Here is a 144,179-nt window from a genome sequence, read left to right as displayed (position 1 = left end):
AAGTCTCATTCTGATCTGACAATGAGCCAGGAACCTTCACTACTTGAGACGCTGGGGCTGAACTCAACTTCTGTAGAAGTGCAAACATGTAGCCGGGCATTGACCATCCATTGCACAACCCGTCTGGTCTTCCTTTCTACGGATATCAATGGAAGCTAAAATCATGCAGGTGCATAACGGGCAATATTCAAGCGTAACACTTTATTTTATAAATCTATATCGAGTCACCCCATAAGTTTATGCATCTCTTTCGAGACTCAGCTCTTGAGGATATCTGACTAAATACAATGTTTTAAACTAGGAATTTTATGGCCCTCTGTGCCTCAATATCATATGAAGAGACAAAAAACTGGGCATGGTATCCTGAGTCCTAACAATGGTTTTGTACAGGAGAAAATGGAATGTTTTGTCTCATCGTGAAAATGTCCAAAGGAACCCAAATCACTTTAGCCTCAGCATTACGGCATTTTTGTGAACCTTTAGTGATTGCGGAATTAAAACATCCAGCTCTCTCTCTCTAACTACTGGCTTGTTTGCCTTGTAGCACGTGTGCATGTTTAGCATTTGACCTGTCTACATGTACATTTAACATGGTTAAACAAACACAGGCCAATGCCACAGCAGATCAGATCGGCTCATCATAGTCGAGCACTCAGCTAGACCTGACTCTCGCAAATGCTTCAGTTTGAGTCACAAACTTGCAAATCATCCCCCAATCCCTACATCTAAATCACGGAATGGTGCAGCAGAGGAGGTGAGCATTTCGTCGGTCGTGCCCATGGTAGGCAGATTTTGCCATTATCAGCTCGCACTGGATTGGTTACCTTCCTCCAGCAGTGACTCCATAGCCTGAGTGCCGCCATCTTGGCTGCCCCGAGAACCCCAGGCCACCTTCCCGCCAGATTTGCCTGCGGTGTTTTCTTTCTTTAAATCACAATTCTAGTTCTTCATTCAGACACCGATTTGATAAATGTAATTAAAGGCATGTCAAACAGTTCCTGGAATTGAATGCTAAAGAGTCTTGATTTTAAAGAGGCTAATGGTGCAGTTTGTACTACTGCTATAACTTGTGGTAATGGAGATGACCTGTCCAAGGTGATCATTGAAAGTACAAACTAGCAAAAGTCCTGACACCAATTGGTGTGAACACCCACTCAAAACAGATCCAAATCCATCGGAAACCATTTTCTGCCTACAGGCATTTAGCTAATTCACAAGCCGTAACAGCAGATTACAACTAATGCCACAAGATACTATCTTGTTGCGGAAACTCTTGTGTGGTACCTTATCAAGTCTAGGTATGACAATATCTACTGGGTTACACTCATCCATTGATTTAGTGACTTCCTCAAAAGAAAATCCATCAGATTGGTCAGACACAACCTTCTTTTCTGGAAGACATGTTGCATGTCCCTGAAATGGCTGCCTTTGTTTAAGTAGAGACATATGCAACTCTAACAATTCTCCCAAGCTCCCTTCCTAATACTGATATCTAGTTAATGTTTCTACAGTTAGCATTTCTGCCTTATCCACTTGTTTAAAAATTGGATCAGCATAACCTTCTTCTAAAGAAACAATCCCCTATTCCAGTGAGCTATTAATGATATGGGCAAAGGGCTCACACTTCACCTGTCCAATCTCCTTAAGGACCTTCAGGTGGATAGCACCAACAACAGCTCAAACTATTTTAATGTTCCTTATTCTTTCGAAAACAATGTCCTCACCTATTTTAATATTAACAATTTCATTATGAGTGGTACCATTTAATGCAGCCAGTTGCACATAACCTTCAAAAATGAAGAAGAACATTGCAAGAATCATTTAGTGTCTTCACTCATTATCCAGGGAGGTCTTCTGGCCTGTGCTTGATTATCTTTCAACAGCTGAATACAGTTGTTGATGGTCCTCTGACTCTACAAATAGCTGAAAAAGGTGTTCCCATTGCAATCACAGCTGTCTCACAATCCTCTTTACTATTAAACTATAAGAGGCATTGGGAAAGTTGAAGAAACACCATTTCAACTGTGCAACAATGTCTACAAGGAATGATGAGAGTGACCGGTAGCTCCATTTTCCTGATGGCATTGTGGAGCTTATATTGGAGCAAGTGCACAAGCAAGAGGCAAACTGTTCGAGAAACTCAAGCACTAGAAGCTAGAGGCAAAAGGTTTAACAGGGAATCTCAGTGAGTAGAAAATGATACAAGAAAGGTAAATCTATAATAGCAATTCAAAGTAAATCAGACTCATAAGACTGGATGAAACTGAATTTGTGAAGAGTAAATTTAATAAGATATTTGATTTTTTTTTTTACTGAAATTGTGAAAAATGTGCTGAATAATTTAAGGTAAGGTGGCAAGGTGAACTGCATCAGGGATGTTTAGAATCCTAGCCTGGAAGAAGTGGATGGATTAGGTTGATAGGGTGAGTGGACTTTTCCCTTACCTGATTGTACTTATTTCAACCACTGCAGTAAATCACCAGTTGACTTAAAATCATGCTTCCATACAGTATCTGCCTGCCTTCCCCATCCGTGGCCGTCTATTAATCATATCAATCCTCCCTCTTAGAATTTTAGTGGAGCCTGCTCAACCTCGACATCCCTTTCTCCATTCCTCTTCTGGTGGTCTGAAATCTGACTTGGAAAAAGGGTCAAATGGAATTCGTCCTTTGCCTTAAGAATTTAGCATCGATCGTGAAATCCTAACATTTGTCACAATTTTACAGATGGTCTTAATAAAAAAGTTTTTTTTTTAAAACTGCTACAAAAATCTCCAAATAACAACATGCCACGCCTCTTTGCTCTCATTAGAATGATGTGCAAAGGAACAACACTTGGGTAACACAGTCTGCAATGTTGTGGATCCTGAGAGATCGAAAATGCTCTGCTTTAATGAGCCTTTAATTAGAATGATAGGGAGAGATGAAGTTGTCATAAGAAACCACTAATTGTCCAATTAAAACAGCATTTATGTCCACTCGAGGTAATCAGTGTTGCATTAAAATTGGTTTGGGATTCGTAATTTTCTCCAGAAAATGTCCAATAGCTCGTATTATGCTCTTCCACCACAACTGGCTCAAACCATCTGAATCACAGGGCAGAATTTTAACTGTAAAGGGGAGGCAAGTTTGTGTGCGGGCATGGGAGTTAAAACCCTGAAATGTGGCAGCAGCTCGGAACCCAACATGACCCTGCTCACTTCCGGGTTTAAGTGTGTGGGTTAGCAAGCAAGTGAGAAATGCCTGGTGGAGTTGTTGGAAAAGTAATTCAAATGTATAAATTCCCAAATAACGAAACTTTGAAGGCAGAGCTGGCTAAAATGAATTGGGAAATTAGGCTAAGGGATAGGGCAGTCGGGATGCAGTGGAAGTCGCTTAAGGAGATATTTCATAACACTCAGCAAAGATGCACTCCAGTGGGAAAGAAAGAAGTGAGAAGGATGCATCATTTGTGGCTAACTAAGGAAGTTAAAGATAGTATCAAACTGAAAGAAAGCGTACAACTTCACAAAGATTAGTGGGAGGTCAAAAGATTGGGCAGAATATAAAAAACAGCAAAGGATGACTAAAAAAAAAAATGAGGGAGAAATTAGAGCATGAGAGAAAACATAGAAATATAAGAACCCAACAGCAAGAATTTCTACATGCATTTAAAAAGGAAAAGCATAACTAAATTGAGCGTTGATCCTCTCGAGAGTCAGCCTGGGGAATTTAATTGAGAAATAAAGAAATGGCTGATGTGCAATCGCCATTTGCATTCATTAGCATATCATGAATGCTCATTAAAATGGCTGCTCACCAGAATCTTGCTACGCCTTCCAATCTTCCAATGCCAGCGAGAAATCATGTCGACGTTAAACCCGTTTGAAAATGGGTGCCATGCACAAGTCAGACCTTAGTTTGCTGGTAACTTTGAGGTGAGTGGAACATACCTGCCATAACACTGTCCTGGTCTTGTTGGGACGAACGCCACTCTGCTGAGGCTATAGGGTTGGACGGCTCCTTCTCTTTGCTTTCATTGTCCCGAGGAACATCCCTGTGCTGTGATACTCATGCAGGCCTCCACTTTCAGAGACTAGCACTTCAACCCGGGGGTTGGCCTATGAGGCGAATGATGAGCTGATGAACACGAGGGGGGCAATGGGCAGGGAAGGCTATCAAATGGCAGTCAGGGGGAAGGGCAAACACAACGGGGGCAACAGGGAAGGAAAGCTGGGGAAGGGCGAACACAAGGGGAGGCAATGGGGAGGGGAGGATGTGGAATAACAGTGAGAGGGAAGGGGGTACATGAGGGGGGAGTTTCTGGGGTCGCCTTCTAACCTCTTGTTGCTGCTGGTGTGAGCAGGAGTCTGCTTAGAAAGAAAAGAGGAAGACCTCCTTGCTATGAAAACCACTTAGAGCCAATAGCTTCATTAGCACTGTTAAAGGGCTACTCAGAACACAGTCGCTACACATCACAGTCGTTGTGTTATGACAGGGCAGATGATGTGTGCCAGGTGGACCAAATCCACTAGGGACACTTGACCATGCTACCACAACGGCTTTGGCAATTTGTATTTATTTCAAGATGCGTTCACTGAATTCAGAAGTAATAAGTCCACCAAAACTTTTAGAGATTTTTTTTTATGAACTAAATTAAAATATTTATTAACAAAAGAAAAGATTTCAAGCACATACAAATAAATAGAAATTACTACTAAAATAGCTGCTAAAAACCCTAATCAACCTGACTCCCAGTTACACCCCTCTTAAGGCAATGGTCCTAAAACAGATTTTAGATTTTAAACAGATCCATTACATTAGCACAATACCCTGGACAGTGGAATTCCAAATGGTGTTCTCCTCCAGCTTCTGTTTTGGTAGACAGCATGTTTATGCACAAATACTGAAGGCTCTTTTTAATCTGTACATGTTATTGTTTCATATGTCTTTGAAACTCCATCTTCCTCACAATATAAAAACTTTCATGTTACTACCATTTATTGTCAGTAACCCTTGGGAAAAATAAACACATTCCTTAGCCTCGCTTGCCTGATTAATTAATTGTAAACGAACTAAAAACACTTTCAAATCCAAATCCCCCTTCAACTATCTAAAAATGCAAATTCCCTTCACACCTTACATGCTTAACCAACATCTACACTTACTCATTAGCATGTCAAGCACCTAGCTTCTTTTGATGAATCAAAGCCCACAGTCTACCTGACTTCAAATGTAATTATGTGACACACAGACAGACCCAACTACTTACCCCCATAAACCTAATTTACAATAAACCAAAAAATATTATGAAAATTATTATAGTTTCATGACAGCTGTATCTCAAGTGTAACACATAGGAATGTAGAATTTGGGATTGCAGGCAATAGTGAGGGAGACGCAGCTGTGTTATATATGGCATTCCAAGAATGAAGGCCTGCCTGGTGTTCCCCAGATGTGGCACTCCTAATGGGCCAAAGGGCATCCACTCATTGACCATAAGCAACTGATTGGTTATTAATATGCCCACGTCAAAGATTGGAGCACAGAGCTAGATCGGGTCACTCATCTCATTTAAACTTTAGCATCCCAAGCAGAGCTCAAGATGTCACATATCTGTGATGCCAACTTGGTCACCTTGATGTGTGTGCTAGTGCCTCAGGGACAAGGCGGCATCAGCCACCATGCAGGTAGGGCTGGAAAAACTGTGGACCCTTTCAGTCTCCAAATGTGAGCTTCACTTTCTTGCCCCTTGAATGGTTAATGTCTTCAATGTTTCCTTTCAGAGAGAAGGCAAAAGTTGATATGGATCGAGGGCACAATGCTGCCTTTGTCAGGGCCGTAATGCAACGGAAGAGACAAAGGAGGGAGAGGTGGCTCCGCGCGCAGCTCCAGCAGGAGGGACATGGTCAAGCAGAGCCATAGTATGATCAGGAGTACATCAGGAAGATATAATCATTTTCATAATGTTATTGCAATTTATTGTAAATTAGAGTCAGAGTGTGTGTGTGTGTGTGACTTAATTGAATTAAAGGCAGCTGGTCTGAAGGCTTTGATGTAACAGAAGATAAGCTGGGTTTGAAATGTTAAGTAGGTAAACATTTGTGTAAAGGGAGCATTTGCTTTTTTGAATAAACCAGACTAGCTTGAATTCAAAGAAGGGGTGAAATGTTTCACCTAACCAGAAGTTAAGAAACAATGGGCAGAATTTTGCCCTTGTTGGGTGGGCGGGTCCCACCCACTAGGCGGCAGGCAGGCAGGCAGCCGATCGCCGCCACTGAAACGGGCCCCGCCGCCATTTTAAGTGGGCTGGCCAATTAAGGCCCACCCAGCGGGCTGCCCAACGGGAAGCGCTATGCACTTCCTGTGCGGTGGGGGGAGGGGTGGGGGTGCAATTCCTCAACTCTCAGAGTGCACTCTTTCGCGCATGAACACATCTCCCTGAGACTAAGTGCCGTCTCATGGAGATCGCTGAAAGGCTGGCAAATATAAAAAATAGAACAATAAAAAATTCATTAAGATGTCCCCCTCATGTGAAAATGTCACACGAGATGGGACATATTCATGAAATAAACAAAAGCTTTATTAAACTTTATTAAAACCGCTATCAAACCTCATCCCGCCCGTGGATGAGGTTTGTTAAAAAGTCACCTACCTGCCTGCCCGTTGGGCCCGTGCACCGAGCCGAAGTTCACACGGGCCCCTCAAAATCAGCGACGATTGGCAAGTTAAGGGCCTTAACGAAGCCTTTAATTAATGGCGGGCGCGCATCCCGCTGCATAGCGCGCCTGCTGACCGAAATATCACGATGCCGCATGTTGACATCGGCGCGCAACATTTTAAGTGCTGGCATGAGGGCTCCACCACCCGCATGCCAGCCAGATGATTCTGCTCAGTGTGTTTATTTTTCCCAAAGATTACTGGTAAAATTGGTACTAAGAGGGATTTTTATTGTTAGAGAGGTAAAGTCCAAAGACATGGGGCGGGATTTTCTGTACCCGCCCGCCGCCAGAATCTTCCGGTCCCACCGCCTCGCCCACGGCAGGTCCCACCTGTGACAGGGCCGGAAAATCCCGGCCATATTGAAACAATGGGAATTTGCATTCAAAGGGGAAAGTATAGATAAAGGAGAGGAGTCTGTGTGCAAGGGAAGGCATTCAAAGATCTAAAACATGTGAAAAGCCTCCAGCATCTAAGCCTCAATCTGCTGCTTACCATAACAAGGGTCAGGAGGACAGACCCAGACGATGGGAGTGACTCATCAGACCTACGGTTTATCATCCAAGAGTCTTTTATTTACAAATGAGGGAGAAGCAACACCGTGCACGTCTGTGCTTGTCCCGAGACCTGGTACATCACAATCTTTGTAAAGACCTGATGCCACATGGAATTGGAGGGTATCCCCTGCCAGTGGCTTTGAAGGTGACCACTGCACTCAATTTCTTAGACTCTGGTTCTTTCCAAGGGTCAACAGGTGGCGTGTGTCAGTCCGCAACACATCGATGCATACAGGAGGTCACAGATGCCCTTTACAGGAAGGCCCATCATTATGTCAGGTATGCCCTGGACAATCTGCTGGGGCCTAGAAAACAGAAAATAGAGTTTCGGCTAATGAGCATGAGCTAGATAAGCCTTTTGTAAAATTCATTCATGGGATGTGGGCTTCGCTGGCTGGGCCAGCATTTATTACCCATCCCTAATTACCGCTTGAGAAGGTGGTGGTGAGCTGCCTTCTTGAACCGCTGCAGTCCATGTGATGTGGGTACACCCACAGTGCTGTTAGTCACTGCACGTGACTCACTGTAAATGTCAGGGTTTGATGAGGTGATGGAGCTGTGATCCGTACTAGGTTGGTTGGAGAGGCCGATCTCCCCTTGGCCACAGGAGCGATCCCTGTCCTCCCCCAGCCAGCTAGGCTGCAGCCTCCTCAAACTCACTGCGTGTGAAGATGTTGGATGTCCCTCCCTGGGCCTGCAGTCTCTTGTGCCTGTTGTACGCCAGCTTAGCCTGTATGGAGAAGAAAGGAAAGCACATGATGAGAAGGGAGGGAGCCAAGTTTGGGTGAGATGCATGTCTCCTGTGTGTGGTGAGCCCTCCCCAGAAGGGCCAGAGGATGGAGTGTGAGCAACATGACAGATGGGATGGTGGTGATGTGAAAGTCTCAGTGAGAGAACGAGTGTTGATATGTGTCCCTCGCTAATGGTTGCATGAAACCTCTGAAGAGAGTAACCATTTGAGTGCATGATGCCACGATGAAAGTTTGATATTGGAGGGAGTTGAAGGATGACTTACCCTCGTGGAGTGGGTTAGATCATTCATCCTCTTCCTGCACTGGATGGCATTTTGGGTGCGGGTGTCAAACGGGCTGACCTGCTCCACTACGGTGTCCCAGTCCCGAGTGGTGAGGCAGCTCTGCTTCCTGCAGGCATCCATGCAGTAGATTGATACGTGTGATTGTTCCTGCACCCTTCTGACCAAGGCTTGGAGGGCCTGGTGGGTGAAGCGGGGTGCAGACTTCGTCTTGAGGCTCTCGGCCTTTCTCTGGGCTGCAGACATCTCTGGCGGGCTGGAGAGATTGAGATTGTGCATTGGACAGGCATTTAAATATGGCGCCTGGACCTTCGAACCCTCCAGCTGATGGCGGGCAGACAAATCAGCTCCAGGTGATTTGGAACGAAATGCTCCGCTGCATAATTATTGAGGCTCCAAGCGCAGTTGCCGCCATTACGGACGGCGGTCTGGACACTGCCGAAACTGCCCACCACCGCACTTAGTTTCACTTTGGGAGAATTCCGCCCATTGTGTCTGTCTTCACTGTCAAAGGCCACAAATAACATCCCAGAAATACTTTAAAATCAAGAGGTGAAAGTGAAGGAAGAACTTAAAACAATTACAATTACCAGGGAAAAGGTACTGAAAAAGTTATTAGAACTGAAGGCAGACAAGCCCCCAAGTCCTGATGGACATCATCCTAGGGTCTTAAGAGAAGTAACTGCTGAGATAGATGGTTTTAATTTTCCAAAATTCGCTGGATTCTGGACTGGTCCTATTAGATTGGAAAATAGGAAATGTTAATCCTCTATTCAAGAAAAGAAGGAGACAGAAAGCAAGAAACATCTGTCGTAGGGAAAATACTAGAATCCATTATTAAGGAGGTTCTAGAAGGGGACTTGGAAAATCTCAATGCAATCAGGCAGAGTCAACATGGTTTTGTGAAAGGGAAATTAAGTTTGACTAATTTATTAGAGTTTTTTGAGGAAGGAATGAGCAACGTGGATAAAATGGAATATGTAGCTTTCCAGGGGCAGGATTTTTAACTCTGCGTGCGGGCCAATTAAGGGCCAGCCAGCGTGAAGCGCGTGCTGAAATGCTCAGCGCTGCCGGGGTGGGGGCGGGAGGAGGGCAGACGCTGACATAAGTGCGGGCGAGCACGGAATTAAAGCTCCCTGAAGGCAGAGAGCTGCCTCAGGGAGCTGAAGGCTTCAAAAGTATTAAATAAAGATTTTAAAATCAGAACAAAAATGTCCCAGCATCACAAACAGTCACCTGAACACATACATTATAAAAAACGCTGTCCATAGATTTTCTTTTTATTTAATGACGGAGACCTGATCCAGCCCTTGGTTAAGATTTCATGAGAAATGTAAAGGCCGCCTGGCCGATTCACCCACCCACCCACCGCAAAGTTGGATGGACCACAAAAAATCGGGGACAATTACAACTTTAATGTGCTTAATTGCCCTCTTAACTGTCAGCGGGTACACTTCCAACTTTTGCGCACACCCGCCAACCAAAATATCGCACGAGCACAGGATGGCGTCGAGACGCTCACCCTACGACATCACGCGCTATTTAACGCTCGAGCGGGTCAGGCGCACGCCCACACGCTAACCTTAAAATTCTGCCCCGGTTACTACACAAAATAAGAGCTAATGGTGTAGGGGTAACATATTAGCATGGTTAGGTCACAGGAAACAGAGAGTAGGGATAAATGGGCCATTTTTGGGATGGCAAGATATAATGAGTGATGCATTTGGAGGGTTACAACCTATGTCAATGACTTGGATGAAGGGACCAAATGTATAGTTGCTAAATTTGCTGATGACTCAATGATAGGTAGGAGGGTAAATTGTGAAGAGGACATAAGGAGTCTGCAAAAGGATATAGATAGGTTAAGTGAGTGGGCAAAAACTTGGCAGATGGAATATAATGTGGGAAAATGTGAACTTGTCCATTTTGGCAGGAAGAATAAAACAGCAGCATTCTATTTACATGGAGAGAGATTGCAGAACTCTGCGGTGCAGAGGGATTCAAGTGCAGCCTGTACATGAATCACAAAACGTTAGTATGCAGGTACAGCAAGTGATTAGGAGGGCAAATGGAATGTGGTCATTTATTGCAAGAGGAATGGAATATAAAAGTAGGGAAGTTTTACTACAGTTGTATAGAGCATTGGTGAATGTTGAATGCCTATTTTTCTTTGGTTCCTGACTTGAGATTAGGGTTCCCCTATGGTTCATGACTCTTCTGGGATGCCATGGACCACATCTCTGAACAAAACAGGCCCCAACCCCATGAAAGTAGCAGGGGGTCTGAAATGGCCATCCTCTTGATGGAGCCAGCAAGAGTGGGAGTACTGTGCGCAGGCTTGCTACATACACCTTTATCTCATTCCAGCAAAAATTGTTGAAAATGAATGGGGGCATGAATCTTGGAATTGGGCAGAAGGAGGCCCTTCTGCTTCCATTCTGCCATGGAGGGGGGCCTGAAAATCTGGGCCTACATCTCCCATTCAGTCTATCCTCCTTTAAAACACTCCTTAAAGCCCGTCTCTTTGATCAAACTTTTGGTCACCTTATTGGTGCCAAATTTTGCTTCATAGCTTCCTCTGAAGCACCTTGGGGCATTTTGTTTACTTTAAGGCACTTTATAAATACAGGTTAATGTTGTTAAATTGTTGAACATGCGTTAGTAACCCTGTCAGGTTCATCCAAGCCTAACAAAACTCAGGGACCAGCAGCATAAAATCCATGGGAACATTATTTTCAGTCCAGTTGTATCCTGGGAGTGGTGAGAATGTGGAACAAACCACCACAGAATTAGAGGTGAATAACATGGATGCATTTAAGGCAAAGCTAGATACACATGAGGGAGAAAGAAATAGGAGAATGTGTTGATAGAGGGAAATTAAGTAAGGTGGGAGGAAGCTCATGTGGTGGGCTGAATGGCCAGTTTCTGTGCTGCAAGCTCCTATATAATCTTATGTATTCCTATCTTGTCACAGCATCTAATACACAATTTTCCTGAATAAGTAAACTAAGCTCAAATCTCAATCTTGACTGACAGTCATATTCAGACCTTATCTGCAGATTAAGTTTTGGTAATTGTAGCTGTGTTGTATAGGTCAGTGATTGTCAAAACTCTGTGTGTGAGAGCCCCCTACAAGTACAATGAAAGCTCACTTTCAAAACCTGTCTAAGAAAAGACCATTTATCAAATGCAACCATAATATTCTGAATGAAATCTCTCTTGTGTCATGAAATATCTCATCAATGAGGTACCCCCCACCACCCCTCACCAAACCCCCCCCCCCCACCAATCCCCCCGCCCCCATCCCACTTGCCTTGAGAGAGAATTTCATTTGAGAAAACAGGTGCTGATAAAAGACGGGTTTCGTTGGACTGCAAAGTTTCAAAGTCACCATTCTCTAATTTCTGACAGGATCAGATAGCCAAAAGGAAATAGTTCAATCATATCTGTCTGTTTATTAGATGAATGTAGCAAGACAGAAATAAATCATCAAGCATTGGAAAATACAGTGAAAGCACAGGATTCAGGATTCTTGGGACACTTTGCTTGCTGATCACAGTTTCGGTGGCGCAAACATCTGATGATTATCTACATTTCCCCTCATGGGCACGACAATGTGGATAACTATAGCTCAGTATAGGTTAAATAAATTTAACTATAGCTCAGTATAGGTTAAATAAATTTAACTATAGCTCAGTATAGGTTAAATCAATTTTCCTTGGGCAGATGCAAAGAAAATATCAATCTGTCCAGCCAAGAGTGACACTTTGGATGCAGTTGAGCCCAGGGCTCAGTTTCATGGTGGGAGGGAGAGAGATTGATGGAAAGAATTGCATGAAAAGTAAAAATAAAGAAGATGTTATTAAAGCCAAGATATTGCCTTGTTGTTGGACCTTAAACAAATTACAGCAGTTGGGCTGTCATTCGGAGTCTCACAGCCACAATTGAGTTGTTACTTCAAACCAGAAGACAAGAAATAAATTATCTGAGCTGCAGGCCTGTGTTTTTTTCCTGTAATATAGTTGGTGCTTTCTCACTCTGAGTGTGGGGAGACAAATAAAGACAAAAGATCTCTGTGATATAAATATAGTTGATAGTTTTAATATAAAATACCAAAGTCCAAACGTCACTTCACAATGCCCAGAATTAAATGTTAATGGTCAATAAGAATATTGCTAAAATCCATCAATGTGGCAAAAAAGCTGCACAGATCCAATGCACAAAGTTATTTTCAATCACAATATCCGACTGCAGTATAACATTTAATTCTCTGACTCTAGCTGCACACGTTTCTATTCATTGCAAGTTATCTCTAAGCCCACAAGAATCTTAGAACACAATCCATGTCTTATTTCACAGAGGCTGACATTTAAAATTGGAATTACTGCCCTAATCTCTATATTACTGCTATTTCTGCTATAAAATATCACTCTCAGTCAAGTATTTATTAATTATTTCTTTCTGAAATATTCATGTGTTGCACAGTTTGATAAAAATCTAATCCTTCCGCGAATGTAATGAACTCAGCTGCTTAGTATCCCATAAGCATGCTGAGATTAATGAAGTTTCACTATAAAGACCTTTATTCCTTGGGACTATATTCCCCTTCTTGTGACAGTGAAAGATATCCAGGTCTTTCTTATCAGCTTTCGAGGTCCACCAGCATCTATCCAAAGCCTTTCACAAGTCATTGACAGCCCAGAAGTTTAAAATCACATGAAAAATAGCCAACTATCTACAACTGTCAAATACTGCCTAAGAGAAGTAGAAAATTCTCTTTTTATCAAGCGCTATGGTTTCACCAACAATAAATCACGTTAGCAGACTGTGGCCTGAAAAATACTGCTGATGTTTCACTGAGGTGAATGGTAAAAATGACTTTGGATTATGAAGGACACAATGAAACAAGTGGAGAGGGGGTTGGGGAGGAGGGGGTGGGGAGAAAGATATGCCACATTCATTTTTTTTTGAGGAAGTATTTTTAGGCGTTTGCCAGGAGAAGAAAAATTGGCTCATTCACTCTCGATCATCCATAAATGTTCCTCACCGCAGTGTGTAGTTTGAGGTCATGAACGCCCAATGCAGCTGCCGCTTTTTGAAGCCTTCAGGGGTGGCATAGCCATCATTTTGCACAATAGTGACAAGATGAGAATAATGCCCCGATCAGCATGGTTTGTCTTTTCCTTTGGCATTTAGTCAAATAGATATGGCTTCCCTCTACAAAACTGCCCCAGATTTCACATGAAATGGGAGAGACATTTCCACATCGCAATTAGGCCAAATTCAGTCTTTCAAGTGTCACAATTGGAGTCACACTTTTTATATATACATATATATTTGTGTTGGACAACTGCAGAAATGTGGAGATAAGTCATTTTACAAACTCGTTAGATATTCTGTACTAGTTGCAGTCTGTTCATAAATAACGTATAAGCTCTGTGTAATAAGTTACTCAGTTTCAGAAAAGCAGCAGATTTGTGCTTTGTAGTTAGAACATGATGTCAGTCACATAAAGCTGTAGGACAAACACAGCCTGTCCTCACTATCCCAACATTCAGTGAAGGGTGGCTCTTAGAATCTCCCAAATGGCATGTACTTGCTCCTATGTTGGTAACCATGGGGTTGAAAGGTGACTTTTTTTTCCTACAGTGTTTAGAATGCTAATAAAAGCAGCTTTGTCTTATCAAACATATTAGGGAGTTCTTTGAAGCTAAGCTGGATTCTGAGGAGATTAGATTGGCCGCCTGTTCCACATTCCACCCTGTAAAGCCCCTCTCTTACCAGGGACTATGTTCTACCTAAGTTCTAGTCTTACTCTGGTTATACAACGGCATATAACAACCATGTGGCTTAATCAAACTTCTTAATTGAGTACACAAGTCACTACAAGTATACTTACAAAAAGACAGCTGCAAGAGTCCCGTCCGAGGTGGTCAACCCGATGAACAAGTCCTCTTCATGTCTTCAGGGGATGACAAAGCCACTACTTCTTGATGATCATCCTGGTGCTCTCGAGCTCCTAATGTTTATGGTGTGAAGTATGTCACTTATGCTGATGCTCATGGCACCCTCCCCCCCTCAACCCCAACCCACGTCCTCTTCGGGATGTCAGGCAATGGTAGCACATATCCCTGTTCATGTTCATAAAAGTTCAACCTTGAGCCAAAAAAATAACTTCAGCACTTATACTCCTTTGTCTGCAGGACCTTCTCGAAGGTAAACAGCCTCAATTCTTATCTTCTCCATGCCCGGAGTGTTTGCTTTGGGCTATTTATTTATTTCTGCAGCCCGGAGTATTTGCTTTGGGCTATTTATTTATTTCTGCAGCCCGGAGTGTTTGCTTTGGGCTGTTTATTTATTTCTCCAGCCCGGAGTGTTTGCTTTGGGCTATTTATCCGTGAAGCCAAAAGCAGAAAAACGCACTTTTAACTCTTGTCCAGTTAAGCAATCATGTACACTCTGTTTTCCCATTCCTTCAGTCGCACAATCTTCTTCTGTTTCAACACCCTTTGTCCATCTGCCAAGAGCTGTTTACGAATATGAGCATCCTATCTAAAGCAACTTCATGCATTAGGAAAGATTAGATTAAAAAGAAAACATGGGTTAAAAAGATGGAATTTCAAAATAACTTGGGTTGACCTTAAGTCTTGCAACCTGATTTTACTTTCTGCTGACTTCTGAGGTGGAAGTAAACAGCTTTGGGTTGGTGTAAGCTGGTAAACATAGTTCTGAGCTGTGCAGGCCACTACAATTACACAACATCATGTTGAGCTTCAGTGAACAGCCAGGAAAGCGGGAATGGAATCGTAGGCTATTGAATGGAATTTCCAGCAGGATACAAACAGATCTTGTCAATGATGAGCTCCAGTAAACTCCAGTTCATCAATGACATGATATCAGAAGGGAGGTCAGTCAGCACAGTAACAATTGTGGAATTGAAAATGGTGATGGGGCATTAAAGCTTGGTGATTGTGTTGAAGCTATACCTGTGGCCTACAGATGACATCACTAAAGGTCAACATATAGACTAGGAATAGGAGGGGCAAAAATTGGAACCTTCTGACCCAGTACTTATCCAGCTGTGTTGCACAGATTGGTGTGAGGAAGAATAACATCTTACAGAGTTAAGAGACTACCTGCTGTAGTAGAATGGCACAGCAATTACTTGAACCAGGGAAAGTAGAGTTGGCTAGGCAGCAACTAGTTCAGGGACTTGAAATAGGCTGCAGTAAACCTTCCTCCTTTTTGGATTTTCTGTCTACATATTTTGAGTACAAGCCCTGAAAGTAGCTCTCTGAGAATCTGAGGGTCTCCCCAGTGGTCAGGGTGACACACAAGTTGTAGAAAATCACTCCACATGATATCAAGAAATGGCTGAAGGCACTGGCTACTCATAGACTCTCAGACATCTACAGGACAGAAGGAGGCCACTTGACCCATCGTGTCCACGCTGGTCAACAAAGATCTGACTACACCAATCCCATTTTCCAGCACTTGGCCCATAGCCCTGGAGGCTATGGCGACGCAAGTGAATATCTAAATACTTCTTAAATGTTAAGAGAGTTTCTGACTCAACCACCCTTTCAGGCAGTGAGTTCCAGACTCCCAACACCCTCTGGGTGAAAAAACTCCCCTCTTAGCCTTTTACCTCTTACCTTAAATCTATGCCCCCTGGTTATTGACCCCTCTACTAATGTAAAAAGTGCCTTCCTATCCACCCTATCTATGCCCCTCATAATCTTATACACCTCCATCAGGTCCCCATCTCAACCTTCATTGCTCCAAGGAAAACAACCCCACCTTGTGGAAAATAATGTAGAGAAGGGCAGCGTAAGCAAAAGACGTGAAAGCAGTCAAAGAGCTCAGGTCAAAAAGTGAAGCAGGCAGAGAATGTAGGAAACAAAATAGAGCCTGCACTCTTTATAGCCAATGCTTTGGTCTTAGTGTGACTTGCCCACTATAGGTGTTTGATGGTAAAACCATAGTAGGTCAAAGGAATGAAACATTAGCCCAATCGCCCTCCAGATTCAGGAGGGATCATTAAAAGTTACAAACCTAAAGTACATCCAAGTGTATCAGGTAGCAGCAGATGGCGGGTGCTGAAGGCTGAATCAAATAAACAACTTAAAAGTGTGATGACACTTAAGTTGATTTTAATGCCTTTGAACCACTGCCTTATTAAACGGTGTTTGAAGGGATTCATATTAATTCATGAAAGACACTTACAAAGGTGGCAGCAACAGCTCAGTAACTTTCAGATTGATCAGCTGGCACTCAGCAAATCATGTATGCGTTTTTTCTGTAGATAATAGTGCAAATTAAGAATTATTTAACAATATCCAATAGGTTGAACTTCTCCAGCTGTGTACTGGCCCTCTCCCTCTCCGATAAGCCAGTGCTCAGGCACCAGGGAAATTGGTCAGCAAAATCTGCTTCTGCAACTGGCAGCTTTGACACCTGGAGAAAGGAGCTGGGTTTCCAGTTCAAGTGTCCAGACCCAGTCCGATGCTGCAGTAATAGGCCCTGATCTGCAATTATAGTTGAAGGCCTGAGCAGGGAGAAGGAGTGGAAGCTTCCCTGTCAGGTTAAACCTGCTAGAAGCTGGATCGTGGGCCAGGAGAGACCCAGAAGGTAAACTTGAAGGTTCTACTTTGGGTTTCTCTGTGGGCCAGAAGGTGTGCCCACCTTTATTACAAATTGCAAGGGGATCGAACATTGGGGTGGGTTAGGAGCCAACCATCAAGGGAAGTTCAAAGAGTATTCCTGGTGGTTGGTTGGGGAATGTGTGGGGGGGGTGGCGGGCAAGTAGGCACATGTGCTCCTCCTAGCCCCCAAGCCGTGCAATAAAGACACTTGCCTCATCGATCTGGTCCTTCTTGCCTCCTTTCATCTTTAGGAGGCTCCCAAATCCTGGGAACCTTGCCCTGCAGAATTTCAAAACTATAACATTGGTTAAACTAAAGTTATGCAGCTCCTTAGAATACTTTAGTGACTGACCTGCTGACTCCCCCACCTTGGAAATAAGGTTATCCCCATAGCCTTTGAAGCAAAGGGAAAGGTTTAAATGTCACAACATGTTTTAAAGGAAAGCAGGGAATGGTGTGAGGGAGCCTGCTGGTGGGTGACAAACCTAACAAGGTTGGGGATGAGACACTCAGGACATGATCAGGGAATTAGGGGTCGAAGCTTTAGGAACAATTGGAAGTGGGTAAACCTCTAGCAAAAGTCAGGAAAGAGTTGACAAGGGAGGCTCAAGGCGTTACCTTTTGAGGGCTGGAAGGAGCAATCCAGTGCCCCCAGGCCCACCTGGAAATTTATAGGTTTAGATAATAAAAGCTGTTCCTATGAGCTGATGGTACGAGGACTAGGTGACGCAAATTTAAGGTTTTGGGCAGGAAAACCTGCCCACAGCGAGTGATAATGACTTGGAACTCGTTGCCAACTAGGGTGGTGGAAGCAGAGACAATGGATGATTTCAAAAGGAAATTGGGACAGGGATAGAATGAGGTAATGGGACTGACTGGATTGCTCTACAGAGCAACTGGACTGAATGGGCTGAATGGCCTGCCTCTGTGCCATAATGGTTCTATGACCTTCAGGGTCTCTACTGGCCCACAATCCAGCTCCTGACAGATTGGATCTCATAGCCAGGGAAGCTTTCACTCCTCCCCCAGCTCCAGCCTCAAGCTGTGATTGCAGAGCAGTTCCCGATGATGGTATTGGACAGAGTCTGCACACTTAAAATAGAAACTCGCATCCTTCCTGTAGGTATCCTGCTCACCTCCTCAAAAGAATGGATTAAGATCCAGAAATCGTTGGAAGACGGTGGGACCTTACTTCAACTGTTCAGTTTCCTTCAGGCAGGGCAAGTTAAAATCGGAGTTTTGATATCTGTTTGGTGTTAGTCATTATGTAGATTGTGTTTAGTATTATGGTCTGCGGGAACTATTCATGAATTCACATCTAGAACAATTGATTTGCTATCACTTAGATCCACTTAGAAACTGTCATTTTCATTGCCTTCAGGGCATTTATGGGAAATGATGGTGCTTGGGCAGAGTGTCACACTGCTCAGGATGCCTTGCCAGCCCTAGCTATGTGTGAAAATAAAACTATTTCTCTACCATACCGCTGTTAAATTTTATCATTTCTATTTTCTGTGATTCTTACGCAGATTTCACCCAGCTGTGATTTCAGTCCCTTCTCTGACTACAGTGGATCAGAAGAAAGTTTGATGTGAAAGACTATTTAATAATGAAGTTCTACAGTATTAATTAGGATAATTCCATTAACAAGCCTGTCAACTCTTGAAGCCATAAGTAGGGCCTCCGTGTCAGCACACATTTTCTCAGAGCAGAAGCCACAGCAACTTTAATTAGTATTTTTCAAGTGAGAAGACTACTTAAAGTTGTGAGTCTATTAATTGAATTGATATATAAAACATTTATGTTGCTAAAATGCCTATGCTCTGGGCAGATGTATAATATGGAATTATTCAGCATTCTAGTGCCCAGGAGTGGTTTTGACGACACTGCAAAAAAAAGGCCTTTTGTATGATCACTAAGGTCACTGGCTACCAGTTATGGGAAAGTGAGGAGAACATGAACAACAAACCAGCAGAAAAACCCAAGAATCCTATCCATTAAAAACAGGGCCTTGAGGTTATACTTGTGAAGACAAGTTCAAAAACATCAGAGGAACAAAGTGATAGAAACACAGCAAACTCTGTAAATCTGAAGACACAGAGAATGCTGAAGACGCACACCCAGGGCGGAATTTTACCACAGCGGGATTTTACATTCCCGCCGAAGCCAATGAGGTTTAGAATGTCTCACCGCATTTTATGGCCCGGCCCCCCACCGAAATGTGGCCGTAAAAATTCTGCCCCAAGCCTGTCAGCATCTGCAGAGAAAATGCTTTGGGTGTAACCCTTCCCCCAACACATGAAGCGGTAGAGTGTTCTCCCAACTGATTGATCTGCTGTGTGTGTTTCCAGTGTTTCCTGAATGTTTTACATAACTGAGCCTGCTTTCACTCGAGCTGTTTCTTCACTTTGGTTGTTAAAAATTGAAAGCAAAAAGTGCTAAAAGGAATGAAACTTGTAAATGTTGTAGAGGTACAAGGAACACAGAAGGTTAGCAGGCAGGTACAGCAAACAATTAGGAAGGTAAATGGCATACTGGGTCTATACTCCCTGGAACTTAGAAAAATGAGGGGTGATCTCATTGCAACATACAAGACTCTAAAGGGGCCTGACAGGGTGGGCACTGAATTCTTGTCTCCTCTGGCTGGAGAATCTAGAACAAGGACAGACAGGTTTTTGGTCTCTCAGGGAATCAAGGGCCATGGAGCGCAGGTGGGAAAGTGGTGTTGAAGCCAAAGGTTAGCCCTGATCGGATTGAAAGGCTCCTGGTCGGGTTTGCTCTGGCCAGTGGGGGCGGGGGGGAAGGGGTCGAGCCTCGAGGCGGGTCGAGCCTCGAGGCGGGTCAAGCCTCGGTGGGGCGCGTCAGGCTCTCGGGAGTAGTCCCGGTCAGGTCAGATCAGGATTCCGGGGATAGTGGATCTGGCGAGGTCGGGCCTCGGAGGGGGTAGGTCAGGTCAGGTCGGGCCTCGGGGTGAGAGTCAAGTGTCGGGCCTTGGAGGTCGTGGGGGAAGTATCCCCATGGGGGTGGGGGTTGAGGGAACCCTTGGGGGGGGTGGTAGTCAGGGGGCTGGGGAAGTCCCATGGGGTGGGGGTAGTCGGGATTGATGGGGGAGTCCCTTGGGGAGGGTAACCGGGGAGTGGGGGGTGCCCCCTGGGGGTTCAGGCATGTAGGGGAGTCCCGAGGGCTGGTGGAAAGGGGTGGCTCTGTCTGGGTCTGTACAATAGTTACACAGAAATTAGAAGTGGTTTAATCCTCCTAACTTTTTCTGGATAACTATTGGTGCAAGACAGTCGGAACCATCCAACGTTTGGGATTTAAGTCACATTTTTGGATGGTTCTCAGTGTAGGGCAATTGCAAGGGATGGAAGGTTGGAGGGGGTGTTCACCAGCACTCTTTTGGGTACCCCCCAAATACCACATCCTGGGGATCGGAAGTTACAGCCCTGTTTCTCTCTTCCCAGATGCAGCCTGATTGGCTGAGTATTTCCAGCATCTGTTTTTATTTCAGGTTTCCATCATCTTCAGACTTTTGCTTTTGTAAGATTTACCACAAGTCCAGCAGAGACTATAGCACCATTTTTGGTGGAATTGCATCCCTCTTTCAAAAAGAGTGTAAAACAATATGGGGGGAAGGATTGGAAAATGAAATTTGAGTAGGTCACTCTAGTTGAATATCTAGCACCAGCAGGGGTATGATGGACTGAATGGCCTCCGTCCATGTTGTAATTTCGGTGAGCCTATGAATTATACATTCACCATAGATGAGTGGCTGTGATTATGGAAAAGAGCAGCTCTATATCCTGCAGAGAAAGGGTTTGCAAAAGCAAAGTGCTGCAGATGCTGAAAATCTGAAATAAAAAACAAGTCCTGGAAATGATATCTGGCTTGCTGAGTGTTTCAGCATTTTCTGTTTTTTATTTAAGGCCATGAGTTTTTTCGTTTACACAGATAAATGGATGGGACCATCGAATAACATTTCCAAAATGTAACTAAGCATCTTGCAATTTGACAAAAAGCCAGTAGCCCACATTATCCCGATAAAATGTGACAAGAATGACTTTTCTGAAGTACAGTAGTTTATGATTATGGGTTGATAGGTTAAAGGGGGAAAGTTTAGAATGTTCAGGGTCCTCATACATTTTATAAAACAAAACAATAGCCTAAGCAGAATTCTGTTTGATGTTTTGATAAAAACTACCAGATGGTGCTCACAGTGAGTCAATGAATTTAATGTTTTATAAGAAGGGTGTTTATGTCATGTCGAGGAACGCACAAGGGCTATTGATATACTGTGGCTGAATAAGTGAAATCCCATTTACCTAATGTATTCTGAGATTCTTGTGGCTGCTATAGGGATTGCATTTTACAACTCCTTCCATTATCCTGTGAAAATTGTAACTGAATCACTTTATCATTTCATATATTGTGAGAAATGGATTTTTTTCTTGATAGCTTTTGGGAATATTGTGTTATTCTGTGAAGGAGGTCATGTCTGCCTGGGTGTGTGAGTGTGTATGATTTAATTAAGCTGGGCAGAGATTAATAGGAGAAAGGTTGTCCGGGGCGGGGGGGGGGGGGGGGGGTTAAAAGATGAAAGGGATGGAAGTGTGAGGTTTGAAGTACAAGTAAATAGGTTAGATCTAACATTTGCATTTTTTAGATAAGTTTAGAGTTTGATTGAATATCAAAGAGAAGTCAAAGTTTCCAAGAAACATGTTTGCATCAAGAGTTCCAAATGTAAATAGGAGTGGGGATATTATATTTTATTGACCCGAAAGCAAAGACAAGATGGAAACATGAAAGATCTTAGATTTGGAAGGATTTGAGTTTCAAAGAGGTGTGAGAACAATGGAACCTGAGATGAAAGGGAAAAGCTGCATTTTACAGTTACCATGGAGAGTTTAAGTGAGCTGGGGCTGAGTTGGGAGCTGTAAGCCCTGGGCTGGGAGAAAATGCAAGTTGAATCAGCCAGCCAGTCGAGCTAGAGAAGTCTTGGGCTGCAACGAGCAGTCTTGTTTTGAAGTCCTGGTTTTCCATAGCAGAGCGGAAGAGAATTAAAGGTTATGTGGTATGCTTCTATTGAAGCTACAGCAGTTTGCCTTGGGTAATATTACTGGATTTGTATAATTAAACATCTATAAGTGAGTGTTGCCCGAAAGGTGTTTACTTCTGGGTCTGATTAAGTAGGGAATGTTTTTGGGGGAATGTGTAATAAGACTAAATGTTAACTGTGTAACTATAATCATGTGTGCTTAAGTTTTCTTTTATTCTTGTTAATAAAACTTATACTTTTAATTTTTTTAAATACCAGAAGTTTTACTGGACTTCTTGCTGCTGAGATCAGTACGACTTCTTCTTGTTTTCAGAATACAAAAAAAGGGTATGGCCTATAAGTCAAGTTTACCTCTGGGATTTGGATTGCGCAGCAATTGACATCGGCTGTGATCGTAACTATATATATATTATATATCTATAGTCCTTGATTTATGTATTTTGTTTTTATCCATGCTATTTTCAAAGGTGAGAATGAACAGCAAGGTAGTGTATAAGATGTACCAGTTGGAGGCTGCTGATGTTTAGCAGTACTGAGGAGGATGAGTGAGATTAGCTGTACCGAAAGAAGCCCCAAACTAAGTCGCACTGCAGGGTGGTCCTAGCATTAGATGGCACTGGAGTGGGGCTATTAGAGTTTTGCAGTATGAGGCTGTACCCCTTGATTTGGTCTCAGCACTGAGGGGGGATCTTGGTCTTTTGTAGAACTGTGGAAATGTGAACCTGAGGTTTGGTACAATTGTGGGGGTTGAATGTGAGACATGGCTCCTTGGTGAATTGCTGTCAGTCACCAGTAAGGGGACAGGCAGGGAATGGGCCTAATAGCATTGTTTTATGGGTGGGAGGGGGAAGCAATCCCATGTCTAACAGATCAGTATTAAAATTGATCCTTGGGCGTGTATCATTGTGTCTGGATAATTTTTGTTCTCCGTAGCCAAAATGTTTGTGTAGAACTAGAAACCAGTGTGAAATGGGCAACATGAAGGGGCCATTCACTCGATGGCCTGAGCTTTGCCAGACACTGGGCTCGGGCCTGATCTGCACAAAGCTGGAGACCTCAGTGGCCGATTCTGTGATCTTGATCAGGAGTTGAACAAAGGTAGGGTAAAGAAACAGGTAAGTAATTGACAGATGCAATTCAATGTGAACAAGTATAAGATACATTTTTCTAGAAAAATAAGGAATGTGAGTATACATTCAGTGGAAAGAAACTTGAGGATGACATCATGAACATACAGACCCAGGGGTTCACAAACTTAATTTGATGAAAGTGCAAGTGCAGGTTAATAAAGCCATAAAAAGCTGGCTATACTTTTTAAGTTAGGGACATAGAGTAGAAAACTATGGTGGATTTATGCAAAGCGCTGATTGAACCTAAGGGCAGTTTTGAATGTCTCATTCGTTACTGCACATAGAATGTGCAATGTAAATTCAGCAGGAATATTTCAGGGATAGAATACCATAGTTTTAAGGAGAGATTGGAGATACAAGGACCATTTCCACAGGAGTATAAATGTTAAGAGGAGATATAGTTTGTTTTTAAGGTTTTGAAGAGTTTTGACAAAGTGAATAATGACACTCCATCAGCTTTGGAGAGTCAGTGATGAGGGGTCAACAATTTACAATTGTCCCTAAGTAGCTCTGACCAAATGTACATCTCTGACATAATAATCTCTTTCGACTTGCCTCAACATGTCTTCTCACTCGTATTGTTACTAATAATCATTTGGTAGTACGGAACTTGAGTATTGCTGAAAAAAGACATTCTGTCAAAGCTTTTCATCTTGCACTCATCAGGACAATGGCAAGAATACTAATATCAGGGGAGCAACAACTTTATACTGCATGAGAAGAGAGTGCTGATTGGTTGGCAGTTGGACTCTGATTGGTAGAGGTATTGCCATGGAGAAAGCACCAGTTAATGGTGACTGACAGTTAACTGCCAAGCATTGTTTAAAATTTAAACCAGTCAGCTTGATTCTGATTAGTCAAGGCATTGCACTGTGGAATGAACCAGTGAATAGTTGTTACTTATTTTCTTTGGGTGAAACAGGCACAATATGTGTACATGTTCTTTCTATCTGCAAAGAACAGGGTTGTGTCTTTAATATATGTAGCTTCCTGTACATGCAAATACACCACCCTATGAGCCTGACTGAAAAGCTTAAATTGGTTGTCAGCGTAACTTAAAGCACACTGAGAATTATTTAGCAAATGTTGTCCAATCATAGAATCACATCTAACGTTGGGCACTTCTTTTGCTTAAGCATTTCCACTGTCCTGGGAGTTTCCTGCAGTGACCAAGTTCTGATTAGAGTAGTTGCTTCAGGAATCTGGGGTCGAGCATATGAACAACATATCTCATCCACTGGAGCTGATTTTGGGATTTTGCACCTTAGTGCTGGGCATGTTGGCTTGGGAGAGGAGGTTACTGTTGGGCTCCCTTTCCTGCCACCAGACTTCGAGGATCTTGTGAAAAACCGCTGGTGGTACTTCTCTGGTACTTTGAGGTGCCTGCTGTAGGTTGTCCAAGTGTCCAAAGCATATAGAAATGTGGTGGGTGGGAGGTCACTGCTGCCTGGTAAACCATGTCCTTAGTCATCGGGCACTGATTGCTTTCTACTGTCAGTGTGACTCAGCGTTAGCATTCTTGCCTCGGAGTTAGGAGATAATTGTTTCAAGCCACACTCCAAATAATTAAGCACAAAATCCAGCGCCCCACTATAGTGTAATACTGTTGGAGGTGCAATACTTTGGATGAAATGAGAATTATTTAGCAAAAGAAGTGTCCAACATTAGATGTGATTCCGTGATTGGACAACATTTGCTAAATAATCCTCAGTGTGTTAAAAGTTATGCTGACAACCACCATAAGATTGTCAGCCCGGCTCGCAATGTGGTGCATTGTGTGTACTGGAAGCTACACATATTAATAAATAGGACCCTGTTCTTTGCAGACAGAAAGAACATGTACACACATTGCACCTGTTTCACCTAAAGAAAATAAGTGATTGCCATTCACTGGTTCATTCCTCGATGCAACGCCCTGAGCAATCAGAGTTAAGCTGCCTGGTTTAAATTTCAAGCAATGTTTGTCAGTTAACTGTCAGTCACCATTAACTGGTGCATTCTCCATGGCAATGCATCTACCAATCAGAGTCCACTTGCCAACCGATCAGTACTCTCTTCTCAATATAAAGTTGTTGCTTCCCATGACATTGGTACTCTTGTGATTGTCCTGGTGAGTGCAAGACGAAAAGCTTTGACAAAATGTCTTTTTTCAGCAACACTCAAGTATTGTTACTGTCAGCCACTTTGAACAGCATAATATTCTCAAGCTCGCAAAGTGATTCTACCCCAGTGATACACAGTTTGCGTCATTAGCACACGTTACAGTCCCATGTCTACCACATTTAAATAGAAGATAAATTTGGACAATCAACACTTGTGGCAGCAGCTTGCAAGACAAAGAGGGAAAGTTGAATGCCAAAAATGTGTAGTGGAACACTTCAAAATAAGAAGCAATATGCACCACACAGGCACCCTAGTACATCATGGATAGAAGGAAAGCTAGCTCATAAAATTATTGGATACATAGGACGGGGATGCTGGAGTCTATATGACACTACTTTTTGAACATGTATTTTCCAGCAAGATTTAACATGGTTTTAACAATCTGCTGTGCTTTCAGATGAAGGTAAACAATTCTTACCTGCTTATGGGATTATTTGGCAGAAAATCTACAACAGATGAGGCACTGAAGCCACAGTCTAACATGTTCAGAGACAGTTCCAACTATTGCCAGCTGAGATTTAAATTGACAATCTGCTCTCTCTCAGATGAATGATTCCATTGCCAACCCTACCCTGAGCCTCAGCGTATATTTTTACACTATGTTTTCCTGTTCCTAACAGCTGAACAAACGTAATTTCTTTTCTCAAGTGCATTGCCACTAGATGCACTAATGCAATTTCAGAGTTAGCAATGAATTATTGATTACAACCTTAATAAAAAGTAAAGGCCAAAAAAGCAGATACTATACCATTTCTGTCGGAGCCAAAAGCAGCATGAATGTTTTATCGTCTGACTGCATTCTGTTGACCAGGGATGTCTTGCTACATGGTGCAAAGTCCAGACCCATGTGAAACTTTAATGAAGGAGCAGATGAATTGGGCAGAGGGTATTGTCTGGGATATTGCGTTACCAATTCTATTTCTATTGATACTGGTTGGGGCCATGTTTGGAATTTATTCAGCATTAACATTGGAAGAGTCCAAGGGCTTAAATTCTGTATAACCATTTTATTTATCAGGCAGCTTAGTTACCTCAGCAGGTCTGACAGCATCTGTGGAGAGAAAAGCAGAGTTAATGCTTCAAGTCCGTATGACTCTTCTTCAGATTCGGGAGAAGAGCCATGCGGACTCGAAACGTTAATTCTGTTTCTCTTTCCACAGATGCTGTCAGACCAGCTGAGTTTTTCCAGCATTTTCTGTCTTTATTTCAGATTTCCAACAAAAACACGTAAAAGGCGTGCATCTGGCAGGGGAACTCAGAGGTGAGTGCACAGTAACATTGCGGAGTTCTCACGAGGGCCCCTGTTGGACTTCAAGGTGGAGGCACATTGGGGTGGGGGAAAAGGCTGCCCTGCGGTTGAGGTGACTTTGGGTTGTTGGGGGACAAACGATACACTGTGGTTGAAAATAGCGCACAAGCACGTGCGGGGTGGGTGGGCAAGGGAAGCATCCACACATTAGGGAAATCTTGTATAAAGTGACCATTCCTCTGCAGCTGAGACAGTTCAAGCACAGCCACATTAATATGGTTGGAAACAAAAACAGAAACAGAAATACCTGGAAAAACTCAGCGGGTCTGGCAGCATTGGCAGAGGAGAGCACAGTTGACGTTTCGAGTCCTCATGACCCTTCAACAGAACCGTTCTGTTGAAGGGTCATGAGGACTCGAAACATCAACTGTGCTCTCCTCCGCCAATGCTGCCAGACCCGCTGAGTTTTTCCAGGTATTTCTTTTTCTGTTTTTGTTTTGGATTTCCAGCATCCACAGTTTTTTGCTTTTATCATTGATATGGTTGGAGTTGGGCCTCTAGCTTCTCTGCCCACTCAAGCAACGCAGAGGTATGAAAGCACCATCAAGTCCTCCAGAGCTGTTCACCCCTCAGGCACAGACAACAAACTAATGAGCATTTTATTGGACTGCAGAACAGTGGGATGACTGCACACGTTGTACAATCTCCTCTCTAAATCTAGCCATGGAGCAGTCACTGCTGGAGATGCTCACAGCCCCTTGCAATGTCAGCATCCCGGTTTGGACCAGTCTCCCCCATCATTCAAGCTAACAGTGCAGCCTTGCAGTGTGGGTTAGGAGAATGCCTGTGCCTGAGCTGAGAGCAAAGCATGCAGTCCAGTGGGCAAAGCTGCCACCAATCAGTCAGGTGGAGTGGGGCAGAGGTGGTTGGGGTTTCGAGCAACCATGCAGCAAACTAAACTCTGGCCATCCAAGTGGGGGCCATCACTCTCCAGAATGCATTAAGGGGCCTTCAGATTTAATCAAGAGAGGTTCTTAGTACACCCAAGCCAACCCACGCATCTCTCTTTTTCATTCTGCAGGAGGAGTACATCAGGGCCATGGAGCCTGGTGAGCTAGCTGTGTGCTTTGTGGCGTACAGAGAGTGAAGACCACAGGGAAGAGAGTGACTGAGGCGCCTGGCTGCACAGAGGGAGGAGCAGCACCCTGTGGAAGAAGGGGCAGCTGGGGCTCCTGCACATGATACTGGGGAGCCACAGTGAGCTGTTATTCATTGACGCCTAGCTAGACCCAGGGTCTATAGACGCTGCCTTTCAACCCTGCAGATTATCAAGAACCAGTGTTGCCAAAGGCTGTGCATGTCTAGGGAACTGGTCAGTTGCATCTGCCACTTACTGCAGGATTTGGTGCCACGGGGACATGGAGGGCATCCACTGTCAGTGGCCGTGAAGGGACAGCAGTGCTTAATCTCTACACCAGTGACGCCTTTCAGGGCTCCACAGGTGACCTTTATGGGATCTCACAAGCCTCCACCCACAAATGTATCCATTAGGTCACGGATGCCATCTTTGTGAGGGCACACAACTTTGTGGATTTCGCCCAGGACCAGGACAAGAGCGATTGGATTTGCCCAGATCTCGGGTTTCCCACAGGTTCAGGGTGCCATTGACTGCACTCACATGGCGCTCAGATCTCCATCCAAACACACGGTCAACTATGTCAACCACAAGGAATTCCATTTGCTGAATGTGCAGATGGTGTGCGACCACCAGAAACACATCCTGCAGGTCTGTGCATGATTCCCAGAGAGTGCCCATGACTCCTACATTCTCAGTCGGTCACAGATCCCTAATGTCTTCCAGGGTCCAAGCGGCTGCAAGGATGGCTCCTTGGGGACAAGGGCTACTTGCAGAGGACATGACTAACAACACCCGTGCGGCGGCCTCAGACTGCAGCAGAGCGACGCTATAATGAGGCTCATGCTGCAGCTCACAACTTGCTGGAGCAAATCATCGGGATGCTGAAAATGAAGTTCTGGTGCCTGGAACGTTCTGATGGAGCCCTGCAATACAGTCCACAGAGGGTGTCACACATCATCATCACCTGATGCGCCCTTTACAACCTGGCGCTGCAAAGCGGAGAGGAGCTGGCCAGGGAGGAGATGCCGGAGCTGGAGATCTCCTTCGATGAGGAGGATGTCAATGGTAATGAGGGTGAGGAGATCACTGATGGTGACGATGAGGGTGATGAGGCCCTTGGACAGGCCAGATGAGGCAGTCATGCTTGGGAGGCCCTCATAGAACCATAGAACCATAGAAAAGTTACAGCACAGAAGGAGGCCATTCAGCCCATCTTGTCCATGCCAGCCCGAGGACACCCAGGTGCCCTTTCTAATCCCACCTTTTTAAGTTTAAAGTTTCTGCCTCGACCACCAACTTGGGCAGCGAATTCCAGACACCCACTACTCTCTGCATAAAAAAGCTCTTCCTCATGTCCCCCCTACACCTTCTGCCACTTATCTTGAATCTATGTCCCCTGGTTCTAGAATTCTCCATCAAGGGAAACAATTTTATCCTGTCCACTCTATCTATTCCCCTCATAATTTTGTACACCTCAATCAAGTCACCTCTCAGCCTTCTTTGTTCTAAGGAAAATAACCCCAACCTATCCAATCTCTCCTCGTAGCTACACTTTTCTAACCCTGGCAATATTCTTGTAAACCTCCTCTGCACTCTCTCCAGAGCTATTACGTCCTTCCTGTAATGTGGTGACCAGAACTGCACACAATACTCCAGTTGTGGCCTCACCAGTGTTTTACACAATTCCAACATTATATCCTTACTTTTATATTCTATACCTCTGCCAATGAAGGAGAGCATTCCATATGCCTTCTTTACAACCTTGCCTACTTGAACTGCTGCCTTCAGGGACCTTAGGACAAGTACTGAGGAGACATCATAAGACCTTCACGTTGCATCTATGAATGTTTGACTCCAGTCTGGCTTATGGCAGCGCACATACCCTCTGTGATAATGCTCCTGTCATGGAGATGCAGTGGAGGCCCGAGAAGTCACTCGCTTGCAGGAGGATGATGACGACCTGCAGTGAGGGCACTCCATAGACTGTCACACAGCCTCTGAGAATGTCTGACCCCTGTCTGGCCGAGGGCAGCTCACTTACACTCTGTGATCAGGGTCATGTCATAGAGACGCAGCCATGAAAATTTAAAAGCATCTGAGCTTTGTCCTCCTTCAGCACCTGAGCCCTTCAGGAGCTGGTGCACAGCATCACTGGTCACAGATGCCGAAGAGGTGGGGGCCAGCCCCACCTTAAAGATGCTGAGAGCACACAGAGAGAATGAGAGAACTCTGTGACTCCTGCCCACTACATTCTGGCAGCAATGACCAGCACCACCGAGGTGCAGGTATCAGTAATGTGTCCAGGGAGTGTGAGGCCGGACCATCACTTTGGTCTGAAGGCTGCACAGACACAGGGAAGAGGCCCTGGACTGAGACACCTGCTTTTATCTTGTGCAGGAACCAAGGTTTCACATCTGAGCAACAAGAACACTGCTCATCAGAACAAGGAGCCATAGGCAGGGAGACATTCTTGGGAGTTTATTGACAATAGTGAACAGTATGTACAAGTGATCAACACCCATGCCCAGGCTGTGCAACTACATCTTCTTAACATTCCTCATCCTGCCGCTACATCTTGGTGCTCCCCGGACACCCACAGTGGAGGTGGGGGCAGCCTTCTGACTGTGACGCCCTGTCTGTGATGATCTTGGTGGGCGTCCTCTGGAGGGCTGAGATCTGGAGGGCCCCGGCCTGCTTTCGGGATCCTGCTGTGTGGCAGTGACACCCTCCTCAGCCTGTGGAGCTGGATTTGCTGAGGTCACAGGGAGAGGGGATTCGGATAGGCTGGATACTTCCGGAATTACTTGGATGAATGACCCCTGGCGAGTACACCTGCTGATCCTCCTCCCTATGGGTGCCCAAGGGTGCCAACTTAGACCTTGAGGAGAATGGGTAGCTGGAGTGAGATCGGGCTGCCCCACACCCCTCTTGCACACACACTATTGGAGTCAACTCTGGCATCAGCGATGGAGTTGAGCCCGTGCAGCAGTGCAGGAGCGACGTCCTGGACCAAGGTCTCCGTAGCACCTGCCACCTTAGCAGTGTTGACCTCGGTGCGTTGGCATACCGGCGCTATAACCTCAGCCTGAAGGCGGACAGGCTGCTCCATCATGCCTTGCAATCTGAGGAGTGCAGCGGACATCCCTTCCCGACGTTCCCGAGCTTGTCTTTGCAGCTCCAGCAGCTGTGACATGACCGAGTCCAGAGGCTCATCATCCGACTCGAGCTCAGAAATTCTTCCAGCCTCCAGCAGTCCTCCGAGTGCCGGGGACCTGGGAAGTCCCTGTCTCTGCCTGCTGTGGATCAGAATGTGTGATGTGCTCACCAGATTGTGGTCCTGAGGCTATTTTAAAGCTAGACCCCACCGAGGTGTGTGTCTCTGCGCTGGTGGAGGGTGTGGGCGACGCTGTGACAGGACTTCAGGGAGGGTTTCAGCAGATTCCTCTTCTGAGCTTCTCTAGAGGCTTGATTGGAGGCCCTGGGTCATGGACTCTGTCGGCTGTTTCCCAGATGTGCCTGTGAAAGCAAGGAGAGATAATTAGTGCATGACAGTGGCCTGTGAAACAGGACACATCACTCACAGTATGGTTGTCTGATGGATGTTGCATTGCTGGATCCTCACTTGGTAGAGCAGCACCGACCTCACCATCAGCGCAGGACCGGTCCCGGTCATCGCCGGCCAGCTGGATGGCTCTGTTTTCAAAGTCCTTGAGGACCTTGATCTCAGGCATTCCTCCATTGGTCTGCGACCTCTCCCTGTTGTTGTGTGCCAGCTTGTCCTGCATGGATAGAGATGGAGAGAGTGTAAGCAGGATGCCTGCCAGGCCAGATGATAAATATGCCTGGCATGTGTGGGTGGCGAGTGTTCCCATGGTTGGGATGAGGATAATGACGGTGTGTGTGAGAGAGTGAATGGTGATGTCCCTTGCACTGGCAGTGAGTGAGGGCCCTGTGAATGTGTGATGGGTTTGTGAGTGTGTGAGTTGAGAGTGATGAGAAGAGTGACTTACCCTGGTGGAACGGAGGAGATCATTCATCCTCCTGTGGCGCTGGGTGGTTGTCCTCTTTTGCAAGGTGTTGGCGCTGACCACCGCTGCCACCGCCTCCTAAGCTGGATTGATGAGGTTGCTGCCCATCCTGCGGCCAGAGTGGGGGTACAGGACATCCTGGCGAGCCTCCACTGTGCCCGAAAGGCACTCGAGGGACGCATCAATGAACCTGGGGGGCTGCAGTCTTTTTGCCTTTCAGGGCCATGTCTCCTTTGCAGCAGCCATGGGCTGGAGGTGCTGAGAGGTTTGAGTGTGGCTGCACTTTAAATATGGTGCTTGGCGTGATGCAGCAGCGCGTTGATGGCATGGTTGGCGAATGAGAGCACCCCCCCCCCCTCCCCCACCATCGAAACAGTGTGTTTCCCGGGAATCCAGAATTCATACGGCGACTTTGAGATGATACGGCGTGAGAAGCCACCATTGCGGCCAGTGGGTAAAACAACGTTTTATCCACCCGCTACTGCACTTAGTGCAAATCTGGGATGGTTCCGGCTAAGGGGTTGTTGTTGACCTTGATCCAGCTGCTGGATTGTTGCAAAAATCTAACTCGTTCATTCATGTCCTTTCAGGTTATAGGTGACTACAATCCTGCCCTCTTAACTGTGTTCTGAGGTGATGTATCAAGAAATCTCATGGGGAGATGGTGACACAGAGGTAATGTCACTGGCCTAATAATCCTGAAGCCCAGGCTGATGCTCTGGGGCCATGGGTTCAAATCCCACCTTGGCAGCTGGTGGAACTTAAGTTAAATTAATAAAACCTGGAGTTGTGAAGCTACATGATTCACTAATGCCCTTTAGGGAAGGAAATCTGCCATCCTTACCTGGTCTATATGTGACTCCAGACCCACAGCAATGTGGTTGACTCTTATTGCCCACAGCAGTGGCCTAGCAATGCACTCAGGGCAATTAGGGATGGGCCACAAATGCTTGCCTTGCCCAAATCCCATGAAAGAAAAAAGCAGTTTCATTAGATGGATGCACAATAAATGTCAAGCTTGCTTGCAATGCTCCATCCCAAGAATGAATAACATAGTAGAAAGTATCAGTGGAATCGGGCACACAGCCATGTCTAAGTTATGCTGCCAGCTGTGGTTTGTATTGAGCTCAGGGACAAAGGATCCCTGTGCTGACTGCACAGTTGACTAACTTCTAATGTTATGAGCATCACTTCTGGCATAACATTAAGAAGAGAATTGAGTAAGTTGATAAAGTTCTTGGCAGGACAAGTGAATATTTTTTAAAAAGTGACACCAGACCTCAGTTATGTTGTGAAGTCTAAATTGTGTGAGGCTGTCTATTAGAGGAAGTCATGCACCACTTGCCTTAGTGCAGTCAGGAGTTAGATTGTAATCCAACATCCGAATTGTACTATCCTTTTTGTACCTACACTGCTTTGTTTCTGCACAAATATAACAGCTTTATTCTATATAACAGCATTAATAAAAGCTGTCTTATTAGCTTTTAAAAGATCTGCTTCTAATTAACAAGGCTGTAAAATATACACTGGAGCATCATAAAGTGGAACATAGAAGCAGGAGGAAGCCATACCCACTCAAGCCTGTTCCACCATTCAGTTAAATCATTGCTAATCTCTACCTTAACTCCACCTACCTGATTTGTTTCTGTAATCCTTAATACCCTGGCCTAAGAAAAAAATGAGCATTTTGACATTTTCAATTGATCCCACCCCTAGCTTCAATAGCTTTTTGCGGGAGCGAGTTCCAGATTTCCACTCCCCATTGTTGAGGAAGCGTTTCCTGACATCACCCCTGAACATCCGAGCTCTAATGTTAAGGTTATGCCTCCTTGCTCTGGTTTCTCCACCCAAATGAAATCGCTTCCCTCCATCTACCCTTTCAAAGCCTTCAACCATCTTGCACACCTCAATTTGTCCACCCTTAAGTTTTGGTATTCAAGGGAATACAAGCCTAGTCCATGCATCCTGCATTTCATAATTGAACCCTTTTAGCCGGAGCCCATACTGCCAATATTAGATTTCTTGCTTGCTACTCACAAATGCACCCTGACTACACACAATAGAAAGCAGAAGCTTGCTTTCTCCTCTCTTCCTAGGCCCTCGGGATTGAGGATGACTTGCTCCCACTCTGATTCAATAGGTTCCAAGATGGCCAATAAGTCCTAGGTGCAATCTACAGACTCTGCCACATGGGGGGCATGTGCTGCTGGAGGGTTGAGTAGCTGAGTTGTTTGGAGGTTTGTGCATTCTCTCTGATGCCTCAGTTTCTCCTCTGCTTGTTCCTGACAAAGCCTCTTGATGTTTTTGGCGTCATCCCAAATGAACCTTCTCCATTTTGGTCGGTCACAAACTAGTGGTTCCCAGGAGTGAGCGGGAATGCTTGACCTCTTCAGCGATGCTTTCAGAACATCCCTAAAGCATTTCCACTCTCCTCCAGAGAGTTTCCTGCCACGATCGAGTTATGAGTAGAGCAGTTCTTTGGGAATCTGGCGCACGAACAACATGTCCCACCCAGCGGTACTGGTTTTGAGTGATTAGTGCCTCAATGCTGGCCATGTTGGCTTGGGAGAGGACGTTACTGTTGGATCTCTTTCTTGCCACCGGATTTGGAGGATCTTGTGAAAACACCACTGGTGGTAGCTCTCTTGTGCTTTGAGGTGCCTGCTGTAGGTTACCCAAGTGTCCAAAGCATATAGGAGTCCAGCAGGGGGTTACTGCTGCCTGGTAAACCATGCCCTTAGTCATTGAGCACTGACTGCTTTCTACTGTCAGTGTGACTCAGTTAGCATTCCTGCCTCAGAGTTAGAAGATAATGGTCTCAAGCCAAGGACCAAATACTTAAGCACAAAATCCAGCCCCCCACTACAGTGTAGTGCTGTTGGAGGTACAGTACTTTAGATGAAATGGTAAATTGAACCCTTGTCTGCTTGTTCTGTTCACCTAAATAATGCGAGGACATATTTAAAGAAGAGCTGCAGAGTTCTCCTAGTATCCTACCTGATTGACCCTTCAACACCATCAAAATAAATAGCCTTATTGTTATTTCTTTTGCTGTAAGTGTGCAAATTCTACAGCAGTGAACAGCAGTGACTACACTTCAAGAGAATTATTTTGAGTGTGCAGCACCTTGCCCTGAAAACGTGAAGGGTGTGACATGAATGTAAGTTCTTTCTTCACTCTACCTATATCTCCTTGTGGGCTCCTCTTTCAGGCAGAGTTAGACTGTACTTTTTGGGGCTACGAATAATTTAAAGGAGAAGAAAAACTTTGAAACAATCAGATACTTGCTGGAGCAGCTCCTGTTCCTATGCTTATGTACCCGGTGCTTACTGCTTCCTTTGCGGAAATTAAACAGCCATCATCTGATAGTCAAGAAAATCTCATTCTCTCCATGGAACAAGACCTACCTCCTGAAAGGATAGAATTACAATTCTGTCAGTCTGATTTTATCTTTCCACCACAGTATGGTCAGTGCAAACATTCAGGATAATTAATGATTGAAATGTCACACCTTTTACTGGGTGTGTACTGCCCTCTAGTGAGGTAGGAGCACATTTATTGAATTGAGAGAAAACAATTTTTTTGTCTGAAGTTTTTCTTCCAACAAAATAGTATAATCTCCATGTCATATCTTTGCTTTTTATGCTAGATATGGTTCAACCTCAGTGGCCATGCTTGTGAGTGCACTTCATGTTGCCTACAGTCTGGAGTCCACCATTACCTGGTTGCATAGATGAAAACAAAACACTAATAGGCAATTTTTACCCTACATCAGTTATTAGAATGTCCTTTAGATATGCATTGGCCCCTGGCATGCATCACTGTAAACGTTTCTATCTTTGAAAAATGGACTAAAGAAGTACTCTTGTAAGATCAAGACTCCAGCTCAAAACCAGGATTAACAAGGTGTAGGTTAGCCATGGGTTCTGATGAAAGGTCATCATCCCAAAACGTTAAATCGGATCCTCTCTCTCCTCAAATGCTGCCTAACCTGCTGAATATTTCTAGCATTTTCTGTTTTTTATTACAGCACTATGGGTGTACCTACACCACAGGGACTGCAGCGGTTCAAGAAGGCAGCTCACCACCACCTTCTCAGGGCAATTAGGGATGGGCAGTAAATGCTGGGACTAACCAGTGTGGGATGGCCACATCCCATAAAAAATTTTTTTTAAAATTTCCAGCACCTGGAGTGTTTTGCTTTTGTAACCATTTCTCTAGTCATTAGAGCATACACGTAAAAATTTCAACAGACAGAAAGCAGATTTTTTTCATACCATGTACATGTACATGAGATGTTAATCAAGATCTAACAATGTGCAGCTTTGAAATGTATATTTTCTGAGAGAATGTTTTTTGCTGGGGTAAATGACATGCTCCAGTGTTTGTTTCCATTGACCAATTGACAGGTTCTTACCTCTTAGAGCATGTAGTTAACTACTCTTCATCCTTTAATGCTCCAATGGTCATTTATATCCAGCCACTTGCCAATAGTTGGTGTTCAATGAAAGAAGCAGGACTACATTTTGCTAAATTTGCCTTTTGATTGAATAAAATGGCCAGTCCATTGCCTTCTGCATTCAAAATATTTACAGGTACATAATTGTTCAGAGATCAATGGTATCCTACTTTGTACAGGATATCAAGAAGATGATAACAGATATCTTAAAGATACCTCTCTTCCTGCTAGTAACTAGACAACGTCCCGAAAAAAGCAATGTAAGAAATGACTGAACACGTTGGCAGTAAGGTGGTCAATGTCCCCAGTTTAGTGGGGCAAAAAGTTAAATGTCAATCCAACTTACAGAAATCCTCAATAGGGAGTCTGTCATGTTGAAGGATCTATCCAGCAGAGGGAACCTAGTCCTGGAGATAATGTGACTGCTGATTTAGTTCGCTACTGCCTAAGGTATGGAGGAAAAGCACCACTAAAACAGTGATCTTGTGAAAGAAACATTTTCTCCAATTATATTCAAATTGAGTCCACACAAACACAAAGCCTATCACATCCCCCTCATTTGGGTCATATAGTTTCAAAGGGGTGAATTGAAACTGAACTGTATAGCAACTATCACATTTGATTCATTCAAATGATAAATACTGACACACTCCAAACTATCAGGCTCTCAAAGAAATGTTTAATTCGAAGAAAGCAGTCACTGAAGATTTAATTGCCGAGAATTGATCATCTCTATTGTATACTTTAAGCTATTTAGTAGTTAAGTTTAAATGCTCCAAAAATAGCCATGATATTCTTGAAACAAAACCAGAAAATGCTGGACGCATTCATCAGGTCTGGCGGCATCTGTGGAAAGAGGAACAGAATTAATGTTTCAGGTCAGTGACCAGCTGATGAAAAATCACTACCCTGAAATGTTGAGCCTGTTTCTCTCTCCGTAGATGCTGCCAGACCTGATGAGTGCTTCCAGCACTTTCCCTTTCAATTTTGAATTTCCAGAATTGCAGTATTTCGCATTTGTTGAATGAGCTTGCTTTTGCCCACAGCTTTACCAAACCAAAGTAGGGTGATCATAGGTTGCTTTTTTTTCCTCAGGATAGTCCCTGGATGGGGTGCTTTGTTCCCATGCAAGCAAATAATGTCACTGGAAGAGTCCTTGGTTCATAATCCTCATCCCTGACTTTCCTAGCATTTCATTTCTTATGTTGGAATATGTCTAACTCCTATGTGAGGTACAGCAGAGAGAATATGATGGAAGTCACCCTGGATAAAAGTCCCTGCCAAATGTTTAAATATTAATAATAAATGTATTAGGGAGAAATATCCGGATATTTCTATTACTACTAATATTAGCTGTAACATAGATGGTGCGGCCTTGCTGCAGTTGCCATAGCTACTACGCTGACTGAATGGCATTTGACAGAACACACATGTCAGATTCGAGATTCGGTGTACAGTGACAATGGCATTGTCAAACAGCATGTTTGCTGCTTAGCTTCAAAAGGTATTTTCTATACTCACAATAAACCTGAACAGAAACACATATATTATGTTCAATTTGCCAGTCAGTATTTTCCATTTTGAGTGGAGGCCGGACATCTATAAAAGAATATGAGGGTCCCACTAAACATGAAGCTGTTGTTCTGTCATATACTACTTCAAGTTGGGTTACTGAAATTATTTTCATTAAGTTCGGCCAACACAGATGCGGCAGCATAGACGATGGATACAAAAAATTGAAGTTCCTGAACAATGTTATTGTATTATTTATGAACTGTGTGCGATTGTGTCCATTAGTGTGACGTCACATCTACAATAATTATACTTACTTTAGTTTTGCATCTGTAGTGTATATGGGCAACTGTAATAATATATGCTGCTGATAATTTGTGCCTGGCTCTGCTGTGCAACCAACATTATCCATTCCAGCTGTTTTACTGTTCCTCCACTTTGTCGCTGGGGTTTTCTGCTCCCATTTGCAGAGGGCAGGAGGCAGCAGCAGAAAATATTCGGAGACTTCAAAAAAATCGGTCACGTCGTTGTAAAACTAGTTTGCGATTGTCCGTTCCACCCAGCGCACATCGAGAAACTAATTTCAATATATTGGAATCTGATTATAAACCCTGCTCACCGGAATCACCCCTCCCCACGCTGGAGCATCCAGGCACATCGACGTGATTGCACACTGACGCGTTTCACAACTGTACGTAAGTGACGTGCACCTGGCAACCTGCATTTCACTCGGGACTTCGAGGTTTGTTTGCCTACCTTGCTTCAGGCAGTACTCACAGTTATCAGCGCCATGCTTCACAGGCAGCACCACATCACTTTTAGGGGGGCTCACGGGCAAGTCTCAGTCGACCAGACCAATCGTAAAGTGGGGGGGGGCTTTTCAATGGCTGCAGGGCTAGGACTTGCTTCGGGAAGGGGAGAGAAGTGGCCTCAGGCAAGTGAAGAGCTGCAGTGCGAGGGCTGCACTGGGGAAGGAGGGTAACCCAGGGTGTGTGTGGGGGCGCTTGTTGATCTGTGCAAGTGGCCTCAAGATGGTGAGGGCTGAGGAGGCAGTCTCCAGAGGAGATGAGGCCAGATGGAGATGTGAGGGTGTGTGAGAGAGAGTGAGTGGTGATGTCCCTTGAGCTGGCAGTGAGTGAGATGCCAGTGAATGTGTGATGGGCTTGTGAGTGTGTGAGTTTAGAGTTCTGGGATGGCTGCCTTACCCTGGTGGCACGGATGAGATCATTCATCCTCTCTCTCTGCACTGGATGGCCGACCTCTCTGTGCAGCTTTGACACTGACCACCACTGCCATCGCCTCCCAAGCCGGAATGGTGAGCTTGCTGGACCTCCTGTGACAAGAGCCGGGGTTGATGCCATCATGGAGGCCTCCAAAAGGCATTCCAGTGCCGTGTCACTGAACTCTTCTTGGCTTTTGGGGCCGTGACTTCACTGGAGAACTGTGTATGCAGCTGCAGTTTAGATATGGCAGCTGGAGTGAGGTAAAGGGCCTGGTGGGCGATTCAGAGGCTGCCTGCCTGGGTGGCACCTTTAAGATTTCTTTTGTGTTCAGCAGGGGTACTAATGGCTTATAATTGTTCAGCAATCTTAAAGTGCATAAACAGAGAATTTCTCACATGCTCAAGTTGCTTCCTTTTCGATAACCCATCGCGCTGTTCAGTCTCAGTTAATGATCTGGATACATAGTAAACAGGTCTTCATTTGCCGTCACTTTGGGCCTGGAATAGCTCTGCTCCCAGTCCCATTGCAGATGCAACAGCTGCCGCAATCGTGGGAAGTTCAGGGGTGTAGTGGTCTCGGACCTCTGATGATGTTGCACCATTTTGTTTTGTTCAAGTGACTGCTGCTGATGCTCAGTCCAACACCAAGCCTGGTCCTGTCGTAAAAGATGCCTGAGGTCTTCACTTAGCTGGGCTAAGGAGGCAGGAATTTACCTAGTTGGTTGACCATGCCCATATTCCCACATTTCTAGGTTGTGGGAATTCCTTTATTGCCTTCGTTTTCTGTGGGTCTGTGGCCATCCCAGTTGCTTGTGTAATGAGCCCCAGTAACTTTATCGTGGGTCTAGAAAACTCAGATTTATCATTGAACATCAAGCCAGCCTCTTGAAGTGTGAGTAAGGTCTCCCTGACCCATTTGTTATGTTCCTTTTTCATCGACCCATGGATCAGGATGTCATGATGTGGCATGTGACCCCTTCCATGCCCTGCAGTGTATTGGACATTGTCCTTTGGAACATTTCGGGGGCTGACATAATGCCAAACAGCAGCTGGTTAAAGCAGTATCACCCAAAGGGCGTAATGATAGTAGTTAGGAGTTTTCACTCCTGATCCAATGGTAACTGCCAGAATCTGCTATTGGAGTCAAGTTTGATGAATATTGTGCTTTTTGTAAGTTTGGCCAAGTTCTGATCTACTGATGCCATTGGATATATTTCTCTTTCCACTTCCTTATCGAGGTATGTTAGATCAATGCAGATTCAAAGGAGTTATTAGGCTTTGGGCTGATACCACAACAGATCACCACCGAGTTGGCTTAGTGGCTGGTGAAATGATCCCTTGTTGCAGCATTACCTCCATCTCACTCCTGACACTTTTCAGGAGTCGGTGAACCTTCATTGATGTGAAGAGACAAATGGGTTTAGCATGTGTCTTGAGTGTAATGTGATGCACAGTTTTCAGCTTATCTAAGCCTTTAAAAAGTATGGGGAATTCCCTCCGAAATCCATTCTCTTGTGCGTTTGCATTGACTTCACCAACTTATATAAGCAGGTTCAGAGCTATGCAGGCTTTACTGTCCATTGAGTTTGTGGACTTCTGTGTCACATAGAGTCAAGGAAAGGACTAGACAGCAAGACTTTTCCAACTCAAACTCACATTCAGCCCAACTAACCCCATTGACCACAAGATGTGCCAGGAAATAGACACTCATCTCATTTGCTCCAAGAATGGGCATTAAGGCAAGATGGAGAAGGTACACACTATGTACTGTCACCAACACAACATATCCAGAATAGAAAAGAGCATTTGTGGGTTTCTTGCAGGGAAGTAAATTGGCTGCAGTTTATTTGAACTTTGTCCAGAGTTGTTTTCTAATGGGTAGAACAGGATATCAGCAGATATAAAGATGGGCGCCCAAAAAATGGGCCAAAAAAAGAGATAAATCAAAGGGAAAAAATGGTGCAATTGAACATTTAGAAAGCCAAGTTCAGCAGCAAAACCGCAAGTACCAAGTCTCCAACACATCTTCCAAAACCTAATCTGTCTGAGTCTAGAACATGCATCGCTTTCATCTGCCACTAATCCTATCAATGGCCTAACTTAACACAGGTCAGGATTTTACCGTCGCACTGCGGCCTGTCTCCCACCAGCGGATGCGGCGAGCCAGTTAAACCTCCATTCAGTTTGGCGGGACCATATCCTGCTGGGCAGGAAGGGCTGTTAAATCCTGGCCACAGTATGCACTGTGGGTCAAGATGGTGAGTGGCTTGGAGGGGAGCATACACGTGGTGGTGTTCCCAACTGTCTGCTGCCCTTGTCCTTCTAGATGATAGCGGTTGTGGGTTTGGAAGGTGCTACCTAAGGAGCGTTGGTGAGTTCCTGCAGTGTATCTTGTAGATGGTACACACACTGCTGCCACTGTGCGTTGGTGGTGGAGGGAGTGAATGTTTGTGGATGGGGTGTCAATCAAGCGGGCTGCTTTGTCCTGGATGGTGTCAAGCGTCTTGAGTGTTGTGGGAGCTGCACTCATCCAGGCAAGTGGAGAATATTGCATCACACTCCTGACTTGTGCCTTGTAGATGGTGAACAGGCTTTTGGGAGTCAGGCAGTGAGTTACTCACCACAGGATTCCTAGCCTCTGACCTGCTCTTGTAGCCACTGTATTTATTCTAGTCTAGTTCTGTTTCTGGTCGATGGTAACCCCCAGGATGTTGATAGTGGGGGATTTAGCGATGGCAATGCCATTGATTGTCAAGGGATGATGGTTAGATTCCCTCTTGTTGGAGATGGTCATTGCCTGGCACTTGTGTGGCTGAGAAACACTAAGGGGCAAAAAATGTTAGTGGGGGTTGTATATAGACCCCCAAACTGTAGTGGTGATGTTGGGAATGGCATTAAACAGGAAATTAGAGATGCATGTAATAAAGGAACATCTGTAATTATGGGTGACTTTAATCTGCATATAGATTGGGCAAATCAAATTAGTAACAATACTGTAGAGGAGGAATTCCTGGAGTGCATATGGGATGTTTTTCTGGGCCAATACGATGAGGAACCAACTAGAGAACAGGCCATCCTCAACTAGGTATTGTGTAATGAGAAAGGAATAATTGGCAATCTAATTGTGTGAGGCCCCTTGGAGATGAGCGACCATAATATGATAGAATTCTTCATCAAGATGGAGAGTGATGTAGTTGATTCTGAGACTAGGGTCCTGAATCTTAATAAAGGAAACTACGATGGTACAAGACGTGAGTTGGCTATGATGGATTGGGAAACATTACTTAAAGGGATGACGGTGGATAGGCAATGGCAAACATTCAAAGAGCACATGGGTGAACTGCAACAATTGTTTATTCCTGTCTGGCGCAAAAGTAAAACAGGAAAGGTGGCCAAACCATGGCTTACAAGTGGAATTAGAGATAGTATTCGATGCGAGGAAGAGGCATACAAATTGGCCAGAAAAAACAACAAACCTGAGGATTGGGAGCAGTTTAGAATTCAGCAAAGGAGGACCATGGGATTGGTTAAGAAGGGGAAAATGGAGTACGAGAGTAAGCTTGCGGGGAACATAAAAACTGACTGTATAAGTTTCTATAGGTATGTGAAGAGAAAAAGATTGGTGAAGACAAATGTCAGAAACAAGGGAATTTATAATGGGGAACAAAGAAATGGCTGACCAACTAAATACATACTTTGGTTCTGTCTTCACAAAGGAGGACACTAATAACATACCAGAAATGTTGGGGAACACAAGGTTTAGTGAGAGGGAGGAACTGAAAAAAATCAGTATTAGTAGAGAAATGGCGTTGGGGAAATTGATGGGATTGAAGGCCAATAAATCCCCATGGCCTGATAATCTACATCCCAGAGTACTTAAGGAAGTGGCCCTAGAAATACTGGATGCGTTGGTGGTCATCTTCCGAGATTCTGTAGACTCTGGAACAGTTCCTATAGATTGGAGGGTATCTAATGTAACCCCATTATTTAAAAAGGGAGACAGAGAGAAAACAGGGAATTATAGACCAGTCAGCCTGACATTGGTAGTGAGGATAATTCTAGAGTCCATTATAAAAGATTTAATAGCTGAGCACGTGGAAAACAGTGACAGAATCGGACAGTGTCAACATGGACTTATGAAAGGGAAATCATGCTTGACAAATCTACTGGAATTTTTCGAGGATGTAACTAGTAGAGTTGATGATGGGGAGCCAGTGGATGTGGTTTATTTGGACTTTCAAAAGGCTTTCGACAAAGTCCCACATAAGAGACTGGCGTGTAAAATTAAAGCGCATGGGATTGGGGATAGTGAATTGAGATGGATAGAAAACTGATTGGCAGACAGGAAACAAAGAGTAGGAATAAACGGGTCTTTTTCTGAATGGCAGGCAATGACTAGTGGGGTACCGCAGGGATCGGTGCTGGGACCCCAGCTATTCACAATATATATTCATGATTTAGATGAGGGAATTAAATGTAACATCTCCAAATTTGCAGATGACACAAAGCTGGGTGGGAGGGTGAGCTGTGAGGAGGATGCAGAGATGCTTCAGTGTGATTTGGACAAGCTGAGTGAGTGGGCAAATACATGGCAGATGCAGTATAATGTGGATAAATGTGAGGTTATCCATTTTGGTAGCAAAAACAGGAAGGCAGATTATTATCTGAATGGCTATAAATTGAGAGAGGGGAGTGTGCAATGAGACCTGGGTGTCCTTGTACACCAGTTGCTGAAGGTAAGCATGCAGGTGCAGCAGGCGGTAAAGAAGGCAAATGGTATGTTGGCCTTCATAGCCAGAGGATTCAAGTACAGGAACAGGGATGTCTTGCTGCAATTATACTGGGCCTTGGTGAGACCACACCTGGAATATTGTGTGCAGTTTTGGTCTCCTTATCTGAGGAAGGATGTACTTGCTATAGAGGGAGTGCAGCGAAGGTTTACCCAACTGATTCCTGGGATGGCGGGACTGACATATGAGGAGAGATTGATTCGGATTATATTCGCTGGAGTTCAGAAGAATGAGGAGGGATCTCATAGAAACCTATAAAATTCTAACAGGACTAGACAGGGTAGATGCAGGAAGGATGTTCCCGATGGTGGAGTAGTCCATAACCAGGGGTCACATTCTGAGGATGGGGTAGACCATGCCCAGTGCATAATCTAAAGCTCAATCCAGCAATAATGCTAGCTCAGCAAGAAGAAGAAAGGATGTCTGCGGATGCTGGAGAGAGTGGAGAAGTGGGGGCGATGTGACAAAACCAGGAATTTCCTAAACATCCAAAATGCATTGAAAATAACATTTGTAACATAAATATTAGCTGATTGAGGTGAGAGATATCAATGATGAGAAGTAGAATGTTTTTACAATTCAGTATTCACACCCAATGTTCCCATCAAGCTAAGCCAACTGTAGGGCAGGTCAGTAAAATGCACCCTATTCCATTAAATTGTGTCTTAACTCCATCCTCACCAAAAGCATCTGGTTTCCATTTTGCACTCCAGTTGTTAAGTGAGATTTCTATTTATCATGAATGGTAGCACCTTTGGGTCATAGAGTCAACAGGATAAAGGGTTGCATGAGCTAGCTAAAATCAGCCACCAGAAGTTAAGGCAATAATCCCATCAGTATGTGCTGAATTCAAGATAAGCCAGTTCCCAGAGACATCCTATCATTTAATAACCACTTATATTTATTCTTTCATGGGATGTGGGTAGCACAGGGACAAGGCACATGTTTGTTACTCACCTGATTGCCCTACAAACTGAATGACTTGCCAAATTCAGAGGGCAGTTAAGAGTCAGCCCAACCATATTGTTGTGGGTCTGGAGCCACACATAGGCCAGACCAAGGATATTTGTAAAGCAGATTTTTTTATAGCAATCAATGCTAGCATCATATGGAGATACTGAGACTTTCAATTCCAGACTTATTAATTGAATTTAAATTCCATTAGCTGTTGTGGGTGGGACTTGAACCCATGTCCCTAGAGCATTCGCCTGGGCTGACTGATCTAATGACATTACCACTACACCGTCATCACCCTAATGTATAAATGGTGTAGATGTGGCATACAGAAAACAGGGAGCTCATTTGAAGGCCGGTTTAAAGTAATGAGTGTCTTTAGCTTAAATTGTCCTTGAAGACTTGCTGACACAAGCACTTAGTGACAGAGGCATATTTAAGCTTCTTTCCCTGTGACTTAAAATCTTACAATAACATGGTCACAAGCACAAGCACACGACAACTGTTGCATAACTTTTGGAATAAGACATTAGTAAGTATAGTTTACATTATAGAACATCTTAGATTAATTCAGGCTATAAATTTAGCTTTGGTTCACAACTGGGGTCAAAGTGTGCGCTAGATTGTATGCTTGCACTAATTGTTTAATGATACAAATCAACACTGTGATCTGCATTAACATTATGCATTTGATCTGGAAATGTTAGCAAGCAATTCAGCATTTGTTCAAAATAACTGTCTTCTGCATATGTCACTTTTAAATCTCTCCCCTTGCTAATTTGAAATGATGTACCCTCCTTTTCCTTTTATTCTGTACTTGCATACTGAGGGATAATTCTCTCTCTCTCTCTCGCTTTCTCACATCTCTGCTGTAACGCACTATTCAAAGGTCTGCAAGCACATCCCAGGTGCCTCCTGGACTTCCTCCAGCAGTATGGTTAGACCCCAGTAACACCGGGTAGGTACAGAAATTGAAGGTAATAATTAATTATTAACATCCAGCACAGGGGAGTGTGCAAATACCTGAGCTCAGCTATATTTACCAGGTTAAAAATTGGTAGCACAATACAAAGGAAAATTCAGATTTCTTATTGTTTTATTATCCCTTGTGATTATAGTGAACTGCAGCAATTTGATATTTCCCTATTTATGCAGCATGTAAACAATACAGTCAAGTGGCTCCATTTATAAACCTTGGACCCCAATGTGCTACCAGTGTGATCACCAATGGTGGAGCTATTTAACAAAAAAAGCAATAAAGAAAATGATTATGAATCAGACTCTGGTGGATTAATTGTTACTAGAAAAGTATTAGGAAAGGGGGAGGTGATGGCGTAGTGGTATTGATGCTGGACGAGTAATCCAGAGGCCCAGAGTAATGCTATGGGGATCAGGCTTCAAATCTTTCTATGACAGATGGTAGAATTTGAATTCAATGAAAATCTGGAATTAAAAGTCTGAATGATGACTATGAAACCATTGTCAGTTGTTGTTAAAAACCCATCTGGTTTGCTAGTGTCCTTTAAAGAAGGAAAGCTGCCATCCTTACCTGGTCTGGCCTACATGTGACTCCAGACCCCACAGCAATGTGGTTGACTCTTAAATGCCTTGGAAATAGGGATAGGCCTGACCAGCGATGCCCATATCCAATGAATAAAAAAAATGGAAGTATGGTAACCTAGCAAGAATAGTTCTGGTTAACATTAAATCATCACTCACTCCTTTGATTGCTTTCTGGAGATGTCAATATTGCCTTTGTAACATGGCAACCCAAGTCATTCAGTTTGAAAATGTGACTTATAACTGTTATATCTTAATTAGTTCTGGTTATGTTCTGCATTATGTTACTGTATAGATGGTTCCTTCTATGGTGTGATGAGGGGACCTTAAGCTTGTACTAGATGGATGAGCCAAGAATGAGCAGAACAGCTTTCATCATCTATATCAGCCTTTTGACTATGTGATCTTGTGACAAGGACAATGGTAAAGTGGGGTGGCGAGGCAGATGGGGGGAGGTGGTGGGAATGTGAACACAGCCTGTAGTTTGTACCACAGCCTGTATATTTACAATGCTTTGTAAATGTACTTCTCTGGATAAACATGTAGTTTTAAAATGAAAAGTGCTGGAAGATATATCAGCCATTAAACAAAAAGAAAAATGCTCCACTCCCCAGATTTTACATTAACTTTCATCGTAGGAGCTGCATCTTTCTATCTCATTCTTTGCTTCACTATAACTCAAGCCATTTTCAAAGAACCACCTGTCACATTTGTTTTAATTGTTTTGCTACACACCATTGATCCTAATCATGAAATGAGATTATTTTTTGATGCAGCTCACCAACAGATACATTTATTATGTAGATATTACTGCGAGTATAAATGAAGAGCTTCTTACAGTACATTGCCACATAGATATAAATTAACGGGGTAAATACACAATTCTGACAGTCTTAGAGAATATCTCCTTGTTTATTTCCTGTGCCGAAATAGCACTGTTGTAATAATCAAAGTTAAATAAATAAAGTGGACACTTTTACAGCACAGAGAGGAATATGCCTGTTTTTTATAAGCCCAAAAATCTAAAATAAAAGCAGGATTCATTCACATGCAGTAATTGGCAGCTAATGGTTCAATTATAGGGCTACCTCAACCCAATTTAGTCAGTTAAACTGGGAACAATGATTAAGTATTAGTTGATCTCCCATGGAAATGTTCACGAACATTCTAATTGGAATTGTATAAAACCTCAGCAGCTGAGTCCCAAGTTCTGCAAAGGATTGTTCATAAATTGAGTGCCAGGTTTTTCTGGGCCTGCAAGGCCTGATCAGGCCCAGACCTTCAGCTTAACTCAAATTTCAGTGGGAGCGCTTTACTGTCCTTAAACTTTCAATTTTTCGTGAAGGAGCGTGTTTGCTTTACATGTGTGTGTCATGAAATGTGATTCTTGGACCTATTTCTGCTAACCCCACATTTAAGAAAAGTCATATAGCATTTAAATTGTAACTTCTATGAACACAGGACATCCAAAAGCTCTTTACAGTCGGTTAAGAACTTTTCTTTTTACGTGTATTCACTGCTATAAGGTTGGCAAATATACAGCCAATTTACATAGTTAAACTCTTCCTTACCTTTTTTGTAAAATAAGCAAAATTTTTAAAAAGTGAAACAAAATCCATTAAGTAACCTATGTACCCACAAGTGTTACTTGACCAGAAGGAAAAAAAATACAGTTTGGACCAGCCCTCTTATTTCCCAGTTTTTACTGGTGTTCCATTTTAAGGTATACAAGACCAGTCGGACTAGTGTTCTTATTTCCAGTTTTTACTGTTTTTTCCTTCTGGGTGTATGTTTTTTTTTAATCCCTCTTAGTGTGTCAAGTGACTGTGCGGGTGGTATTTTATACCATTGTAATTTAAACAGCAGGCCTGGAATTATTTAGTATTTGAGTTATAATCGGGTGTATCTTGTACTCTGTATTTTATGGATAATTGGTTTAAGATCACATGTGATTAAACAACTGGTAATGAGAAGGGGATATTTATTCTGAGAGTTAATGCAAAACAAAGCAGGTGCTCTCAATCTTGAATTGAATCTGCTTCTGAGTACATTCAACCCATCAGGTTACAGTTTGGTGCATTTTTTTCATCCATTTTTCCTCATGTCTCGTTGCAATCCTCCCAACCTCATAACAGGAAGTTAAGGTAAAAGACCTATTAAATGAGCTTGAGACTTGTTGGTACTTATCATTGCTTTTATTACAATTATCAGTTACTCTTTTGTGAGGATCTTCAACCCATTGCATATTCCATTTACTTTCGTAAAGGCTGTGATTTTGAGAAGTTTTTCAAGCATGACCAATACATCAGATGACTTCTCTTATGGAGAGGAGGTCCTGCAGGGCAGTGGATAGCGTCTCTGCCTCTGAGCCAGAAGCTCTGGGCTTGAGTCCCACTCCAGGACTTGATGGTCATGGAAGGTACGTTCGCAATGTGGCCAAACAGGTTGATTATCAGCCTGCAAATCCTTCCAGTATGCCAATGGCAGGCGATAAGGGTGGGAAAGTCTCAGCCAGGCTTGATTTGGTGTGGTGCCCCTCAAGCTACAGCTTCTGGTGACATATTCCAGGAAAAACTAGCTATGGAAACAGACATAAGCACATACTTTGTCTGCCTCATTTGCCACAATCACGAGAAAGAAATAAGTCTCTTATAGGGACCATTGTGTTGAACACCTGACATGAGCCTAACCTGGCACACACACTCTGACTGCTATACTTTGCCCATCAATAGTTTTTAAAATTGACTTTATGCATAAGTTACCATTACATCTCCATGTTTAAAATTGCCTTATCATGTAACAAGATTTTTTTGTACAAGGCTAAAACAATCCACTTTAAGGAAAGTTTCCCCAAAAAAAGAGGTTAACTACTAACGATTGTGTTTCATTGATTACGATGATAAATTATAATAGTTTGATGATTCTAGACATGACATTCATTTCTGAAACATCCTTTTAAATTGTAGCTTATCTTCCTCTTCCTTATCCCTCATTCTGCAATCAAGGATCTGGAGTTGTTTTTTCACTGCCTTGGTCATTCCACTGTCATATTCTAAAACTTTTTCAAAGTCTGCTTCGGCCTCTGCTTTGTTCCATACCTCTGCATGAGCTTTGCCCCTCAGAAAGTAAGCTTTCACAGTACCTGTTAAAGAAAGATACCAAGTCAAGAAATTATGAAAGATGGAGCAAAATTACATTGTAGACTTGGTATTAATTTGTGGAGATTCAGCTACATTTCTACACTGTTTTAGGCAAATCAAACAGGGAATTATAAAAAAAATAAGAGGTACCAGCTGCTCTCCAGCAGCAGCACTCAGAGATAAAAACCAAGACAACAGTGTCTGTGCTCTTTCTGTTCTATGCTCGCGAGTTCTGTCTTTTTGCATTTATCTCTTTCTGTCTCTTTCTCTGTCTAAATTGTTTGATGTTGGTCGACGTCTCTGTATCTCTGACTCTTGTTCTCGCTGTTTTTTCCCTTTCTCATTCTGTGAGTCTTTCTTTCTTCAGCTTGCTTCCTCTATAGGCCTTTCACCTTCTTTAAGGATGGCGTATGACTTGGTGGGGAACTTGGAGGTAATGATGTACCCCTGGTCCCACTGCTGTTGCCTTCCTAGTTGAAAAACTCAGAGCCAGGAAGGTACTGTGATGTCAGTTGCATGCCACAAAAATGGTTTAGTGACAGAACCTGTGATATGTCAAACCAGAAATAATATAAACATTTGGGATCTGATTGGTTGAGGGACAGTGGTCACCAGGATTTTGCTGGTCAAAGTTCTGAGATTTGATTGCGTAAAATTGCAATGGGCCCGAGATAGGCCTGAAATCTGTTTGGTCGAAGGGGCACTACATAGCTTATCCTATAATCTTACCGATGCAAATTTTTTAATAATATAAATTGATGTTTTAATGTGTGTTCTGTGATAAATTCCTGGTATAAATAAATGGGTGGTCTGAAAATCAGGGGTGATGTCGGAAACTCATTCTTCACACAAAGGGTAGTGGAAATCTGGAACACTGAGTTGTTGAGACTAGGTCAACTGAACATTTCAAAACTGAGATTGATCAATTTTTGTTAGACAAGGGTGATAAGGATAATGTAACCAAGACGGTAGGTGAAATTAAAATTCACATCAGCAATGATATAATTGAATGGTGGAACAGGCTCGAGGAGTTAAGTGCCCTAATCTTGTTCCTGTGTTCTTATGTTCCTATATTTAGCCCATGTGTATGATAATGTAGAATTAAGAGAATTGTGTGTATCTTTGGAATGAAGTTCAGGCTTCAGATGTTGCAAAATTTGGGTCTTACAATGAGGTTTCAATTCCAATTCCACTCTAAGTACTGAACTCTCCTTGAACTTCCTTGAATGACCATCAAATTAATGGCTAATGTTATGCAATGGAAGAAAGATTTGGTGCAGTTTTATGAATTGTATCATTACAAAGTTTTAAGTGTTCAATATCTTTATTGTTATATATTTACTGCAAAGTTGAATAATGAGTTTCTGTGCCTTACCCTGATGATTTGCACATACCTGGATGATTATTGAGGATATCAGTTGTTTGCTCCAGCACTTCATAGTATTCTTCCATCTTCAAAAGACATTGACAGTAGTTCAGGACTAACGTGACAATCATCTTCTCCAGTTTGAGCCATTGAACCTCCCAGGGCTTTTGCTAACATTAAAGATAGAAGTTATTCTCCCAATATTTTGTTTAGTGTAATGATGCTTTATATTGTGGGGGCCTCAAATGATTGGGAGTGCAAAATACAGAGCTCCTTATTTATTCTTTAACATTTTCAATTCATGAACACATTGAGAGGTTTGGTGCAGATGTATAATGCACTATAAAATAATGGTACAAACATTGTGATGCAGCTTATAATATGAGCTCTAAGTCATCAAAAGGTAAAGAGGCAGGTGGTGGTGATGGGGTGAGGAGTTATAGCAGAATACTTTGGCTATGGGCCTTTCCATCAGCACCAACATGCTGTAACATATTTAGTTCAATTCTTTTCTTGACCCATAAATGCCTCATTTTCATTCGGCACTCCCTCCAGTGGTCTGATCTAGAACTAATTTTTTAAAAACAGGCAGCAAGGGTTACCAGGGGTAAAGTTAGCAAGGAAACAAGTGCTTAACACTTGCAACCTCAATAACCATTTAAACCGAAGGTAGAATTTTCCCCTCTTCAAATGACGGGTTACTTATTGACCCTTAAAATATGTAACACAGCAGTTCATGTGTGCAATGTATGCAGCTTATATTTCAGCATTGGGCCAGTGGTTAAAGGTATTCAAAGCACGTAACAGTCTTTATGCAGATAGCTAATGTATGAATATTATAATATAACTTATATGGGGTAGACATACCAAAACACAGCAGCTGAATGGCACTGTAGGTGTCTATTTAAATGTACATTGTAGCCGGGGAGAAATATGTAAAAGAGGACATTTCATGTGTTTCCTAAGTGTTACCAGACGAGTGATCTTAATATCAGAAAAAAACATTTATTTAAAATTAAGTTCTTTAATGGAGCTTATTAATGGCTAAACACAGGCTCGGATTTTCATCTGCGCGTCGGGTGCAGAGAGTCTGGAGGGTTCCTGGCACCGTGAACCTGGCCCTTTAAAAATGGCTGCCTGTGCTTCTTATTTTTGGCCCAGGGTCAGGCTCGATTAGAAGTCAGGCGGGCGACCCCGGAAGTAGTGAGGAATCTGCCGGGTGTCGATGCTATGTCCAAAATTTTTTTTAAAGAATAAAATATAAAATATCCCTCCAGCCCTTACCCCTTACGCCCCCTTAACCAACCACACACTGCCCAAGCCCCACCCATGCCAACCCATGCTACCTCATGCCCTGTACCCCTCATACCATCCATGCCAACCTATGCCCTTGTACTCATCCCCATAGCCCTTCATAGCCCCATGCCAACTTAGAGCCAACTCATGCCAAACAATGCTCCTTCACTCACCACCCTTTGCCCTTGCACCCACCAACCCAACTGACCCAGTACTCACCATGGGCAGACTTCAATACCCATGCAGAAATAGGATAAAATAAAGTTCTATTAAATAAAGTTGTAAGTGTCTATTGCAGACTTCACTATAATGAAAAAAAACTGGCATTCATAAAATCCCGTTTACTATATTTACAATCCTTCAACTACATAAAGCCTTATAACAACGAATATTTCATTCAAGTGCACAATCCCTCATACTGTAAAAGGGCTGGATGGCTTGGAGTTTGTCAAATGTGTTCAGGAAAGTTTTCTAAATCAATATATAGAGGTACCAATGAGAGAGGATGCAATACTTGATCTCCTATTAGGGAACCAGACAGGTCAGGTGACAGAAGTATGTGTAGGCGAACATTTTGGGTCCAGTGACCACAATGTCATTAGTTTTAAGTTAATTATGGATAAGGATAGGTCTGGTCCTCGAGTTGAGATTCTAAATTGGAGAAAGGCCAATTTTGTGGAAATGAGGAAGGATCTAGGAAGAAAGGATCTAGGAAGAGTGGATTGGGATACGTTGTTTTCTGGCAAGGATGTGTTCAGTAAGTGGAATGCATTCAAAGGCGAAATTTTGAGAGTGCAGAGTTTGCATGTTCCTGTAAGGATTAAAGGCAAAGTTAACAGGCATAGGGAACCTTGGTGTTCAAGGGATATTGGCGATCTGGTTAAGAAGAAGAGAGAGGTATATTGCAGGTATAGGCAACAAGGAGCAAATGAGGTACTTGTAGAGTATAGAAAATGTAAGAAAATACTAAAGAAGGAAATCAAGAAGGCAAAAAGAAGACATGAGGTTGCTTTGGCAGATAATGTGAAAGTAAACCCGAAGGGTTTCTACAAATATATTGAAAGTAAAAGGATAGTAAGGGACACAATTGGTCCCCTTGAAGATCAGAGTGGTCGTCTATGTGTGGAGCCTCACGAGATGGGGGAGATCTTAAACAGTTTTTTTGCATCAGTATTTACTCAGGAAACTGGCATAGTGTATAAGGAAGGAAGGGAAACAAGCAGTAGTGTCATGTAATATATAGAGATTAAAGAGGTGGAGGTGCTTGCTGCCTTACAGCGAATAAAGGCCTGACATGATATTCCCTTGGACCTTGAGGGAGACTAGTGTAGAAATTGCAGGGGCCCTGGCAGAAATATTTAAAATGTCCTTAGCCACGGGTGAGGTGCCAGAGGATTGGAGGGTAGCTCATGTTGTTCCGTTGTTTAAAAAAGGCTCCAAAAATAAACCAGGTAATTACAGGCCAGTGAGCCTGACGTCAGTAGTAGGTAAATTATTGGAAGGTGTTCTGAGAGATCGGATATACAATTATTTGGACAGCCAAGGGCTGATTAAGGATAGTCAGCATGGCTTTGTGCGTGGCAGGTTGTGTTTAATGAACCTTGTAGAGTTTTTCGAGGAGGTTACCAAGAAAGTAGATGAAGGAAAGGCTGTGGATGTTGTCTACATGGACTTTAGTAAGGCCTTTGACAAGGTCCCACATGGGAGGTTAGTTCAGAACGTTCAGACACTTGGTATCCATGGAGAGGTTGTAAACTGGATTCGAAATTGGCTGTGTGGGAGAAGACAGAGAGTGGTAGTGGATGATTGCTTCTCAGACTGGAGGTCTGTGACTAGTGGTGTGCCTCAGGGATCTGTACTGGGACCATTGTTGTTTGTTGTCTTTATCAATGATTTGAATGATAATGTGGTAAATTGGATTAGCAAGTTTGCTGGTGACACTAAGATTGGAGGCGTTGTAGACAGCGAGGAAGGCTTTCAAAGCTTGCAGAGAGATCTGGACCAACTGGAAAAATGGGCCAGAAAATGGCAGATGGAATTTAATGCAGAAAAGTGTGAGGTATTGCATTTTGGAAGGACAAACCAAGGTAGGATATACACAGTAAATGGTAGGGCACTGAGGATTGCGGAGGAACAAAGGGATCTGGGAGTTCAGATACATAATTCCCTGAAAGTGACATCACAGGTAGACAGGGTTGTAAAGAAAGCTTTTGGCATACTGGCCTTCATAAATCAAAGTATTGAGTATAGGAGTTGGGATGTTATGGTGAAGTTGTATAAGACACTGGTGAGGCCAACTTTGGAGTATTGTGTGCAGTTCTGGTCGCCTAACTACAGGAAGGATATCAGTAAGATTGAAAGAGTGCAGAGAAGATTTACTAGGATGTTGCCGGGTCTTAAGGAGTTGATTTACAGGTAAAGGTTAAACAGGTTAGGACTTTATTCCTTGGAGTGTAGAAGGATGAGGGGAGATTTGATAGAAGTTTACAAAATTATGAGGGGGATAGACAGAGTAAATGCGAGTAGGCTCTTTCCACTTAGATTAGGAGAGATAAACACGAGAGGACATGGCTTTAGGGTGAAAGGGGAAAGGTTTAGGGGGAACATTAGGGGGAACTTCTTCACTCAGAGAGTGGTGAGTGTGTGGAACGAGCTACCATCTGACGTGGTAAATGCGGGCTCACTCTTAAGTTTTAAGAATAAATTGGATAGATACATGGAAGGGAGAGGTCTGGAGGGTTATGGACTGGGTGCAGGTCAATGGGACTAGCGGAATAATATTTCGGCACAGACTAGAAGGGCCGAATGGCCTGTTTTCTGTGCTGTAGTGTTCTATGGTTCTATGGTTCTAACAACAAGCATTGGAATTCATATTCCCACTTCAAAGAGTCTATAATCACATGTAGCTGTCAATCAAACTGAAATGGCAGGTGCTCTACAGTGACAATGGATGATAGTCAAATCAGTCATGCAGCACTAATCCAGTTCTGGTTTTCACCCTGTCAGTTGACATAGCAAGAAATTATTTTTTTAACACTCCAGACCTTTTTATCAAAGATTTAAAGGGCAGACTTTTAAATGCTTTTCCAACTTGATGGCTCCCTTTCAAGGGTGCTTTTGGTACTCTTGACAGGTCATCATGACAGGTCCTCTTGACAACTACTCTTGACAGTTGCTTTTGACAGTTTTGCCATTTGATTTTGACAGGTCTGTGACAGTTTCAGTGGGCTTGACAATTAATGAGTATATGCGCTTTTTTCACACATTCATGCCTACTTCAAATATTTCCAAAGGGCACCTTACCTCCACCGAAGGGCAACTTACCTCCACCAAAGGTGTCCTTAGACCAGATCCAATTGAAAAAGTTCAGACATGCTTTTACCTGGTCTGGTTTCATACTCTGGGCTATCAAAATCCCACCTCAGTGGAGGCAGCTGATGATTTAAATGGCCAACTGTCTCTGTAAATCATGTATGTTATGAAATGTTCCTGGTCCACGCAAAAATGGGAAGCTCCATGCTTGGGGGTGGGATTTATGGTTTTAGGAACTTCTGCCATTTTCACCATGACAGGGAAGCTCTCCATTGTGTCAAAAATCCGGACCACAACCTCTCTTAATATTTCATTATTTTAAATGCAATTTTCCATCAAAACCTCAATCATAAAACCATTAAATAGATTTTTTATGTATAAAAATGACAACAGATGGCCATTCCCATGGCTAACACTGAATTCTCTGCTACTTGTACAATTTACTTTATATCCTCAGCAAGACCACGGGCGGGTCTTCCGGCCCCACCCAGTGGCGGGATCTTCCAGTCCTGCTGAAGTCATTGGACCTTTGGCTAGCTCACCGCATCCGGCACAGTGGGACCCATCACGCTAGGACCGGAGAGTCCTGGCCCACATTTTGTGCCCAGTTTCCCTGATAAGGTAACCGTGGGCCTTTGTGATTGTTTGTGCAATTGTGTGGTTTGCTAGGTGGCTTCAGAAGACTTTAAGGATCAACCATCTAGCATAGACTCTAGTCATGTAGGCCAGAGCAGGGCTATAGCAGGCGAGGGGGCTGGTGGCAGGTGGAGGATGGTAACCCTTAGAGTCATTTTTTCTAGTGTTGTCCCATAATTCACCTAATTTATTGAATTAAATTTCACAACTTGCCATGGTGGAATTTAAATTCGCAATCTCTGGGTTCAGAGATCAGTACCATGCCTTCTATATTACCTCACCCACCACATCACCACAGCCATTGCGTAACTACACCCACTATATTACCACAACCCTTACAATTATTATGCTCACTATATTAATACACCCACACATTACTACACCCAATATAGTACAGTACCCACAACATTCCCGTATACACTACATTACCATATACACTATATTATGGTATACACGACATTCACTTGGCTTGAAACCCAGAACTTCTGGATGGTACTTTCCCTTTATTTAAGAATTGTTCAGGTTAAGTGGTTAAGTCCTCACATGCATTTTTGAAACTTCTAAAGTGTTTGTGCTGTTCGCAATTGGATTTGATTAAAAATAGCCATCAAACCTGGCTTGGTCAACACCTCCAAAATCCACAACCACCAACATCTGGAAGGGCAGGACCAGCAGGTGCATGGAAATAGCATCACCACCAAGTGGCACACCATCCTGACTTGGACATATATTGTCATTCCTTTATTGTCAATGGGTCAAAATCCTGGAACTCTACCTAATAGCATCGCAGGGGCATATTCACCACAAGGACCACAGTGGTTCAAGAAAAGATCTGTCACCACATTCCCAAGGGCAACTAGGGAAGGCAATAAATGCCAGCCTTGTCAGCAAAGCCACAGCCGGAGAAATATTTTTAAAAATTTATGGGGCTTGCAATCCACAGTTGAATTTGGTACCTTCCGTTCTGGCCTGTAGAGCCAGTTTTGGCCGCCTGCATAATTGTGTCATGAAGCCAAACAGTTCCATAATAGCAAGCGGACACACTGAACTGATGTAGCCTCAATAGCAGCTCCACCTGCCCAAGTGTCTTATGACACACCATGCAACTATGTCATGGCAGCAGGTATCAATGCCCAAATTAGCCTCCAGCAGACATCGGGAGAGGTTGTGCCACAGGGAGAGAGTTCACAATGTAAATCAGAGGAGTACTGCACTGAGGCTGTTTGAGCATTATTGTCACAAACCTACAGAGTTCATGCATAAGTTCCCTTAGGTTAATGATTATCTATATTGATAGTTCCCCTTATTAGCCTTGTCTATTTCAGTAGCTGCAAACCAAGAGCAGACAATGCCATCAGCATTCGGGATTTAACCAATAATATTTAGGAATCAATAGGAATGGACAAAGCAATATGTTAATTGGAACTTATTGTGACTTAGTTGCTATTGTGTAGTCCTGAGCACGAGAGTCTCTCTTTTAATGTTTTCAGTTTGTGAATAATAGATACCTTTACTTGTAGATTCTTTAAGCAGATAACAGCCTCACGATATTTTGCCAATGCATCTGGGTACCTGCCGAGTTTAAACAGTTTGTTTCCCATTCCGTGAAGAAGTGGCACAGCTTTAAGTTTCTCATCATCATTCATGGCCCATGTTTCTCGCTTGTAAGCACTTGGCGACTCAATCTAAATTTTTAGAAAATGCACTTATTTTTCACAATATAAATGATGTGCCCTTGGTTATTTGCAAAACCAGCAAACTGAAAATATTTCTGTTATTAATCCACATAGTGGAAAAAGCATTTGGGTATTGCAACTGTAGTTATAAGATCTAGTTATCCTCTTCAAGAAATTAGATTGCATGCATTTCATATCTCCATTTCGGCACACTTTTGCTCATTATAAATTTCTATTGTCCATGTACATTTCCAATTCAGTATTCCTATGTCAACTTTGACCACCATCGTTTGTTGATTAACTAATTGAATCATCAAAAATAATTTTAAAAATTGTTTTCATCTGCCAATTTGTTTTTCAGTAACTGAAAATTATAGGGGTAATTAGTCTAGCCCTGCTTCTGCCCATAACTTGATAGCTACAGTGAATCCAGACTGCATTGTACCTGTCCAGGTTATACTGCTCTTGACTTTTGTGTCCCAGACTATTATCATACAGGGCCTTGAGCCAGAAAGCAGGGGAACAAATTGGAGTATAGCTCCAGGCCTGGAGTCCAAGGCCTCGTCACCGTCCTTTGACACTCTTGCCATTGTTCTTCAACAGAAGACTCCAGCCAACCAAAAAAAAGCTTGTCTGCCCCAAAAAATGGCCACGTAACTTGGAACCTTGCTACCAGGACCCTTCAAGGCTCTTTCGAACCACCGTCCCTGCCACACTGATCTGAGAGGGTCTTAACACAGGCCCAATAATTTTTAATTGGCACTGACGGTTATCTTTCAAAATTCTTTAGATTCTGCAAAGTTTCCTGACGACTGGAAAGTTGCCAATGTAACCCCACTCTTTGAGAAGGGAGGGAGAGGGAGAATGGAGAACTACAGGCTTGTCAGTTTTACATCAGGAGTAGGGAAAATGTTAGAATCTATTGTTAACGATTTGATAACTGGACATTTAGAAAGGAATGGTTAAAATTGGACAGAGTCAACATGGATTTATGAAAGGGAAATCATATTTGACAAAACTTATTGGAGTTTTTTGAGGATGTGTCTTGTGGCATAACAAAAGAGAACCAGTGGATGTGGTGTTTTGGATTTTCAGAAGGCTTTTGACAAGGTCCCACACAAGAGGTTAGTAAATAAATTAGAGCACAAGGGATTGGTGGAAATGTACTAGTGTGGATCGAGAATTGATTAACAGACAGAAAGCAGAGAGTAGGAATAAACGGATCAATGGAATAAACTATCACTAGTGGGGTTCCACAAGGGTCAATGCTAGATCCACAGCTGTTCACAATCGACATGAATTATTTGAATGTGGGTACTAATTGTAATACTTCCAAATTTGCTGATGACACCAAACTGGGTGGAAATGTAAATTGTGAGGAGGATGCATGGAGGCTTCAAGAGGTCTTGGACAGTCTATGCGAATGGGCTAGAACATGGTAGATGGAATATAATGTGAATAATTGTGGAATTATCCATTTGGTAGAAAAAACAAGAAGGCAGAGCATTTCTTAAATGGTAAGAGCTTGCGAAGTGCAGGTATCCAAAGGGACCTGGGTGTCCTTGTTCATGAGTGACTAAAAGCTAGCATGCAAGTGCAGCAAGCAACTGGAAAGGAAAATGGCATGTTGGCCTTCATCGCGAGGGTATTTGAATACAGGAGTAAGGATGTATTGCAGCAGTTATGTAGAGCCTTGGTGAGACCTCAACTGGAGCATCATGCACAGTTTTGGTCCCCTTATTAAAGGAAGGATATTCTTTCCATAGAAGGAGTACAACAGAGATTCACTAGATTAATCCCCGGGATGGCGCGATTGTCTTATGAGGAGAGATTAAGGAGGCTAAGTCTGTATTCCCTAGAGTTTTAAAGAATGAGGGGTGACCTCATTAAAACTTACAAATTTTTGACAGGGTGTGACAGGGTGGATGTAGATAAGGCTGGTGGATCTAAAAACAGGGGACATAATCTCAGGATAAGAGGTAGGCGTTTTAAGACTGAGTTGAGGAGGAATTTCTTCACTCAGAGAGTGGTGAATCTTTGAAATTCTCTACCCCAGAGGGCTGTGGAAGTTCAATCATTGAGTATGTTCAAAAGAGAAATCAATAGATTTCTGGAGACCAATGACATCAAGGGATGTGGGGATAGTGAGGGAAAGTGGTGTTGAGGTAGATGATCAGCCATGGTCTAACTGAATGGCAGAGCAGGCTCAAAGGGCTGAATGGCCTATTCTTGTTCCTACGTTCCTAAGATCTACTTGAATTACTAAAAACATTTGGGACCATTTAAAAGATTCTGCAGCAATGGGAGTAATAACAAATGGATGATAATGCATCAGGATTGAGAGGAAACATTTGCACGTTGATACTGAAGCACACAGCTCTCTTTTTAAAATCAGGAGTTACTTATTAAAGGTTTTTCTAAAGCTGCTGGTTGAATGAACTGAATATACAAAGTATTTTGCTTGTGATTTATCCTCAGAACCTGAATATATCACCTAAATATTCAATGCCTAATATTGGCTAAAAGGTCCATTTAATTTTTAAGTAAGTGGTGTCACACATACAAAGAGACAAACTATCTTATCAGTGCCTGTAAGAGACCAATTCCAGTATTCAGGATGTCAGAGCATCAATTGACTTTTTGCTTTGGGTGTCATCGGCTTTTTACAATGGTTGCTTCTATTGTGGGAAGCTCAGTATCAAAGCTAAGTGCTGTTGTCACTTTAAGTTTTTGAAATCTTTGTTTGCTACCTGTTGATACATGTAGGTAGTGTTTGATCCATGTCAGTGTGATGGCATTACGTGGTGTCTGTTCAAAACTTTGGTGATTGAGCGGTAATGTGTGCATCTTAACTTGATAACTCATCTAGTATTGGCGAATGTAGCTGATCCATGGTGAGTGGTATGAATCAAATCTCTAAAAGCCCAGTGGTGACAGATACATCTAGTTTTGGCCTCTTAAAAAGTCACTGGTGGTCTAGTGAGGAGCACCTGATCCATGGTGGTCTTGTGACACATCTGAACTGTAGACAGTATGTGTGTAAATCAGGAGGTGTGTTTTTGATCCTGACATCTGATATAACAAGTGGGCCAGGATTCCCTGGATGTCTGGTGGTGAATATATATTCATACCATCGTGATTGTCTAGTCATAATGTGCCATCACTTTCTTGGTGGCTTTTATGACGTTCTGAGATTTCGGTTTTTCTGAATTGAAAAATGAACAAAACAAAATGTGTCCTTACTGTCTGCCAGCTAGCCACAGAGAAACTTGTTTTTTGCCAGAATGGCATTAAGTCCTGATTAAATGAAGATTGTTATAATCATTATTTGTGACAGCTTCTTTGTCCTGCTAATTGTTTCCCAAATTTTACCTCTTATTTTACATCAAGATGGAGATCATCGAGAGCCAGTGCAGACACAATGGGCTGAATGGCCTCCTTCTAAACTGCAAAGATTCTGTGATTCTCTGATATTGAAGGACTAGATAGCACATTAACTATCTTTTAATTTCTAAGGGAACAGGTTGAAATCCAGACCAGGGAGGAGATGAGAGTGACTCTCGCTCTCTCACAGTCCAGGCTTTCTCAGATGTCACTATAAGGATTGGTCTTGACAATGTCTTTCTGATTGATGCCTGAGAAGGAGTTGGAATTACACAGGAAGCATTGTCATTCACCCATTCTTTTATCAGGAAGGATTAAATGAGTCAAATCATTGAGCACTGACAACAGGAATAAGGAAGGCCTGTAGTGAAAAAGAGGAAGAAAGATCAAATAATCTATTGAAAGAATTAACTTCATACTTGTGTTCAATTGTCATTTAAAAGGTAGAAATAAATAGAACAGGCTTAACCTTCAACAGCTCAATGACAAAGATGAGTGGCTGAGGTTCTTTCTGCAATTCATCCAGATCATCATATCCCAGGCTGTGATAGGCAAACATATTGGCGAGGCCACAGGTATGAACGTGCCAGTCTGTTGGATCCTTTCCTTCTACGATCAAACGCAGGCTCTTCGCTACAGTTGGATACAGACCGGTATGCTGTTGCGGAGTGTGGGGGATGGGGGTGGGGAAGAAGCGATTAATATTTTTAACAATAGCCAACTGATGCATTTTCACAAGAGACATTCAATAGAAGCCAAAAAGTCATCACTGGATAAAAGAGTTGTTTGCCCAGGAAACATTACAATACAAAACACGTCTTAAAATCATACAACAAAGGACTTTGGAAATTGCATTTCCATCCCTAATTTTCCATATTACAGGCAAGTTCTATATTAACGACCAGCAGCCTGGGTTCCAGGGCTGCTCCGTGTTTGCCATCAATAACATTCTGATCACCCACACGAGGTGCATTTATAATAAATAAAGCTGTTTATGTCACAAAATGGAACATCACACACAATAGGCAATTACTGATGAGAAATTTAATACAAATATGGCCAGCGAGTGCCAGTCATACTTGCACGTTGGGCAATCCTCAGACTTGGAGTTCAAGATTACTTGGCTGGGGTGTATTACTGTTCTGCAAAAGAAATTATTTTTCAAAAGTGGTTACCCTTATCTCCATTAGGCTTTGCATATTAACGTGCTAGATCTGGTTTATCAGGCACAACAGCCCACATGCAATAAACTGTTGGAAATGGCTCTGGAAGAGATCACAAACTATTTGACCATTTAAGTACTCTATTCCTCTCTTACCTCCAGTGTGATTTATCACCTAATCTTACTCAATTTTAAAATGTTATTTTCCTCTTTTGCTGTACACCTATCTGGCACTGATGACTGGCAAGCGGCTTAAGCCATTGTTGCTTTTTCAGCTGCTCCACTCCAGGATTCAAGGGGTGGGGAAATTTCTGCTGTGATTCCGCATCCCACTACACCTTGGGATGGTGATCCTACCAAACATGGCTTATAAATGGCATGGGTATTGTTAGTGACATCATGGGCTCAATTTTCAGGCCCTGCCGAGGGTGGGAACAGAGGGGGAAACAGCCCGAAAATAATAGCGCTGGCCAGTGTGGCAGTTTCCCAACACCATTGCCGGGCACTGAAAGGAGCCAAAGGCCACCCTGTAGAGGGATTCCTCCAACCCCCCCCACCCCGGGCCACCCACCGCCCCAGACACAGCAGTGGCCTGGCTGCTGCAGGCAATTTTGAGATTTAAAGAGGTTGGTAAAGATGCACATCCCAAATTGATGTGCCCTCTCAGTTACTTACCGTGCACTACAGGCTGCTGTTCATCTCAAGCTGGAAGGACTGATTGGCCTTCCATCTTCGAGAGCCTGCCTGTCACCCTTCATTGAACAGGCAACCTATCTCCATGCCAACTAAGGAGGTGTCTCCGTGAAAATCCCAGCTCAGTGACTGCTTCCCCCTAGGCCTGGTTCAGGACCCGGACACAGTCTCAGCTTCTTTTTCTCACCCCCTACACAAAACATTCAGCCCCATGTTTCACTGCTCCTCATTTAGAATGTCACTGTGAAATATAACATACATATCGTTTATGGGTGGTACAATCATCGGGCCTCAACCACGTAGAGCCACATGGTCAGTTAACATGACAGTAGTGCAGTGCATTGGTTTACCAGCAAATTATGCCACGAAGTCATTGGGGTGGGGGAGGTGGTGCAGCACAGATTCAAACCCTTTTCCACGCAGTTCTGTACTAAGGGATATTGGACAAAGGCTGCACAACTTCTCTGAGTGAACTAATAGAAAAAATAGACGTAGGTGTTGATGTTATTACGCATTTGTTAGTGGCCAGCATAAGAGGGCATTAATCAAGGCCTGGAAAAAGCCTATATAAATGGTCTCAGTGACTGAAGGCAAGGGTCAGCTGAACTTAAAGAGAGGTCAGGGAGAAAACTTTCCTTGTGTGCTCTGCTTTGGGCTATATTTATAATATTCTTTACAATGCATGTTTCTCAGCTAGTTATCTCCTTTCCTCCTTTCTTCATAATGTTGACCCTTTTCTGAGGTATGAGCGCTGAGTTCTCACCCATTCGTCATGGCCAGGGTTTTCCCCCGCTCAGCGGGGGAGATTGAAGTGAAAGTGCGTGGAGGTGCACCTCCGATCAGCGCCTCCGATCAGGGGCGGCACTGCCGCCATTTTATGTGGGCGGGCCAATTAAGGCTCGCCCAGCGCGACGTCTGCATGGAAGCGCTATGCGCTCCCTGCGCGGGCGGGGGGGGGGTTTCCCTAAACTCGAGCGTGCGCTCTTTAGCGTATGCGCACGAAGGAACGCACTCATCTCCCTGAGGCTAAGCGCTGCCTCAGGGAGATCGGATCCACAGTAAAAAATATTATAAATAGAGAAAAAAAAATTCCTGACATATCCCCTCATGTGACACTGTCACATGAATTGGGACATGTACATAACTTTTTAAAAAAACTTTAATTTAATGTTTTGAAACCTACATGAAACCTCATCCCGCCGCTGGATGAGGTTTCATGTTTTTTCTAGTTCCCGCCGGGGCTCCTGGCCGACCCACCAACCTTAAGGTTGGACGGGCAGGTCCATTAATTACTTAAATGACTCTGTCAATGGCCTCAATTGGCCATTGACAGGTCGGCGGGCCCGCAGCTGATTTTGTTGAGCCCCCGCCTACCTGAAAATTTAAATGGGGTGGGATGACATTGGGAGTTCCGCCCTACGTCACCGCGCATCATTTTACGCATCAGCGAGCGGGCCCCGCCCCCTGCTCGCTGACGGGAAAGTCCTGGCCCATGTGTGGACCTTGGCATTTTAGTATTGGCAGGCCATTCAAGCACTGTTGCTTCTGCAAGAATAGTCTGCCCAAGTCACTAGCTTGGTGACACAGTATTAAAATTCTAGTTTGTTACTTTTGGTTTACAAAATAAAATAAATTAGCATCAGCTCAGACTGCACATTGTTTAACTGAAACAATTATTTCGTGGAAACTGTTACCTAGCTGCCTTAAAGTTACACAGCCTGATGTAAAGGATAATTGGATGGGATCCCAGATTTATTTTAAGTACAGAAGTACTTGCAATGATTTACTTTCCTAATCTTAAATCATTGAAATATTGTTAATCGCATACAGGGTGGAGGAAGAATCTATGTACAGGTTTTTAAGCATTTTTAAAATGTCCTCATTCACCTTTTTGAATGCCACGCTATATTAAGTGACTGTAAATCATCCTTTCACAGGTATAGTGTGTCCATATGTTGGCAGCTTAGCTTAATCTGCTGCCTAAGGATCAGAATTAATGACTAAACAGAAAAATGGATTTTGGAGCATTGTGACAGGCAGCATTAGTCATCTAAAGATTAATGCAAAACACTGAGGAACTTCATTTCCTTCAGACACTGTCATCAATTCACCATTTTCCCACCCAAAATCTACTCAGCCGGCAGCACTTACAATGACATCACACCAGAATTCAGCAACCTCCCCGACCCTCATGGATGATATTAAAATTTCCCACACTTCCAGTTTAAACATATTGCCGAGAATTATTTCCATTGGCCTGCCGACTTGCTTACTGTCATCGATAACAGTTCGGTCTCCGTCACATTTTATAGTCCGAAAATGAAATGTGACCTATATGTAACAAAAAATAAAGACAGTTACTTTTTACTTCGATTTCAAGGAAATTTTGATAGATTTTCTTAATTATAATATTTTATCTATATGGGGGTACAATGTTCCCTGCAAGTGCACTGGTTGATAAGTTCATGTCCGATTACTTCCTGTGTTATTTTGGCACAGTTGTTATCTAACTTATCTCAAGCGAGTCAACAACTCTGGGAGATGGTAGCATACTGATACTGTCACTAGGCAAGTGATCCAGAAACCCAGGCTAATGCTCTGCAGACATGGGCTCAAATCCCACTATGGCAGTTAGTGGAATTTAAATTCAATGAATAAAACCTGGAATTAAAAGTTAGTCTCAGTATCATGGAACTGTCACTAAAAACCCAACTGGTTCACAAATGTCCTTTAGGGAAGGGAATCTACTATCCTGACCTGGTCTGACCTACATACGACTCCAGACCCCACAGCAATGTGGTTGACTCTTAGCTGCCGGCTGAAACAGCCCAGCCAGCCACGTCAAGGGCAATAAGGGGATGGGCATCAAATGCTGACCTTGCCAATGGCACCCACATGCCATCAAAGAAAAACAAACATACAGGGCAGAACATTACGCCGGGTGTGCAAGCGTGTGCCCAACACTCCCGACATCATCATGCATCGTCGCAATGTTTCGTTCGGTGGGCGCGTGCAGGAGTCAGCTGCACGTCCACCGATAATTAGAAGGCCATTAACAACCTCATTAACTTGAAATTTACGCTGCCCGTCCAACTTAACGGTTGGCGGGCAGGCGAAAAGGCCGAGCGGCCTTTACGTTTTTTAGGAAACTTCATCCACGAGCGGGATGAACCATTTTCCATCTCACATGACAGAGTCACATGAGGGGGCATGTTTTATTACATTTTTACTCTATTAATTTTTTATAAAAACGTTTCAATGTCTCTGAGGCAGCTCCGTGCCTCAGCGAGATTGACGCAGTCTTCCGCACGCAATAGCGAGCTGTGCGCCAGGCCTGGCTTTCCCTCCTCCCCCCCGCCCGCACAGGCAGCTCTGAGCGCTGCTGCTCGCGATCCACGCAGCGCGGGCCTTAATTAGCTTCCTGACCGCCCCAGCCCACCTCTGCTGAGCACCCCTCCCCCCCCCAAAGGGCTAAACCTGCCCACAAAGAATTTCTACATGACCATAATTACCTGAACGTTACTAGAAGGCATTAAATCCCATAATAATTAAGCTTTTGTTTCTAGGCATTTCATATAGTAATAGTTTATTTAAAATTAATAGGATTACATTTTACATCAAGGTTAGAAAAAAATATTTGTGCAGTACTTTGATGTACAATAATCGACTATTTTCCAGTTCTAAAGATATTTTTTAAAAAAGGACATCAATATTGGATTGGTTCCTTTTGTACCATTAATGAAAGCTAACCAGATAGTGATAATGAATCAAAATGAATTTGAATTGTTAGAACATGGAATACGTTGCCTAGATCATAGCAAAATTATATTATATGGAAATTAAAATACTAATATGGTAAATCTTTACAATATATTTTACAATATTCTGCCTTTATTTTGTCTCTATATTCACCGCCTTTGATTCAAGATTGGCAATGTTATAAATCCATAATATTTTCAGGAAATAATACTTAAATGTAGTTGAACTTACTTTGGATCCTGTGAGAAATTTTGGCAGCTCGCCAGTTCCTCCATGGAGAATTGTCTTTTTAATACCTTCAACATTTGCCAGATATGTTTCCTCCATGACTGGTGTTCACAGAATGTGCTACAGGATTGCAGTTCACACTGTCAGTAAACACGTATTCATGTGCTAAGATTACCTGGTGATCCTAGCCTTATAGACAAGATTAAGCAGCCAGGGAGCCAATGGCTAAAAGCAGCAATGTATTAAGGCACGCTAGCTGATTAAGGACATTCCTGTTACACAATTCTTGAGCCTCTAAATAGTAGTACCGAATTTTCTAGAAGAAACTAGTATGCCTCTTAATTCTGATTTAGCTGCAAGGGGATGAAATTTGGATATTCAAGAACTCAAATAAAACTTTCGAATCTTGTTCCAATTCATTACTACAATTCAATTCAGTATGCTTGAACAAAGGAGGGGAAAAGCAACAAATTGATCCTGATCTATTATCCAGTAACCCCATTTAGCAAGTGTTTGTCTGAGGGCTTTGGGTAAGGAAGGGCATGATGGAACTCAATTTGGTTCCTCCACTGTTGAATTGCACGCTGAGGGTAATTATTCCCCTTTGAATCATATATACCCCAGGATAAGCCATAGGAGGGTAGGGGGTAAATACTGGGAGAGAAACCCATAGTATGAAACTCAAAATAGGGTGCTTTCCAATATGTGCTGCCCATCCCTGCCTGAAAAATGCTTGCAGTTAAATTTGGTTATATTCTCTTTCATGAATTGGTCCCAGTTATCAGTTGTACTTTTTAATGCATATCCTCAGACACATGGCACAGTCTTTAAAGGTGCAGGCTTGGATGATACCATACTCAGCAGCAATTGTGGATAGTCTTGCCCTGTGCTCTATTACATTTATGCGTCTTTTCTGATCCTCTTATTCTAAATAATTTGCCTTCTACAATTTAGATTACTTTCACAGCTGAGTCTTATCTCCCTAGCTTTGAATGTCTCCTAGATGAGCTACCTATGTAAGTTTCTGATAATGAGAACAAAACTATAAACAGAAAACTTGTTCTTTTATTATTTTGGTTTCTGAAGTTATCCTGTGACTCCATAGAATTTTTCATCAATCTTTGTAAGATCATTACATGGATGTCAATTTACATTTGTACTAGTAAGCAAGTTTATTGAACAAATGAACCAAGTGAATATGGAAATGTAATATAACACATATGTATATGTATGTTTATATGGACATACTAACCAGATACTCCAACAAAACATTAAATGGTTGCAATCTACAAGTTGTTTTGTAGTTAACATCAATACACAGAGTGTCCTCTTCCTCTGTAATCTTTCCAACAGCGAGAACTAATTGACGTAACCTACCTCTCTGAAGGTACCAAATAATTCACTCACCAGGTCATCACCTAATGAATTAGTGAGCTTTACCTCAGGATAAGGGTTTTGCTGAAGAATCTGCCATATAAAATCTCCCAATGCTGTTTCTAGAGATTGAATGAAATGAAACTGGCAGATGATGGTTCATGAAAACATGATTAAATAATTGCTGCAGTAGCTACACAAAGTAGCTACTGTAAATATTTAATTATATTTCCTTATTATTCCATTCTCCCACTGCCGATGGTTTTGGGAAATAATATTATCAATAATATTATTCAGTCATGTGTAGGAGCTAAAACATGAAAAAACATAAAACATGTGTTTTACTTCAGTTTAACTATGGTAGAAACACTTAATATACTTAAGTCACTTGCAAATGGTTTTGCATACCCATACTTCTGGGGCTTCTTTTCAGTGGGGGTAGGGAGTGCATATTATGTACAAAGACTTAACTCAGGGCCTTAAATTTACAATTAAACTGTCCCCTTTATTTCGTATCTCTCTAGATGACTATTGAGCTTTATTGATATGATAATAGGAAATGTTGGCCAAGAATTTGATGCTTTTAGTAATTCACCAAAGTGTGTTGATTTTAATTTCATGCTGTTAAGGCATTCAATGCATGATAAGTGTATGTAATCTTTTCCAGTGTTCTAAGCAGAATTGTGTTGTGGCTTATATGCATTTCACAGCAGTTATACACAAAAATCCATTGTAAATTTAACAATAGTTTTCTCATCCCATTACAAACTTACTGGTAACTATTAAAGTACAAAAATAATACAACAATAACAACAATTTCCATTTGTATAGTTCCGTTAACAAAGTAAAGCATCCCAACGCCCTTCACAGAAGTGTTATCAGAGAAGAGTTGACCTGAGCCACATGAGGAGGCATTAGGACTGATGGCCAAAAGCTTGGTCAAAGAGATAGGAAAGGCGGCAGGAAAGGTTTAAGGAGGGAATTTTAGAGCTCTCAGCCTTTGTAGCTGAAGTCAAAGCTGCCAATGGTGGAACAATTAAAATTGGAGATGCCCAAGGAGCCACTGAGATCTTGGAGCCTTGCCGGGCTCGAGAAAGTTTCACACATACTGAGGGGGTAAGACCATCATGGCATTTCAACACGAGGCTACAAATTGTCAAGCATTGTCAGACCGGGAGCCTGCATAGATCAGCAAGAGCAAGAGTGATTGGTGAATGAGACTTGGCACATGTTAGGATGTGGGCAGCAGAATTTTGGATGAGTTCAAGGTTATGTAGGGTGGAAGGTGGGGGCCCGGCCAGGTGAGCATTGGAATAGGCAGATCTAGAGATAATATAGACATGCAGCTGGTTTTTATCTTCGCACTGGTAACACTGTGTTTTCTGGTTGGAACCTCCATTCTTTTTTCTCAAAGCAGGTATGACAGCAGAATCCGAAGGTCAGTTCCAATACTAACTTCAGAAACTCTCCAGTCCAGGGCATAGAAATCTGCTTTCTCCAGTACATCCTTTCTGCTGATAGTCTCTGGTTTAATAGCATCATTTCTGCAGGCAAAAGATGTTAAATTGAAGAATCACTGACACCCAACAAGTCAGCCCTGGACTTTCCTACTATGAGCCTGAACACCTATGACCTTTCTGTCACCCTCCAACTATAACTTCAATAGGAGCTCATCAGGTGAACCACATACAAAGCTGATACCAGGGGTAGAATTTTAACTGTGAGGGGGAGGCAAACTTGGGTGCAGGCGGGTGTTAAAGCCCCAAAAAGTGGGAAACCTAACACAATCCTGCCTACTCCCAGGTATAACTGAGGTGAATTTACTAGGCGAGTGGGAAATTTCCATGGCGTTATCAGGTAAATAAATTCAATATGGAAATCGGAGATTAATTGGGAATTTAACCCAGCATTCTGACTTTTACAGCCTGTGCATGGGTTTCCTGAGCTAGGTGGAACTGACCAGGGTGAACAAGCACAGGGGAGAGTCATTAAACAATGAAACTGACAGGATCAAAAAGTTTCGAATAGTGAAACTGCATAGCTGCTGTCCTGCCCAATTGCAATATTTGTTCTCACAGCATTTATTCGAGAGCCCATTTCACTCCTTCACAGGTGATTTCCAACTTTTTGGCAGTTATTTCACCTACCTTTTGACTTTGATTACCTTGTCTTTCCTGCTTGGGAGCAACTTATGCTGCTATAACCTCTAGAAACAACAGATGTAGTCACAGCAACACAAAAAGCACCAGCAGCACAAGGAGCAGCAACTGCACCAACAGCAGCTGCCTGCTCTGTAGCCACATGCTGGTCCACATGACAGGCGGGATAGACACAGAGCTCCAAATTAAAGGAGGCAATACGCCCAGCACAGGGTATGCAGGCAGAGGACCAGCTGGCTGAGCATGTCGGAGCAACAGTGCCTCAAGAGGCTCAGACCTTCAAAGCCTGTCATAAGAATGAGGGACTTAGGAGCAGGAGTAGGTCATTCAGCCCTTTGAGCCTGTTCTATTATTCAGTAAGATTATGGCTGATCTGCTATATATGATATATATATGATATTATTTGCTGATATCTGTAGCCTCCTGGAACAAGACCTCCTTCCAAGAGAACCAGGTGGGCATGCATTCTCATTGGCTGTCAAGGTCACCAGAGCCCTGAATTCCTTTGCCTCTGACTCCTCCAGAGATCTGTCGGTAACATCCACAGGATCTCACAATCTGCTGCTGACAAGTAGTCTCCTAGGTCACTAATGCTTTATTATCTAAGGCCATCAGTCATGTGAACTTTGCCATGGATGAGGCCAGTCAAACACAGAGGGCTGTCAGCTTTGCTGCACTGGCTGGGTTCTCACAGATGTAGGGAGACATTGACTGCATGCATATGGCAATTAAGACACCCTCAGATCACCTTAGATAACAAACATCAGATCAGTCTAAAGTCTTCATCAGTTGCAAGCAATTCATTTCTCTCAATGTTACTCATTTGTGACCACCAGGAAGTTATCATGCATGTCTGCGCAAGATATCCTGCAATATGATTCATTCATTCTACAGCAGCCACATCTACCTCCTCCACACAGCATGAGCGGATTTCCCTGGATTTCCCTATTTTGGAGATAAGGGCTGCTCCCTGAGGATCTGGCTGCTAACTCCTGTAAGAATCCCTATCACTGATAAAAGAGGTGAGGTACAAGAGGAGCACATGACCACAGGGACAATCATTGATCAAACCATCGGGTTGCTGAAGATGTGATTCAGGTGCCTTGACAGATCTGGGAGCAGCCTTCAGTATGCTGAACACGGATGTCCAGAATGGTTGTGCTCTGCTTTGCCTTGCACAACATCACACTACAGAGAGGAGTGAAATAGCAGGAAGAGGAAGTTACAGACCGATAGGTATCTTCCTCTGAGAAGGAAGAGGAGGAGGAGGAGCCAAATGTGGCCATGGTAACTGTAACTGTTCATCTGGCTGTCAGGGAAGCCAACAATGGCCTCATACAGGCATACTTCAGGTATTCTGAGTGTATCCTGCTTCCTTTTACCCCTACATGGTGCTTTTAGTGTGAAGTTGGGAGCAGGCTGCTCGTTCCTCTCCTCAGACAGGTGAGATACTCATGGCTGATGCCCTCTGGACTTTGCCCCACAAAAGATTTCCCCATCTGTACCTGTGCAGGGGAAATCTCGGTTATCAGTGCAGGAGGCAGCATGCAGGCCTATCTGGGGCAAAAGGTGGTGGCAACGGATGAGAGGTAGGAGCACCTTGAGAAGAATTCCCACTGCCATGTGCCCTTCCGCCACCTTCCTTATCATTCCCCATGTGAGCTTCCCTGCCAACCAAGAGCTGCAGAGCACTGAGACATTCGGCTACCAAAGCGAAGCTTCCCTCTATCGTTTGTAAAAGTGACAGACCGAGTGTGCAGTTATTGCTGTGGGCCAGCATTGACTCGGTTTCCTGCCATATCTGATGCTTCACGCAGGTGATAACTTTCTCCATGAAGGGGAACACTAGCGCAAATGCCTTGGACATCATGGCACTATGATCACAGTGTCCCCTCTGAGGACTCCTCAGCCTCCCACCACTGTAGCTCTGCCACCATCCTTGAAGGACCTGTGAAAGATAAACAGCATGATTTATTGCTGACATGGGGAAAGGGTTCAGATCCACCATCGTGCATACCATGACATTTCAGTTAGTTGATAACATCAATTCAACATGAGTGAGTGTTAATTGTCAAGTCACTGTGTAATATCTAATCATGTCACCAGGCCTTTGGATGACCCCAAACTCTCTATAGCCAATGCCTGATGTCTGTGCTACCATGCCAATCTCCAACTGGCATCCTCCACAGCAGCAGTTAGGGTGGCTTTGGCTACTGGTCCACCCTTGGCTCTCTGCCTCTCCTTGGAATATGTGACTCTCTTCCACAATGAGACACAGCAGAGAGTTATGGATGTGAGAAGTGCAATTTTTGGGAAGACAGAATGACAACATTTATGTGGGGAAGGGCACTGAGGAATGGGTGTGAGATGGCAATAGGTTGAGGATGAGTGCGAGTGTTAGCTGTTCAGGTGAAGATTTGAGGAGATGCCTGGACAGGATGAAATGAGTGGAACTGCAAGAGGAGTGCTGTGCAGGAGAATGGTGGGTGAGGGGGGTGAGGGGGGTGAGGGGGGAAGTCAGCAAGTGATGGTTGGCACCTGAGAGTGGTTCGCCACTCACCTTTTCTGACCTAATGAGATCATTAAACCTTTTTCAACACTGAATCCAGCTCCTATAGGCAGTACTCTCCTGCTGCTCACAGTCTCCACTAATTCCAGGCACACCTGTTTAGCTTGAAAAGCTGACCTCTTCCTCCCATCCTGAGGAAACAGCACTCTCATTGTGTCCAACATGACCTCCTGAGAATAGTTAGAGAACAAAGGGGTAGTCTTCCCACTACTGCCTCCATTGCTTCACTTGGGCAAGCCTTCACAGGAAAGGACAGCTGTTCTGACCTCTGCCAGCATCCCTTTCAAGAGAAATGCAGGCCATTTTCACACCCGTACTCTGTGATAGCTCAGTAACCTGGAAGCCAGTGCCGGTGGGTGAGTTAAAGAGCCACTGCAAAGCCCATTGCTAAAACAAACAGGTTCCTATCCTGCCGCTAGCACCCCCAGCCCACCCCTCACTGGTGTCCCTCCTGCCCACCCACCCACTGGTATGCCAGATACGGGTTGAGATATAGTTCTCAGGTGGTCTTTTGAGGACAGGAAAGCCCTCAAACATGATGAGCACATTAGATATCCCTCCGCAGAGCCAGCATCTGCCTTTTCCATGTTAAACCGATTACCTCCACCTGATCCTAGAAAGTCCGTTTGGAACCAGAAGCAGGGGCAGACACACACTGACAATTAAATGCCAGGACTCACCTACCTCGAGATTTTCAGGGCTGATACATTATTGTCACGAATGATCATTTGAAAACTTTAATCTGACCCATTGCTGATTTAAACAGAACCCCTTTCTAACAGTCACAAACTGAACAGGATGCTTCCAAAACACAACGTCGATCACTGAGAAAGAAAACAGCATGGATCGTGGGAACACCGTTACCTCCAAGTTCCCCTCTAAGTCACGCACCATCCCAACTTGGGCATGTGCCACTGCTCCTTCACCTTTACTGGATCAAAATCTTGGAATTCCCAACCAAACAGGAGCATAAAAGCACCAAAAGCATACAGACTGTAGCTGTCAAAGAACAGAGGTCATCACCACTTTCTCAGAATAGCTAGAATTGGGTGATAAGTGGACACCTTACCACCATTGCCCATTCCCCAAGAACAAATGAAAAAGAAATTCCTGCTAAAAAGGTTACAAATGTTTCATGTTGAAATTACATCAGCGATCTATGAAGTGGAAAAGAAAAGCAATTAAGAAAAGGAGCCCCAATACAAGAAATTCATATCAAACCTTTTGATGTAGAACAAAGGCTGACCCAAAGTTTTCCATCATATCGGACACATAATTTACATTTCCTGGCTCCTTTTATATTAAATACATTACATTGTTGTGATGCCATTCATGTCGGTATCAGCAAGGGAACAGCTAACACAGTTACACCATACATTCAAACCAATCGCCTGTGCAACCAATGGCCATGAATGCAGATTATGATCTATTCAGCAAAGGGCTGTAAATTTTCCAGTGGAACTTGGTTAGATTTTCGGCTGTGAGTAGAGTACTGGAAATACTTTGTTGAAACAACTGAACTAAGCATTTTTGTCAAATGTATCATTCTCAGACATGTTAGATGCAATGTGGAGACTGTCCCATCATCTTACTGAAATCAACTAGATATTGAACACCTAGAACAATTGATAGTGTGGAGGTGAATGTCTCATGGGTGAAGGGTGATGAGGAAGTAAGCAATACTAATGAGACACAGTTACTCACATGGGCTCTTTAAATAAGATTCTAGACATCAAGCAAGCTAGAGCTATGAATAATTTCAGGTCCATTTTGAAATCTTCATTGATGTTCGTCAAACTGTATAGTTTCTGAATATGGATTTCATGAAATTTGTAGACAAACAACAGGGCACATTCCATTTCCTGAGAAATAAGTCCCATATTGAAGTGTTACAATGCATCATTACATTGCTACTATGATCAAAATAAGCAATTTGTTTTATTACATTCTACTGTTCTTTTTTATTACAATATAATTCCTCACTCCTTTGTTGCTTTCTCACTTGTAAGCAGCATTTCATGCTGGGGTGAAGGGGAAAGTTGTTTGCCTTCTTTTGTAAGGCTGGTCAGTGTGTTTGGCAAGTGTTTGATATAGGTGGGTGGGCCCAGGGTTTAATTCTGTCCTTGAAATTTATTTTCCAACTGGCATTGCTGAACAATGAGCATGAAAGGTAAACCTGACTGATGCCAGGGGTGGTGAGACCAAGATTTCTACCTACAGCACAGACAGGGATTGAACAAGTACAGTAGTTTTCAGAGTACAGGATCTGGCTTTAAAAATAACTTAGAATCACCTAGCTTCTGAAAATACTGATAGCAACAGTGGAGACTTCACACCCGGCACTCAACTTTCAAACAAGCTTTCAAAACAAAACATATATACATATGCAACATTTGCTTCACTTGGGTGAGTATTCAATGTGACGAGTTCTAAAACTAAACTAAACGGTCAAAACTATTGACAGTGGGCAGATTTTCTTTTGGCTGTCATGCACCAAGATCCATGTCTGTATCACTCAGCCCCAGTCTGCATTCTGCATTAACATACTGAACCATTGGACAAGTCATAATTCAATATTTCTAAATCTTAAATTATTTTAGAGGGCATTATTATGTCATTGTGGAGTTTTTACTTTTCTAATCATTAGTCCACTATACAACAAATTCCTCAAACAGCACTGATTAAGCTTCATCTCTCTCGTTGGTCATGGGGGATCATCTGAGCTGCAGTGTTAGGATATGTTTCTCATGTATTAGTTTCAGCTACATTTGATAAAAATGATGGAACGACTTCAGCTATCCACAGTCCCAGTACTCACCAGAATGTCAGGCAGAATATAATGTAACTCCAGACCACAGCAAGAAGATGGGCAGTCATCCAAACGGATGCAGAGTCCATACACAGCCAAGTGAAAGAGTCATTAGCTTGTATTGTGACTGCAACATTGTGAAGAGTATATTTGGAAAGCTGATCAGGGCAATTTCCACGTGCATAGCTGACCTGTTTACTATTTTGGGATTAGCCCATTAGCAGTGGCCACACTGTTGTTCCATTCTGCCACACTATTTTGAGTAGCCACACAGAAGTCTATTGTCCACAGCCAAGAATACACATCCAGAGCTCACTGCCGATTGACACTCGGTCTTGTGGTTATATTCCGCTTTTCATTATCCACCGGCATGAGGGAGGGAAAGTCCCTATTATAGTTGGTAGTGAGAGCTTTGTTGTAAAGAAAGCTTCACAGAGACTGAAAGAAATTGTGCCATGAGTTGAAGGATATGACTGCTCTCTGTAATTTATACTGTGCTACCATCCTAATTTCAATCAGCTGTAAAACAGACAGGCAGTGAAGGCTATGGTATCATCAAGTAGCCTCATCCAATCTTTGACCATCAAAGATATCTGGCCAGGATAAAAACATCCACACGTTAGTGCTTAAAGCGGCTGTTTCCTGTGTGTCAATTTTCCTTCATGTGCAAGCAAAATTCCATAAGCAGTTTGCTCAAATAGTTAACATTGATGCTGGAGGGAATGTAATATTAACCGTGTGCCAATCTGTCCTCGACACATACTGAACAGTCACACATGAAATCGAGATATTGGTTTAGTTACAGAGTGCATAAAGGGAGGAATACAAAACTGTCCATTGATGCAGGTCTTTACTGAGTTTAACAGCTGGATCAGAAACCATGATATATGTTCTAGGGATTCACATTTTCTGTACGAATGATGAACTGAACCCTCCATATAAAACAAGTCAAAAATTCCCTTGCCCGATACTTGCTTTTTGTATGCTAGGAGCGTACATATGCCTCTGATGTGCTGTGTTATTTGCAAACCTATTTTTCTCAGTGTAATAAATGGAAAAATCAGAGCTCTGGTTTTAAGTTTTAAATGTGGCTGGTGTTAGTTCTAAATCCTTTGATGATTGCTTTCTGAGAGATCGTGTGGAGTAAATCTAGGCTGTTCCAAAGTTCATATGATAGTAAATCTGTGCTGCTTGTTGTGTAAAGTTAATGAAAAGAGCCTTTACACGTTTACGTTAGCCTAATTGAGTTAGGCCCACAAATTCTATAAGAAAAATAGCAGGCAGTAATTTGAAAGCTGCAGTGGTCTTTTAGTGTTTTAAATAGCCCCAAAGTCCTGGCAATTCGCTCCAATGGTTCAAGTGTGGCAGAGAACGCTCAGCTCCCATAAAAAAAAACAGCGACTATGGGCCCAAATTTCACAGAGCCAGGAAGACTCCACAGATATTGGTTTGGTTATAGAGTGCATAAAGGGAGGAATACAAAACTGTCTCTTGATCCAAGTTTTTACTGAGTTTAACAGCTGGATCAGAAACCATGATATGATATATTCTAGGGATTCACATTTTCTGTACGAATGATGGACTGAACTCTCCACATAAAACAAGTCATAAATGGTTGATGGGACCAGGGTGTCGAAGTCCCACCCTCATTTCCAACAAATCCAATTTTTGTAGTAGGGGATGGAGGGAGAGGCATGATTCACAATGAGGGAAACCCAAACTCAGCAGGGTCATTCAAACTCAGTACTGAGTTCAAACCGCTTTCATTTTAGCTGTTACAAAGGCCTTAACCCACAGTGTGGAAGTCACAAATTCATGGAATAGACGTAAACAATCTTGAAGAGCAAATAAGATCTGTTTAGTTGTCATGACCTGAAGTTTTTAAAATCTCCAGTGCTTTAAACATGAAAAAACAAGCTACAGGTGTCAATAATTGTGGAAAAAAAACCTCTGCTGGATTACTTTAATTGACAGGCCAACTAATGTCGCATCTGTCCATGCAGTTTTTGTTGACATTTTCCTAAGGGCTATTATTATGTTATTATGCATTATGCAAGCTTGGCTAAATTTCAAAAGCTACAATTATCTCAGCAGAAGTTCTGAGTTCATTGTTTGATTGACAGTTTAAATAATCTATTAAAGATTCAGCGGTTATTGATGTGGGGTATGAATAGAAGTTTGATAAGAGATTGACTTCCTGAGGTTTAAAAGCTTTCAACATGCTTCATGAATGGGAGTTTTTCACTATCAAGTATATAGATTGAGAGCTCTCTTAGATGTTTAGAAGTTTATCTTCTTTCATCGCCACATGGCTCCTGAGGTCTGCCCATAGTGGATACTGGATGAGTGGCATTGAGTTGGCATGGTATGGCCCTCCATGGGGGTGTGAGGGAGGCATGAGTTGGCAATGAGTTAGTATGGAGGGTAAGAGTAGTCATGGGGTCGGTGGGGGCATGAGTTGGCATGGAGGCCATGGATGGTCCATGGGGAATGTGTGGGGGGGTGAGAGGTTTGAGGGGTGAGAGCTAGAGGACATAACTGCTTTTATTACAACTGGGACAAAGTCTCAGAGGACCAAGTTTGGCCTTCTAACCAGTCTGCCTTGGCATTCCCCTGCCCTGTGGCCACCTAGGATCTGCTTACGGGAGTGGACCCGTAACTTTATCCGGCACCGACTTCTCCAGAGCAAAAAGTGTATGTGATAGGGCCCTTTAAACTGAGGTGGGTCTGCCAATCAATCAAGTCAACCTTAGCCAGCTTTCCCTTCATACTGGCTTTGTTTAAATTTAAGGTTCTGGTTTGTGATTGGAGTATGTCACTTTCAAACTTAACATGGAATTCAATTGCATTATGGTCACTAGTTCCCAGGGGTGGATCTTTTACAATGAGATTGCTAATTAACCCTCCTTCAGCACACCATACTCAATCTAAAATAGCTTTAATCCTAGCTTATTTCCACAGCATGTTACTCCAGGAAACTCTCTCAAAGGTATGCTACAAATTCATCTTCAAACCACGCTTGCCAATTTGATTGGTCCAGTCTATATGAAGATTAAAGTCCACCATAATTATTACATTGCCTGTGTTACATGTTCCAATAATTTCCTATTTAATGCTCTGTCCAATGGGATAACTATTGTTAGGGAGCCTATAAATTACTCCCACCAGCGTTTTCTGACTCTTCCTATTCCTAATCTCCACCCACACTAATTCTATTTTGTTTTACGGGGGGAGCTGGCCCCTTCCATCACAAAAGTCACTTTCAAACCCACCGACTTTAAAAGATGCTACACTGAAGCAATAACACACTGCCAGCAGCCTAGACAAGAGGAGAGTGGGACTTCTACCCCAGTGGAAGGAAGTCCCACCCTCAAGAGATGCAGGCCAATCTGAACTCAGTAGTGGGCCCTGCTGGGATTGCAAGCAGGTCTGGGAAGAAGAGCAATGGATCTCAAACTAAGGTAAGTGCCAAGCTTTTGGGGCAGGAAGGGATTGAGCACCCTAGGGAGGGGGTGAAGGCGGGTGTGGGGGATAGGTTTTGGAGGCCAGGCGGGGAGGTACAGAGGGGATGGTATCATCTTAGGGGGATGCTCCCAATGTGCACAGGGCATCCTCCAAAGCTATATAACCCCCTTCCTTCCCACCTTTTAACCAGTTGGGATTAAAAAACAGCCTGCCCACTCTCGCCCACCTGCCCACGCCTGCATATTATGGCTTGGGCAGTGTGATATTTGGGTCAATTGGCTTGTTAATAAGCTTAATTGCCTGTTTATAAAAATGGGAGCTGCTAATGTTGGTGCTCCCCTGCCTACAGTTTTATGGGGACTGGGTTGGGGGCAGTGGGCTAGCTACCTGCCATATTTTACATCCCCCCACCTCCCCTCTCCACTGAAAACATGCCCAGCAACTGGGTTTGGTGAGGGGGGAGGCAGGGTATAGTGGTAAAATCCAGCTCTATAATTTTCTAAAGCAAAATCTTTTCTCACTAATTCCTCACTATCAGCACTAACCCCCTTCCTCTGCCATTCAGTCGGTCTTTTTGAAATATTGGCCGGGATTTTCCGGCCCTGTCATGGGTGTGTCCTGCCGTGGGTAAGACGGTGCCCCAGCCAGAAGCCCAATGGCTTGCAGCGGAACCGGAAGATCCCGACGGCAGGTGGATGCAGAAAATCCTGCCCATTGTGTACTTTGGAATATTTATTTCCCAACCTTGGTCACCATAATCTAATCAAGCAGAGTCAGCATGACGTCATGAAGAGGAAATCACGCCTGACAAATTTATTAGAATTCTTTGAGGAGGTAACAAGCAGGATAGATAAAGGGGAACCAGTAGATGTAATATATTTGGACTTCCAAAAGGCGTTTGATAAGGTGCTGCACATAAGGCTACTTAATAAGATGCGAGCTCATGGTGTTCGGAGTAGTATATTAGCCTGGATAGAGGATTGGCTAACTTATAGAAATGGAGAGTTGGGATAAGGGGGCATTTTCAGGATGACAACCTGTAATTACTGGAGTGCCACAGGGATCAGTGCTGGGGCCTCAATTGTTTACAATATATATTAATGAGGAAAGTGAATGTACTATCGCCAAGTTTGCAGATGACACAAAAATAGGTGGGAAGGCAAGTGGTGAGGATGACACAAAGAGTCTACAGAGAGATATGTACAGATGAAGTGAGTGGGTAAAAACTTGGCAGATGAAATATAATGTGGGAAAATGTGAGGTTATGCACTTTGGCAGGAAGAATAGAGAAGCTGAATATTATTTAAATGGAGAAAGACTGCAGAAGGCTGGAGCACAGAGGGATTTGGGGGTCCTCATGCATGAATCCCAAAAAGCTAGCATATAAGTTCAGCAGGTAATAGGGAAGGCAAATGGAATGTTGGTTTTTATTTCAAAGGGAATGGAGTATAAAAATAGGGAAGTCTTGCAAAAACTATACAAGGCACTAGTTAGACCACACCTAGAATACTGTGAACAGTTTTGGTCTCCTTATCTGAGGAAAGATATACTGGCATTGGAGGCAGTCCAGAGAAGGTTCACTAGGTTGATCCCAGGGATGGAGAGATTTTCTTATGAGGAGAGGTTGAGTAGGTTGAGCCTGTACCCACTGGAGTTTAGAAGAATGAGAGGCGACCTTATTGAGACATATAAGATTCTTAGGGGGCTTGACAGGGTAGATGCTGAGAGGTTGTTTCCCCTTATGGGAGAGTCTGAGGATATAATCTCAGAGTAAGGGGTCGCCCATTTAAAACAGAGATGAGGAGGAATTTCTTCTATCAGAGGGTAGTGAATCTGTGGAATTCTTTATCACAGAGGGCTATAGATGTTGGAGCGTTAAATATATTCAAGGCTGAGATAGACAGATTTTTAATCAGCAAGAGAATCAAGGATTATGGGGGAAAAGGCAGGAAAGTGGTGTTGAGGATTATCAGATCAGCCATAATCTCATTCAATGGCGGAGCAGACTCGATGGGCCGAATGGCCTACTTCTGCTCCTATGTCTTATGGTCTTATGTAACCATGGGCAGAATTTTATGTCTCATAGGCAGGCGCACGCCTGATCTGATCAGGCATAAAATAGTGTGAGAAGATGTCGGGCAAGATATCATCCCACACACGCACAATCTTCAGGTCGGGAGGCGCATGCAGGTGTCAGAGCCGAGCCTGCCATCAATTCAAAGGCCATTAAAAAACTAATTGGCCCCAATTTTATGTTGCCTGTGCAATTTTGCATTCGTCATATGGGCAAGATGGGCAGCCCACATTTTGCAAAACCTCATCCAAGGGCGGGATAAAAAGGGTCAGCAGCATTGCCAATGTAAGTAGTGAGGAGTTTTGGAGATAGTTTGCTGTTGCTTATTTGAACTTGACGGCTTCATCTCAGTTCTGGGCTTCATTCTGAGCATTTCCAGGCTTCGTTTCAGGCTCATTGCTGTCTCCAAGGCCCCCCAGCTCATTCAGGCTGTGTGGACCCTTCCAGGTATCAGACCGCCTTCCCTTACCCTGGTAATGGGGATTGTGGTCTCCGCTGTTGGCACCTCCTCTGAGGAGAAAGAGAGGGGCAGGACGGAGAGGAGGCCAGGTGTCCCCATGCAGCTTCCAGGGAAGGGGCCTGTGGGAGGAGAGGCGCAGGCACAAGGGGCGCAGGGGCAGCAGGAAGCCCAAGGCAGAAAGGGCCACAAAGACACCACTATCCTGCTGCCAGGGTTTACAGATGGCGATGCAGCTACCTCAATATGTCTGAGGTGCAATGCCAAAGGAGGCTCCACCTCTCCAGGGAGACCGTGACCTCCATTTGTCAGATGATCGGTCCTGAGATCAGCTCTAACTGTGTGGGTGGACACCCCATGTCAGTGGCTCTGAAGGTCACAGTGGCCCTCAACTTCTATGCCTCCGGCTCTTTCCAGGGGTCAGTGGGGGATCTTTGTGGAGTCTCCCAGTCAGCTGTCCACAGTTGCGTCAAACTGGTGACTGATGCTCTGTTCAGGTGGGTAATGACATTTATTCATTTCCGTATGGACGAGGCCAGCCAGGCTGAGCGAACCAGAGGCTTTGCAGCAATTGCTGGGTTCCTTTGACAACAGGAAGGGCTTCCACTCCATGAACGTGCAGATAGTGTCTGACCACAGGATGCAGATTCTGCAAGTCTGTGTAAGGTACCCTGGCAACTTCCAAGACGCTTATATCCTGATACACACCCAGGTGCCGAGACTCTTCAGTGCTCCAGCCCGACTGGTTAGATGGCTCCTGGGTGACAAGGGCTATCTGTTGAAAAGGTGGCTTATGACGGCTCTCCGCCACCCAAGAACAGAGACAGAGCAGCATTATAATAGAAGTCATGCCTCCATTAGGGCAGTGATAGAGAGAACCATAGGTCTTCTGAAGATGCACTTCCAATGTCTGGACCATTCAGGGGGTGCACTACAATACCGCCCAGAGTGAGTGTCACTGATAGTGGTTACATGCTGCACTCTCCACAATCTGGCTCTGGTAAGGGGGGGGATCCACTGGAAGAAGAGGATCTTGAGGCAGCTCCACAGGCCACAGAGGATAAATGCAGTAGTGAGTCAGGAGAGGAGCAGGGTGAGGAGAACGCAGAGGGCGTGGAGGTAGACCTTTGTATCCTCCAGGGAGGCAGGGACACCTTGATCCAACGCTCCTTCAACAAGGCTGCCAAAGGTCAGCTTCCACCTCCTGCCAGGGCTGCCGCCTCCATCCCGATGTCTGACATGATCCTTTCATTTGAACACAAAGTTATCTCAGTGCCTGTGCAATAAAGTTTAGAGCCACCCACATCCAGCATTACATACAGGCGTAACCTGCACTACAAAAAAGGTGAAGCATACTCAGGCCATTACAACAAAAACAAAATTTATGTAATTTTCACAATCAAAACAAACTCACATTATCATCTCTGGTGTTCATTTGCAAACCAGTAAACATAAACAAAACCTTACAGAAGAGAAGTTCACCTGTGACCAGTCCCTCTTGTCCTCATGGTGCCTTAAACTAACATTTACGAGTGCTGCATCTTGGTGTCCCTCACCGTCGCTGGCAGCAGCATTGGAGACAGGCTGCTGACCCTGCTGTCTTGTTGGCCTTAATGACCTTGGCCATCGTCCTCCGGCCAGTGGAGCCTGTGCTGGCCCCGCCTGGAAGGGAGTGGACAGTGTCACGTCTGGCATCTCCCCAGTCATCGCAGCCTCATCAGGTGCCACAGTCACTGGCAGAGGGGCGGAGGAGCTGCTGCCCTCATCCGGAGTGCCCTGACAGGAGCTCGCAGCGACAACAAGCAGCTCAAGCGCAAACGTGAGGTCGCTCTGGACCTTCCTGCTCGCCATTGATGGACGGGCACCTAGCTGGGATACTGAGTGCCTCATCCACCTCCTACACTGGCACTGACCACCTGAGGTTATTGCCTGTGTGAGGGCTTGCAGGTCCGAGCGCAACCCCAGGAACCACTGATTCTGTCCCTGGAACTGCTTCTCCATGAGAGTCACCACTCTCTGAATGGGTGAGGCAAGGCGCTCAGCCATGAGGGTCAACGCAGTGCTCATGCTCCCCATGAACTCCCCCACAACAGAGATCATGGCACGCACACCCTCATGGATCTCCGCCAGATCCTCCCACACATCCCACTGGACATTCAGCACCTGTCGCCTAATGGACGATTCCAGAGGCTCATCAGCTTCCTTAGACTCAGCATCATCCTGGTCTCCAACAGTCCTCTGACTACCAGTGCCCTGGGCACTCTCTGCCTCTGCCTGCACCTTAAGTGAGTGTGAAGTGTCCTCACCGCTGTGCTCCGACATTCTAGCCGAAGATCTAATGCCCACTGAGGTGCTGGTATCTGCGCTGGTGCCTGGTTCAAAGAGCAGGTGTGACGCGGATGCAGCTGAAGTCCAGCGGTCCTCTGGTGTCAGGGGTGTCTCTCCAGGGTCCTGTGAACAAGTGCCTGCTGGTGAATCTAAGGGAGAGCAACGACATGTCATTTGAGTCATCACACTGTCACTGTGCATGCCAGGCACCCTGGTGAGACAATGGAGATCTGCATCATGGTGCCATCGTCTTTCAATGATCAATGGGGACTCCAGTTTTGAGGGTCCCATCAATGAAGTGACTGCACAAGAATGTTTGCACCATCCGAAACTCTCACCTCCGTGCACTGCACCCTTACCTTCCTCTGACACCCCAGCCTCTCCACAACCGGCTGACCGAGGTGCGTGGCATCTCCCCAACTCCAAACGTCCTGCTCAAATCCGGTCAGGATTAGGAGGTTTGGGGGGTCTCTGCCATCAAAATCACTCAATTTTGTTATGGCTTGTCTTCTCTTGAAAGGACAGAGGAGCATTGATTCGTCTGCTCTCTACCTGCAGCACCATTGCAGCCTGGCCAACCTCAGCTGAGGAACACCTTTCAGGGCACATCCGAGTCGTGGCCCTCAAGCCACAAGGCACTCAGGCCAAGCAGCCAGGGCTCACCCCCTTGGCCAGCTCCGGCATCATTGATAGTTGATATTCAGGCTCTAACACCCCTGAGCTCCATGGGAGGGCGGCAACACTTCAGCACACTGTTCCATCGCCAACACGGTACTCACCATTCCCATACTCAGCAGGTCATTGAATCTTTTGCGACACTGCACCCATGTGCACCAACGTCATGGCTGCTGACCCAGGCTGCCCCCTCCTCCCAAGCTTTTTTTGTCTGATGAGGTGGCTTCCTCCTTCCATCTCCAGGGGGTGAGGGTGTCCCTCTTGGCAGCCACCTCCTCCAGGAGGACTGCAAGGCACTCGTCCGAAAACTGCGGGTCCGAGTGCCCACCCAACCTGCCCTCCCGCCTGGCATCTCCAGCCGCTGTTGAGGCCATAGTTTTCGGCCTTCAGAACGCAGAAGATATGTTTTTCCCTGGCAGCATCCAAGGAGCTGCCTGTACCGTTTTTAAACTGCCCACCGGGTCGCCATTGGACCTGGCACCCAACACCCCACCCCTGCCCTACCCTTCCCGGCCATTGGGAAGATGTGTTCCACACTGGGTGGGCATCAATCGGCCAGCTAGCATGAAATCAGGGTTGGAGACCTGCTTCCTGACCGGTTCCAATCCCGCCAGGGGTAAAATTCCGGTCCATGTACCCGTAATGGCGATATAGATCTAAACCACTTATTTCTATTTCTGTCACTAGTGCATCTGTTTTATGGTGGATTCCTCGCACATTCAGATAAAGAATCTTTAATTTCATTTTATTACCACTATTCCCGGCATAGACCTTATTCCATAAGACATAGGAGCAGAAATTAGGCCAATCGGCCCATCGAGTCTGCTCCGCCATTCAATCATGGCTGATAAGTTTCACAACCCCATTCTCCCGCCTTCCCCCCGTAACCTTTGATCCCCTTACCAATCAAGAACCTATCTGTCTCGCTCTTAAATACACTCAATGACCTGGCCTCCACAGCCTTCTGTGGCAATGAATTCCATAGATTCACCACTCTCTGGCTAAAGAAGTTTCTCCTCATCTCTGTTCTAAAAGGTCTTCCCTTTACCCTGAGGCTGTGCCCTCAGGTCCTAGTCTCTCCTACTAATGGAAACATCTTCCCCACGTCCACTCTATCCAGGCCTTTCAGTACTCTGTAAGTTTCAATCAGATCCCCCCTCATCCTTCTAAACTCCATTGAGTATAGACCCAGAGTCCTCAAACGTTCCTCATACGTTAAGCCTTTCATTCCTGGGATCATTCTCGTGAACCTCCTCTGGTCCCTCTCCAGGGCCAGGACATCCTTCCTGAGACACGGGGCCCAAAATTGCTCACAATATTCTAAATGTGGTCTGACCAGAGCCTTATAAAGCCTCAGCAGCACATCCCGGCTTTTATATTCTAGTCCCCTTGAAATAAATGCCAACATTGCATTTGCCTTTCTAACTACCGACTCAACCTGCAAGTTAACGTTAAGAGAATCCTGGACTAGGACTCCCAAGTCCCTTTGCACTCCAGATTTCTGAATTCTCTCCCCATTTAGAAAATAGTCCATGCCTCTATTCTTCCTACCAAAGTGCATGACTTCACACTTCCATCTGTTGTATTCCATCTGCCACTTCTTTGCCCATTCTCCTAACCTGTCCAAATCCTTCTGCAGCCTCCCCGCCTCCATAATACTACCTGTCCCTCCACCTACCTTTGTATCATCTGCAAACTTAGCCAGGATGCCCTCAGTTCCTTCATCTAGATCATTAATGTATAAAGTGAAAAGTTGTGGTCCCAATGCTGATGCACTATTACTGTTAAGCTCTCTGTCCCTTCCAGTCCTACTCTGCTTGTCTTTACCCACATCACTACACTGCTCTGTTGCCTCAACTTTTGTCTTGGGATTTCTAAATATCCCTTCACCTGAATCTTCCCCGCACTCTGTTAGTTTAAAGCTCTATCCACAGCCCGAGTTACACAATTGGCCAGGACAATGGTCCCAGCCTGGTTTAAGTGCAGCCCATCTCAATGGAACAGCACTATTTTTCCTGAGTTATTGGTGCCTGTGCCCCATGAATTGAAACCCTTTTTTCCCCACACCACTCTTTGAGCCACACATTTAATTCTCTAATCTGTTGGACCTTTTGCCAATTGGCACATTTCTCAGGATACCAGTAGGCAACAACCCGGAGATGATTACCTGTGATGTTCTGTGTTTTCGATTTTTAAGAAATTGATGCAAGACCTCATGGTATTTGCTTTATTCATACTAATATGACGATAAATTTTACATTGCAAGGAACAAATCTCCTACCTTCATATTTATTTGTCCATCCCTGTCCTTATCTTGCTTAATGAAGGCTGTTTTATACAACAAAGTTAAATCTTCATCACATCGGCAGTGGGCGCTTAAATACTGAGTTGGTGACATGCCTGCAATACAAAGTAGAAAATGGCAAATTCTCCAGTTTAATTTAACCAGCTTTGTGCGACAGCAGACGTGACTTATATGCAATTTTAGAACAAGAAAATTGTTGTGTTCATATTTTTTTGGTCTTACACTGCACTTCAGCTAAATCTTCATTGCTTGTTGTCTCTGTCCTGCACTAATCTCTATTAATGGGAGAGAGAGAGGAAAGCTCCTTATTTTATTTTACTGCCTGTATTCCAAACAGATGAAGACTGCTTTAACTTTACTTTGTGCCCTTAATGCTCCTAACAGAGGAATAATGGATGCCTGAGGGCCCATTCTGCCAGTCTCCCTTCTGACTTCCTCTCTGGGTTTCAATGGGCTGTGTTTCTTTGACCTTGAATTAGATGCCAAATGGCGCTAGTAAATCGGAATTTTGCTGGTCACCACTCAGGTAGGCTTCTCAGTGGGTGTTGGATATAGCTCCACCGAGGAGATTTTTTCGTGATCCCACTGCCCCATTTTTAGATGCATTAAAATGGAGTAGCATAGAGGGACTTAACTAGGGAGGGAAACTGAAGTGCTGATTTACCACCGAGTTACCGCTTATGGGTTCCCCTCCTTGCTGTAATAGATGTTTCCAAAAATGTTACATCCTTCTCAACACTGTTGCTTCCTTTCATGCCCCACACTTTCACCCTCATTGCTGTAGGTTTGTCAAACTCAGCTGCCCGGTCGGCTTTCCTGCGCCAACCACCACCCCACCCAACCATCTGCCCTTTCACCCCCCCACCCCCAAGATCTGTGAGCTGCCTTTGAGTTGCACATTTCATGTGGATTCTTAATAGCATTGATCTCATGGTGACTCCTCAAACAAACATAAGACACAGCCTTCTCACTGCCTGCCTGATTTACAATGGAAAGTTGCCCCCACTGTGTTTTGAGCACTGCACTGATTTTGAGGGGATAGGCTACAGATCTGTGTACACTGTGTAATTTTGCTGTGTGTTAAATAATTTACTTGCACTATTTCCCTATAAAATGACTTGTCGGATTTTGCTTTGTGCTAAATGACTTACATGCTCGACAATGGAACTGGAAAGTGAATGAATACTTTTACTTATATTCTAACTTAAAAAATATATTCAAACAAGCTTCAAGTAATGTAAGGTCAAAGTTACCAAGCAGTTTATTATTCATCTGTTATGCCCTCTATCTGAAATTCAATTCAATTGACTTCGATAGGACTGAACATTGGATGCGTGGTATAACTGTTAGTAAACGCAATACTTCTCATTTTTCTTCCCCACCCATGTCTAATTTGACCCCTCATGTTTATGGTGAATCCCTCATTTTCAATGAACTTGTTATTTGATGCTCACTGCTAAATCAGGCAATGAACGTAACGAACAAACATCGTATCACCTACCTTCAAGCACCCGAATGTCAATGGGTAGGTCAAACCGTATCGAACGTTTGGAGAGACTTACACCTGAAGAACCCTCACTGCCTCCCTGCTGCTTAGTCTGGAATGAAAGAAATGAAATATATCTGGTTGAAAAATATGAATGTTCCCATGAACAATTTACGATGTTTTTACCTGTTTCGGCATGGAAATGAAATGCAGTTTGATAAGAAGCGCTATAGAAAATCTCATTTCAGATTTCTATCTAATGTGACTGTTTGGACACAAGTCAAAGGTTGTGAACAATGGTTGAGGAATTTATGCCAACTGCCTGTTGCAACTTGTTTAAATGATGTCAAAGCCACACCTTAAATGGAGTCTGTGTTGGGCAACCAACAGCAGAAACTACATGGGTGTTTTTAATAACTAATTTTAAATTAATTACATTTCCTTTATAATGGCAACATTTCAAATTAAAACCATTTGCACTCATGCTGTGACTACAATAGGTGGAGCTATTGTAGATTAAAGTATGAAAAAAAACAATTAATATTCTTTCGGACTCTCGATTATGGATGGCATTGCTTTGTGGTGAATTAGGTCCCTTTGCAAATATATTTAAAGGTGAACCACATGCATTAAAAAGTGATAAAACAGGTTTGTATTTTTATTGCATCTTGTCATGTCTCTTAAAAGGACTTGTACACTCTCTACGTGTATAAGAATTATTTTGGAATAAAATCTGGGGTTTAGCAGAGAAATGTGTTAACCATTTTGAGCACAGCAAAGTTTTACAAAAAGCATTGAGATGAAGGAGAAGGAGGTGAGAGAACCAGGACACCAAGAGAACTTATTATTCTTTGAGTAGTGCAATGGGATCTTTAATGTTCAACTGAAACATCATTTAGGTGCAGGTTTAATGTCTCAACTGTAAGACAATGCCTCAAAAAAAAAAGAAATGCAGTACTCCCTTAGCACTGTACTGGAGTTTAAGGGTAGAAGGGTGTTTAGCAAACATTATTTTTGTGAGAGAGTGAAAGTCAGTCAGTGTCATTGTATCACATTGATATCACACACAAGGAACATAATGGCAATACTATACAGAGTAATACCATCACATTGGGAGTTTGAAAACAAATAAAGATTTGTCAAACATTTCATTTGACAGAAAGTGCAGATCAACGTGGTCTGACTCTTTAAGACTCCAAGAGGAGGAGATCAAATTCCTGCTGTCAGTGATTTCAAGAAGAAAGACATCATGGGCTGGGTTTTCCCATGCTGGTTCAGGGACAAAGTGCCATTCTGTGTTTTACAATAGTGGGATTCAGAGATGATAGTGTGAAATGTGCCCATAGCTTTGATTTTTTTTCCTTGAAGTTTAGCTTACCCATCCATTTGGCTGTTTCAAAGCTTTAACAGATGGCTGAGCCTCTAGCTGTCTTAAAAGGCTTTAATTGATTCAACTCAGGAGGATTTGTTGGCACAGTTGTTCAATGGAATCTCATAGTGAATGTTTGGCTAAATTCCAAACCCACTAATAGATTGTGCTCAGCAGGGATTATTATCACAGCTGTCAAGGAGAAATGTGAGTTTGGCTATTTTGACAGATTTATGTTAAGAGGATAATGTTTTTTTTTTAAGTGTACATTTAAGTCATGTTTGTTTGTTTTGACAGATTTATGAGCTTCTCAAAGACTTCCCAATGTTATTATAGTACTTGTGAGTTCTTTTAATAGTGGATACTGGATGAAGAGAGAATGGGGTGTTGAGGGGAGGAGGGGGGGGTGCAGGATTAGGGGGTATGGATTGGGGGACCTCACATTCATTTCCAGAACTGGGCCAATGTCTCAGTGAATGGAGGTGACCATTTAACATGGAAGCCTCAGTATTGGCAGCAGGCCTGATTCCAGCCCGCTCCCGACTCCTTGCCATGAAAATAGCATCAGCGGGTACTGCCGGTCAGGAAGAAAGATTACGACATGGGGAAATCTCCTGACTCCCACCTCCAAGGTGAAGATCTGGCCCCATGATTACAGAACAGTATTTCCAGTTTTATTTTCATTCTGACATAATCACTAGAATAATAAGTGGGAGGAACTTTACCCTCCCTATGATAAAAGATAAAAGAACATTTTAAGAAGTCTCAATTTTCTAGAAGCTTCAGATTTGATTTTATGACCCAAAAACTATAGGCTGGGGTCAGGTCAAAGGTTAAAATTTTAAAACTCTCCAAGCTGACCCTAACCAGCCCTTTTCCGGGTTTAACCAAGGTGGAACGATGGATGGGCAGCAACCAGCTCCCAGGAATTGGATTATCATTGAAATATTTTAATGAGTCTGGCAACTTTGGAATTAAACTGGTTTAAGAGTTTAACTGTGGGTGGCCTGGTTTCCCTGGCCTCAGAAAGCTCGACAGCTGAAGGTGAAGATACCACCTTTACAGCACTGCTTATGGGCCAAGTGCTTCACACCTCGCTCCTCAAACTAAATCCCAACAGAATCCCCCACCATACAAAAATCACCAGGACTGGACACAGCCCAGGTTGGGGTTAGGACCCCCGCCAAGGATCCAACTCCCTCCTCCCCAATCTGATCTTATGGTTTATTCCAGAGTGCACCCCTGCCCAACTGGAAGCCAAGTCCCCCAATTAGGCTGACAAACCGGGCAGGGCACCCGTCAAATACAAAAGACACCCTGTAGAGTTAAAACTCCACATGCACGCAGAGCTTCCCATGTGAAACTCTGAGTCCACTACCGCCTCCCCCTCCTCCAAACCTATCTGACCACCCCCACCATGACCACACCATTAATATCCAGGTCTATGTTTCCATTCACAGTTTTTATAGCACTAGCTATCATCTATGGTGATGCTCATTGAGACCAAAGGTAAAAAAAACCTCTATTTTTTTTTCCCACAGGGTGTGGGTGTCACTGGCAAGGCCAGCATTTGTTGCCTATCCCTAATTACCCTTAAACTGAATAACTTTCTAGGCCATATCAGAGTACAGTTAAGAGTCAACCACATTGCTGTGGGTCTGGAGTCACATGTAGGCCAGGCAGAACCAGCTAAGGATGGCAGATTTCCTTCCCTAAAGGATACTAGTGAACCAGGTAAGTTTTAACAATCAATGATAGTTGTCATGGTGACTCTTACTGAGACTAGCTTTCAGCTGTGGGTTTATTAGTTGAATTTAAACCCCACCAGCTGCCATGGTGGGGGATTTCAACCTGTGCCCCAAGGACATTAGCCTGGGCCGCTGGCTCACTAGCCCAGTGACATTACCACTATACCACCATCTACACTGCTTTTGGGGTGACCTCTTAGAAACTTCTTTACAAAAGCTTTCACTGCCGATGTAACTCTTTTCCCTCACTTCTGCTCCCCAGCAGCCAACACCCAACACAAACTCGCCACAAGCTCACTTTAACCAATGCACAGCATGGCAGACTAGCTACTAAACGCAACAGTGAGAGGATTACCACTAGGTGCAAAACACTCCTTGGTTGCCCCAGTGCTGTTCCAAGCTTAACTCAACTCCACAAGGACGTGGAGAATACAGTTGTGATTTTCTTGCAGTCTGGTATCGCAGTGAGAGGTAGGTCACTGTGGGTTTTATATCTGCTGCCCTGTCCCCCGACCCATTTACCTGGGTTAGTTTACCTGGCAACCCGTTAATAGGGTCGAATGCTAGGTGTATTTTACAATTGTAGGAACATAAAGAGCTAGATTTTCCTCCACAGGCTGGTTAATGGGAAAATAAGGGGAACTTCCTTTGACCCAGTGAGTTGTTATGATGTGGATTGTACTGCCTGAAGAGGTGGTGGAAGCAGACTCGATAGTAATTTTCAGAAAAGAACTGGATATATATATATAAAGTGTCAGCTCCAGCTCTTGGTAGTACTTTGACCTCTGAGTCACAAAGCTCTAAGGCCAAGTCCCGCACTAGGGGTGGAATCGTCCCAGATTTGCACTAAGTGCAGTAGCGGGCGGATGAAATGATGTTTTACCTGCCGGCCGCGATGGTGGGCTTTCACACCGTATCATCCCAACCCTACGTTATTATTTATGCATTCCCAGGAAACACACCGTTTCCATGGCGAGCAGGCTCTCATTCCCCCGTCAGCCATCACCCCGCCACAGCATTACGCTGGGCACCATATTTAAAGTTCAGCCACAAGCACACATCTCAGTGCTTCCTGACCACCACTGCTGCACAGGAGACATGGCCCTGAAACTGAAGAAAACTGCTGTCCCCAGGTTCAGCGATGTGTCCCTCGAGCGCCTATTGGATACCGTGGAGGCCCGTCAGCTCTGGCTGCAGAATGGGCAGTGGCATTATCAAGCAGACAGGATGCATGGCAGCAGTGGTCAGCGCCAACTCAGAAGAGGACAGCCACCCAGTGCAGCAAGAGGATGAATGATCTCCCCCGTTCTGCCAGGGTAAGTCATTCTTCTCATCACTCCCAACTCTTGCCTCACATCCTTTAAAAAGTACCTGGATGAGCACTTAGCACACCATAACATTCAAGACTATGGGCCAAGTGCTGGTAAATGGGATTAGGTAGGTAGGTCAGGTGTTTCTCACGTGTCGGTGCAGACTCGATGGGCCTCTTCTGCGCTGTGATTCTGTGATTCTTCCCTGTGCTCTGTGCGGTTTTCAGACCAAAGTCCAGCCTCACACTCCCTGGAGACATTACTGATGCCTGTGCCTCGCCGGTGCTGGTCATTGCTGCCAGAATGTAGTGGGCAGGAGACACAGAGTTCTCTCATTCTCTGTGTGTTCTCAGCATCTTTAAGGTGAGGCTGGCCCCCATCACACCAACATCTGTGACCAATGATGCTGTGCTCCAGCTCCTGAAAGGTTCAGGTGCTGAAGGCGGACAAAGGATCAGATGCTTCTAAAGTTTCACAGCTGCGTCTCCATGAAATGATCTGATCACAGAGCAGAAATAAGCTGCCCTCAGCCAGACAGGAGTCAGACATTCTCAGAGGCTGTGTGAAGATCTATGGAGTGTCCTCACTGCAGGTCGTCATCATCATCCTGTAATCGAGCGACTATTAGGGCCTCCACTGCATCTCCATGACAGGAGCATTATCACAGAGGGTATGTGCGCTGCCATAAGCCAGACTGATGTCACACGTTCACAAATGCGATGTGAGGATCTATGGGGACACCTCACTGCATGTTGTCATCATCCTCCACAAATCTAGCAGCTATGAGGGCCTCCAGAGCACGCCTGCCTCGTCTGGCCAGTGTGAGAGCCTCATCCCCATCATCGTTGCTTCCGAGGACCTCCTCACCCTCATCCCAGTTGGCGTCCTCCTCATCGGAGGAGACCTCCAGCTCCATCTCCTCCTCAGCCAGCTCCTCTCCCCATTGCAGCGCCAGGTTGTAAAGAGCGCAGCAGATAACGATGATGTGTGACACCCTCTGTGGACTGTATTGCAGGGCTCCACCAGACTGGTCCAGGCACCGGAACCTCATCTTCAGCATCCCGATTATCTGCTCCAGCAAGTTGTGATTTGCTGCATGAGCCTCGTTATACCTTCACTCTGCTGCAGCCTGAGATCGCCGCACGGGTGTCATCAGCCACGGCTTCTGTGGGTAGCCCTTGTCCCCGAGGAGCCATCCCTGCAGCTTCTGTGGACCCTGGAAGACTCCACGGATCTGTGACCCACTGAGGATGTAGGCATCGTGCACACTCCCTGGAAACTGTGCGCACACCTGCAGGATGCATTTCAGGTGGTCGCACACCAGCTGCACATTCAGCTAACAGAGTCCCTTGAAGTTCATATAGTTCACCGTGTTACGATGAAGATCTAAGCGCCACATAAGTGCAGTCGCTCACACCCTGAACCTGTGGGAAACCTGAGATCTGAGTGAACCAATCGCTCTTGCATCCTGGCTGTCCTGGTCCCAGGTGAAATGCACAAAGTTGTGTGCATCTTGCAAAGATGGCATCCATGACCTCATGGTTGCATTTGTGGGTGGAGGCTTGTGATATCCCACAGAGATCACATGTGGAGCCCTGAAAGGAGCCACTGGCATAGAAATTGAGCACCACTGTCACTTTCACAGCCGCTGGCAGTGGATGCCCTCCATGTCCCCGTGGCGCTAAATCCTGCAGCAGCTGGCAGATACGACCCCCGACCAGTTCCCTAGAGATGCGCAGTCTTGGGCGACACTGGTTCTCGGTCACCTACGGGAATGACAGGTGGCCTCTATAGGCCCTGGGTGCCAACCAGTGATGACTCGCTGTGACTCTTGAGCTGCGTGTGCGGGAGCCCCAGCTGCCCCTTCTTCCTGAGGTTGCTGCTCCTGCCTCTGCACAGCCAGGAGCCTCAGTCGCTCTCTCGTCCATTGTCATCGCTCTCTGTAGGCCATCAGGCATCCAGCTAGTTCACCAGGCTCCATGATCCTGATGTACTCCTCCTGCAGGATGGAAGAAAAATACACCTGGTTAGCATGGGTGTAATAAGAGCCTGTCCTATTTAAGTGTGAAGGCTCCTTAATGCTTCCCAGAGAGTGCTGGACATCATTTGGATGGCCAGAGTTTAGTGCGCTGCATGGCTGCCCGAAACCCCACCGATTGGCAGCAGCTTTGCCCACTGGACTACATGCTGTGCTCTCAGCTCAGGCACAGGCATTCTCCTAACCCACACTGCCTCTGCATTGCTTGAGTGGGCAGAGAAGCTAGAGGCCCGACTCCAATCATATCAATGTGGCTGTGCCTGAAAAGTCTGAGTTGCAGAGGAATGGTCACTTTATACAGGTTTCCCTAATGTGTGGCCACTTCCCTCACCCACCCTCCCCCCCACTCCGAATGCTTGTGCACTATGTTCAACAACGGGCCCTTGTCCCCCCACCACAAGTCACCTCAACGACAGGGCTGCCCTTAACCCCGACCCCCCAGCACTCCTCAAGCTTGACGTCCAACAGGCAACCCTGTGAGCAATGCTCAGCGTTACTGTGTACTCACCTCCGAGTTCCCCTCAAAGTGCAGCCTGCCGACTGCACGTCGCTTATGTGGTGTTGTGAAGCACGTTGGCTTGTTTTCCCGCTGAGGGGGATGGACAATCTGGCAGACGGGGACGATCCCGGCGGGATGGCCTAGTAATGATATGCTGAAGTATTACAATGAGGTTCCCGACGTCCGATGGCGGGAAACACGGCCCACCATTGACGGGATGAGCGGACGATCACAAACTGGTTTCACGCTTTTGTAAAACCGATCGTGCCATGTTGTCCTTTCCTGCCACCGAACACACCTGACACTGGCGGGCACAGAACACTCCGCCCTAGGGCTTGAGCACAAACATCTAGGCTCACACTTCAAGTGCAGCACTAAGGGAGGCGCTGTCCTTCAGATGAGATGTCAAACTGGGGCCAATCTCTTTTCTCAAGTGGACATAAAAGATCCCATGGCACTATTTTAAAGAAGAGCAGGGGATTTATCCTGGTCAATATCCCTCAATTAACATCACAAAAATAGATTATCTGCTTATGATCACATTTCGGTTTGTGCATAAATTGGCTGCCACAGTTCCTAAAAAACAAGTGACGATACTTCAAAAGTACTTCATTGGCTGCAAAGTGCTTTAACGCATCCAGTGGTCAAGAAAAGTGCTATATTAATGCAGCTTCCTTGCTTTCTTTGAAAAGCAAACCTTTTCAGGGCTAAGAGAAAAGAGCAGGGGAGTGGAACTAGTTGCATAACTCTTACAAAGAGCCAGAACGGGTATGATGGACTGAATGGCTTCCGTCTGTGCTGTATTACTCTGTGAATCCCTGTCTCTAAATTGAGCCTTAAATATTTCCCCTGCACTACCATTCTCAGGTGTCTTTCTCTTGACCATCCCCTCTAAATATACAAACATGCGAGCATATGAACCAGGAGCAGGAGTAGGCCATTCAGCCCCTCGAACCTGCTCCGCCATTTAATAAGATCATGGCTGATCTGATAGTAACCTCAAATCTGCATCCCACCTACCCCCGATAACCTATCACCCCCTTGCTTACCAAGAATCTATCCACCTCTGCCTTAAAAATATTCAAAGACTCTGCTTCCACCACCATTTCAGGAAGAGAGTTTCAAAGATTCACAACCCTCTGAGAAAACAATTTTCACCTCATCACCATTTTAAATGGGCAACCCCTTATTTTTAAACAGTGAGCCCTAGTTCTAGATTCTCCCACAAGTGCCTGAATGAGTTATATTAGTAACACTTCACAGACAAAATTAAAGGCATGTTACATCCTCTCCACATCCACCCTGTCAAGACCCCTCAGGATCTTATATGTTACAATCAGATCACCTCTTACTCTTCTAAACTCCAGCAGATACAAGCCTAGTCTGTCTGACCTTCCCTTATAAGACAACCTGCCCATTCCAAGTATTAGTCTAGTTAACCTTCTTTGAACTGCTTCCTACGCATTTATATCCTTTCTTAAATAAGGTGACCAATACTGTACACAGTACTCTAGATGTGGTCTCATGAATGCTCTGTATAACTGAAGCATAACCTCCTTACTCTTGTATTCCATTCCCCTCACAATAATCAATAACATTCTATTAGCTTTCCTAATTACTTGCTGTACTTGCATACTAACCTTTTGCGATTCATGCAGTAAGACACCCAGATCCTTCTGCACCTCAGAGCTCTGCAATCTCTCACCATTTGGATAAAATGCTTCTCTTTAATTCTTCCTGCCAAAATGGGTAATTTCACATTTTCCCACACTATACTCCATTTGCCAAGCCTTAAGCTATCTATATCTTTTTGTGGCCTCCTTATGTGCTCTTCACAATTTACTTTCCTACCTATCTTTGTGTCATCGGCAAATTTGGCAACCATCCCTTCAATCCCTTCATCCAAGTCATTTATATAAATTTTAAACAGTTGAGATCCCAGCACTGACCCCTGTGGCACACCACTCGTTACATCTTGCCAACCTGAAAAAGACCCATTTATGCTTACTCTCTGCTTCCTGTTAGACAGTCAATCTTCTATCCATGCCAATATGTTACCCTACACCATGAGCTTTTATTTTCTGCAATAACCTTTGATGTGGCACTTTATCAAATGCCTTCTAGAAATCTAAGTATAGTACATCCACCTGTTCCCCGTTATCCACAGCACACGTCACCTCCTCAAAGAACTCCGATAAGGTGGTTAAGTATGATCTCCCTTTCACAAAACCATGTTGACCTTGCCTGATTACCTTGAACTTATCGAAATGCCCTGCTATAGCTTCTTTAATAATAGCTTCTAACATTTTCCCTATGGCAAATATTAAGCTAACTGGCCTGTAGTTTCCGATTTTCTGTCTCCCTCCCTTTTTGAATAATGGAGTTACATTTACTATCTTCCAATCTAATGGGACCTTCCCCGAAAATATAAACTATGACTTGGAGCCATGGCTAAGGAAAGCAGCCAGATACCCAATGGTTCCCATCTCTGTGAAGCTAACTCACATGAAGATTCGAACAGGAGGGTGGTACTCAGTCTGCAGTGGCGAGATGAGCAGCAAAGCCAGTGAAGGAATGAGAGAGATAGAGATCAGCCCTGGCGACCTCCCTGTCTCCTTTATCCTCCTGTTTGCTGGTTGGAACTCCTTCTCAGCCATATTCATGAAATTGTTCTTAAATCGTCAGTGGGCTACTATCCGTTTTAACTGTTGTTCCTCCCTTTTCGGAGGACTCTCTGGCTTTGCAGTAGCAGGTTCCCCCAGTAGAGTGGAAATACTGTCAGAAACTCACCCAGTATATCCAACGCAGACCGACCAGGAAAATGGATCAAGGTTACAGGGGGCTGAGGAAGTCAGCAGTGAAAACACTCTGTTTCACCTCTGACAGCAATAACACACACCCCAGTGGAATATTCAGCCCCAGATGTGCTAATGTTATTAGCTGCATGTTCTGCTCCTGAATCTTACTTATTTCAATGAAGCATCGTATTAATAAAACAGATGATTTGCTCAATTATGAAACTTTAATTACTGAATCAGTTGATAATGCATCTCCATAAAACAAATGAGCAGTGATTAGTGATGTGACAGTGATTTTGACTTCATAAGCTAGCGAGGAAGCATAAGTTATGAGTGCGGTGAACACAAGCTGAGCATGTATTAATGACTAGCCAACAAGGATAGCCTGGAGGATAATTGAAGTTTGAGAGCAGAGGCCAGGTTTGTCAGTCTGCCCTCAGTTTGACGAAAAGCGATCACAATAGCAATTACTGCTAACAGCCAAAGAGCCTAACAATCCTTTTCATAGCGGATTTTGGAGTCCAAAGGCAGCTTTCTGAAGATGGCATTTCTGAAACCCTTCAAAGACTTGCATTCCATCAACATCTTTAGTGGCTGCCATCAATCCAGAAGAGGCTAGTCCATTCTAAAGTTATTATCATTAAGTGTGATTCACCGCCAAAATGCTGCTACACAGCAATGTTAAAACGCTAAAGGTTTTGGAATTTTAATTCTTGGTGTTTATTTTTGACTAAGCCTGCTGCCTGCTGTATAATTTGTTTTCAAATGGCTGTAGAAGTATTTCTGCAGCATCACAGCATTAATAATATTTTCTCTGATCATCCTCAACCCAGCTCAATTAACGCTTGATAACTTTTTTTTTTAAACAGTGCCTGAATGAGTTATATTAGTAACACTTCACAGACAAAATTAAAGGCATGTTACACCTTCAAAAGGCTCCTTTTATTAATGCATGTGCTCTTCTACAAGACAGAAATCCATTGGAACAGAGGACTTAGGAGCAGGAGTAGGCCATTCAGCCCTTCGAGCCTGCTCTGCCATTCAATAAGATCATGGTTGATCTGGTTGTTGTTTCAACTCTATTTTCCTGTCTGCTTCCCATAACTCTTTTCCCTTGTCTATCAAAAATCTATCTAACTTTGCCATGAATAAATTCAATGACCCAGCCTCCAGTGCTTCCTGGGGAAAAGAATTCCATACTAATGACCCTCTGAGAGAAAAAAATTCTCATCTCCAGCTTAAAAGGGAGGCCTCTCAATCTTGAACTATGTCCCCTAGTTCTAGTCTCCCCCACTCGAAGAAACATCCTCTCGATACCCACCCTATCAGGATCGAACATCTAGATCTTATATATTTCAATTCTCATTCTCATTCTTCGAAACCGCAATGCGTATTGGCCCAACCTGTTCAGCCTTTCTTCATAGGGTAAGTCCTTCATCCCAGGAATGAGTTGAGTGAATCTTTTCTGAACTGCTTCAAACGCAATTGCATCCTTTTTCAAATAAGGATACCAAAACTGTACACTGTACACCAGATGTGGTCTCACCAGGATCCTGTACAGCTGCAGTAAAACTTTCCTACTTTTATGTTCCATTCCCCTTGCAATAAACACCAACATTCCATTTGCCTTCCTAATCACTTGCTGCACCTACATACTCACATTTTGTGATTCATGTACCAGGGACACCCAGATCCCTCTGTACCACTGAGTTCTGCAATCTCTCTCCATTTAACTAGTACACTGCTTTTCTATTCTTCATGCCAAAGTGGACAAGTTCACATTTTCTCACATTATACTCCATCTGCCAAATGTTTTGCCCATTCACTTAACCTTGCCTATATCCCTTTGCAAACCCCCTACCTCCTCTTGACTACTTACTTTCCTACCTATATTGGTGTCATTGGCAAATTTAGCTACCATACATTTGGTCCCTTCATCATGGAAGTTCCAAAGTATGTTTTTAATTGAACTAAGCGTTGCTGAGATTATTTTAGTCTGGAATTGCCATCCCTTCCCACACATTTGTTCTTCATTCTCAATATGCATGACTTGTAAGTTTATAAGGTTAGCGGCATGCCCGTTTTTTTTTTTGAAAGGAGAAAATGATTGTACCCTTTTTATTTCTTCCACTTCTAATGGACTGGTGATGTCCGTTACTGGGATGTCCTTGGTGTTTGCTAAAGAAGTCACAGAAAAAGGCACATTATGCAGATTCATTGGTGAAGCACAGTGGGAGCAGAGGGAGCTGAGTTCTTCCATTCCTGCAGAAAATTTAAAGCTGACGTGTAACAAAGTCATGTGTTAAACACAGAGTTTTCCTGATATGAAGAATAAACTGCTAATTTTACAATCTTCCACTGTGTCATCTGATAACGGCAATAGGGAAACTGAGTTTAAAGAAACAATATATATTTATTATTTCATGTTAATGCAAATAATTGCAGCTTAAACAGCACTTCACCGAAGTATGTAGCTCCTCATCAACATCCGCAGCTGGCCATCTCTGGAATATTAAAACTGAAGACCTTCCCAGCTTCAAATTTTCTTTTATCAATGAGCCATACAAAGAAAAAAATTATGGAATATGTTTTACAATTTTCCATTTATATGTTAAGAGATTTTGCTCTTGGCTATTCAATTCCATATGGTACTCGATCAAAAGGAGCATGAATTCAGCAAATGTACAGCTGCAATAGTAAAGAGGAAGCGACATGAAACCCATGTATTGCGTGTCCAATCTGTTCTTACTATATATTATCTTTAAATAATCTGCATGCTGAATAAAGCAAGGCTAAAATTCCTGTTTTCCTGATTCACAACAAAGGAAAAAAAGTCACTTGGATGACATGTTTTATGAACCACTGCACCGACAACTTAGAAAAGATTGACATTTAATCTTACTTATGATTTTTTAAAATTATTTTAGCTGTCCTTATGATGCATCCATCTTAATTAAAATTTACCCACACTTTCCCCTCAGATGAATGTTATCTACTTGGAAAATTGGACGATTGAAAGATGGAAATCCTCAGTGTCAACCACCTGCCAGTCATTCATTATGATGATGTTCAACCCATTCCACAAGTAATTTTTCAGCATTCCCAGACCTGTTTCAATGTCAAAGACATTAATTAATTAATGGATAAGTCTAATTAAACATCCAGGGGCTTGAGGGGATGTTGTATTACAAATGAGTTCTAAGGTATTAGGCCACTTTGAGAAATCTGCCTCTGCTTCCTCTTCCCAGATTAGTTTGGTCCTGAAACTAAGCTACTTCATAAAGTTTGGGTTAGTTTTTTTTTTATTTTTCATAAGTGGGGATCAAGTTCAGGGACTAGAATCTGAATCTGAATCAAACTGAATGAATTAAAATGCTATGGGTGCCCACAGGAGATAAAAGTCCAATTTTAAAGGATGTGTTTTGAGAGATGTGAAATCTGAACTGAACACCTGGGCTAACCAGGTCAATATAACCTCACTGTAAAAAAGTAAATGCTTACCACCTTGTTAAATATGCTTTCCCCTTGGGAAGAGTCATAATAGGAATCCTTTCTTAACTTAAGACTGAATTGTGATACAATTTCTAAAGGACTGCACAGATCTAGTTTTAATAGGAGCTCAGTTCTAACTTTTTTAACCAAATCATATTACCTTTAAGAGGGAACTCTTTTGAGCCATGTTTCAGCAGTAAGTTACTAGGCAAGTGTCCGTGTCCACAGATTTCTTGGAACAGCCAGTTATAGACATCCTGAACACAAAAAAGGAGCATGACCTTCTTTCCAGTTGCAGTCACATTTCATTACTATCCTGTGACATCCTTTAAAAAGGGTAATAAATCATTGAGAGCGAATCAAATCAGTCAATTTCTTACAGTATAAGAAACCTTAAAATAGGGTTGAAATGTTTAAGGTCCTTTACAGTGGCCATTCTAACCAGCAGTAATGGTGCCCTCTTATGGCTGTTAGTTGAAATATTCAACAGTTATGAATACACTATTATCTTTTCAATTCTACGATTGGGTGATGGCTAGAATTTTCATGAACATTTGAAATGAATTTTGCACTTTTGATGGAAATACTGTTTTATTTAATTATGTCAAATTATGTCAATCTGAAAGACATTGTACAACCTTTCTATCCCACTATAAATTTCACTAGCTTATAAATGCCATTGACTCTGATATTAAAATACATCCTTGTACTCAGCCTCTGTTCTCCGTATCTTTATATTCAGTATCATACCGTAAACCCCATGGTATTGCTCACAGTAGGCTGAAGGATAGGCTGTTTAATAATTACAGGAGTTTAATACCATGTGATAGACAATATAGCATAAAATATAGCTCACCTGCTATTTTCAGAAAGTTAGAGAGGAAACTGTGTCTCATTTTTCCTGTAAGTGTCTATCACTAAATTAGAGAAATATCTCACTTGATGTCAGTCAAGCAGACAGTTAGTGGTAGCCAGAAGACAATTTGGACAAATTCATGACTGATGTATTTATTTGTGTACATTAGAAGTAAAAATGACCATTCGACAGGAGCAAAGTTTTGCTCAGGATAAAAAGAAAAGCCTCTTCATTGCTCAGAACTTGTGAAATACCCCGACAGGGAAACTCAAGCAAACATTGAAGCAATCAACCCAAAGACAATTCCTGACCCAGGCCTTAGAAAAAATGACCAGATCTGGGCAGAGGTGAGTTGTTACCCAGATTCCCAAAATAATATGAGTGGATTTGCGCCTAAATTCAGTATTTTGTTTAAGAATTATTTATGTTATAAGTTAGAATTTTAATATTTAGATTTATATAGACAGTGGCTCTAAAGCTGTATTTTAAGCATTTTGGCTGTTTAGTTTTCAGGTACTTGTTGGTTTATTGATGTTACCTTTGAAAATAACATTGAATAATTTTGTTTTGTGGTGAAAGCAGTTTGCTGATTGGTAGCTATCGCTACCTGCCCAGCATATGAACTTAGTCTTTGATTGGTTCAAGTGGGTCATCCAAATATTTGAGCCACGTATGATTTTCTTCCCCTTTTGAAATGTGATGCTGGATTTCACAGCCCCTTCGGAGGTGGGATTGGAAGGTGGAGGGGGCCATAAAATTGGGTACCAAGCCATGGAGGTCATTCATTCCTGTTGACTATCCATTCACCATGCTGTTGCCCCGCCCCCCAACGCAATTTTACCTGGGGCGGGGGAGACATTGAGATGTGGCCTGTCCACCTATGGGCCAACTGAGGTCCTTAAGAGGTCAATTACTGGCTACTTAAGGACCTCCTCCTACCGTCATTGGGATTCTACCCAGGGCATCAGGAGGCGAGCGCCAAGTGTCCAGTCTAGTAGGCTTCACTGATCAGAGTGGTAGCCAGTAAAGGGGTGAGGAGTGCCTTGCTTACAACCCCTGTGTGTCCAGTGGAGGCACCCCAACGTCATTCTACCCTCCCATGTTTCCCCTACCCCCCAGCCATATCCACCCTGGCCCTCCCCACCCCCTTACCTCTCTCACTGAGGTCTGCCAGCCATGCCCCAGTAATGCCTGGACTTACCTTAAAGCACACCTTCTTGGGACTGGCTACAATCCCAGCAGCCCTCAACAGCTGTTAAATGGCTGCGAGGCAAGCTGGACAAGAAGAGGCAGGTCTGCCTCTAACTTTTACGCATCCCCACCAATGCCGGCCTGCCCCACAGCCATTTAGTGCTCCAAGGAGCATTAATTGGCTGGAGGCGGGACTTTCACCCCTCACTCAGGAGGAAGTCCCTCCTCAGAGAACTGTCGGACAATCAGATTGAATGGCCGCTCTGTAGTCTCAACAGCGCCACTGGGAGTGATAGCCACTTCTGGAATTACAAGCTGCCCTCAAGGTTCCAGAGCCAGGATGTAGGGTTCTCACAGCGGGCTGCAAGGAGAAACTCTGTGGTGGTTGGGGGGGGGTGCTGCTTGGTGGGGTGCTGTGGTGGGGGAGGTGGGATGCATGGGTGAGAGTGGGGTGTGAAGGAGGGGAGTGGGGGAGAATGGGAGTCTTGATGGGACTCTGGAGGGAGGGAGCACCCGCGGGGTAGGGAAGATCTTGGGAGACATGCCCGATGTGGAGGGAGGGACCACTGAGGGATTTGCTCTGTTTCCTGCCTGGGGACTGAGCAGGGTGACCTGGGCTTCCCCGCTACTCCTGACCTCCTCCTTTCAGCCTCAAGACTGAGGCTGGTTCAGAACCAGCCATTAAGTGGCCACGTAAGGGATGCCCTAGGCCGCGGTGTCCCCTGTAAATTTGAGGACAGGTCGAGGGCAGGCAGGAGAGCACCGGGAAGGCTAGACGTGGAATTTTACTGGCCCCTTTGCCATCAAACCGGCCAGTGTTGGGACCGTAAAATACTGCCCCATATCTTGGCAATTATCTGAAAGATATCCATCATCTTCTGCATCTGTTTTCAGCTCCTGTAGTTACTGGCTACAGTGCTGACCTAGAAATAGTCAAATAATGTGTTCAAAAAGTAAAAATCTACCATTACCATTGGCAATCACATTACATGTAATTGTACTTAAGGGGACATTCAGTATCATGTTGTAATAAGGCACAATATCATAGGAAATCAACACACGTGTAGAACAATATTATTTAAAAAAAGAACAGAAGGATATTTACAGATACTAATTACTGTTAAAACTAACACTGGCACATCACCCTCCACACACAGCAACCATCTGTTTGTACCTCCAGAGTGTTATAAACCATAAAGATTTTGCTATACCCCTTGCTATTGAAGTGAGCAATCATCTTTATCGTTCCTTTCTGGACTTCTTCGGGATCACCATCCATTTTCTTCATTTGAAGTGGAATCTGTTTTAAATATGCAACAAGAAAAATAATCACATTCCATTCATTTGATGCTTTTTACAACCTGTTTAGTGCAAAATGACATCAAATCCTGACCCTTTATTGTGTTCCTGAATGTCAACCATCTTGCGTGTTTTATAGTGAAGTTCTGAAGTACATTTTTGTATTTGTGTCTCCCGCTAACTGATAATATAGGTGCTGTCACAAGACAGTTGCAGATACACAGCTCCTTACCTTATTCAAGCGGATCCTCAGCTTTGCCATCTTTTCATCTATAGGTCTGATACAAGGCAAAGGAATGCATATCAGTCAGAAACATAGAAGTTGCCATTGAGTTGCCATTTTATTCTTTATTCCCAATAAATGCAAATTTCACAGAATTCTAAAATGCTAATTTACACGGCAGGAAAATCACACTGGAACATTTATACTTCACAGTAACAGGTTGTGTTCTTGATACTGTGGATCATAAGAACATAATAAATAGGAGCAGGAGTAGGCCAATCGGCCCCTCAAGCCTGCTCTGCCATTCAATAAGATCATGGCTGATCTGATTGTGTCCTTACCTCCACTTTCTTGCCTACCCCCATAACCCTTGGCTCCCTTGTCAATCAAAAATCTGTCTTACTCAAACTTGAATATATTCAATGACCCAGTCTCTACTGCCCTCTGGGGAAGAGAATTGCAAATGCTAACAACCCTCTGGGAGAAGAAATTCCTCCTCATCTACTTTCTCACTGTATTCTAGGTTGCCTAATTTATGGTAAAATACATTTTAAAAATTCATAAACAACTTAAGAATCCTAAAATGATGGTGGGCAAGAACATTTCAGAGGCAATTGGCCATAGTTCCAGTAAATCTGACTTTCTAATACATGTATCATTGTGATATGAATGTTGGCAGAGACGTATAATGGACAGTTGAACCAATATGGCTCAGATTTCACTTTCATCCAAAGTCAAAAGTGCCCTTGTTTAGTGTTGCCTACCTTATAGTTTATGATAACAGATGTAGTGTGTTTGAAAGTATAATCAACCATCCAATATTCTGATAATCTTAGGGGTTAGTTTCTTATGAGCTGAATCTTAGAAGTTAAACACAGTTCAGTTCAGTTTGAGCATTCACCCAGGATGGGAGATAGAAATGGAGACAAGAGTACAACTTGTTAGGGGAGAAGTGACATAAATATGGAGGAGCGGTGTACAATGTTGGGTTTCTAATTGGCTGCCACCAATGACCAAATAATTAATATAGAACAACCTTTAAGAGTTTAATTTTATGAAGAGCACAAAGTAACCCTCCTAAATAAGTAGAGAAAAGTGTGAAAGGGCACTGTTGTATTGGCATATGTTTAGTTCATATTGTGGCAGAGTGGTATCCTTGCATCAGCTCCCGATACACCACTAGGAACCAACTCCCAGTTACCCTGACAGCACAGTCCACTCTCAGAGCCATTTTGTTAGCAGTGATGACACAGAAAGGCACTTCACAGATGGCACAAACGACAGGCCAAGATAAATGAACGTCAATGTGAAAATATTTAAAAATATACTTGATTGTTAAACAATTCAACATGCATCTGTGGATATAAGGCTGAGCTGTGATGCTCCATTGCAGAATATGATTTGCTCCCAAAGTTGGTTAGAATTTCTCAAAACTTACATACGAATAAGGACCAATTGGGCGAAGTACCAGAGGATGATCGGCAAGGAGAAACTCCATCAGAAGAGGAAGGAAATTGACAATGAAAATTGGCACAAAAGAGTGAAATCTTCTATTGATTGTTCTAGCTTGGTCACAGTAAAATATAAGATTTACTGGCAAGGGGAGGGTCAAAAATAGCACCAGAGCAGCCAGCCAACACACAATGAGTACAACAGTGACTACTGTTCAAAAGTACTTCTTTGGCTGCAAAGTACTTTGGGATGTCCTAAGGCCATGAAAGGTGCTATATAAATGCAGTTCTTTCCTTTCCTTCCTTCTACTTTTAGAGCTGCTGGAACTGACAAATCTCTAAAAGCCTATTATCACTTTGGCTAATTTCAATCTCATTTTCAACTGATAGACCACAAGAAAGTGTGTAACTTTGTTTGTGATGAGGACTGTGATTAGCTATGTACCATGTAGAATATAAGAGCTGGACACAGTCTAAAAAGGCAACTTAAAAAGCTTACTGGCTTTAATTTTTCTGGCTTACTCTTTGTAATTCCAAAATAAATCATGATTATGTCCACAAAAAGAAGCTACTACATTTGATATGAGCAACTTTTACTAGAGGTATAAACAACTCTACACAGATTCCATGTCTTTTTTTAGTTTTGCTGTGATAACATGAGTAGAGCTACCAGATTAAATCTGGACATGTTGGGGGTTATTTTTGGCTGTTTAAAGCCTGCCAAATGTTTTTCTCAATCATTTTGCATAGAATTTACAATATAGGCACAGGCCAAATGGCTCAACAGATCCATGGTAGTGCTTATGCTCCATACAAACCTCCTCACACCCTAGATCATCAGGCCCTATCAGCATATCCTCCCAAATTCTACATTGGTGAATAGTAGAGCAAGTACCCAAATAATGTGCAAAGCAGGCGACGGTAAAGGCAGCAGATTTAAGAACATCGACTGCCGTTACCAATTCTCAGAAGAGCCTTTCAATCAGCCATATGAGAACCACCTGAAAGCCAGGTCTCCCTCGTGACATAGAATACATACTTAACTCATTGAGTAATCAGCATTCAAATCGTATTTTCCTCTTTGATATACCTTGTGGCTGGGTCCATCTCCTGAACATTAGCTTTCGTCTCCATTTATCACACTCCAGCAAATGGTCAGATGCAAAATAGAATATGGTGGCACCTTACACATTATACATCTACTTGTGAGGATATTGAGGAGAACAACCAACTCAAAGGGCTAATCTCTCATTTTCCCATATATTAATTGCATCATATGACTTTCACCTACATTTCGGTTTGTAGGGCATTTCACTCATTGCACCTTAATTATCCGTTATTTAATTACACCTAGACGTGTCTGCCTTCATGTGACAGGTTAAACAGGATTTTTTTTGGTTAAACTTTCTTTTAACTTACCAGCTATTGGCCAGTGAGCAGAAGCTAACAGTATAAAGCTCTGTATGAGGTAATAATGGCAGTGCAGAGATTTATCTGTAAGCCCCAAGTCATTTCATTATTTTAGTACATATGTAATTGTTTAGTGGGTAAGCTATTAAGTTTAAAAATTGGTGAGCTGTACCAAGTAGATAATTGCATGTTTCAAGTTGCCTATTGAGACTTACAGTGGAGCCTCCATTACATATAATATAATATAATATGATTATAATACTCCATAGCCATAGAAACATGAAGTTACAGCATAGAGGTAGAATATAAGGAGCCTGAACTGATGCCAGCTCTTCAACAGGTGCTAATCCCATTGTAGCGCCCCATACCCTTCTATGTTCTTCAGTTTCAAATATTTACCTGATTCCCAGTAACAGAAACCACCAAATGTTCCTTCCATTGAAATTATTAGAAGAAAAACCTAACAGGTTCCATGTGGAATGAGCAATCCTCCCCCAGCCTAGGCTTCCCTTTCTGCCTTCTACCCAGGGGATGATAACCTAGGTGCTAAAGACCAAAATCTACAAAGCAACTCCTATTATTACAGCAGACGAATTTAGAGTTTGTATTAATCTCTCCCTTTACTGCAGAGGTAGGATCAACAGAGGCTTCAACTTTTCTCAATAGTTGACTTTATCTACATGAAATATAAGAGTTCTGTGAATGGAGATGCCTACAACCTTAGCAATGTAACTCAAAATGCAGAGGGATTCATTTTTGTTTATTCATTCATGGGACATGGGTATCATTGGCTAGGCCAGCATTTATCACCCATCCCTGATTCCCCTCATTCAGAGGGCATTTAAGAGTCAACCACTTTGCTGTGGGTCTGGAGACACAGACCAGATAAGCACAGCTGATTTCCTTCCCTAAAGGACATGAGTCAACCAGGTGGGTTTTTATGGCATCATCAGACTTTTACTTCCAGATTTTTATTGAATTCAACTTTCACCACCTGCCGGGTCCCCCTGCATCTCTGGAATGCTACAATACAATACCATTAGGCCACCGCCTACCCTTAACTTTCCATTGACACCCTTCTTAGTTCTCTTCTGATCTGTCTCATGGACTGTTTCCTCCTTTCACTTTAAAATGGTTGATCATCATCTGATGCTGTTACCAAAAGTGGGAGCTGGTATTTTTTTTTAAACTCATATTCCATTATCTTAAGGTTTTCTTATCTCTCCTCGTCCTTCAAAAGTAAACCTTGAACTAAAGCTACAGACACATACTGTTGACCAGGCATCATAGTATGTGAGCAAAAACCATGTCTTGAACAGTCAATTGTTTTTTATTAATTCATGGGTTGTGGGCATCACTGGCTAGGCCAACATTTATTGCCAATCCCTAATTGCTCTTGAGAAGGTGATTTCAGAGGGCATCTAAGAGTCAACTGCATTGCTGTGAGTCTGGAGTCACATGTGGGCCAGCAGATTTCCTTCCATAAAAGGCATTAGTGAACCAGATTTTTTTGTACAATGGTTTCTATTAGACTTGTAATTCCAGATTTTTTTATTAGATTCAATCCCCCTATCTGTCATGGTGGGACTTGAACCCCAGAGTATTACCCTGGGTCTCTAGGTTACTGGTCCACTGAAAATGCCATTATATTACCACCTCCCCAGCTCTGTGTTCTATCCCAGTGGTTCTCAAACTTTTTCTTCTACAGACCCCTTAGGCAGGACAAAAAACCCTGCCACACACCACATACCAGTCCCACCTGAGCTGCTTTCACTTGCCACTGCAAGCGAATTAACTGGAGGAATGGCAATGTTTTTGACAAGAGACAAATGAGGTGATTTCTCATTCCAAGCTGGAGAGCTTCAGCCTCATTTTGGGTTCCACATTCAGCCTGGTCCTCTTCTTTGTTTTCAGTGTTGAAAACCTAACTTTGCCATCGTATCTTGTTGGGAATGGCAGCAGGACCTTCAGGGTTGTATTGGCGAGTCCGGGATACTTGGACCGTATGTGGAGACAAAAGTCCATTAAACTTTTCTCGCCGAGTACCTGCTTCAGTGACTCGCCTCTTGGCCCAACCCTCGGGCCACCTGGAGCTCCCTCGTGCACAATTTTGAAGAAAACCAGGAGAGTTCAGCTTGGTGTCCTGGTCGATGTTTATCCCTCAATCAACATCACAAAAACAGATTGTCTGGTCATTATCACTGTAGTAATTGTAAGTTAAACCATTTCCTACTGTTATGGGGATCATGTGACTGTACAGATGAATCAGCCCTAAGCACGGGGAATCTTAAGGGCAGAGCTTTTTAGCCTTGGTCTTGGAACAAGCATGTAGACTCAGCTGGAGTCTGTAAGTGAAGTATACTGTTTCTTACAAGAAACTAGTACTGCATTTCACGGTTATTACAATCAAAATTGCTGTTTGTAGGAGCTTGCTGTGTGCAAATTGGCTGCCATGTTTCCCACATTACAGCAGTGACTACAATCCAAAGATATTCCATTGGCTGTAAAATGCTTTGAGACGTCCAGTGGTGGTAAAAAGCATTTTATAAATGCGAGTCTTTCCTTCCTTTCCAATCCAAACTATTTGAAATGAGACGGGCCTCTTGGGCTATCTGCACTTTTTCTGCCTTTACTTTTAGCCCCATCTTGTGTAACAGTTTCAAGAATTTGTCCCACAAACCAATATGAGATTTTATATCCAGCATATGTAGAAGCACATCAACATTTTTAAAATTCATTTACAGGATGTGACTTTGCCGGCTGGGCCAGCATTTATTGCCCATCCCTAACCACCCTTGAGAAGGTGGTGGTGATCTGCCTTCTTGAACCGCTGCAGTCCCTAAGGTGTAGGTGCACCCACAGTGCTGTTAGGGAGGGAGTTCCAGGATTTTGACCCAGCAACAGTGAAGGAGCGGTGATATATTTCCAAGTCAGGATGGTGAGTGACTTGGAGGGGATCTTCCAGGTCGTGGTGTTCCCATCTATCTGCTGCCCTTGTCCTTCTAGATGCTAGTGGCCATGGGTTTAAAAAGTGCTGTCTAAGGAGCCTTGGTGAGTTCCTGCAGTGCATCTTTTGGATAGTACACACTGCTGCTACTGTGCGTCGGTGGTGGAGGGAGTGAATGTTTGTGGATGTGGTGCCAATCAAGCGGGCTGCATTGTTCTGGATATTATCAAGTTTCTTGAGTGTTGTTGGAGCTGCACTCATCCAGGCAAGTGGGGAGTTTTCCATCACACTCCTGACTTGTGCCTTGTAGATGGTGGACAGGCTTTAGGGAGTCAGGAGGTGAGCTACTCATTGCAGAATTCCCAGCCTCTGACCTGCTCTTGTAGCCAGTGTTCAGATAATGCATTCTTTCTAAACAATTAATATAATAACAACAGATTGTAAATCTGCATAAGTTGTTCTTAGGTTTTACTTTGAAATTAGTAAATTATTGGGTCAGTTTTGGTTACTAAACAAAGATATATTGCACCTTGTCTTGAGTCCAGAGTAATATAATTCCCTATTAACCAGCATTTTTGATTAAACAGCGCCACCTATTTCCCGAGATGTCGGGTAACAAAGATTTTACTGTAAATGTAAATTTATGTTGACAATCAGGGTTTAAAAGAATAAACCAGAGTTACCTGAACAGTCAAACATGGTGAAAACCCTGGGGTAGAATCGTCCACTCTCGTTTGCGGTGGGTGTCATAGCGGGCTGGAGTGGAAAATATCGGGAGATCGGGTGAAACCGGTTTGCAATCGTGCGCTCCACCTGTCAAAGGTGGGCCGCATTTCCCACTGCCACCTGTTGAGAACCTAATTTCAACACTTTAGCATCTCATTATAAACCCTGCTCGTCGGAATCATCCCCCCCACCCAGGGTCATCCGGGGGGGCACATCGACCTGATTGTGCACCGACATGTTTCACAACTGTACGTAAGTGACATGCACCTGGCAACCTGCATTTCACTCGGGACTTGTTTGCCTACCTCGCTTCGGGCAGCACTCGCAATCATCAGCGCCAGGTTTAACGGGCAGCACCACATCACTTCTAGCGAGGCTCACGGGCAGGTCTCCACCTACCAAACCAGCCGTAAGGCGGGGGTGACTTTTCAACGGCTGCAGGGCTGGGGCTTGCTTGGGGAAGGGGGGAGAAGCGGCCTCAGGTAAGGGAAGAGGCTGCAGGGCGAGGGCTGGACTGGGGAAGGGGGGTGTTATCCCAGGGTGTGTGTGGGGGCACATGTTGATCTGTGCAAGTGGTCTCAAGATGCTGAGGTGGCAGTTTCCAGGAGATGAGTCTGGATGGAGATGTGAGAGAGTGTGAGAGAGAATGGGCGGTGATGTCCCTTAAGCTGGCAGCAAATGAGATGCCAGTGAATGTGTGATGACCTTGTGAGTGGGTGACTTTAGAGTGATGAGATGGTTGCCTTACTCTGGTTGCACAGATGAGATCATTCATCCCCTTTCTGCACTGGATGGCCAACTTCTTCTGTGCAGCATTGGCACTGACCACCACTGCCACCACCTACCAAGCCGGAGTGATGAGATTGCTGGACCTCATGCGGCCAGAGTGGGGGGTGGAGGAAATCAAGATGGCCTCCAAAAGGCATTCCATTGATGAGTAGCTGAACTTTTCTTGGCTTTCAGGGCTATGTCTTCACTGGAGCAGTCCCGGGCTGTGAGCATTGAGGACTGTGTGTGCATGGCTGCTGTTTAGATAAGGCACCTGGGGTGAGGAAATAGTGAGGTAACGGTGTGGCAGGAAATTCAGAGGCTGCCCGCCAGCAATATGGCACGTTTCCTGTGGCTGCTTAATTAATGAGGCAGGAAGCGGATGATATGGCGCGAAAACCCCCCATTGCAGCCTCGCGGGTAAGGCATCATTTTTCACGCCCACTACTGCACTTAGTGCAATTCTGGGATGATTCCACACTTGGAGTCGGAAACAGTGCCCATCGGGACCCTGGGGACAGTGCCCAACTGGACTCCAGGGACAGTGGCCATCAGGATCCCGGGAACAGTGCTCATTGAGACCCCGGGGACAGTGTCCATCAGAACGCCAAGCTAATGCCCATCAGGGCCTTGAGATCAGGGATGACCACTGGAACGCTACTTCATTGAGCTGCCTATAATCAATTATTATTCCCCATGATCAATCTGGCTTTCTAACTGTCCAATCAGGCAGTTAGCCCAATCAGAAATCATCTTTAATGTGTCTTGTTCTACAAGATAATCACTTGTAGCTTTGACATGCTCATTTGTTTTAATCAGCAGGAACTCATTTAAATAACTCTTTGCTGACACAAAGCTAACCAGCAGGAGTAGGATTGCAGCTGGAGGAGGCTGAAGCTGGGACCTGAGGAGATGGTTCCCAACAGCCAGTGGAGGAAGGGCTTTGTGGAAGATTGGGGGCCCCTTTAGATGGGGGAAGAGGGAGGAGACCAGGACTGCAAGGCCCAAGGACTCCAATTGCAAATGGTTTTCTTTAATAGCCAAGCTGTGGTGGGCTTGTTGAGGGCAGTCATTACTCATAACTGTGGCCATAGTCTTGGCGACTGAAGACAATCCCCCATGTCAGATGCAGCACAGACAGGTGCTTAGGGTGCAACTTTCTCAAAGGTCCTTTGAACCTGCAGCACTTGGACTGTCGATCCACTCAGGCCTTGATATAGGCCTTGGGCTGCATTAGGTTGGTCAGACTGAGATGAATTGGGACATTCCCTTGTGAAGTGGCCCCCTTGTTCACAATTATAACATCTTCCCACATTTCCCATAAACAGGCTTTTTCTTCCACCAAATTTAGGTCCAACCTCTACTTTGCCCTTTTCCCATCACTGGCATATATTTCTCAAATGAGGGTCCCTCTTGTCTCCATGTCATCAACTGTGAGTTGGTGAAAGTATTCACTGAACCCTCTCCCCCTTTCTGGTTGTCCCACTTTCAAGCCATCTTGCAAAAGACATCTTGCTCCATCCTCAGAAACAAATTCTTCCAGGGCTGCTAAGAGATGAGGCTGTGAGCGACTTATCAGAGTTTTTAGCCATTGAACCACATGTGGGACATCATTGGACTTAGTTTGGTCGTTCCTCACCAGCCCTGACTCATAGAACTTTAGGCAGAGCCACAAGCGGGCCACATAGACAAGAGGGTTCTCAGCTGGCAATTGTCTACATTTAATCAGTATCTCAGTTAGATCCCCCCTTATTAAACTTCAGAGTTTACAAAATCTCTGTCATCATTAGTCCCGTTCACATTTCCACTTTACTGGGCGCTGTAAATGGTGGACCCCAAAGTCCATTTAAACAACCTCACTTTCTTCAGTTCGTCCAGATTGTCGCACAGGGGCTAAGCTTAACATTGCTGAAATGTTTTATAAACTCCTCTTCCCATCAAATTTAGGTGTATTTGCTGGCATATCTTGCAGCTATTGGGAGGTATCAAGTACCAGGAATCAAGAGGCCAGATGGGTATTAGTAGGGTTTGGGTCTGTGGCATATTTTTCCTCTTTCATGGGGCATATTTCCCCACCCATTCCCTGATTTTTATTCTGCTGCCTGGTGCTAAGACCCCTTTAAATCTTTCCATTTTTCTGTTACAGCAGGCATGGGAGACTGCATCTCCCTGAGCAAGCAAGTCAGTAATTAGCCATGGTCCACAAAGGACCATAAGCATTGTAAGGGCATGAGAGCCCTTTGTGGAGTCTCACTTAGGTTTGGAGCCGTACTCTGGATGTAACAGGAATGAGTGGCAATGACAGGTAATGATAACACAATAATTTTATCAAATATTGAATAATCATAATTATAATAGTAATATAACAATTATAATTGATAATATGAAAAGGAAGAAGGAGGAAAGATAACTTTATTGAAAGGAGAAAGCACACACATATATATATATATATGTCAGAAGAGAAGAAAGGCAATTTTTTTAAAGCACAAACAAAACCCCAAATTGTTCTGTTCAACGACAGGATCCTAAATTGGTAAAATCCCCTCTTGGTACATTCATAACCTTACACAGGGATGGACTCTTTGACCAGTAACGTGGATGTCCCTTTCTCCATAGTCTTCAGTGGTTGATTAATCCACACCACCTGCAGCAGCGAACCCTGGAAGCAGGGTCCCTTTATGCCAAATTTCTGGCTCCATTCCAGTCTTTCGAGGCCTTTTTCAGACGTTCTCAAAATATCGGTCTGAACAACCATGAGCCTTTATCAACCTGTCTCACAGGCTTCACAAAGTCTGCAGACTTCTCAGGACTCGGGCTGTTTACGCATCCTTGTTGGTGACTCTCACATGCATACTGTCCATCAGTCAAATTCCATCTCACTGACCACCCCAAGCGTAAGGCCATTCATTGTCCTGGCTTGTTGTTCAAGGATCATCGGGGTCAATGCAGTAAGAACAGCTCCTCTTTTCAAACAATGGGAAAACAGCTTTTTTTTTTTGCAGCAGTGCAGCTAGAGAAAAAAAACAATGGGCCGTAACTTGCGACTGCCCGTCAGAAAGAGATGGCGTGCTGCAAATACAACAACAAAAAAGACACTTACCTGCCCTGCAAATGTCTGCCGATCAGTGCGCTCCCGGGAGATGTTTGAGGCCTGCATCGAAGGACTTCTCGCAGGCCCCAGGGAAGTGCAACTCCAGCGAAACCATCTCCCTCTCACCCCCAATGACACAAGCAGACCAGGGAACGCCCCATGAGGGCAGCTTTTGACAGGAGAGTTTTAAAGAGGACAAGGTGAAGGCCCAAGGATTCCTCATAAATTTTCAGGCATTTCCCAGCTTTTAAAAAATAATTTTTGTTATTTCTTTTAAACAGTTAATGCTGTTGTTATTGACTTATTCTAAGTGCAATTACTTAATTTCTTTTAATGATTGAACACAATTTTTAGCCAATATTTATAAGTGAGCTTAGTTTTTCTTATTTATTTTAAATCTGTAATGTTATTAAATGACTTGAAGTGTAGCGTCTTTAAAAGTATTCATACCTTTGCATTTAGAAGATGGCAACTCAGGATGATGTGGTGAAGAAGAGGAGCCTAACCTTCACAGGTGAGGAACTGAATATTCTTTTAAACGAGGTGGAAGAAAGGTGCGGTGTACATCCTAAGGCATGGAAAATCTAAAGCTCCAAGGAAACAGCAAAGCATGGATTGGAAACAGGTTGCAGCAGCTCTTAATGCCAAAGGCATTGTGCCCAGGACGGTGGATCAGTGCGTGAGAAACTGAATGAATTAATGCGTTCAGCCAGGGTCTGCATATATCTGAATACATAAAGTAATTTCTGAAACTTACAATCCTAGTTTGCACCTTTAAAAATTAAGAAAGGTCAGAAATGTTTTTCCTGTCTACCAAGTTTATGAGGTGACAAAAATACAGTAGCCGGGGAGACACTTTGAACTAGTTCTATCCAATCTTGATAAGACAGCCCTGTTTCTTTGCTAACTTTGTGGATTGTGCCTTTGCAAAGAAGGTCTGGAGAGAGATGCAGTGGTTTTTGTCGAGGTTCATCCCGAGCAGTTCTGTGACACAGGACTCTGTGCTTTACGGGCTGTTCCCGAGGACACACACCGAGACAAACATCAACTGGAGGATCATCTACTCGGTGAAAGACGCTCTTTGGTCTGCCTGAAACTTGTTGGTCTTCCAGTGTAAAGAGATGTCCCCGACCAAGTGTTGCAGACTGGCACATTCCAAGGTCCAGAACTACGTGCTGAGGGACGCACTAAAGCTTGGGGCAACCGCCGCAAAGGCGCAATGGGGAAAGGTCGCTGTCTAAGACCTTTCTGCCATAGTGCACCGAGGGGCTGGGAATTGTATAGACCCCTCAGGCTGTACGGCTCACCATGAATGTATACAGTGAAAACTACATGTGTCACAATTGTATTGAAGCACTTCAGAGTGCAACATGATCTATGTAGATAACTTGAACACCATTGCACTGTCTGACTGTTATGACCATGTTGAAATGTCTGTAATGTTCATTGATTGTATTGAAGCACCTCATGATCCATGTGGAAAACTTGGATATGATTGCACTTTTCGTGATGGCCATTTAGAAATGTTTTGCAATGTTCTTTCAGCTATTTTAAAGTATATTTCTCCAAAAAAAGCTTTGAGGTGTCAAAAATGCAGATGCCTTGTTACATTTGACTTATTTTTGGTTTATGTTGTTTATTAGTATTTTTTAAGCCTTAATTTAAAAACGTTCCAGTTCAGATTTGTTGTTTATTTGAGTTATGTTAATCAGTTATAGTTATCATCTATGTAAGGGTTCAGTGTTTTTGATGTTGTAATAACACATTGGCAGCAGTCTGTAAAGTTTTATGAAAAACATTTATTCACAAAAATAATGTAAGAGATACAAAATCTTAAATTTTTGACAACACAGTAACCTTTAACTTACGCACCTGCTCTAGGACATTTTGCATAATAATTCATTTTTTCACATTTTTAGAAGCAAAATGAAACTTTAATTTAAACTTTACCACAACAGTTCTCTTGTCTTATTTTGCAAAGGAGGAAGGGACACATTGTGAATTTTCAAAGCTCAATATCCAAAAGCAGTAGCGACCAGGCGATCTCGAGCTGCCCTTGAGGCAGCTGGAGCCTGGGCTCCCTCATGTGCTCCAGGAAGGATGTTGGCATCAGGCTCTGCATTGACCTCCTGCAGCTCCTCCATTTCTGGCACCAAGTCATGTTCAGGGTGAAGGGTCAGTCCTTGCTCGAGGGCAAAGATGTGCGATGCACAACATACTACAGCAATCTTTGTGACTCTCACAGGTGCTTACTGTAATGTGCCCCCTGACTTTCCAGGCATTGAAAACATGACTTTAAAAGTCCAGTTGTCTTCTCCACCACCTGACGAGTTGCTACATGTGCATGGTTGTATTGTCCTGAGCTTCATTGGTGGTCCTCCAATACAGTGTCGTAAGCCACGTTCTCAGTGGGTATCCCTTATCACCCAGTAGCCATCCTGTCATTCCTGGTGATGTTGTCATGGTGCAATGCAACTTTGAGTTTGCCAGGGCAAATGAGTCCTAGGTACTTCCCTGGTTGTTTGCATTCACATTGAGAATTCTCATTTGGGCATCTCACACTATCATCACATTTAAAAAATGGAAACCCTTCCCATTGATGAACAAAACAGTCTCATCCATTGGTGCCTTCAATGGAATATGTGTTCCATCGACAGCCTCGATAACTTTTGGGAAAGCAGCAATTTTGTGGAATGCGAAGGACCTCTCCTTCATCCTCACAGGGGATAGGCCAAAAAGTAATGAACTCTGAAGCCGTATGAAAAATTGTTTCAGTGACCTGGTGAATGCAGGCTGCGGCAGCATTCTGCGATATGTTGCACATGTCACTAGTTCCACGTTGAAAAGACCCAGACACAAAGGGATTAAGAGTTGTTGTGAGTTTCATCTCCACTGTTAAGGCAGCGCAGCATTTCGATTTGGGTTTCAGGTCTTCCTTCAACACCTCACAGAGGCGTCCCATCATTTCCTTGCTGAAGCATAGTCTCCTGACACACAGCTCCTCTGACATCATTTCACATGACATCCTTTGCCTGTACACTCTACAGGGCAGGCAATGGGTCCCCTTGCCCAGCAAGTGGACATGTTGCCTGACTCCCCTCTCGTGGTCCCTGCACCTACACCGAGCCCCTCAACATAAGTAGCGTTGATCCAATAAGCAGAGCAGAAACTGTGATGTGCCAGGGGTTGAACATGACTCCAGATCAAGTTTGCAATCTGCACTGGATTCTGGAATACCTGTCGGAGAAATAGTTCACATCAGCTTACAGAAGACTTGCATACGTCCTTTTAAGCATTACACTTTTCTAAAGCATTTGAAATAGCCAAGTTACATACTTGTAAAAATAAATGCAGAACTCCCTTTTACACATATCAAATTTGCTATTTAAGAGGCTTTGAAGGATCAACATTGCATTAGAGGGACTCTTAAAACTGGAATACACCACATTGCATTAAAATACATCATAAACACATATTTTGCAAAATAACTTTAGCTGAAGCTTATTACAGACACCTCTATGAGCCAAACCCACATTGTTAAATATGAAAGCACTTTTTAATGGAACAAACAGCAGAATTGCATGAGAGGTTGTAAAAAGATTAAAATTTCTATTTTTCTCACACTTTCTGCACATTACATGTACTTTCAACATCTTTTAAACATATATAAAATAAACTCACCCTCCTAAACAATCTCTCCGAAATGTCCACTGCCTCTCTTCACTGCAGTTAGACCAAGAATGAAAGTGTGTAAAGAAATCCAGCTAAATGCTTGCCTACAATCGGGGCATCTAGGTGAAGTTAGCGCCGTGACATTAATTTAAATAGAAGCCCATCAGCGTAGCGTACTCAGCTGTGCAGGTAAAAATTCTGAGTTTGAAGTTTGAATGCAGTCTGTTTTTAGCGCACATGTGCATGCATCAGGACTTCCACAGGGTCCCAATCAGCAACTTCCAGGCTGCGCTACCAGAGCACTGATAATTAATGAGGAAGTTAAGGGCCAATGTCCAGTCAAAACAGCAGCTGTGAATATGATGCACAAGAAAAATCCTTGGGAAAAGGTCCAAGTCGACAGTTAATAATATTACTGATTATATAATTGATCAATTATCAAAGCACAATCATACCTGGGCTTTAGTCAATGTCTGCAAGGTAAGATTCAATAAAGGTTCACTTAAAAATCAGAAGTGAAGCAGAAATAAAATTACAAAAATTAATGATTGTGGCTATAGGCCTACAGCCTCTCTCTCCATGAGAGAGAGACGATTGGTTATCTATAACCTCAGGATCACCAAGTGCTGCTTGTGTGGTCTGGTCATTAGCCTTTCTTTGTAACTGCTCCATCTGGTGCCCATGTTCAGCATAACGATCCCCAGCAGCCTGTGAGTTATAATACACTACATATTGTTTTATAAAATGAGTACATTTATCTTCCTGCTCATTTTCTTTCCTTCCCTTACACTCCAACCCCTTTTCTAACTTTGTTATGTTGTGCATTAATTCCTCTTCTCCTCTTTTCCTGTTTTTGGTTTCATTCCAAACTTGTTGTGCAATTAAACTGCCTTTGGCTGCCTGTCCTTGAGTTTCTTCTCCTGTACCAGCTTCCAGGACTGAGCCCCACCAGATTTAAAAGGATATGCGTCCTCCTTAATCCCCAAGTTGTCCCTCCCATTTTTATCAATGAGACTGATTCTTTTGAAAATGAATTCAGCAATAGACTTGTTTATTTGGCACAGATAATTATTAGATATTTACAGATAATAATTAACAGATATTAAGGGGCATGATAAATAAAAATTAAGGAGCATGGACCAATGTATTTTCTCCAACTTCTCTACCGGTACCTGTATTATTACTGCCAATGTTCCCTCTATGCTGTGTTTGTGTACAGTCATATAGCAGTCTGGAACATACCACACAGGGCTACCCCACGCTAATTACCATGCCTGAACAGCAGGCACACAAAAAATTTAAGGTGCACAACAATAATCAAGTATCCCCTACCACCTCTCCCACAAGGACCTGTAATGGCACCCTCCTATTTCTCATTTAGATGTTGCCCCTTGGCGACATCATTGAAAAACATAGTATCTATATCCATTTCCATGCTGATGACACCCAGTTCAAACTCACCAACACCTCTCTTGACCCCTCCACTCTCTCCGAATTGTCAGACCGTTTGTCCAACGTCCAGCAGAAATTTCCTCCAACTAGATATTGGGAAGGCTGGAGCCATTGTATTCGGTACCGGACACAAACTCCATTTCCCAGCTACCGATTCCACTCCTTTCCCTGGCAACTGTCTGAGGCCAAATCAGACAGTTCACAACCTTGATGTCATACTTAACCCCAAGATGAGCTTTCAACCACATATCCATGCCATCGATTACCTATACCCAACTCACCTGATTTCACGCAGCTTCAGCTCATCTGCTACTGAAACTTTTACCCATTGCTTTTATTATCTCTACACTCGACTATTCCAATGTACTAGCTGCTTGCCACATTGTTCCTTTTGTAAGCTTAAGGTCCTCGAAATTCTGCTGGCTGTATCTTAACTCACAACAAATTTGTTCATCCATTACTCTCATGGCCATTTACCTACATTGATTCCCAGTTAAGCAATACCTCAGTTTTAAAATTGTCATCCTGATGTTCCCTCCATGGCCTCGCCTGTCCCATCTCTTTAATCTCCCCCAGTCCTACAGCCCTCTTAGATATCTGCACTCTAATTCTGGCCTCTTGGTTGTCCCAATTTTGATCGCTCCAACATTGGTGGCTGTGTATCCGCTACCAAGAAATTAAGCTCTGGAATTCCCTCCTTAAACCTCCCCTTCTGTCTCCCCCGATTTCATCATTTAAGGCACTCCTTAAAATCTCCCTCTTTGACTAAACTTTTGGTCATATGACCTAATATCGCTAATATTTAATAGATAAAATTTGGTCTATCTGATCTTCTGGTGTGGTTCCAGTCCCCTATGGGGTTGGAAAGGAATATTCCCTTAATGGCTCTGGGTTTCTAGTCTCTGTTTTTTCTGCCTCTCCCAACAGATTCCATATCTGCAGGAATAGGGAGAGGGGAGGGAGGGAAAGTTTAATCATGATATTCTTCAGCCATAATGTGTGTTGGCAGGCTTGATGGAGCAGCTGGTCTTTCCTTGCTTGTCAGTTTCATATGTTCATGGAATTAAATGGATCAATCTTTCAGAGAGCCAGCATTGGACGATGTGCTGAAACACCATCTGCTGTGCAACAAAATTCTAAAATTCTGCAATTCTAAAGTTCTAGGATGCACTATTTTATCAGGGAAGTAGCATTATATCACTCAATTTTTGAAAAAATAATTCTTCTGTTACATGTGTCTTGGTGTTGGGAATGAAGCAAATATGGGCAAGAATAAAAAAATTGACAAATATGCACGTAAAATGGTTTTTAACCTCAGTTTAGAACTTTAGAAATAATGGTACAGTGCCTTAATACAAATTAATTATTGAAAAATGTATCTAATGTTGTACATTAGATGTTATAAACGTATAATTTATGATATGGCAGATGGTAATCGCTAAGCTGACCATATCCCAAAGGGAAATTTGGCCAAGCTATCACAACAATTTCAATTTGCGATTTTATTATGAGAAGGTATGTGCACTGAAGTCAGAAGTAAAGATTCCACTACCATTTTTGAGGATTTTAAACATTAAATTAAAACATTTAGGAGCAAAAGAAAAGAAAGCTTAAACACACCAGATTACAGTTACACAGCTAAATTTAGTCTTACAACATTTTACAAAAGATTTATACTTAGCTAGGCTCCCAAATAAACATCCTTTTCCAGGCAACAATACAAATAGATTCTTAATCTTCAAAACAGCCAGTAATATTACCACAAGGCACCCACTGTTGCTATAAGGGAGGTATTTCACAGTTCCTCTCTTCCTCTCACTTAGCAATGGAATTCCAAAGCTTTTAACAAAACCTTGCTTTATGGAACAAGCAAGCACTTCTCTGGGGTGGTTAGAAGCTGATATTTCCCAGCACGCTCTTCAAGATCTCAACAGGCCACTCTCATGCAGCTTTCAATCTTCTCTTAAATATATTTTCTTCCTTTTGACCTTTAAAACCCATTGTTTAAACTTTCTTTGAAACTCAAACTCTTCCAAATATAAGAACTTTCATGGTTCCATCTTGGCTTTGATTTTGGGTCAATAAAATATGATATCCCCACTACTTGTTTACATATGAACTCCTGCAAGATGCTTTGTTGCATTCTAAATCCCTTTTAAAATTCAAGGCATGGTAATTAGCATGGGGTAGCCCTGTGTGGTATGTTCCAGACTCAACTTATCTACAAATGCAAATGTTAGCTCATCCATTTCCATTTCAAAATGCCTGCTTGTATACCTAACCCTTTTGATGACTTAAACCTTGCAGTCTGACTGTCTTCAGTTTAATTAAATTATACACACACACACACACACACACGACCCCTCACTTTTCTTGCCATTGTGAGCAGTTATTCACAAGTTGCAGAGGGAAAGGGAGCAAGTGCAGTGGAATTAGGTTCAGGCTGGTTGGTGTAGTGATGGCAGGGTGATCAACGTTCGCAAAGGTGGGAGTGGTTGAGCAAGACTGCAATAATGGGAGTGAACTTCAGCTGGAAGAAATTGCTTACAGTGAAATAGATATGTGCACTCCAAGGCCAATTAACTGCAAGAAGTGAATAAATTATAAATTGTTTAGCGTAAATTCATTGCAAACTAGCAGAGGTCCACAAAACATTTGTGGTGAAGTTAGTAGCTTTATTGCAACAGTACAAAAAAGGTCAAAAAATTATAAAGTGTGACAAAAGAATGTGGCACAGAAAGAATGCCAGGAAATTGTAACAGAATATGTGTTACATTTAAAGAAACTGCAACTTACATGCAAGATTTTTAATATTTTACTGAATGGTCATTGTCAAGAGGAAATCGGTAGAGGTGTTATGAGTTTATCCATTCAGCTGCCTCTTTTGTTTAACTCTCATCCATTTGTCCGGTCACACCTCCACTCACATTCTCCCTCTGCGCTATCCCTGAACCCATTCCCTAGTTTCTCTCCATCTCCACTCGCTTTAAAGCAAAATGTACCCAGGGAGATAGTAAGCAAAATGTAGCCATTTGGAGGTAGATGTGTGGGGTTTTGCAGTAGAGTAGACAAGAGTCACAATGGGGAAATGACCTCTTCCTGTGATATATCATTCCCTGAGTCAATACGTAGTTTAACATTTGTTATGGGCTGGGCACTCTGGAATTTAACAGCTTCTGCAGGAGCAGTGGATGGAGGTAAACAATCAATTTTGGTCTACTGGATAATCTTGGGGTCTGGCAGTAGTAAGGAGGAGTGTTGTTGAGGTTTAGCCAAAAATGGAGCGATCCTAGGAATGACACGGTCAGACCTCCCAGCTTCTGCAAGCACTAAAGGGAGGTACAGGGTCTGGTGGGACTGGGGAATGGATTCCCGTAGACTGACAGCATCAGGGAGGTTCCAATGTTTATATGCTCAGGAAGCCAAGGCTTCCAATACAAGCAGCGTTGGCAGGTGATAGAGTCTGAGAGCACTAGGTTGGAGGGATCCAAAAGCTTGGTAGAACTGGGGAAGGAGTAGCCGTGCCTCGGAGCACTAAGAGAGGATTCCATGAGGCTGAGGGCACTGGAAGTAATGGTGGTCCCTGGACCTGAGAGCATTGGCAGAGAATCCTAGGTGGGGTGGGGATCATAGAATCATTGACTAGTACAGCACAGCAGGTGCAAGCTAGTTAGTTGAACTCTCCTGATCCCTATACCTCTGCAATTTTTCCTCCAACTATTTATCAAAATCCTTTTCAATTGTTATGATTCAATTTGTACCCATCTACCTATCAGGCAGTGCAGTCCAAACCCCAACCACTCTGTGTAAATATGTTTTTTCTCATGTTACCGCTGATTATCAAATTTCAGCCACTGGAAATAGTTTCCCTTCAGTTAACCTACTCAAACCCTTCGTGATTTTAAAGACTCCATCAAATCCCCTCTCAGCCTTCTCTCCTCTAAGGGGAGCCAAAGACATTTACAGTACGGAAGGGTGTCACTTGCACATTGTGTCTGTGCCTGGGTTCTGGACGATTGAGGTGGACATCAGGCAATCTGATAGCGTTAAGTGGCTGGGAGAATCTGACCTATTCTTGGCCTGCTGATTTTTTAAAATATGAACTCTGTTCATTTGCCAGCAGATTCGTCAGTTTAATGACTAAAAATGTATTTAATGTTCCCTGTTTTGTGTTGGCTATATATACTTTATAATTTCATTTTTAATATTCAGCATGTATTTTAAATCCTGAAGTTCATTCATGGTGCAAAAAGTTTTTAAGCACCATTCAAACTATTTTGGCCGCACAAATTGTTTTAATTCATTGGTCATTCACTGTGCAAAGGGAGCCAGTCTTTCCTTAACATAGGTTTATTCACAAAACCCAGAGAACACTGCACAGGTGCCCTTCCCCCCCTCCATTTGTGGAAACTGGCTCTTATATATACTTAAGAATAATGCCCTAACCTTTCCTTGACTAGGAACATCAGCTCTCACTTACAACTACAGCAAGCTCTTCATTGTGATAATATTACATTAACACAAATGTCCAGGTTATTGGGTCTCTGAAGCCCAAGCTGATTATTTATCTTTTTAATGATTTTCAGCGAGATAACAAACATGTGTCACCTCCCTCCCCTGCCCCTTTTTGTCTTGATTTGTTCCAGGGTGACAAGATGCAAATCCCACCACCCCCAAGGAAGACAAGCAAAATAAAGATGTCCTGTTCAAGCTACAAAATGTGTGACCCTCATTCAAACAATGATTTGGAGACGATTCCCCCAAACCCCCCACCACCCCTATATTGTCAATGTCAGCAACAACAACAACGTGTATTTATATTGCATCAATATTTATGCCGAAAGCTCAGTGCTTTACAGAACCTGTGAAGCAAATCCTTGGTAGAGAAGATACTTTACCATTGATCATGTCTTTGGATGATAATGCCGAGGGAAAGCGTATGGATCAGCATAGAAGAGGGTCAAAAATAGATCTTTGGGGTCCTCCAGAAATAATAGTTTCAGTGTACAAAAGGGGCACTTGCCTCTGAGTTAGAAGGGCATGGGTTCAAGTTCCATTCCAGGATATTTTTTTAACACATTGACATGTGAAGCTGAGGTCCTATGCACCTTTCAGGCCTTTGCACTATTTCAAGAATTGCAGGAAATTCTTCCAGCATTCTGGCCAATATTCATCCCTCAACCACTCCCCCCAAAACAGATCAAATGACTCCTGTGTTTGCCTTCAAAATAACACTTCAAAAGTAATTGATTGACTCTGATGTGTGTTTGGAGATTCCTGAGTGCATGGCAGATGCAATTTAAATGTAGGCCTTTTCTGTCTTGACCTGAGGAGCAGGAGCTTGGGTTGTACAATACAATACTCCTGTGTCTTTAACAAAAACAGAAACAGAAATACCAGGAAAAACTCAGCAGGTCTGGCAGCATCAGCGGAGAAGAGTACAGTTGACGTTTCGAGTCCTCATGACCCTTCAACAGAACTAAGTAAAATTAGGAAAGGGGTGAAATATAAGCTGGTTTTTTACTCCTGTGTCTTTGTTTTCTCTGGCAGAGAGATCGGACAGAAAGACTCCTGCATCTCTGATGTTAGTGCTGCAATGCATGTCAGTCTCTGACAAAATGTACAGTCCTCACATTTAGCACAAAAGTCACAAAAAAAGGTTACAAGCCTTATGATGAAAGGTTGAACAGATTGGGCCTGCACCCTTTAGAATTTAGAACAATGGGGGGGGCGATCTTATTGAAACCTATAAGACCCTTAGGGGGCTTGACAGGGTAGATATCAGGAAAATGTTTCCCCTTGTGGGACAGACTAGAACTAGGGAAAATTGTTTAAAAATAAGAGTTCTCCCTTTTAAGACTGAGATGAGGAGGAATTTTTTCAGAGGGTTGTTAATCTGTGAAATTTTCTTCCACAGAAAGCAGTGGAGCCTGGGCCATTGAATTTATTCAAGGCTAAGTTAGTTAGATTTTCAATAGACAAAGCAGTCAAAGGCTATTGTGGGGTGGGGGTGGGGGTGGGGTTGGTAGACAGGAAAGTGGAGTTGGTGGACCAGACTCAAAGGGCCGAATGACCTACTCCTGCTCCTAAGTCCTATGTTTTCTATAAAACAAGATGTTGAGATACAAAATGTGTGACTGTCATTTAAACAATGATTTGGAGGCGATTCCCCCAAACCCCCCACCACCCCCATATTGTCAATGTCAGCAACAACAACAACGTGTATTTATATTGCATCAATATTTATGCCAAAAGCTCAGTGCTTTACAGAACCTGTGAAGCAAATCCTTGGTAGAGAAGATACTTTACCATTGATCATGTCTTTGGATGATAATGCCGAGGGAAAGCATATGGATCAGCATAGAAGAGGGTCAAAAATAGATCTTTGGGGTCCTCCAAGAGTAGTAGTTTCAGTGCTTTTATATTGTTGAGATACCTTCCTGCATCCAGGGTCAGTGCAAGGAACAAAGCAGCAGGTTAGCAGATGGGGCGGGGCGGGGGGTGGGGGGTTGGATTCAACTTCATGGAAAATTGTGAAAAACTGAAAAGAAAGGAGAGCCCAGGAGAGGCTATTAAAGTCTCCAGAACACAAAATAGGACAGAGTGTTTGGAAAGGGCTAGGAATCTAACTTCAAGCACATCAGATAAAGGGACGACAATGAGAAAGGGGACGGGAAATACAGAACTGAAGGTGTTGTATCTGAATGCACACAGTATACGAAATAAGGTAAATGAGCTTGTGGCGCAGATTGAAATTGGCAGGTATGATGTGGTGGGCATCACGGAGACATGGCTGCAAGGGGATCAGGACTGGAAGCTAAATATCCAAGGATATACATCTTATCAAAAAGATAGGCAGGTTGGCAGAGGGGGTGGGGTTGCTTTGTTAGTAAGAAATTAAATTAAATCGATAGCAAGAAATGACGTAGGGTCAGATGATGTAGAATCTGTGTGGGTAGAGTTGAGGAACCGCAAAGGTAAAAAAACCATAATGGGAGTTATGTACAGGCCTCCGAACAGTAGTCAGGATGTAAGGCACAAGATACACCAGGAGATAGAAAAGGTGTGTAAGAAAGGCAAGGTTACAGTGATCATGGGGGATTTCAATATGCAAGTAGACTGGGAAAATCAGGTTGGTAGTGGATCCCAAGAAAAGGAATTTGTGGAATGTCTACGAGATGGCTTTTTGGAGCAGCTTGTGGTGGAGCCCACTAGGGAACAGGCAATTCTAGATTTAGTGATGTGTAATGAGGCAGATTTGATAAGGGAGCTTAAGGTGAAGGAACCCTTAGGAGGAAGTGACCATAATATGATAGAATTTACCCTGCAATTTGAGAGGAAAAAGCTGGAATCAGATGTAACGGTATTACAGTTGAATAAAGGCAACTACAGAGGCATGAGGGAGGAGCTGGCCAGAATTGACTGGGAGATGAGCCTAGCAGGAAAGACAGTGGAACAGCAATGGCAGGAGTTTTTGGGAGTAATTTGGGAGACACAGCAAAAATTCATCCCTAGGAAGAAGAAGCATACTAAAGGGAGGACGAGGCAGCTATGGCTGACAAGGGAAGTCAGGGACAGCATAAAAGCTAAAGAGAAAGCATACAATGCGGCGAAGAGCAGTGGGAAACCAGGGGATTGGGAAGCCTACAAAGACCAACAGAGGACAACTAAAAAAGAAATAAGGAGGGAGAAGATTAAATATGAGGATAAACTAGCCAGTAATATAAAAGAAGATTGCAAGAGTTTTTTTAGATATATAAAGGGTAAGAGAGAGGCAAAAGTGGACATTGGGCCGCTGGAAAATGACGCTGGAGAAGTAGTAGTGGGGAACAAAGAAATGGCGGAGGAACTGAATAGGTACTTTGCGTCAGTCTTCACGGTGGAAGACACGAGTGACATCCCCAAAGTTCAAGAGAGTCAGGGGGCAGAGGTGAGTATGGTGGCCATTACCAAGGAGAAGGTGCTAGGAAAACTGAAAGGTCTGAAGGTGGATAAATCACCTGGACCAGATAGATTACACCCCAGAGTTCTGAAGGAGATAGCTGAAGAGATAGTGGAGGCATTAGTGGTGATCTTTCAGGACTCACTGGAGTCAGGGAGGGTCCCAGAGGACTGGAAAATTGCTAATGTAACCCCCTGTTCAAGAAGGGAGTGAGACAAAAGACGGGAAATTACAGGCCGATTAGCCTGACCTCGGTCATTGGTAAGATTTTAGAGTCCATTATTAAGGATGAGATTTCAGAATACTTGGAAGTGCATGGTAAAATTGGGCAAAGTCAGCATGGTTTCATCAAGTGGAGGTCATGCCTGACAAATCTGTTAGAATTCTTTGAGGAGGTAACAAGTAGGTTAGACAAAGGAAAGCCAATGGATGTTATCTACTTGGACTTCCAGAAGGCCTTTGACAAGGTGCTGCACAGGAGGCTGCTCAGTAAGATAAGAGCCCATGATGTTAGAGGCAAGGTACTAGCATGGATAGAAGATTGGCTGTCTGGCAGGAGGCAGAGAATGGGGATAAGGGGGGTCTTTCTCAGGATGGCGGCCGGTGACTAATGGAGTTCCGCAGGGGTCAGTGTTGGGACCACAACTTTTCACTTTATACATTAATGATCTAGATGAAGGAACTGAGGGCATCCTGGTTAAGTTTGCAGATGATACAAAGATAGGTGGAGGGACAGGTCGTATTGAGGAGGCGGGGAGGCTGCAGATGGATTTGGACAGGTTAGGAGAATGGGCAAAGAAGTGGCAGATGGAATATAACGTGGGGAAGTGTGAGGTCATGCACTTTGGTAGGAAGAATAGAGGCATAGACTATTTTCTAAATGGGGAGAGAATTCAGAAGTCTGGAGTGCAAAGGGACTTGGGAGTCCTAGTCCAGGATTCTCTTAAGATTAACTTGCAGGTTGAGCCGGTAGTTAGGAAGGCAAATGCAATGTTGGCATTTATTTCGAGAGGACTAGAATATAAAAGCAGGGATGTACTGCTGAGGCTTTATAAGGTTCTGGTCAGACCACATTTAGAATATTGTGAGCAATTTTGGGCCCCGTATCTCAGGAAGGATGTGCTGGCCCTGGAGAGGGTCCGGAGGAGGTTCACGAGAATGATCCCAGGAATGAAAGGCTTAACACATGAGGAACGATTGAGGACTCTGGGTCCATACTCGATGGAGTTTAGAAGGATGAGGGGGGATCTGGTTGAAACTTACAGAATACTGAAAGGCCTGGATAGAGTGGACGTGGGGAAGATGTTTCCATTAGTAGGAGAGTCTAGGACACGAGGGCACAGCCTCAGAGTAAAGGGAAGACCTTTTAGAACAGAGATGAGGAGAAACTTATTTAGCCAGAGAATCTATGGAATTCATTGCCACAGAAGGCTGTGGAGGCCAGGTCATTAAGTGTATTTAAGAGCGAGATAGATAGGTTCTTGATTGGTAAGGGGATCAAAGGTTACAGGGAGAAGGCGGGAGAATGGGGTTGAGAAACTTATCAGCCTTGATTGAATGGTGGAGCAGACTTGATGGGCCGAATGGCCTAATTTCTGCTCCTATGTCTTATGGTGTTATGGTCTAAGATAATTAAGCACTTCAGGTTAACCTTCAGTTTTGTTCCCCCCCAACCCCCCCAATTTACTTTCTAAAATTAATATTGTGCATTAGTATGAATAAAAATTCTGCATTTGTAATTACAGATTTATTTTACATGAAAAAGGAGAATATTATGATACCAATTGTACATTCACATTGTACTTTTCACAGGATATGTAGTAGATTAAATGCACATTATAATGTGTAGTATGGCTCACATATAATACTGTATTCCTGCAACAGTTATCAGATGATTTTATGTGCAAGTTGCACAATCAATAGTTATTACGGAAGAGTGGGCTGGATTAAATGACATTTTTAAACACGTTATTTACTGGTTTGCAGTTTTGGAATGGTGATGCAGATGTACAAATTTGTAAAACTGTTGCAGATAAACTGAGGAGCGTAATCTGAAACTTTTGAGGAATAAGTTCAGTATGGAAGTTTATATGTAGGTCAGTGTAGGTGGGAGTGTACCAGTAGCTGTAGACCATTCATTCCCGCTCCTGAAGCCTGTTTGTTTAGTTATGTAGTTTCATGAATAGTTCGTTCAGCTTTCTTATTTTGCATCCCACCCCAAATCTTGCCGCAAAGATGACCCGCTGGCCCAGCTAAAGATATATCTATCAGCTAAAGATTTGCTTCAGGGGTTTGAAGTTAAGTTGGGTCAGTGTTTTTTTTGTTTATAGTAGTCGCAGCGCCGGAGCCTGAGACCGTCAGACGGTTATCACCAGAGGGCGCGGAATTCACAGGGCGGGGGGTTTGTCCGGCAGCTCCCACTGAGAAATGGGACACATCCTTTCTCCGGCCACCCGGGGCAGCGAGGGTCCGAATAGGCAACACTTCAACACAAAGCAGCGCTTCTCCCCCATCCACCCACACACAGCCAGCGAGTGACGTCAACAGCAGCCAATCAGTGCGGGCCAGGGTACGTCACCGTGTCCGTTCCACCAATCAGACGGCGGGGATTCCGCCCGCCCTCCCTGGGCTGCGCCAAATTCAAAAAAAGACAAGGCTAAAGTCGACTATAAATAAGTTAGAGTCTCGGGGGCGGCGCAGCGCGATGGAGGCGGCGGGCGGGAGGGGGGCGGCCGGCGGGAGGGGGGCGCACCGCATCCTGCAGGAGGAAGGCGACAGCCCGACAGCCGATACCTTCAGGAAGATGCCCTCGTCCGGCTCCCTCAACACCCTCCGCATGTCCCTGAGGAAGAGGCTGCCCCTCGGCCGGGTGGACTTCAACATCGACCGCACTCCGACCTGGGAGAGCCTGGAGCCGGGCAAGAAGCCCAGCGCTTTGCGAAGCCTGGGCCGGTCCGCGAGGAACACCTGGGGCAGCGTCTCGCAGGTAAAAGCGCTTTAAACACCCGCCCCGCCCCGTCCCTCACAGGACAGGACAGGACAAAGTGAGGAGCGTTCGTCCGCTTGGTTTACACTCAAAGCGGCGATAAGGTCACTTAAAAACTTTATGGGGGCCCGAATGTGTTTTGGTGGAATTTGAGTAAAAGCAATTGGAAAGCCCCCATGGTATCGCTCGTTGTTCAGCGCCTTATCGAGAGAGATTTAAACATATATATTATATATATATATATATATAAGGTCATGGGTGTTTGTGAATGGACTGTAGTCTAACTGTTCCATAAACATGCGTGGCTGCTTCAACCGCAATGAGCTGATGTGGCTACTGGCTGCATCCAATGTGGACTTTCCCCCCTGTTTTGCAGATGGTTAAGGCATTGGTTTTACTGGGTCTTCTCCCGTGTCCTAGTCAGTATTTATCCCTCAACCGACATCACTAAAACCGATTATCCGGTCGTTACTTTCTCACTGTTTGTGGGGCCTCTGGAAACTCGGGGCCGTCCGAAGTCCTGCCCGTGTCCTAACCAGCGCCGAGTTCTGTCCGCCCAGCGCCCATGTGCCTGTCGGTCTGTGTTAAGCGACTCCTCAATTTTAAAATGCGTGTCTTTGTTTTGTTCTCAAATCCCGTCATGGCTTCGCCCCTCGTCTCTGCAGCTCCCTCAGCCCCACAAGCCTCAGATATCTCCGCGCTGCTAATTCTGGCCTCTTGGCCCTCCTCGAGTTTAACCACTCCACTACTGGTGCCTGTATCTTCAGCTGGCAAGGTCCCTAAATCCCTAAGCTTTGCCTCTCTACCTCTCCTCCCTCCTTTTTAGATGATCCAGAAAACCTACCTCTTTGACTACGCTTTTGGCCATTTGCCCTAATATCTCTGTGGTTTGGTGCCAGATTTGTTGTGGGAACTTGTCTGGTGTGAATCGCTTGCTAGATTTTTTTACATTGCAACAACCACTACACTTCAAAAGCACTTTATTGTCTCTGAAGAGCTTTGATGCCATTTTAAGGACCTGGGATGGACTAATGAAACCTCAGTGAACCCCAAACCACTTTAGCTGACAGGAGAGTGGTTGTATATTGGTTCCGTTGCAGTCATAGAATTTATTTTTAGCTTGTTTGTGAGCACACATTTGGTTTTAAATTGACATGAGACATGAAGTGATGGGGTGGGGGTGGAAAGTGTGCATAAGAATTGCTATCAGGTATACCAGGGCTGGGAATTTTTAGGTTTATGAAAGAATGAATCTGCTGCCAAAATAGGAGATGGATTTAGCAACGCAAACGATGGGAGCTGTCTCCTGCTCATTTCTTTTAAATCTGAATTAAGGAGAGTCACTATGAAATTTAACCATTCTAAGGGTGGGAGAGCTGGTTTGGAAAGTGCTGGGACTCTGAATTCAGAAGATGTACATTGTACAGTTTACTGAATGGATTTTCACCAGCTGGATGCTGATGGTTTGCTTGTTGGAGTCAGGGGTGAATCAGTGGAGGGTAATTTGGAGGAAAATTCTGCAGGTTTTTAGCTGTTTCAAGTGTTCTGTTAGGAGCAGCTGAGTTTAAGCAACAGGCTGAGCGTTGGTGCCTTCTGAAGCCAATATACATGGTGGCACAGAGCATGATCCAGAGATTAGGAGAACGGAGTTGATCTTTCCTTGCTTATTAGTGTCATTTCCACATGGTTTTTAATTTGCCTGAATATGCAAATTAATTATCTCCCCACAATTCAGGTTTTTTTTTATAGATAACCTTTTCTGCCATGTTTATCATCCTGGTATTTTAAGGTTGTTGGGATATGATTCTGCAGATAGGTCAGTCGGTTTAACCATGGTCATAGGAAAACTTTTAGAAATGATAATCTGGGGGGGGTGGGGGGGGAAACTACAATTGTGGATTAATGCAGGAATGCCAGCACAGATTGGTTAAAGGCAATTGTATTTAACTAACTTAATAGTTTTTTTTGTGTGTGATGAAATGTTTTTTTTATTTTTGAGTCTATCTCTAGATGAAACAGAGAGGCCAAGGCTAGGTTTCTGGGAGGGATTTATTAATTGGATTTCCTGGCTGTGACATCTGACTTTAGAGACTTGAGCCTCTGGTAGGATTGCTAGGGTAACGGAAGCTAATTGGGAAATCGGATTTCAGCCTAGGGTGTCAGAACAGACACAGGGGCTCTGGGTAAAGCTGTATGTAAGAGTCAGTTGAAAGCACTGAAACTTAAAAATCTGTGTAAAGCATCTAAGCTTGCTGAAGAGCAGAACCGACCATACCCTGTAATAGAGTGTTATTGAGTGGTTGGGTGAAGGAGACTCTGGAAAGCTCTATAAGGACTGCCATGCGCTGATTGAAATAGGTTCCACAGAAGTGTAAAAACAAAAAACTACTGCGGATGCTGGAAATCCAAAACAAAAACAGAATTACCGGAAAAACTCAGCAGGTCTGGCAGCATCGGCGGAGAAGAAAAGAGTTGACATTGAGTCCTCATGACCCTTCAACAGAACTGAGTAATATTAGGAGAGGGGTGAAATATAAGCTGGTTTAAGGGGGGGGAGAAAAGTTGTGGGGGGGTGGTTGTAGGGACAAGCAAGCAGTGATAGGAGCAGATAATCAAAAGATGTCACAGACAAAGGAACAAAGAGGTGTTGAAGGTGGTGATATTATCTAAGCGAATGTGCTAATTAAGAATGGATGGCAGGACACTCAAGGTACAGCTCTAGTGGGGGTGGGGTGGAAAGACTGACAGGGCATTAAAGGTATAGATTTAAAAATAATGGAAATAGGTGGGAAAAAAATCTATATAAATTATTGGAAAAAACAAAAGGGAGGGAGAAGAAACGGAAAGGGGGTGGGGATGGAGGAGGGAGTTCAAAATCTAAAGTTGTTGAATTCGATATTCAGTCCTGAAGGCTGTAAAGTGCCTAGTCGGAAGATGAGGTGATATTCCTCCAATTTGCGTTGGGCTTCACTGGAACAATGCAGCAAGCCAAGGACAGACATGTGGGCAAGAGAGCAGGGTGGAGTGTTAAAATGGCACGCGACAGGGAGGTTTGGGTCTTTCTTGCGGACAGACTGCAGGTGTTCTGCAAAGCGGTCGCCCAGTTTACGTTTGGTCTCTCCAATGTAGAGGAGACCGCATTGGGAGCAACGAATGCAGTAGACTAAGTTAGGGGAAATGCAAGTGAAATGCTGCTTCACTTGAAAGGAGTGTTTGGGCCCTTGGACGGTGAGGAGAGAGGAAGTGAAGGGGCAGGTGTTGCATCTTTTGCGTGGGCATGGGGAGGTGCCATAGGTGGGGGTTGAGGAGTAGGGCGTGATGGAGGAGTGGACCAGGGTGTCCCGGAGGGAACGATCCCTACGGAATGCCAGGGGGGGTGAAGGGAAGATGTGTTTGGTGGTGGCATCATGCTGGAGTTGGCGGAAATGGCGGAGGATGATCCTTTGAATGCGGAGGCTGGTGGGGTGATAAGTGAGGACAAGGGGGACCCTATCATGTTTCTGGGAGGGAGGAGAAGGCGTAAGGGCGGATGACATAAGTGTGCCTTGTTGATGATAATCGTGCCCACGGATATTGGATCAAATAAAGCGAATGTTGGAGGCTACTTGATGATTAGATCCTGCTTGATGAAGAGTGGTTGAAGTCTACCAGAGGAGGATAGAGTCCTGAGAAATATTGAGACTGCAAGTTGTGTCACATGTTAAGAGTGCTGCCTGAGAAGTCTGAGATTTACTTTGGTTGTATTAGCTATTTAAAGTGTACAATTTGCTTATTAGCTCATGTTTAGTTCTGTTAATTTTTGGTTTGACTGATTGACCTCACAGTCACTTGTGGAATTGACACATTTCATTGCTTAAGGACAGGCCAACACCTAAAGACTATGGCATGTCCAGACTGCCTGCCTCCATGTTTCATACTGGACAAAAGGGACAATCAAAGCTCAATGGCCACTATCTATTTCCCATTGTACCATGTCCTCCTTCTTCCTTAACCGAGGTTTTCCACTCACGGTAGTTGACAGGGCCCTCAACCGTGTCCGGCCCATCTCCCGCGCATCCGCCCTCACGCCTTCTCCTCCCTCCCAGAAACATGATAGGGTCCCCCTTGTCCTCACTTATCACCCCACCAGCCTCCGCATTCAAAGGATCATTCTCCGCCATTTCCGCCAACTCCAGCATGATGCCACCACCAAACACATCTTCCCTTCACACCCCCACCCCGGCGGCATTCCGCAGGGATCGTTCCCTCTGGGACACCCTGGTCCACTCCTCCATCAGCCCCTACACCTCAAACCCCTCCCACGGCACCTTCCCATGCAACCGTAGAAGGTGCAACACCTGCCCCTTTACTACCCCTCTCCTCTCCGTCCAAGAGCCCAAACACTCCTTTCAAGTGAAGCAGCATTTCACTTGCACTTCCCTCAATTTAGTCTACTGCATTCGCTGCTCCCAATGCGGTTTCCTCTACATTGGAGAGACCAAACGCAGACTGGGTGACCGCTTTGCGGAACACCTTCGGTCTGTCAGCAAGCATGACCCAGACCTCCCTGTCGCTTGCCATTTCAACACTCCACCCTGCTCTCATGCCCACATGTCCGTCCTTGGCTTGCTGCATTGTTCCAGTGAAGCTCAACGCAAACTGGAGGAACAGCACCTCATCTTCCGACTAGGCACTTTACAGCCTTCCGGGCTGAATATTGAGTTCAGCAGTTTTAGATCATGAACTCTCTCCTCCATCCCCACCCCCTTTCTGATTTTCCCCCCCCCTTTTTTTTCCCCAATAATTTATATAGATTTTTCTTTTCCCACCTATTTCCATTATTTTTAAGTGTATTTCCATCTATTGTTTTATCTCTACCTTTTAGCCTTTTTTGATTCCTTCCCCCCACCCCACCCCCACTAGGGCTATCTGTACCTTGCTTGTCCTGCTTTCTACCCTTAATTAGCACATTCCTTTAGATAATATCACCACCTTCAACACCTCTTTGTCCTTTTGTCTGTGACATCTTTTGGTTATCTCCACCTATCACTGGCCCTCTATCCAGCTCTACCTGTCCCACCACCCCCCCTTAAACCAGCTTATATTTCACCCCTCTTCTATTTTTACTTAGTTCTGTTGAAGGGTCATTCGGACTCGAAACGTTAACTGTGTTCCTCTCCGCAGATGCTGCCAGACCTGCTGAGTTTTTCCAGGTATTTTTGTTCTTGTTTCCCATTGTACCATGATGGCCTCTCCCATCCAAACTAGCTTAGGTGGACCTCAGAAGTATTAACCCAACAGTCATGTGATTAAAACTAGGTTAAGGAGCACTGCACTTTAGGAAGGATATGAAGACTTTAGAGAATATGCAGAGAAAATTTATAAGAATGTTTCCAGGGATGAAACATTTTGTATTTTGGACAGATTGGAGAGGCTGGGGTCTTCTCTTGGAGAAGAGAAGTTTGAAAGGAGACTTGATAGAGGTGCTCAGGATGATAAAGAATCTAGACAGAGCAGATAGAGAAACTTTCCATTGGCCAAAGGATTGAGAACCAGAAGACGCAGGTTTGAAGTGATTGGCAAAAGAAGCAGAGGCAACATAAGGAAAAACGTTGTTACACAGTCAGTGGTTAAGTTCTGATATGAGAGTGTGACAGAGGCAGGTTCAACTTGGCTTTCAAGAATAAGCACCCAATGGGGAAACACTACGGGAAAAGAGCAGGGGAGTGGGACTAGCTGAAATGGTCTTGCAGAGAGCTGGCATGAACTCGACAGGCTGAATGGCCTCCTTCTGTTCTGTAACCATAGTGGGATTCTATATTGCCACCTGGGGTACATTGTTCCAATGTGGCTTATGCAGTCGAGAGAAGAGATGAATGGATGTGGAAGGAGGCTCGAAGAGAAAAAGTTGCCTGATTAAAATTTCAAATACTTGAAGCTGTCAATAATGCATGTAAAGTTAACTACAGTGTAGCACAGGTCAAATAACTTTCTCAATGAAACCTGTGACTGATAATGTAGCCAGGATAAATTCATTGTGACTTGCTAACACAGGTCCTGTCATTTCCCTTGGTGTCCACAATTAATCAATGATGTCAGTTAGATTTCAGTCAAGTCTATCAGTGGATGTGTGAGGTTTTCACGATGGATTGTGTGTGGGAAGAAAATACCCAGCTGTACAGTTTGGTCATCCAAATTTATTTGGACAGATCATTGAGTTGTTGTGTGTGACACTGAGGTGAAATACTGATTCTTACAAATCCCACCAGCAGTAATTTTGAGGTGATTAAGAGTATCAACAGAGGATGAGCCATGACACGTGACAGCCTATTGGCTTGGAGGCAGTTATAGAATCTGTACCCTTTTACTAAATCTACCGAGTGACATCACTGCTCATCCTGTCTGGTGTCTTGTGGAGAGGTTGGAGAAAGGTCAAAGAGAGAAGATTCCACTGCTGTTCAGAAAATACATTGGCATTCGACACTAATTATGGTGATTTTAATTTTTCCCCCCTGTAGAAACTCCAGAAGAGGAGACAAAGCCGCAGTGAGTGCCTGGTTGCCACTCCTTCAAAGCCTCAAACTCCTCGGAGATGCAGGAGTGGTTCAGCGACAAAGAAAGGCACTCCACCAAGAACCCCTCGCAGCAGGGAGGGAAGGACCCGAAGCACCCCCTCCGGTGTGAATCACTCTCCCAGGTGGAGGGAAGGTGGTCACCTCTTTGGCAAGGACGGGCTTCCTCTAAGAAGATCGGTCAGGTCTGCTGCATTCAAGAGTCCCTATGCCTCACCCGCAGGGATTAGTGGGAGAAGGTACAGAAACTGAGTAACTTCATAGCTGTTTGGCCAAGGCCCATTGTGTAAAGGGCTAAGAAAGGGCGGGGTGGTGGAAACGTAGAAGATGAAATCATTCAAACATCGGTGCTCTGGTTATGGTACAATTGGGTTTTCAAGGCCAATTGGAGGAAGAATTATATTGGTTTTTAAGTTCATGTTACAGGATTCATAGATAATGTAGCTTGATGGATCTAAAGGAATTGGATGCCTGTCAAGCTTAGTTTTGTGTGGGATAAATTTATTATGGGAAGAATTTTCTCCCCGTCCGGGGGATTGGGCAGGCGGGCGGGTGCGCAGCCGATCATCGCCATTTTGCGTGGGTGGGCCAATTAAGGCCCACCTAGCGTAACGCGCACCCGGAAGTACTGAGCACTCCCTGTGCAGGCAGGGAGAGTAGGCTGAGTAGGGGCCTGCACTCTTTTGCGCATGTGCAGGAAAGAGCACGTAAATCTCCCTGAGGCAAAGAGCTGCCTCAGGGAGATTAGTTTGATTTTTAAAAATTTTAATAAGGACAAAAAAAAATTTAAGACATGTCCCCTCATGTGACAGTGAGTGTCACATGAGCTGGAACATGTCAATGAATTTTATGAAAAAAATTTATTAAACTTTAAAATCCTTCATGAAACCTCATCCTGCCCATGGATGAGGTTTCATGATAAATGCGAAGGCTGCCTGGGCTCTTCGCCTGCCCGACAACCTTAAGGTTGGACGGGCAGCTCAGTTAAGTACTTTAATTGATATTTAAATGGTCTTAATAGGCCTTTGACAGTTCGGCTGGCACACAGCCGACTCCGGTGTGCGCCCGCCGAGCTGAATATCTGAATGACGCGCAGTGACATCGGGACGCACGTCCATCATCACCGTGCGACTGTGAGCTGGGCCCACCCCTGCTTGACAGCCTGAAGATTCTGGCCTATGTGCTTGTCATGCAGGTGAATAAGCCAACTGAGGTTGGGACTGCTCAGCATTTAATCTTTTGCGGTGATGCTGGGGTAAATCAACTTTGAATTAAGGTCACTTCATGCAGCCTAGAGGAATGTGCATTCTACATTAGTCAAGGAGCCAAACGTGTGTGCACACAGGCTATATGAAATTGTGGAGTTGTAAGATTTGGGTTGGAATATCTCTCTTATCCTTGCTGCTTATCCTTGTTCACTTTAGTGTTCTTGATTATCTGGGTGAATCTTCATGGGAGTTGGGCTGCCAGTAATGTTTTCTATCAAGCTGTCTAGCTTAACAGCTACAACAGCGGTTCCATGTTGTGAAGATCTGTATTAGCCAATGAAAGCTTTACCCATGTGACTTCAGCTGCTAGCCCCGGCCCCTCCCCCACCAACCATGGGGCCACCAAATGGAGAGGTGAGCATGACACGAGGTTCAGTAATCCCATCAGCAGCTCTGCTGTGGTCTCTGCTAATGGGGATGCTTGAGGTAAGTGCAGATGATTTTAGTTCTCGGCCCTGGGACTAACGAGCAATGATCAAGAGAACTTTTGGCTGGATTTCTTGGAGTCTGCAGGTGGCCAGCAGGTAAGAGTTGTACACTGATGTGCAGGGATGCTGTGAGCAAACAGGTCACCTGTAACCCCTGCTGGTCATGTTGACAGCAGCACTTTACTCATTAGTCCTAGAAAAGATTGGGGTGAATGGATGCAGAGAGAATGAACATTTCAAAATCAGTGTAACTTGGGGAGTGTTAAGGACAGGAGAAGAGAGATAAACTGAAACCCCCAATTCTCTTCTCTTTCGTCTGTAATCAGTCTGGTTTAGTTTTGAAAAGGTAGATGTGTGTGTTCATAAACCCCTGTTAGGTATGGTCGATTTTAAAGTACCAGCCCAAACTTTCATGGGTTTAAGGGGATTATTTATTCACACATGCACCTGGAAGATCTAAAATGCTATGTCAGTCACACCGCACACACTCCAGAAAGATACAATTAAAGAACACACTGCACTCCTACAAGTATTAAACCAAAAGAGGGGAGGCGGTGGTGTAGTGGTATTGTCACTGGGCTAGTAATCCAGAGAGCCAGGGTAATGGCCCAGGGACCTGGGTTCCAATCCTGCCATGGCAGATGGTGGAATTTGAATTCAACAAAAAAAAAAGCTGGAATTAAAAGCCTAATGATGAAACCATTGTCAATTGTTGTAAAAACCCATCTGGTTCACTGATGTTCTTTAGAGAAGGAAATCTGCTGTCCTTACTTGTCCTACATGTGCCTCCAGAGCCACAGCAAAGTGGTTGACTCTTAAATGCCCTCTGAGCAAGGGCAATAAGGGATGGGCAATGAATGCTGGCCTAACCAGTGACACCCACATCCCATGAATGAATAAAAAAAAGAATAATTAACAGTTCATGAGTCTTTGCCAGTCCAGTGAAGAAGGAAGATTTTTCCCTTCTTGAATTGTAGTTCCAAGATGCTCAGGTAGCTGGAGTTGGATATCAGGATTACCGCAGGATTCCTTTGATGGGAAAAATGTCCCTGAAGTCAGACACATGTAGCTGTTGTCTTAGGAGGTCCAATTTCTTTACAGGTGAACTCACAACTTTGGAATCAGGCTGGGAGGCTTTTTAATAAGACTTTTAAGCCTCTTTGTTCTTAAAAGGCAAAGGCAGCACAGCCTTTCTCTGCTGCTCTTGGCTTGTTGGTGTTTTTCAGAAGACTGCCTACAAGCCTCTTTTGAGTTTTGGGATAAAAGGATTTCAGTATCTGTGAACCAGTTTCAGTCACATGGACATTAGCCATTGATATACCATAGAAGGTAGATGGTGGTCTTTCACACTTAACTTGTGGATAACCAGTCTCGTCAAGTTTCCTTTATTACATTGTAATCCTGGAGATATAGTCTAGGAGTTCATTGACTCTGTTTTGGAGTAAGCTTCAAACAATGGCAGGCATGAATTCCGCGAAGGAGTGCTGCCTAGGCATGTCCATTCAAGGGTGAGATCCTTACCTAGCATGATTCAATTCAGAACTTTCTGGAAGTTTGATAATCTGTGCTGAAGTTGCAAAGGTCACCTGACCCCCCTCCCCTTGCCAGCAGCCATCTTAACAGTTCATCAGTGCCCATTTTTAAATAAATAAAGACTTTTCTAGAAGTCCATGATAACAGTCCATGTTTAAAGTGATGAATATGATGTGCCTTTTACTGGATATGACAGGACTCTTGTCTATCTGTTAGTGAATGCTAAGAATTTTACTAGTTCTGTCACTGCAGCTAATTTCCAATCACAGGTCCATGATAGTGCTTGTCCTTCAGGAATGCTTCAGGTGGTATTGAAAACCACTCTGTCCTAATTGGACAATTAGAAGATTAATGTTAGAATGTCCCAGTGTCACCTAGCAAAATAAAATTAATCTAACAAAAATACCAGGAGGGAATGAGGAGATATCGCACCCTGTTTCCTTGTAAAAATGGCTTGTACAGACTATAATCACAAAATGTCTAAATCTCCTAAAGTAAGCAATTAGAAAATGCTATCGGCAGAGAAAGCTCTTCCAGGCAATTCTTTTCTCTATCCACATTCCTACTGCGAGATTCAGGTCAATGGGCTGAATCCCAGGAGATTTATAGCAGGAATTCTCCACCCTGCATTGAAATGTTTCTGAAGGTTGTTGCAGTTAATCTGAGGAGCGGGAGATGTTGTCAACAGGGGAAGTGACTCTTCCTAAAGTATTCAATCTGTTGGGTGTCTATGAATTAATCCCATACTGCTATCTTTTTTCCTTAAGTACATGGTGATCAAAGAAGATATATAAAAATATTCTATTTTTGCTCCATGTACATCTGGATAAGGTCTTCACCCTGAGTATTCACTGTGTTTGTTAACAGGCAGTTTGCCCGAGATCTGGAATCTGTGTCATTTGGAATTAGACAGCTAAAGCGCCTGTCCCAGGTATTTGACGAAGCCATCACCAAGGAAGAAAGGTATTGCTCAGTTAATGTAAATATTTCTCTTCATTCCACACTGGGAACCAGTTCACTACATTAGCGTCTAATAGCTCGGGATTTGTGTGTATTAAACGAATCCACTCGGCAGACATCTTATTGCCTAAACCCTGGAAAGTTATCAATCCATCCACTGTACTGTCCCACCACAAACAGGGAGGTGAAACAATATAGTGTTTAACTTCGAGAATTTCAATTGTCCTTTTCTTTAGAAATGATTTAAAAGGTGTTCACTCCTGAACTGTTGATGCGGGAGCTAAGTGCCAATGATAAATCAATGGAAGGCGATTTGATTAAAACCGCTAAGTGTGGTAGGTGGCCGAGTTGTACTATTAATGATAGAGTTTGATCTACAGACACTTCTTGAATGGAAACATTAAGTTTATTTACAACATACTCAGCAGCAATTATACATGTACTTTCAACTCCAACTCTACACTGACTGCAGAGGTAGCCTACGCTACTCTCCTATTGGTTACTACAGATCACGTGATCGCCCTTAAGTATTCTTAAAGGTACATTACACAAAATAAAACCATAATTACTACATTCCACCCCTTTTAACTCGGCTAGATATATTATATTTACAAGTATATATTTTTCAAGACAACATCATATTTACACTGGGTAAGGAATTTACAAGTTCAGTCTTTCAGGTGGTTTCCTGGTACGTGTGGAATGTCGCAGCTCCACAACTTCAGATTCCTTGTCAGGAAAGCGAGTATCCCTTTTTTGCTGTGGTGAGCATTCTTAATACGTAACCTATTGGCTGTTTCGTGCCATCGCCCATCCGGTGAGAGAGCACTGCTCCCACTCCGTAGGGAGATGCATCACATGTCAGCACCAATTCTTTTCTCTGGTCCTAATGCACTAATAGATTGGACGGGTGCAACAACTGTTTCACCTTTATGAAAGCTTCTTTCTGGGGCATCTCCCAAGGCTGATGTTGGTTCTTTTTGAGTAGAGAATGCAGGGGGGTGGTCAGCACTGTGGACAAATTGGGTAAGAACTGCCCATAATAGTTGATCGTTCCTAGGAATGATTTAAGCTCTGATGTGTTCTTTGGTCCAGGTGACTCTCTTATGGCTCTCACTTTCTCCACAGCCCTGTAAATCCCCTGGTGACCCAAAAAGATTACCTCGCTCGCTTGGAACTTGTACTTTTCTTTCTTTTCTAGCACAGGCTTTAATCTCGGCCTTCTTCTTGACTTCATTGTTGGCCAGGCTTCTCTCAGATGTAAGCTCAACTTGTCTGAGCTCAGTGGCTGAGTCTCCCAAAATTTCATTATCCGTCTGTTTCCTGGGAAATTCTGTGACTTTTGCTTCCAAAGCCTCTTTCGCTTCATTTAGTTGGTTCTTCAGCTCTTCCGTCTCTTTTGTATTTGTTTGCTGCATCCTGGAAAATTGAGCATTGTTGTGTCTTCTTTGCCAATTCATTCTTCAGTTTGTTCAGAGAAGTGCTGAATTCTTTCTGTTTCTCTTCATGCTTTTCCAGAGGTACAAATATTGACCTGGGGGAATCTTGTAGAGTGTGAAGGTCTTTCAACAGGTTTTCTTTTTCCCTGTGAAGGTTTCTCACCTCGTCTCAAACTCTGTCATCAAGC

General features: G+C 43.7%; 3 protein-coding genes across 3 annotated transcripts in view; 1 reads left to right on the top strand and 2 right to left on the bottom strand.

Annotated features, from left to right (window-relative positions):
* Positions 1-47,989: 47,989 nt before the first annotated feature.
* aipl1 (aryl hydrocarbon receptor interacting protein-like 1) lies at positions 47,990-66,989 on the bottom strand. The gene is made up of 6 exons (XM_078547943.1): positions 66,847-66,989; positions 65,008-65,187; positions 61,471-61,659; positions 57,450-57,626; positions 50,726-50,867; positions 47,990-49,333 (listed from the first exon to the last, which is right to left on the bottom strand). The coding sequence occupies exons 1-6, from the start codon at positions 66,940-66,942 to the stop codon at positions 49,128-49,130; spliced, it is 990 nt and encodes a 329-aa protein (XP_078404069.1). The 5' UTR covers positions 66,943-66,989; the 3' UTR covers positions 47,990-49,127.
* A 1,012-nt stretch (positions 66,990-68,001) lies between these two features.
* Positions 68,002-88,824, bottom strand: LOC144684318 (uncharacterized). The gene is made up of 5 exons (XM_078547949.1): positions 88,731-88,824; positions 88,560-88,656; positions 87,035-87,153; positions 74,650-74,807; positions 68,002-69,761 (listed from the first exon to the last, which is right to left on the bottom strand). Exons 1-5 carry the CDS (start codon positions 88,785-88,787, stop codon positions 69,626-69,628), a joined length of 567 nt encoding a protein of 188 aa, XP_078404075.1. The 5' UTR covers positions 88,788-88,824; the 3' UTR covers positions 68,002-69,625.
* Positions 88,825-131,530: 42,706 nt separating this feature from the next.
* pimreg (PICALM interacting mitotic regulator) overlaps positions 131,531-144,179 on the top strand; it is a 27,692-nt gene continuing 15,043 nt past the window's right edge. Inside the window, exons 1-3 of the mRNA XM_078547911.1 lie at positions 131,531-131,812; positions 138,310-138,602; positions 142,460-142,555. Of these exons, the coding sequence (XP_078404037.1) occupies positions 131,531-131,812; positions 138,310-138,602; positions 142,460-142,555 (671 nt within the window). The remainder of the gene's footprint in view (positions 131,813-138,309; positions 138,603-142,459; positions 142,556-144,179) is intronic.

This window comes from Cetorhinus maximus, chromosome 9, assembly GCF_964194155.1.
Source record: "Cetorhinus maximus chromosome 9, sCetMax3.hap1.1, whole genome shotgun sequence".
Classification (NCBI taxonomy): Eukaryota; Metazoa; Chordata; class Chondrichthyes; order Lamniformes; family Cetorhinidae; genus Cetorhinus; species Cetorhinus maximus.
The sequence above is the reverse complement of the archived record's forward strand: the minus strand, read 5'-3'. Positions and strand labels throughout refer to the sequence as shown.

Excerpts from the sequence above, each read along its gene's own strand:
- aipl1 (XM_078547943.1), bottom strand. The coding sequence starts at position 66,942 with ATGGAGGAAACATATCTGGCAAATGTTGAAGGTATTAAAAAGACAATT. Across the intron at positions 61,660-65,007 it reads AATTCTGGTGTGATGTCATT|CATACCGGTCTGTATCCAAC; the intron begins GTAAGTGCTGCC and ends ACTCCGCAACAG. Across the intron at positions 49,334-50,725 it reads TATCCTCAATAATCATCCAG|GTACTGTGAAAGCTTACTTT; the intron begins GTATGTGCAAAT and ends TTTCTTTAACAG.
- LOC144684318 (XM_078547949.1), bottom strand. The coding sequence starts at position 88,787 with ATGAGATTTTCTATAGCGCTTCTTATCAAACTGCATTTCATTTCCATG. Across the intron at positions 74,808-87,034 it reads ATGGACAAATAAATATGAAG|GAAATGGAATGTGCCCTGTT; the intron begins GTAGGAGATTTG and ends CTTATTTCTCAG. Across the intron at positions 69,762-74,649 it reads ATCTTATTTAAAGAGCCCAT|AAATGATGCTATTAAACCAG; the intron begins GTGAGTAACTGT and ends TTTTGCCTGCAG.